This window comes from Phycodurus eques, chromosome 10 (assembly GCF_024500275.1).
Source record: "Phycodurus eques isolate BA_2022a chromosome 10, UOR_Pequ_1.1, whole genome shotgun sequence".
NCBI lineage: Eukaryota > Metazoa > Chordata > Actinopteri > Syngnathiformes > Syngnathidae > Phycodurus > Phycodurus eques.
The window spans coordinates 19,364,207-19,508,385 of record NC_084534.1 but is presented as its reverse complement, the minus strand read 5'-3'; the positions used below and the strand labels follow the sequence as shown (position 1 = coordinate 19,508,385).

General features: G+C 40.5%; 4 protein-coding genes across 11 annotated transcripts; 2 read left to right on the top strand and 2 right to left on the bottom strand.

Moving 5' to 3' along the window:
• The first annotated feature begins 25,376 nt into the window (after positions 1–25,376).
• hrh1 (histamine receptor H1) lies at positions 25,377–26,995 on the top strand. Its single transcript, XM_061688503.1, is given in 3 exon segments — positions 25,377–26,000; positions 26,002–26,211; positions 26,213–26,995. Coding segments are annotated over 3 exon segments (1,617 nt in total).
• A 2,808-nt stretch (positions 26,996–29,803) lies between these two features.
• atg7 (ATG7 autophagy related 7 homolog (S. cerevisiae)) lies at positions 29,804–84,348 on the top strand. 5 transcript variants are annotated; one of them, XM_061687302.1, is made up of 20 exons: positions 29,804–30,058; positions 30,173–30,269; positions 31,788–31,956; positions 32,489–32,543; positions 33,267–33,384; positions 33,469–33,546; positions 33,625–33,741; positions 34,454–34,600; positions 34,992–35,080; positions 36,185–36,306; positions 36,874–36,964; positions 37,708–37,852; positions 38,626–38,784; positions 41,682–41,876; positions 42,617–42,841; positions 44,550–44,665; positions 45,147–45,222; positions 50,054–50,134; positions 55,052–55,174; positions 83,979–84,348. In XM_061687302.1, the coding sequence occupies exons 3-20, from the start codon at positions 31,803–31,805 to the stop codon at positions 84,009–84,011; spliced, it is 2,124 nt and encodes a 707-aa protein (XP_061543286.1). In that variant the 5' UTR covers positions 29,804–30,058; positions 30,173–30,269; positions 31,788–31,802; the 3' UTR covers positions 84,012–84,348. The 5 variants fall into 5 exon arrangements, with proteins under 5 accessions (XP_061543286.1, XP_061543284.1, XP_061543285.1 ...); XM_061687300.1 differs by having other exon boundaries at positions 29,804–30,269; XM_061687301.1 differs by having other exon boundaries at positions 29,805–30,265.
• Positions 84,349–84,559: 211 nt separating this feature from the next.
• vgll4b (vestigial-like family member 4b) lies at positions 84,560–127,714 on the bottom strand. 3 transcript variants are annotated; one of them, XM_061687306.1, is made up of 6 exons: positions 127,510–127,714; positions 126,230–126,303; positions 101,086–101,302; positions 88,986–89,247; positions 88,773–88,890; positions 84,560–87,944 (listed from the first exon to the last, which is right to left on the bottom strand). In XM_061687306.1, the coding sequence occupies exons 2-6, from the start codon at positions 126,291–126,293 to the stop codon at positions 87,676–87,678; spliced, it is 930 nt and encodes a 309-aa protein (XP_061543290.1). In that variant the 5' UTR covers positions 126,294–126,303; positions 127,510–127,714; the 3' UTR covers positions 84,560–87,675. The 3 variants fall into 3 exon arrangements, with proteins under 3 accessions (XP_061543290.1, XP_061543291.1, XP_061543289.1); XM_061687307.1 differs by lacking the exon at positions 127,510–127,714 and adding an exon at positions 127,217–127,224; XM_061687305.1 differs by lacking the exons at positions 126,230–126,303; positions 127,510–127,714 and adding an exon at positions 110,608–111,017.
• Positions 127,715–129,043: 1,329 nt separating this feature from the next.
• tamm41 (TAM41 mitochondrial translocator assembly and maintenance homolog) lies at positions 129,044–137,604 on the bottom strand. 2 transcript variants are annotated; one of them, XM_061687660.1, is made up of 8 exons: positions 137,567–137,604; positions 136,158–136,340; positions 135,998–136,090; positions 134,781–134,931; positions 133,430–133,575; positions 130,925–131,090; positions 130,580–130,642; positions 129,044–130,463 (listed from the first exon to the last, which is right to left on the bottom strand). In XM_061687660.1, exons 1-8 carry the CDS (start codon positions 137,567–137,569, stop codon positions 130,372–130,374), a joined length of 897 nt encoding a protein of 298 aa, XP_061543644.1. In that variant the 5' UTR covers positions 137,570–137,604; the 3' UTR covers positions 129,044–130,371. The 2 variants fall into 2 exon arrangements, with proteins under 2 accessions (XP_061543644.1, XP_061543643.1); XM_061687659.1 differs by having other exon boundaries at positions 137,232–137,576.
• Positions 137,605–144,179: the final 6,575 nt, after the last annotated feature.

Here is a 144,179-nt window from a genome sequence, read left to right as displayed (position 1 = left end):
TCCTACTGTATGTCGCAGTAAGTTCCATTGCCTGTTATGTGGTTATCATCAATGCTGTCCTTCTGTGCTGGGATCACATCACATCACCCCAAAATTAAAAAATTAATAAAAGCAAAACTGACTTGCAGACTGAAGTCTTTAGTCTCTCAAGATCATGACAAGTTCAGGACATCACACATGATGGTTTGAATACCATGTTTTACTTGTCATGGCATCTGTAAAGATGATCATCATGAGTGAATAATCAAAAAATAGTTAGGGATTAGTGGGGGGAATTAAAAAAAATAAATAAATAAAAATAAAAATTAAAAGACATCAATAATGCTGTAGTGAGAGTTTTCCTGTAGTGGCATATATATATATACATATATATATATATATATATATATATATATATATATATATATATATATATATATATATATATATATATATATATATATATATAGTACAGACTTCCTCTATCCATCAATATTGCAGTGAATCCATATGGCAGCATGCCCATGAGCAATTTTAAGAGGCCTCAAGTCAAATATTGCGACATCAGCAATGTTTTATTGGTTTTTGACTGCCCCATATTGTGGGATGTTAATGTCGTTGCAGCAGAAGAAAATGGATTGGATGGATAGATGGATAATGCTAATGTGCACTGGATTTCAAGTGTTTGGCACCATACAGCACAACTGTGAGCGTGATGTCAAAGTTTGATGATCACTTGCAGCATTTGCCATGAAAAAGAGGGTCCAAGGTTCCGTTCATCGCTGCTTGAAGTTTTAATGATTTTATATTAGTCACGTGGAGTTAATTGACTTTAACGAGTACTTTAAGGCAGTTAATGTTGTCATATAACAGACAAGTGCAAATAAAAAGGCTTGAATATTGAGTTTGTTTGTCTATTAAAGATGAATATCAGTTTACAGGGGAGGGGGCTCAATGAAATGAAACGTGGGGTTCATTAATCTGCGGCGAGGCGCTTGCTTATTGAGAAGAGGGCTGCCCTGCTGTGAAGCGTTCGGTGGAGATAATGATTTCATGTTAGTTTTACATGAACTTCATCATTTTCAGTCCCTGAGGCACTACAAAACGCTCCGCTGTCGATTGATAGAGTGGAGGAAACATTTATTACACGTTTATTATTGATGTTTCAGTGATGTTGTTCTGCTCTGCATCATTTTGAGAGCTATTGAAACTATATACCTATACGCCCTTAGGAGGAGAGACACCTTTGTGTATTGTGGGTTGAAAAGAAACAAGCAATTAATCTGTCACTTTCACCAGCATCAAATAATAATAATAATAATTGCTTTGTGTAAACCATTGTATAAACCAGCACCCCTAAACACACAAATCACTGTACGAGCACAATGATGTTCCCTTTTGGAAGGCAACACATTTAGTGATGTGTGCTTTTTGAGGTTGGGGGGTTGGATCTCCCCTGGTGCCTCCACTCAGTGCTGCTCCTTGTGGATATCAGCAGGGCCCACCCGCCTCTCTCAGGCTCTATGATTAATGGCGGCCCACCATAAAAGTAGGTCACCAGTGGCGGTGTTATAGCGTTGTGTGAATAGACGGCCATTTGAGCGTGGTAAAATGGAACAAATTGATCACGACACTGTCATGTTGTCATGTTACATAAATAATGTTAAAACGGCACAATGATTTGTCTATTAGGCAGTTAACCCAAGCCCCTTTCTAAGTTAATGCACTACTGAAGTCCATATATAATACAGTCATATTCATCACTATCGTACATCTAAGGGAGAATATGCTTGGATACATTTTATCAAAAATAATTACAGCCTGAGCACCAAAACTCCCTCAGTACAATTCATTTATTCATTCATTCATCTACCGTTCCGCTTATCTTCACTAAGGTCGCGGGCGTGCTGGAGCCTATCCCAGCAATCTTCGGGCGAGAGGCGTTGTACACCCTAAACCGGTCGCCAGCCAATCGCAGGGCACATAGAAACAAATAACCACTCGCACCCACATTCACACCTACGGGGAATTTAGAATATTCAATTAACCTACCCTGCATGTCTTTGGGATGTGGAAGGAAACCGGAGTACCCGGAGAAACCACACAGGCGGAGCCGGGATTTGAACCGCGGTCCCCAGAACTGTGAGGCAGATGTGCTAATCAGTTTGTCCACCGTGCCGCCTCCCTCAGTAACACCCCATGGAAAATTATAAGGGGAAAAAAAAAGAAATCAGCCACTCGCACCAGTTTCACTGATGGACATGCAATTGGGTGTACATGTCTATCATAATAGGACGCACGAAAAATTCCAGGACTCAAACTTTGACGAACTCAATAGGTAAATTCACTCAAATCAGACCGAATCATAAGCAGGAATCCGAGACAGCTGGTTCAATGTCTAACATGACTAAAAAAGGGGGGGGGGGGAATCAGTCAGTCAGTCTCATTTTTCTGGTAATATAGTTCTAAATCGTATTTCATTTGTTAATGTTAAATTTGCATGTGTGGGAAAAATCAAACATCCCAAAACATTTTCCAGTTGTAAGCGCTTCCATACAAACAAACCAAATTCACATCCTCACATGGTCAAAAACACATTAGGATCACCTGGTCTCAATCCTCCTCCTCCTACTCATTGTTATAATTAAGAATCAAACTAAAACATGTGCTGAGCACTCGAGACTGAATTTCTACTATGACAGCGAAGCATTGTTGAGGTGGACTAAAATGCTTTTTTTTTCATAATGTGATGTGTGTTTGCTTGTTGTGTGTGTTTTTTTTTTTAATGATCAGTGCTCAACACCACAAAACGCTATAAATCATGCTGTCACGTTTGTAGAACAAATATGAATTTGGTGGCACAGAGTGTGTGTGTGTGTGTGTGTGTGTGTGTATGTAAGAGAGAGCAAGAGAGACAGAGAAATGAATGGTTATATGTGCATTTGTGTGGAAACAGATGAAGGTCATTTCACACTTCATTTTGGTTGGTAAATTTGTGTTTGTATGTATAAAGAGATTTATGCTAGAAAAGGTCCTCAAAATATTTCCATATGCATAGGGCTGGTATTCCGATGTGGACATATGATGCAACTTTGAAGCATGCTTGGACTATGAGAAAGGTTGTTATGATTTAAAAAAAAAAAAATAATAATAATAAGTAAATTTAACCTTTTTTTCTCAATAATTTCACTTTTTAGTTGTTTTTTTTGTAAAGTGTCCTTGTGTGTTTTGGAAAAAAATAAAAATAAAAATAAAACTTACACTCATTGGGTTATTCTGACTTAAAAAAAAAATTGGTCCTGACAGTGCATGGTATAATGTTGTTTTTGTTGTTGTTGCTGCTGATTATGATGTTGCACATAAATACCTGTTATGTGGTTACGTTCAAAGTTGTTAGTTTGTTTTTTTACAAAAAAACTTAATACATTCAAATTAAAAATATATATTATTTTGTCCCAACAATATTCCAGACAGTGCATGATATGAATTGTTTGACCCAACATGTATAATTTGCTGGAAACCGGCGGAAGTCTGACAAAAAAAAAAACAAATAAAAAAATAAAAAAGTTTAATTGGTCCAGACAAGAAATCAAAAAGATGCATAACAATATGGATATTTTGTTCCAGTCCTTGCCCAGGCAGGGTATCATATGGTGCTTGTCTGTGTAATACTCTGGAAAAAAAACTGTTGTTATTTTGACTTACTTACTTATTGTATATAGCTAGTTGAGACTCCATGATATGTTGGCTTTATTATATTTTTGACATTTTACTGAATTAAATTATTCATCTTTTTATCCATTTTTGACCACCTATCGCAGATGACTTCGGGGGAAAGACGGACAACACCTGCAGAAAAACCGTTGGTATTCTGACTTTTAAAAAAATAATAATAAATAAAATAAAATAAAATAAACATTAGTTCAGACTTGAAAATGACACATCACGACAATTTACATTTTATGAATAGATTTTGGAGACTTAGGAGAGGGAAGTCTGGGCGTCCCTGCTAAAGCTACTGCCCCCGCGACCCGACCTCGGATAAGCGGTAGAAAATGGATGGATAGATGGATGGATGGATGTTGACCCCACAAAAAAAAAATAATAATTCTGACAATTACTTCAGACTAGAAAAATTTTAACTATCAATATTTTGTTTCCTAGAAAACGATACATCACAATATGGATATTTTGTCTGACCACTAGTCCAGATTGTGTATAATATTCATTGATTTTGTTGATTTTGATTTGCAGGGGCAAAATATACAATTGGACAAAAGGTATTCTGACAAGAGAAGTCCTCAGATCAGAAAAACAATGCATCACAGGTTTTTACTATGTCGAACCCTAAGTACAGACCGTGCATGATATCCTGCTTTTTTGTGTAATACTTTCTGATACTGTACTGGAGACACCATAGACATTCCTTTTCCTATTCATTTCGACATATTCAAACCATACAGAATATGTCACCACGATATGTCCATGCGAGCCCGACCAACAGGATCTGTTCCCCTTTCCTCTTCCCAACGTGATTTCAACGACGAGTAAGGCGGTTGTGGAGTGAAGTCTTTTTTTTTTTATTATTATTATTTTTGTTTTCTTGTTTCCATTTGCGGCACGGTGTTTCTTCTGAGGCTTCAAAGCAGTAGAATGCATGGGGAGGAAGGGTTTTTTGGGGTATGGGACTGACTGAGGGGCTGGGGGCTGGGGGGTGGTGGACTTGGGGCAGGGTGGGGGGGGGGGGTGTAAGCTTCAAGCTGCACACAGAGATAAAGAGCAGACAGCGTGTGTGTGTGTGTGGGGGGGGGGGGGGATTAGGCTGACTGACTGGCTGTGCTCCATTGTGACAGCAGCTCCAAAGAAGCTGCACACTGCCACATGATGGACACGGCTTGGGATTGCACAGATAACACCCCCCAGCCCCAGCCCCCAACCCATCTCTCTCTCTCTCTCTCTCTCTCTCTCTCATAATGTCTCTTAGCCCCGGGATGCTCAATTTGTGTGACAGGAAAAACGTGCACTGAAGGTCATTGGTTCTTGAGACTATGCAATTATACACTTGGATGTTCAGAATCAGTGTATGTGTGTGTGTGTGTGTGTGTGTTTGTGAAATGTTTATGCGTGCCATGTGTCACAAAATGTCAGCAGCCATGTTACTGAAAGTGTTATTTTTTTGTTGTGCAATTGTTATTACCCCGCATATTTTCACTTGGCGTTTCACTAAATTCCTCTATTCGAGTTGTTTTTCTGTATATGCAATCCTCATGGAAAACTCAACGATTCACGTGTTTTGTGCTCTTTCTGTGATTGTCTAAGATGCCACAAGATGGCGCCAGAGCCATGGCTAATAGGAAAGTAGTAATTGGTGTCAAGGAAGCTAAGTTTAGCCTGGGCTGTTAGAAGAAACGGAAGTTACAAAGAGTCCTCGCTGCATGTGCATTTTTTTTTAAAATCACATCATCTGTAAGCCATTTATTTGTCCAGTTAATGTTGAGAGAATAGTTCGAAATTATATCAAACTGTTTTGGGAACATTGTTTGTGCTATAGGCAACCATTTTTTAAAAATCAATTACTCGTGGATTTTCACTATCCACGGTAGGACTTGGACCCTATCCCCTCGCGAATAGCGAGTGTTTCCTTTATTGCTTTAAATTACTGCTTTTATACAGTTTATCAGAGTACAAAATGAATGAAAAAATAATCAATTAATAGAACGTTAAAGATTCTTTTGATTGATTGGCCGTGTCATGAAGCAATTGAGGCAGTTGTACGAATTTTAAAAAGTGGAACGCGTGAAGTCGACTCCTGTCTTCGCCAAGCCTCCCTCTCTTCACCTCGTTAACAAATCATCAACAGGTGAGTAGTTTTACTTCATTTTAGTCAAATTGTACAGTGGTTAACTTTTCCACTTTTCCTCTCACTCCACTTTGTTTGACAGATCATCAAAAGGCGAATAGTTCTACTTAGTTTTAGTTTTGTTGTAAAGCAGTTACTCTCTTTTTTTTTTTTTTTGCACTTGTATGATACTTAAGAATGTTAAAAAGTGATTGGTGTGATTCTTAATCAAAATCGTTCGGATGGGGGAAAAAAAGCAGTATTCTGACAAAAAAAAATCTAGAAAACAATACATCGCAATATTGATATTTAACATTTCATCATCTTAAATAAATAGAATAATTCATTTTCGTATTTTGCACAGTTGCACTCGACATTAAGGTACATAGTGTCAACCGACATGCTTTCATTATAAGCTTGTTCCACCTGTCTAGGTTATTAACATTTAACATGAAACCATGTGCTAAATCCTGCCACTATTAGCCTCACCACTGCATCGCAATCTGAGCTGACATTGTCGTATTATATCATAGAAGCCCCACCTTGAAAAAAAAATGTAAATAATTTCCATTCAATACATTTCAAGGATTGATTTAATACTAATGTTACTTCAATGATTGGCAGCAACATTGATTTTCATCCATGGCCCTTGGATGTTTCCTCTAAAAAAAAAAAAATAGTGTATTAAAACCATACAGCAGTATTTATGAATTAACCACATATCTATTCTTTAAACAATTAATAAACTGATAATAAAACATAATGAAATATAAATACATATTTTTTAAATAAATGTTGCATAATTCGTGTACAGCATGTGGAAAACCACCTTACCATATTGACTTAATGAAAAATGTGCCCAATTTGAACAATATTGCTTCATATTACAACCCAGATAAGTGAATGTTTCATACAAAAGTCCAAAATTATAAAGATGAAACTGTTCAAAAGTCTATGTTTTTTTATGTGTTTAAAATTATAAGTAGGGGTCTAACATTTTCAAAACCTCAAGCAAATATATTGCACCACAAGGTGGCAATTCAAGGTCATAGAGTATTTGGAAAAAGGTGTCATGAGAGAGCCAGTCACAAGCGTCGGTTTTAAGAGGAAGTGATATGGGGGGAATCTGAGTTTTTGGGGCAATTTTTCAAATGTAACTATAATAGTAAACATGGAAATTTCCAAAAGCAACTGTAATTTAATTACACATTTTCTCCCAGTAATGTAATGGATTACAATTATATAATATTTGCAATTAAATTACATAATCTCGTTACATGTCATTATAGTTACTCCCCAACACTCGCCCCAATTTACAATAATTTCCAGAAAAGTATATTCAAGAGGGGTATTCAGTTGTTACCTATTAATATTCGGCCCTGAGATGAGTCAATGTTAAGCACCAACATTAATTTGATGATTTTATTTTTGCTTTCTTATTTTTGGAGGGGGGGACAGTGACAGACCACAGAAATATTTTATTTTGATCACACATTTATCTTAACATAAACCAATGCAATCCTATTGTTGTGATTTCTATTTGGACTACCATTTAAAAAATGTAAGCAAAATAAATTAAGGACAGTATGGTGAAGAAGGAGAAGTGGTTAGCATGTTTGCCAAAGAGTTCTGAGGTTCGAGGTTCAATTCTCGGCTTTGGCCTTTCTGTGTGGAATTTGCATGTTCGCCCTGTGCTTGCATGACTTTTTTCCAGGTACACACACATTCCAAATACATGCATGTTAGGTTCATTGACGTGAGTGTGAATGATTGTTTGTCTTCATGTGCCCAGCGATGGGCTGGCAACCAGTCTCGGGTGTACCCCTCACCTCTTTTGCAAAGTCAGGTGGGATTGTACAAGCCGTACAGCAAAAATGGATGTGTGTCATGTCCAACTTCATAAGGCAATAAATATTCTTGCGCTCTTATTTGCATGTGCAGCTTCCCTTTACAGCTCATCTATTCGCTATCATGTGACTGGGCCATGATGCCAGCACCTCATCATCGGCGAGGTTCGACACGCAAGAGTATTAGTCAGGCCCGTTGCTGCAAGCCTTGCACCTGAAAACTCATCTCATCTTCCAGGCAACTGTGTGACATTTGCCACGGCCGAATCGCACGTCTTCAAAAAAAAAAAATAGGCAAAATGAAGGAAAAGTAAACGTTTATCATTTAATGTGTGCCTCTCGTCTCATACTCACAGTGGAATCGTTTTTATTTCTCGCTTGTTCCACATTTTTGGATCAGCGAGGGTGTTGGTTTTGAGATGCTGCATCACCCGCGGTGCTGATAATTCCTGCACCGCACAAATGCAGGAATAAAAATGATGAAGTTAATCCAGCGTTGATGGAGCGAAGCTACGGCTAATGAGCTCCCGTTAATTCTTGATTTGTTTTTGTCTTTTTTATGCCTACAAAGACATCAAAATGGAAAACAATGAGGCTTTTTATTGTGTGTATGTGTGTGTGCATCAGTGAGCTATTAAACCTCCTAAAGTGTTCATGGATCCTGCAGGGTCCAGTTGTGTAGGCCGCCAACCCCATGTTGTACATGTATGCATGCATGGTTTTCTCATGATTGTGTTCGTGTGTGTGTGCACACACACACACACATAGAGAGAGAGAGAGAGAGAGAGAGAGAGAACAAGGCAGACAGTACATTCCTTGCTGCATTATATTACATGTATCGTGAATATTCGGATATGGTACAGTATTAGTGTATAACGCCATGACTTAATGATATGAAAGTGTAAATACAGTGAAACCTAAGTTTACAAACAACCCGGTTTACAAAGCGATTTTACAACCCCAATTCCAATGAAGTTGAGACGGTGTGTTAAACATAAATAAAAACAATACAATAATTTGCTAATCATGTTCGACTTATATTTAATTGAATACACTAAAAAGACAAGATATTCAATGTTCAAACTGATCAACTTTATTGTTTTTAGCAAATAATCATTAACTTGGAATTTTATGGCTGCAAAACATTCCAAAAAAGCTGGGACAGGGTCATGTTTACCACTGTGTTACATCACCATTTCTTTTAAAAACATTCAATAAAGGTTTGGGAACTGAGGACACTAATTGTTGAAGCTTTGTAGGTGGAATTCTTTCCTATTCTTGCTTGATGTCAGTCCGGGGTCTCTGTTGTCGTATTTCACGCTTCATAATACGCCACACATTTTCAATGGGAGACAGGTCTGGACTGCAGGCAGGCCAGTCTATTACCCGCATTCTTTTACTACAAAGCCACGCTGTTGTAACAGCGTGGCTTTGGATGCCCCATGGATGCCCCATCATGGATCTTTTTCATGGATGCCCCATCATGGATGGGGCATCCATGAAAAAGATGTTGCTTGGATGGCAGCATATGTTTCTCCAAAACCTGTATGTACCTTTCAGCATTACTGGTGCCTTCACAGATGTGTAAGTTACCCATGCATTTGGCATTAACACTGCCCCATACCATCACAGATGCTGGCTTTTGAACTTTGCGTCCATAACGGTCCGGATGGTTCTTTTTCTCTTTGCCCCATGGGACACGATGTCCACAATTTCCAAAAACAATTTTCCCCAAAAAATTTGAAATGTGGACTCGTCGGACCACAGAACACTTTTCCACTTTGCATCAGTCTATCTTAGATGAGATGTTTTTGGGTGTTGTTGATAAATGGGTTTTGCTTTGCATAGTTGCTTGCTTTGCTTCGCATAGTTGCACTTAGGGATGTAGCACCGAACTGTATTTACTGACATTGGTTTTCTGAAGTGTTCCTGAGCCCATGCGGTGATATCCTTTACACATTGATGTCGTTTTTTGATGCAGTGCCGCTTGAGGGATCAAAGGCCACAGGCATTCAATGTTGGTATTCGGCCTTGCCGCTTACATGCAGTGATTTCTCCAGATTCTCTGAACCTTTTAATGATATTATGGACCATAGATGATGAAATCCCTAAATTCCTTGCAATTGTACGTTGAGGAACATTGTCCTTAAACTGTTCGACTATTTTCTCACGCACTTGTTCACAAAGAGGTGAACCTCCCCCCATCTTTGTTTGTGAATGACTGAGCAATTCAGGGAAGCTCCTTTTATACCCAATCATGGCACCCACCTGTTCCTAATTAGCCTCTTCACCTGTGGGATGTTCCAAACAGGTGTTTGATGAGCATTCGTCAACTTTCTCAGTCTTTTTTGCCACCTGTACCAGCTTTTCTGGAACGTGTTGCAGCCATAAAATTCTAAGTTAATTATTATTTGCTAAAAACAATAAAGTTTATTAGTTTGAACATTAAATATCTTGTCTTTGAGGTGTATTCAATTAAATATAGGTTGAAAATGATTTGCAAATCATTGTATTCTGTTTTTATTTATGTTTAACACGACGTCCCAACTTAATTGGAAATGGGGTTGTACGTCAACGTGCCTTCAGCAAGCCTCCCTTTGTCCACTTCCCTGACAAAATAATCAAAGGGTGAGTAGTTTTACTTTTTTTTTTATTTTATTGTACATCTGAAAAAAAAGCTGCATTTCTAAACTGGCATGATGGTTAAGAATGTCAAAAACGTCTGTGCATGACATTGACTTGGGTTCCAAAGCGGCCACGCCAGTGCAAAGCCCGCAATCCACATGCTAGCTGTCACGTTGGACTTAAAAATAATAAATAATAAAAAATTACCACGCTCTTTCAACTTCTCTCCATGACATGCACACTCGCGGTCAACAACGAGGCACTCAAAAGCGGTCACGCCAACCCAAAGTTAAATACCCATCCCAATTGTGTCGGATTACCACTGATGCAGATGAAGGCGCTCAAGTTCTTATGGTTTGGGGGAGGGGCAATTCATGCCGAACCTTAAAGTGCGTCACGTGGCGGTGTTTTAGCCACGGCACACAAAAAATCGGGAAAGCTGTAAAACAGTTTAACGCTATCCAGTATCTTCACAAATGTATACAACATAGTCCTGAGACTTTGCACGTGTTTTCAGCAATTATCTTCATCAATGTATTATGTATTTAGAAAGATATCTCTGCATTTACTTTACAGAATCTTTAAAAAATGTCAAGGCACCAGTACATGACGTTGAATGACATTCAGCAAGCCTTTGTTTCTCCATTTTCTTAACAAATCATTAACGGCTGAGTAATTGTACTATTTTAGTTTTATCAAACATGAGTTAATCATTTTGTTTTGTTTTTTTGTTTTGTTTTTTACTTGTAAGACCATTACAAATGTTCACATTATGTAAAACCTTGCTGGTACACTCAATGTTTTATAATGGCAACAGTGAGATTATTTGTGTGTGAAAAACTGTGTTCGCTGGCTGGCCCTACAATTATTTTTGCACGATCATGTACGAGAGTGCATATGTGTAATTTGCATGTGAATTTTAATGTAAAGACATACAATTAACTGACACAAATTCACCCACGCGTGGAGTTTTGTGCGGCCCTTAATCCTCAGCGTGAAAAGTGGGAAATCGGACGTCGACTGTGGTGGCGGCCTGCCAGTTAATTGTCAAATTAACACCAGCGGAGAGACGAGAAAGAGGGCGACATGAAGAGACTGCAGAGCACATTACATAAGTCCTTCATTCACCTCACATGCCTGACTGTGTGACTGCAACACACGCCCGTGGAGGGGGGGTTGCTGCGAGGGGAGAGAAGCAGAGTAAATTGGAGAAAATTAAGTGGAAGAGGAATGAGAGGGGAGGAAGACTTAAGAAGAAGAAGATGAGGAAGAGGGGCTTTGCTCATGGAAAGGAAAGTGAAGATGATATAAAGGGCATACGAAGTGGGGCTTCATGTCGTTCCAATGAGGAAGGTTGTGATCTACGACCGGACTCACAAAAAAAAAAAAAAAAGCGCATCATATATTCGGAAAAATGCTGACAGAGAATGCGGGAATCAAGACAGCTTCACATTGATTACACTTTTCACAGAGCGGGTTACATAAGCCACCAATTTACTTACTCCTTTTGTAAAATGCTGCACATTTTTAATTACAAAATAAAAAACGATTATATAAAATCCCCCCCCCCCCCCAATTTGGGGGGGGGGGGGATTTTATTTTGTGCTTATGATGAGTGTGTCCTTAAAAAATGAAATGATGCTTGCTCTTTTTGTCAGAATTTGTTTTGTGTGTGTGTGTGTGTGTGTGTGTGTGTGTGTGTGTCCGTGATTCATGCTCTTACAAATCCTAATGAGAGGATCTGACAAGGATGAAGCATCTTGCTCAAGGACACGATAAAAATGGCACAGGATTCGTTTGAAGGGCCCAAACCACTGCTAACTACCGCCTTCTGTTGGATCAATCTGTAATAACATGAAGGTGAGAATAAATGAGGGGATGGGGGATGGCAAAAAAAAAACAAAAAAAACAATTGTACTGGCATGACCAGATACCTATTAACCCTTTATTGCTCAGTAACTGTTTTTTGTCAATGTCTTTATGTCTCAAAAGTGTTCTCTGTCAATTGACTGTCTGTTGTCGTACTAGATAGAGCAGCTCCAACTACCGGAGACAAATTTCTTGTGTGTTTTTGGGACATACTTGGCAAATAAAGATGATTCAGATTCTGATTCTGACTGTCGTCACTGGATGAAATGATTGACAGCCTGGAACGGCATTCAAGTACATGTTTAAAAACATTTTAATCGGTTCAAAGCCATAAATCGTACGTGATATTCAATTGCAAAAGTTGCAGGACAACCAAAGCAAACTTGAAGGTTCTTTTGGATTTACAGTAAAATGTCCACCACAATCTCAACAACCAGCAGAGGTCAGTGTTAACTTAAATTTGGTTCAGCGTTTCTATGGTGCCTATCATATACTTATAGCTCGAAAAATATTAAATGGTTAATTTAAAAAACATATTTACAAAATAATTACATGTAAATTTATTCATCATTTGAAATTGTTTTATTTGTGAAATAATTTACGTCACATAAAACAATTCAAAACAATTAAATAAAAATACATTAAATCTTGTAATACAATATATTGTCCATGAATTAATCCAAATATGGATTGTAGTCTGTAAATATGGTCAAAATTATATTTCAATCAAGTAAATAATTATATCTACGTACAGTATGTATCATTTTTGTTTTATTTGTTTGTTGTTATTTCATTACAGATACTGAGATAGCTATAAAGTAAAATACAGACTTGCTGGGAATTGGGACTGGTTGTTGGAGAACTGCCGTAAGGAGTTGTTTTTGTTTTTTTCAAGGGGCCTTGCCCCTAAACACACATAGCATACGCCCAAACGAATCCAGTATGTTTTACAATTATATATGAAATTTAATAAGGAACAACACTGTGGACTGGCTCAAACTTGACTGACACTGTCAGAGCTCAAAGTGAGACAGGAGATCAATATTTCAGATTTAATCATCTATCAAGGCATTCTGAAGAGAGAAATGTACTGGTTTTTTTTTGTTTTTGGGTGGGAGGGAGTGGGAACCACAAACAAAATAAAGCAATGTGTAATTTTTGTTGCTGTTGTTGTATTTTGATTAATTTGTTACTACATTTGTCTGATTAGAAATTATTTCAGTGACCAGTGTGGCCAATTCTGTCCACTTGTTTATCTATCCAACCTACGCCACACACAGAGGGTTGGCATTATTTTTTTAAGCTTTCAGTCTGTTGGATTTATCTTGCCCAACATTATAAAAAATAGACACAAAAGGAATGAAGACGCTGGTTTCTTTTTCTCATGAGGAGGGCGCATGGGAGATTGTTCAGATTACAGCCTCTCAACACGCTCTAAACAATCTCTCCCGTCGCTCCTGCATTTATTTGAAAATAGGGAGGTTTCTAAGTTTACAAGACATAACGTACTAAGCTACAAGACACAACACACTAAGGGTAGGGTTTCAAGGTGAAAACATGGGACCAACACCTGCCACGTCGCGGCCACGTCCTTCTCTCTGATGATTCCTGCTGAGTCATCTTCTTGAAGGCGAGACATCTTTCTTTCTAAGAAATTGTCCATAATACTAATGCAAGCTAAGCAAATAAATGATAACTTCTACAATATATCTAACATTTCCCTCCTGTTTATCATGTATTTGCACAAATTCTCATATCATTTTACAGTCACTTCATTTCGATGTTTTAACTGTAGAATAATTTTTATGAAAGAATACATTTACACTCAGAGTAAACTTGTCATACATGAATGTTATAGTTTAAACATCGTAATCATCTGGATCAGGAAACAAATCAGTTAAAGCAAAATCATCATCATCATCATTATCTTTATCATCAAACAGTAATGGATACATCAGCTCCATACGGTTCTCCATGGGGGTTATGGCTGTGGTGATTAATTTACTGATTAATGCCCGAATGCATGGGAGACAACAACATCCACAAAATGTCAGAATGGCTGCAAAAACAGCAATTGATATCAATATTGGTGAAATTAGGGTTTTATATTTACCAAAAACGTCCATCCAGCTTTCCCACAAAGAAGTGTTGATTGAGGGTCCGTAGACCATCGATGGCTCTGGTCAAGCTGCCATATGAAGCAGTATCGTTTGTTCTCCAAACATACAGCAAACACCTCCCTCTCTTGCGAGGAGCATGTCGACAGCTATGCGGTTTTGGAACGTCCTTGAGCTGCTCATGAACAGCTTCCAACCCACTCTGAGTCCAATTTCCTAATGTCTGTACATTGAAGTGGATATAGTTTATCCCATCAACATTTTTATTAATCGTACACCACCAGCATATGAAAGACTCAAATCCTCCTGCAACTTGGTCAGCTAATTTGTATTGATTAGGAACCCCACGAGGAACATCTATGGTGTTGATGTATGTTTTATGTTGGATAATTTTGCCTCTGCCAGGATAAATCTCTTTTTTGTCTATGTTCTAGATTGGACAAAAACATTGGTGCCCTTTCCATTAAATCTTGAACAGGCATAGGGTATACAGACACATGCAATATCAAAGTGATAATAGCGCACAATCCAGATTTATTTTTAGGTAATCTATCAAACAGTCTATCATCTCCGGACCACCACCAGGTGTCGCTCTGTGATACTGGCATAAACTTTGGTCCGACTTTTAAGGTTACTTTACACTGTGTGTCGTTCAGTGGTCCTAATTTTTTTTCCCTTTCCTAATCATGTTTATACAAGTGAAATTATTTGGTGCTACTAAAGTAGAAAACATTGGTTTGTGTTTATCTGCTTTCGTTACGGGATATATAGGATCCCACGATTTACACCTCTCAGTTGGTACAGTAGCGTTCAAGTTGAAGCACAATTGGGTTCTGCAGCAAGACAACAATCTAAAACACACTAGCAAGTCAACTTCTGAATAGCTTAGAAAGAAAAATGAAGATTTTGGAGTGGCCAAGTGCAGACTTGAATCTGATTGAAATCCATTTGGTAGGTTTACAGGGCCAATACATTTTCACACAGGGCCAGGTAACTTTGAATAGTTGTTTTTCCCTCCCTTAATAAATGAAATCACCATTTAAAAAAACTAAAAAAACATGTTACCTCTGTGTAAAAATAAATATCCACACAGCTAACATGGCTGCTTCTCCACCTGCCCATAATTTGTATATCAGGCTGTTAAAGTGGTATCGGTGTAGTAGAACTGGAGCTTCTTTTTATTTCTTGAGTCTTAGTTCGAGGACAGACATATAGTATCGGCACCGATACAAGTCTCATTATAATTGCACCCATCCATCCTTCTATCCATTTTCTACCGCTTATCCGGGTCGGGTCGCGGGGGCAGTAGCTTTAGCAGGGATGCCCGGACTTCCTTCTCCCCAGCCACTTCATCCAGCTCTTCCAGGGGGATCCCGAGGCGTTCCCAGGCCAGCCGAAGGACGTAGTCTCTCCAGCGTGTCCTGGGTCGTCCCCGGGGTCTCCTCCCGGTGGGACGTGCCCGGAAGACCTCACCAGTGAGGCGTCCGGGAGGCATCCGAATCAGATGCCCCAGCCACCTCATCTGGCTCCTCTCAATGCGGAGGAGCATCGGCTCTACTCTGAGATCCTCCCGGATGACCGAGCTTCTCACCCTATCTCTAAAGGAGAGCCCGGACACCCTGCGGAGGAAACTCATTTCGGCCGCTTGTATCCGGGATCTTGTGCTTTCGGTCACGACCCATAGCTCATGACCTTAGGTGAGGGTAGGAACGAAGATCGACCGGTAAATTGAGAGCTTCGCCTTTCGGTTTAGCTCCTTCTTTACCAGAACGGACCAATACAAAGTCCGCATCACTGCAGACGCTGCACCGATCCGCCTGTCGATCTCCCATTCCATTCATCCCTCACTCATGAACAAGACCCCAAGATACTTGAACTCCTCCACTTGGGGAAGGATCTCATCCCCGACCTGGAGAGGGCATGCCACCCTTTTCCGACTGAGGACCATGGTCTCAGATTTGGAGGTGCTGATTCTCATCCCAGCCGCTTCACACTCGGCTGCGAACTGCTCCAGTGAGAGTTGGAGGTCATGGCTTGATGAAGCCAACAGAACCACATCTGCAAAAAGCAGAGATGCAATACTAAGGCCACTAAACCGGACCCCCTCTACGCCTTGGCTGCACCTAGAAATTCTGTCCATAAAAGTTATGAACAGAATCGGAGACAAAGGGCAGCCTTGGCGGAGTCCAACCCTCACCGGGAACGAGTCCGACTTACTGCCGGATATGCGGACCAAAGTCTGACTCCGGTCGTACAGGGACCGAACAGCCTGTATTAGGGGGTTCAGTACCCCATACTCCCAAAGCACCCTCCACAGGACTCCCCGAGGGACACGGTCGAACGCCTTCTCCAAGACCACAAAACACATGTAGACTGGTTGGGCGAACTCCCATGCAACCTGGAGGACCCTGCCGAGGTTGTAGAGCTGGTCCACTGTTCCACGGCCAGGACGAAAACCACACTGCTCCTCCTGAATCTGAGATTCGACTTCCCGACGGACCCTCCTCTCCAGCACCCCTGAATAGACCTTACCAGGGATGCTGAGCAGTGTGATCCCCCTGTAGTTGGAACACACCCTCCGGTCCCCCTTCTTAATAAGGGGGACCACCACCCCAGTCTGCCAATTCAGAGGCACTGTCCCCGATGTCCACGCGATGTTGCAGAGGCGTGTCAACCAGGACAGCCCCACAACATCCAGGTCCATAGGCACAAACAACAGTCAGGACCCGTCCCCCCACCCGAAGGCGGAGGGAGGCTACCCTCTCGTCCACCGGGGTGAACCCCAACGTACAGGCGCCGAGCCGGGGGGCAATAAGTATACCCACACCTGCTCGGCGCCTCTCACCGTGGGCAACTCCAGAGTGGAAGAGAGTCCAACCCCTCTCGAGAGGACTGGTACCAGAGCCCAAGCTGTGTGTGGAGGCGAGTCCGACTATAAATAGTTGGAACTTCTCGACCTCACACATCAGCTCGGGCTCCTTCCCTGCCAGAGAGGTGACATTCCACGTCCCTAAAGCCAGCTTCTGTAGCCGGGGATTGGATCGCCAAGGTCCCCGCCTTCGGCCACCGCCCAGCTCACACTGCACCCGACCCCTATGGCCCCTCCCACAAGTGGTGAGCCCATGGGAAGGGAGACCCACGTTACCCTCTCGGGCTGTGCCCGGCCGGGCCCCATGGGTGCAGGCCCGGCCACCAGGCGCTCGCCTTTGAGCCCCACCACCAGGCCTGGCTCCAGTGGGGGGCCCCGGTGACCCGCGTCCGGGCAAGGGAAAACGAAGTCCATTGTTTGTCGTCATCATTAGGGGTCTTTGAGCCGTGCTTTGTCTGGTCCCTCACCTAGGACCTGTTTGTCATGGGAGACCCTGCCAGGGGCATAAAGCCCCAGACAACTTAGCTCCTAGGATCACTGGGACACACAAACCCCTCCACCACGACAAGGTGACGGCTCAAGGAGGGGATAATTGCACCCCTACAAAGAAATTACTTTGGGCCATATTGTCCTGCTGGTGCGTGAGTCTGTATTTTACACGCCTGGCTTGCGCGTATTCAAGATCCACCAGTTCTCCCATTAATGACTTCTGACACACCCACTGCACGTATCCGGCCAGTTTGCGCGGAAGGGCTTCAAAGGCGTGGCTCATTGTAGTCTGCAGGTGGGTAGAATTCCCGTAATGTGGAGTTTTCCTGAGACGTGAATCCATTTGAAATCCATTTGGGATGTCATATGTCACACTTTAATTATTAAATTAACCCCCTTCCAGATGTACAGATGTTGGCGTCAGTCCAGTGAGACGTGGACACCACTAGTCGAACAGGCTACTTTCAAGGAGCATGTGCTTTTGTATTCAACATTCGCTCTCTTAGGGCTGCACGATTATGGCCAAAATAAGTAAAAAGGAAAGGTTGAAGTCAAGGCAGCCGTTACAACGATTGTTAACGGTGTCTTACCGTGACACGCCGCCACCTCTCCATGAACGTGCTGAGAGGGCCAACTTCAAAATAAAAGCTTAAAATGGCATTGGTGTCAAATGTAGTAATAAGTTAATATGGTATACATACTTCTTTGTGACATTTTTGTTTGGTGGTGTGACGTAAGATTTTTCTCATGTAAAAGCTTAAAATGGCACTGATGTCCAATGTAGCAAGATGTTAAGCTTTTATTTTAAAGTTGGCCACGGCCGTTGGTGCCGGCCCTTAATGAAGCCTTAACCATACGTTCGCCCCCTGGTAGCTGGCTGACTAGGTCGAGAGCACTGCTACAAATGAAGCACTTTTCATATGCAGCATTGCCCGCATTTTAAGTGTCAAAAAATTACCAATGATCAGGCTCATTTAATCAAGGCAGCCAAAATCGTGATCACGATTCAAATTTGATGAATTGTGCATCCCTATTCTCTCTATCCCTACCCTATTAAATAAATACTGTACTATACTGTATATGTAATTTAATTTGCGTTTAGAAAGGTCATCAATAAACCGAGTGACCAGCTGTTGATCAGTGTTGCCCAGCAACCATATCGGCGCCACACACGCCGCTGTGTCACTTAAACGGATTTTTACGAACGACGATGATCTCAAATCTGAAGAAAATTATTCAAAATCTTAACAAACCATCGCGTCATTAAGATGATTGCAGTTGTATGACGCTTTCAGAAAACCTCCCAAGCTGCCATGCAGCATGTTTGAAACGAAAATTCCACTCACAGCTCATGTATGAAAATTACTTAATTAATCGATATGACAATCATTTAGACGAGCAGACATTTCAACAGCTTCTTCCCTCTTGCCATTAACTGCCTTTACAAGTTAACTTACAATTCCATTGTAATATGCTGCCAATTTTGTCTTGAGATTGTAGTCACATCTCTGTCGGGACAATTCTACATTATATGTGCACTCACTGTAGTAGTCTCGCCACTCTGCACTACTTGCATATCTGATTTTGAACAATACTAGCCACTGATGTGCTTGAGAAGTATCTGCACCATTTGCACAATTGACATTGTTCCAGATTATTGCTCAACTAGTCACTTTAAACTGCATAAATTTGCACAATGGTCACTGCACCAGACCATTGTTGTATTAGTGATTTCAAACTGCTCTAAATTGCTAGAGGACTTGGCACCATTTGCACGATTGTCAAAAAATAATAATAATAATAATCGGCATTACCACTTTACTGGTAACCTCTTATTGCTCAGTGACTGTGTCTCAAAAGTGTACTCTGTCAATTGACTGTCTGTTGTCGTACTAGACCGGCTCCGACTACCGGAGACAAATTCCTTGTGTGTTTTTGACATACTTGGCAAATAAAGATGATTCTGATGAGAGAACGTCCACATTTTAGGGTTACTCCAACCAAAGTGCGGACATGGCGCGCAAATGATAGACTGAAGTGGAGCAGAATGGGCGCGGACAGAAAAGCGCCGAGCTGCGCACCTTTTCTGACTTAAACCTACGGGAGAATCTAGCCCCTTGTATTAAATAAAATATTCATAGCCAAAATGTGCTGATGCGCTTTGGCAGCATTTACAGCCTCAAACCTTTTTCAACATGTTGCTTGCCACACTTATCCATGGGCAATTTTGCCCATTCCGTGCACTGCCGTTTTCAGATTTCTTCACAGATGTTGCTGCTTCACTCTGGCAATCGTATTCTTTCTTTGACTTTAAACGTAGAAGGCATAGAGAACAGGAAGAAAGCTGTGTAATCCTTTGATTAGATAGTAAGCATTGCCACTAATGAGCATGCGCTCCCCCTCCCGCATGCAAGTCTGGATTGGCTGAATCCCCTGATGAATGGAAGACACACGCTGTTATATCTGCCGACCTTCACCTGCTTTCATCTTCATTTGACTTCATCCTTCGTCACTTTAGCAGGAGAAGACTACATCTGTGAACGAGAGCGCGCGCGACTCCATCGGGTGTTGCGAGCGTGAGTGCGACAGGTAGGCGCATTTTTGGTCACGCGCGACTGGAATGCATTGTGGAATATTTACGCATCGTCTGGTAAGAGCCAAACCTTCTGTTTTGCCCCGCGTAGGCGCAGAAACACGCTACAACTCTTACTTAGCAGCTTCCACAACTATGCCTTGGTGACTTATTCGGATCCTAGTCGAGGTGATTGCGCGCGTGTTTTGCGTGCGTAAAAGTTCGAACGTACAACTAAACAAAACAAACGGTGGAAACCGTGAACTCAAATCCTTAATCATTTTCCATGAGGCTTCTTAAATGATGGCAAGTCTGCGAACAAGGGACACGAGATGTGCGCTCGTTAGAATGCTTCCGCTGATGGCTAACGACATCAGAGAGGCAACAACGGTCATTATGCACACTTCTATTGGGGGAGGGGGACAAATAGAGTGCATAGAGAACCTGCTGCTGCTGGTATTTGTGGGGGGGGGGGGGATATGTTTCTAAAATATGGCTAACTGCAGAATTGAGACCTATTGCATTCAACCCACTGTCTAACTTGTTGTATGTGAGACTAGTTCACATTTTGATGGGTTCAATGACGTAAATCATTCATTAAACAGCGTTTTATCGAGCAATAGATGACAATAGGACGAATAGCCTTGGAACGAATACATCATTTATTTATGACTGAGAGAATCAGCGGATGACTCATGTCTCTAAGTGCTATTGAATAACACTTTCCAAATGTTATTATTATTGTCCTCCCCCCAACAGTATCATCACCGCCAGTGACTAAACAGACAGAATGTTATACAGGGGTTGTTCTCTGCGTTCTGGTTTGCATATATATCCAACCGTAAAAACATGTATCCAGCCCCTCGTGACCACAAACATACAATGGTATACAGTTACTCTTAACAGGGTGTTCAAAAATAAACTTGGATACCGAGCCACGTGCTGCTTCACCAGGTCTTAAAACATTACTTCATCACATGTACAGTAGCAGCCTTCTCTGGTCCAGTGGGATCCAATACAAGAGCTGTATAAAAAAAATTAAAAAAAAATCCCTGAACTATACAGCTTACAATGAAAAAGGCTTAAATTGTAAAATGGAAATTTTCCAGGTGTGCGACAAAATATCGATGTACATTTAATTTTTTTTCAGCCAGGGGTTCCTCAGTTTACGATGGTACCAACATACAATTGTTTTGTGGTTACGAAAAGCACGCAATGAGCTAGTTTCCACTGTAGCGTAAGAGTGCATGGTCACACAACACATGAAGACACAATTATATTTATGGCCTATAAGTGCTTTTCATGCAAATACTTATTGTAATTATGACTTGCCTACGTCATTAGTGATAGCATACAACAGTGTGTCTTGACATACGTATATGTACACATTCAATTGTGTCGTAAACCGAGGACCCCTTGTATCGTTTATCAAAACAAAAGGATACAAATATTGAAATTCGTCGCTGACGATGTCCCAATTTTCATTTCAAAATTTCCCTTTGTCCTTTACATTCGTATACATACATACATACATATCGTGGTGTATTGTATATGGTTTATTGATTAATGCACATTCGCATTCATTTCTGGCATGTGCTTGAGCTACGATGGGGTGCAAAGCTTCTTGATTAATGTCATCTGCACATGGTCCCAACCATATAAACTTTTTTTTAAAAAGAAACCAAACAAAACAAGAAACTTCAAAACAGCCTGAGACAGTCACAATCTCTACCAAGTGTTGCATAGGCCAATTCTTGAATTACACCCAGCTGATGTAAACCGGGGTCTCGGGGTGTAAATAAATGGGGAGAAAGAGGAATGTACAGTAAAAGTAGCTTGATTAATGTGCGCATGCAATCATACTGAATGGGGTCTCATTTATATGTTGACGGATGGTGTCATTTGCTGCTATGGAAAGAAAACAGATGGCTCAGTCAGTGGTGATGCAGCAATAGGAACACGTCGAGGTGATAAACAGGCCCAGACCGGGGTGGTGGTCCCGCTTTTTAAGAAGGGGGACCAGAGGGTGTGTTCCAACTGTAGGAGGATCACACTCCTCAGCCTATTCAGGTGTGCTGGAGAGGAGGGTCCGTCGGGAAGTCAAATCAGAGATTCAGGAGGGGCAGCATGGTTTTCGTCCTTACCCCTCACCGATGGTCACGAGCTGTGGGTCGTGACCGAAAGAACAAGATCGCAGATACAAGCGGCCGAAATTAGTTTCCTTTGCAGGGTGCCCGGACTCTCCCTTAGAGATAGGGTGAGAAGTTCGGTCATTTGGGTGGGGCTCAGAGTCAAGTCACTGCTCCTCCACATTAAGAGGAGCCAGATGAGGTGGCTCGGGCATCTAATTAGGATGCTTCCCGGACACCTCCCCAGTGAGGTGTTTCGGGTATGTTCCATCGGGAGGAGACCCCAGGGAAAACCCAGGACACGCTGGAGAGACTACATTTCTCGCTTGGCCTGGGAATGCCTCGTGGTCCACCGGAAAGAGCTGGACGAAGTGGCTGGGGAGAAGGAATTCTGGGCTTCCCTGCTTAAGCTGCTGCCCCCGCGACCCAACCTCAGATAAGTGGAGGAAAATGGATGGATGGATAGTTATTGTAATTCACATCAAATAAAACTGGGGTTTAAAATATAATTGTTGACTGTTTTGGAGAAAGGCAGAGAAACGGAAGGAATCGAGATAAACTCTCCCCCTAGAAATACAAACATTAGAACATAAACTCAACATTGTTTAGTGATCCCATTGCAGTCTACTGGAACATTAATTGCTGTGAAATATATGGTGGCTATATATATATATATATATATATATATATATTATAACGCAATATCGTCTTTGACATTGCGAAGGGAATTCTCTAACATTTTCTTACATGCTTTGGTAGGTGTTGATGTTTTGGTTAGCAACAGAGTTCACATGGGCTGAACAGTTTGATGTATGCGTGTTAAGTTTGCAAAAGTTAGTGTGTTTGAACTGAGATAATTACAGTTAAAACCTTTGTTTTCCTGATGGGAAAATGGGAGGCGTCTGTTAGTGGGAGGCATTGAGTGGAACAGTCCACCCGGCGATTTATTGTCGTGGGCCTGAAAAGGCCAAATGACGCACTCCCGGGAGAGATGCCTATAAAACCAATGTACAGGATACACACATGACACACACAGACACACAAACGCGCGCACACACACATACACACACACAGCTGCCTCCATGGCAACGGGTATAAACCTACTTCAATCTTCTCCCTTAGAAATCAATACATCAGACAGTCAGGACAAAAGCATGTCCACTGAAATTTTTGACATAAAGGCATCTTGCTGTGCTATGCAAATTTACGCTAGCTGTGAACACATTCTGCTGTGGAATTCTACGAATGCAAATGGATTTAAGCAGACATAAACACGCCATTAGTGTCTCAGTTTCTCCGATCACAGTTTGTGTGCTGACTGCATTTGCCACCCTCTCCACGTGTGTGTGAGTGTTTGTGTGTGTGTGTGAGTGTTAAAGACAGCCAGCTGGACAGTGAAAAACAAACCACAAGGGCTTTAACTCCAACCTTCATTTAAATGTTACAGGAAGTGTCAAGTCACATTAAGATTTCTGAACAACAGACTCAAGTTACTGCATGTGTTTAAGCCCAATTGATTAGAAAGCAACTGGACATAGGTTCATTAGAAAGCAACTGGACATAGGTTCATAAATAAATAAAACAAATAAAAGCACTCATCATTGAGCATTACATGGCTTAAACGCCCCACAAACTTATTCGTGCCTATTCTTCCTGGTTAAAAAATGTTACATCTGTTTCAGAAGTTTGACACTACTCAATGTTTCACTTTGTAGAATTAAATATCATCGCATACTTTAATATAATTTAAGGATGCAGTTGAGATCGTGATACCTTTTCATCTCTCTTCAGCACTCAAATTGAAAGCTTCCAAATGATGGCATCTCCTCAACCCATTTCCATCAAGCGGCATAGTTCAGCTCCGTTCTCCATGATTTGGTGACTTTCACAACAGGTTGTGTTCGGCGGAATGCTGATAGCTGGGTCGGCAATGGAATTAGCGTGACATAATAGCAGTGCAACCACTCAATCGGGTTGTCACCAACAGTGAGAAACACTTAAGAGGCTAAACTTGTTGATATGGACATTCCCTTTCTTAAATGTGAATTTGGCATTTTATTTTCTGATGGGGTAAATTATGGGCTACCAAAATATGTATTACAATGCTGTCCGATATTAACGACCGTAAGGTATTTTACTCGAGATTCGTCATTTCTTCTCCATAGGTGTTTTCTATTGCTTCTGTTCTCTCAAGCGTCTTCAAGTAGAGTCGGTAAACATCATCGATGGCCTGCTGCTTAAAATATTGCTGCCGTAAAGGGTTATGGGTAACATCCTTTTGTAAAGGTTTCTCAGTTGCCTCTATGCAGAAGATGGGTTAAAGCTTGCATCGACGCACCTTTCCTAAGCTCTTTTAGAAATAGAACAACGTTTCCTCAAAGTATTTCAGTGTTATCTAGCTCAGGTACGAAAGGAAACTTCCAAAGCAAAAAAAGAGACTCCCAAGAGGCCCGAAGACTTTGAGGGATTTAGACAGAGTCAATACTGATTCATTCAGCGATGAGAACACCCAAAAGTAGTCTCCAAGACTAAGCTTATAAGTGGTACCTTTTGAAACCGGTGACAAATGACATGGAAGACATTTGTACTGTACTGAATGAACCAAACCATAATGCAATAAGGAAAAAAATCCAGTTATCTGCCTTTGGTAGTGTAGTGGATCACATCGCTCGTTTAGTATCAGTTCCAACTCAATGGGCTCATATGCTCTGGGTGTAGTGATCTTTCTGACAAAGTCAACTGGGATAGGATCTAATCACCTACTATTGCTTTAAATTGTCTAGAAAATGGATGGAAACCCATCCACATCTGAGGGCATAAAATCATTCCCAGCCTTCTTACATGTATTCTCGTTTTCTCTTTTTGTCTTCCAGATATAAACAAAACAATCAATGGACTATCGATTGAGACCACCATGATAATCGTCTTTCACAAGACATCACTGTTTTTGTTGTACCAATAGAACCTCTTTGTCCACACATTTTGGCCCGCTGCTGTGTTTACCACCATGGGACTGGATCGATAGGTGTCCATTTCTTAGGATGGAATCTGCGCTGTCGCTCTCCACTGTACATCTGCACCTGAACACAAACAGGTACGATGACAGCAGTGGTTGCAACAGCTGGGGCAGCCACCCGGATGATCCCAACGCCCCGCCAGTCAATCACACGTTCCCAGTTTATGGCCGACTGAACAGCGCCCTGCTGGGTGTATCGCTAGGCTTCCTCTCCCTCCTCACTATCATAATGAACATGCTTGTTCTTTACGCCGTGAAAAGAGAGAAGAGCTTGCACACAGTCGGTAATCTGTACGTCATAAGCCTCTCGGTGGCCGATCTCATCGTCGGCACCAGTGTGATGCCACTCAACCTGGTGTATCTGCTGGAGGACGAATGGAAGTTGGGCAGGGCTGTCTGTCAATTTTGGCTGATTATGGATTATGTGGCGAGTACAGCATCAATTTTTAGCTTGTTTATCCTCTGTTTGGATAGGTACCGCTCTGTCAGACACCCGCTGAAGTATCTGAAGTATCGAACGAGAGGGAAAGCAAGCATAATGATATCCGCAGCCTGGCTGCTGTCAATGTTGTGGATTTTCCCCATTTTAGGATGGAGGTCCTTCACCCATGTAGAACTTAAACCCGAAGAAGAGAAAAAGTGTGACACAGGATTTCCGCTTTGTCACATGGTTTAAAGTTATTACCGCTGTCTTCAATTTTTATGTACCCTCTGTTTTGATGCTATGGTTTTACACACACATCTACTTAGCAGTAAGGCAACATCTGCGAGACAGAGAGAGGATCATTCATCCAACAGATTCATTTGAGGAAAAGAACAATCAGGAAAATGATAGGTCATCAAATGACTCCAAATCTGCCTGAAAAGGAATGTGAGGTTCCAGTTAAACTTTTAAAAAGGCAGCTTGACCAGAAACTTCTAGAGCAGACTTATTCTCTTGAGGAATTTGATAAAACTAAAAGTTCTCTTTCTAGATCACACCGAAAAATTGGTGCACAGTGTCCGGAACAAGGTTTGCTTGACATGAAAACAAAGGAATACAGAGTGACTATAAAACCAGGAAGCAATTCCTTATCCCCTGAAGAGAAGAGCCCAGATACTGCAATTCCACTAAGTTCAGCTTCCTTTCAACCAGAAAATGTTGGTTCAGAAGGAAACCAACAATCATCTTTAAAAGAATGTCACATCACAGTGCCAAACACGGTAAGAGGTGCTTGCAATATCAGCCAGGTGGAGAGGTACACATCTGTGCTTTGCAACAACGACGACCCTAGCCGGTCTGTGCCCTGGTCCAAGGTGGCCGATGACGCCGAGCTGGACCCGGCGAACGAGGGGACTCTGAGGCAGACGTGGCAAAGGTTCATCGAACACTCCCGTGAGAGACTCCACAGCCTGAGGATTCACAAGGAGCACAAGGCGGCCAGGCAATTGGGCTTCATCATTGCAGCTTTCATGCTATGTTGGATACCGTACTTTATAGCCTTCATGGTCATGGCGTTCTGTAGAGATTGCGTGCACCATGACCTGCACATGTTCACCATATGGCTGGGTTACATCAACTCCACCCTCAACCCTTTTATATACCCGTTGTGCAATAGGAATTTTAAACGAGTCTTCAAAAATATTCTGCACATAAATTTGTGACAGTGGTGCAGTGATTCCAACACCAGGCCAATGATCATTAACGTGGATCCAGTCAAATATTTGTGCACCCTAAACCCCACTGTTTGATTTTGAAAGCATAAGTCTTAAATTGCAACTCACACTGTACGAGTTAATGATCTGGGACAGAAAGTCAAAGCTAATAACTTTACAGACCGGTAGCTCACATTGTATGTTTCGTTCATGTAGGTAGTATATATGTAGTAACTTGGGATTTTGGGGTGGCCACTTTCCCTGAATCCAACTACATCCGGCCCTGCTGAGGATAAGAAAAATGCAGACGGAGGTTGCCAAGGTTTAACGTCCGATCTCTATGTCTCTTTGTGGTTTCTCTGCCAGTCATAATTTTTTCAACTGAACTGAAAAGGGAAGCCAAAGCAACAACACTCCAGTTCCAGTTCCAGAACTTTATTTAGCTTTGTTGGATCCCTGCTGCTGCCCATTATGCGTCTGCCTGAATGCTTTCAGAGGCCAAATTGATGCTCTGCACATATCAAATGCAAGTCCATCATTCACTTGTGACCATGAGGTCTCAAGGTTTACAGTACATTATGTTTTACATGGGCCTCCTTGTCACGTTTGAGGCGATATGGTGTCATTTCAATGCAGGCCTGGATGTAAAGGAAATGTGCATTCAAATGCACATATTTTGTGTCATTTTTGCTATTGCTATTGTTATTTTGTTTCAGATTGAGACTCATTTCATGCTAATGCTAATACAGTGAGCAGAAACCTAACGTTTTGGGTGAAACAAAAAAACATTTAAAAATATTTTTGTTTTTTGAAAATAATTCTGTAGAATCTGCGAGTGTTTGAATTACATTACAAACAAATAAACACAATACAATCATGCATATGTGGCACATTACATTGCTTTATTTTATTCTCATTACTGTATTACTTCTGGGTCATTTAGAAACCTACAGTAAATTTGTGCAGATTCAATATTTGGATTGCAGGAGGCTCCATCAGGCTAAATTAGAGCACGTTATAATGTTTTGCATCAAAAAGGACTGTCTGATTTTGGTGGGAGTCAGTGGGGGTGGTGGAACTGAGCTAAAGGGGGTGCTATGGGAGATAATTTAAACAGGAGATACAGTACTACTAGTACAGTAGTATACTTTGCCGTAATTGCAGTTAGGTGGTAATGAGGTAAAAACGCTCTATTTAAAATTTCATTAGTCGTGAACTCCATAACTGGTTTAAGGTTTCACAACAGTAAATTTTATGACAAATCAGAATCATCTTTATTGGCCAAGAACTGTAAGTTGAAAAACTTTAAAACACACATGGAATATGTCTCTGGTAGTTGGAGCCACTCGCAAGCCACTATGACAAAATATACATTTAGAACATAAAAACACAAGTATAAAGAGTCATTGAGCAATGTAAGGGTACCACTAATGTAGTAATGCTAGAAGGAAAATTATGCAAATGATGCAGTCATCAGGTAATATAAAATGACCAGTAGTGCGATAATTCTGATACAACAATAATGGGGCAAATGGTGCAGAATCCTCAGCACAGTAAGTGGCCTGTAGTGATCAACAACAGTTATGCAAACATCTCAGAGTGAGTACGGGAATAATGTCACAACAGAGATGTTCAAAATACAAATAAAAAGTGTTCAAATGTGTGCATATAAATATGCAACTAATATAAATTAAAAAAATCATTAAGCAATTGGAAAAGAATAATATTTTCTGAGATTTGGGTGAACTATGGTGTCTATTACATTATTTTAAAGTTTAGTATTTAAATATTAAATTACAGTTTTAATTACAGGTATTAATAAATTGACCACCCCACAATAAATGGCCCATGAGAGCATTTGATCCAGCTTCTAACCAATATGGCTGTTTTCAGAATCTTACACTTTGTTGTGTGTCCTGTCATGGTAAACGTGACAACCAAATTTCACGCCCATCTGCGAAACAACTTTTATTCTTATTTTGAAGGGGTACTACAGTGTCAATTCTGGGGGGCCTAGACCAGGACCCCTTAAGTGCACACTCATAATCACGCATTTTGAGTGGTGGCGGAAGCTCCATTGTGTTTGAGTTTTTTTTTACCTTATCACTATAGCTACACCATTAACGATGACGTTGAGCAGCTGTCATCAATTTTTTTTTTTTTTTTTTTTTTTTTACAAATTTCTCAAAAGAGCATTTTTATGCATTATAAGACTAATTCACTGAATTTTGAGTCGAAAAACCCCAGTCAAATTTTTTTATATGATTAACCTGGTTTTTCAAATCCATATCCCAGATTTTATTAGATACTTTTCTATATGTCTGCCAAACTGCCCAAAAATGGTCAACACACTTTTTGGACGAACAGTTGGCCAGGTCGCCATGACGCATCACTTCCAACACTGATATCATGAATTTTATCAATATGTACTATGCACACACAAACAAAAATTTTTTTTTAGCTATTGTTCCACATAGTAATTGTAATTACTTAACTAATTAAAAATAATCAACATATTCATATGTTGTCTGTTTATGCGTTTAGCAAGATTTCCATTGATACCAGGCTTTTGAAAATCGGATAAAGATTTATACGTTGATCATAAATTGGTGCATTTTCACCGGTTTTAAAGAGTCATAATTTTCTGTCACAGGAAAGTGATACTTATATTACTGGAATCGTCTTCATAAAACACCTGTCCGATAATGCCGTGTAAATCAATTAAACTTTATATTTTTTAAATACACATACCTACTCTTTACGTTATATTTCAGACATGTACTTTTAGGAGAGTCCCTAAATCTTACCTCGTCCTGCGGTGATTTCCAAACTTCCTGGATTCTTTTCATTTAAAACCGTTCCTTCCGGAAATTTGGACACCAAAGCGTTTCTTCACGACGATGTTTCATTTAAAGTGTTAAAATGACGGTAGTATCAAACGCGATTATAGCATAACCTTTTACAGAGGCTAATTCTTCGACTTTATCTACAGTCAGTGAACGCGTGGGTACACTGTATAATGTGTCCAAATATCCCGTTCACAATGAAAAGGACAGGGACCTACAGCTTTTTGTCAGTATTCTCCTTCTTTGTCGTTTGTGCGTTTGTGTTTATGTTTTTGTTTTTTGTGTTTTACTCAATGATGTACGCACCATAAGTAAGCTAACCAAACTTGTTTTTTAAAAGTCGGTTGCTATCAAGAAATACCCATGGTGCACCGCTTTGTGACGCCTTGTGCAATCACATGACCAAGGGAACGCGGAAGTAAGGATCTCCCAAGTAGGTAAATTAAACCTGGGTACCAATTTTGACTGTTGTTTGGCTGCTTTTGACAGACGGACGTTTGACGAATGTAGGAACGTTTTATTTCCTTAACTGTGCTGCACCCGTAGACAATCGCTGCGCGACACATTTATTTAGGGGACGTTGGCTAAAATTAGATGGGGGGGGGGGAACCCTCCAAAATCGTTGATGGAGTTTGGCATCGCGCAGTAAAACCCCAACATCATTGATTTGATAAACAACAATTTTGCTAAGGGATAACACTAAATGCGCATTAACAATGTTTACTTTAATATTTGAATAAGTGAACCAAATACCCAATCTAATTATCTTTTTTTAGTACTTTAAATGGCCCCCCCCAAAAAATACTTTATCAGGTCAATCAATTTTGTAAGTTCTGTATTTAAAAGCCATGTTTCCTTTGTGTCTTATCATTAGTTCATGTACAGTATATGTCGATGTTGATTATACCTTACACCCAAGAAATCTTACTGTAAACCAATATTTTGTAAAGAAAGGTCTTGCATTAGGCATGGCGAAGTAGTGGTTAGCAGGTCTGGCTCACAGAAAGCATATGAATCTTGGTCCTCGTGTGTGGAGTTCGATGTTCTCCCTTTGCTTTCATGTGCAACCAAAAGGTTGTTTGGAGACTCTGAATTGTTAATGGGTGTGATTGTGAATGTGTATGGTTGTTGGTCTGCACTAGTGTATACTGTATGTGCCCTGTCATTGCCTGGTGATCAGTCAGGGTGTGGGCGGCCTCTTGCTCAAAGTCAGCTGAGATGGGTCTCCGGCTCACCCTCGAACATAATCAGGACAAGGACTATAGAAAGTGGGTGGATTGATGTCCTGCATATATTTTTGGACAACAAATCATACATTATTTTGTAGATACTGTCACCTTTGCCCCTGTATTTAAATTGGACTGTTAATATATGGGCGGGACGGTGTACGACTGGTTAGAGCGTCAGCCTCACAGTTCTGCGGTCCGGTGTTCAATCCCCGGCCCCGCCTGTCTGGAGTTTGCATGTTCTCCCTGTGCCTGCGTGGGTTTTCTCCGGGCACTCTGGTTTCCTCCCACATCCCAAAAACACTCTGGTTTCCTCCCACATCCCAAAAACATGCATGGTAGGTTAATTGACAACTCTAAATTGCCCGTAGGTGTGCATGTGAGTGCGAATGGTTGTTTGTTTATATGTGACCTGCGATTGGCTGGCAACCAGTTCAGGGTGTACCTCGCCTCCTGCCCGATGATAGCTGGGATAGGCTCCAGCACGCCCGTGACCCTAGTGAGGAGAAGTGGCTCAGAAAATGGATGGATGTATGTTACTATATTAATAAAATCATTGCTATTGTTATCCTAGTGATAGAACAATTAAAACAGTACTGTAAAGCGGAACTAAACTCAAGGAAATAAGACAACTTTCAATCAGTCAACCAATCATATTTTATTCCAGTATCAAGATATCTGTCCCTTTTTGAATATAGGAATATTAATGTGTCGACTCTTTTTCTGTAGCCATCTAGTGTCTTGATGGCGACGTCCACCTCTGCAGACCTCAAGCTGCAGTTTGCGCCATTCAGCAGTGCGCTGGAGGCGGGCTTCTGGCATCAACTTACGCAGAGGAAACTCAATGACTACAGGCTGGATGAGAGCCCCAAATGCATCAAAGGATACTACTACAATGGTGAGATGTAAAATATTGGAGTGTATTTTTCCTCTGTGTCATTCAAAATGTGCAATTAGCGGTGGACAATTTCATGAGCACCTCAGAGACAAAAAACAGCTCACCCTGTCACAAAGAGGCCACAGTGTTAGGCACAATTGGACAAGCTAGAGATTTCTAACTATCCATTTAACTCTACTCGAAGAGGTCCAATAATAAGTTATATGGCCAACTTTGTCATTGTGATAAACACAGTGCGTTAGTGATAAAAAAATGGCACGCTCCGACTTCCACAAGAATGCAACTCCGTCTTATGCAGAGGGGGAGGGGCAGTGGCTTCCATGAGTCATCATTTTCCCCTCAGAACAGGCTGAGTTCTGTTGGGCTGATAAAATAGGGTGAGAAGCGTGCTGTAATTCTTGATCATTGGTGTGATTTATTTATTTTTTTTGGACAACAGCATTTATTTAGAGACCTGAGAGCTTAATTAGATTGTGGAAGAACAAATGAATACTGTCTAAAAATAACCACTTGTCATTTATATTCCATATAGGTGATCCGTTTGGTTTGCCCACCCGTCTGACCTTGGAGTTCAGTGCATTTGATGTGTAAGTCGGAGGACTTGTCTTTCATGCCAAGAGAGCCAGATGGCAAGATTTGAACAGATCAAGAGGGGTCCAAATTGTAAATGAAAGGTGTCTTGACTGTGAGTGACAATCGAGTGGGTTTTACAGCAGATGGCAATGTCGTTACTGCTTTGACCAAAAGTGTCATGTGAATCCACTTCCTCATCGGGCTATTTCGAAACTTGCAGCCACACTAGGTATCACAATGAAATTCCTATCACAATAATTTACTTTAGGGGTGCCAAGCATGTCTGGCTCATAGTTTTCTATTTTTATATTTAGGGGTGCAACAATAAATATTTAAAAAAATTTGTTAAAAAAACACAAACTTTTGTTGAATATAACATTTCATTCAAATGTTGACTTTTTATACACGCAGTCAAATATTGTTCAAAACAGAACATTTTATTGAACATGGCAGAAACATAGATCAACATCTGCTGATGTCAAACTTTTGAGCTGCCACTTGTTATGAGACAGAATTCACAGGATCAATTAAATAATTAAAAAAATTGGTCAAGCCAGTTATTCCCACTTAGCTGATTGAATGACAAACCACCTGACCATCTAGCCTTTTAACAGGGAATTGCATCAAAACAGCACTGGAAGGTTTATGTGTACAACCAAATTTCACACTTAACCACAGCATATCAGTAAATTATAATGCAGAGTCACCAATGTTGTTTTTGTATTTTTTGACACCAGAGATGGGTCCGCCACGGCCCATTGCTGTGAGGCTGTTGGAAAACTATACAACACTAACACGCTGGATGCCTTTAAGAGCACGGACAAGAAGGCTCTGCTGGACAAAGAGTCCGAAGAGGTGAAATACTGTACATAAGATGTGCAGCAAGTACAGTAGCATGTAATTCCATTTTGGAAAACCTTGACGCTTGTTCTTTATTAGCTTTGGGATGCCATGCGGTCCGGAGATGCGCTCACAAACCCAAGCATCCTCTGTAGGTTTATTCTGCTGACCTTTGCGGTATGTGCCAGCAGCATTGTGTAACATTGCACATGAAAATTCAGGTTAATTGATAAATTTCTTCCCAACTTCCTCCAGGATTTGAAAAAGTACCATTTCTACTACTGGTTCTGCTTCCCTGCTCTCTGTTTCCCAGAAGGGATAAAGATCGTAAAGAAGCCTTCTGTCCTGGAGACGGTTTTCACAGCAAAACAGGTTGGTACTATTAAATTTGTATGTGTGTAACACATTAGCATACGATGGGTAATTTTTTGTTGTTGCATGATTATGTCGTGCTCAAATTCCATAAACTGCCAGAATATTATTTGCGCTGCAGTAAGTTTCTTTTCCTTTTCTGTGCTTAACATTAAACTGTTCATTTTTGCCATTGCTGGTACCCTTCTGTGGAGCCATCACACTAACAGAGCACGTAGCAAAACATGTTTGAGTTATCGACATTGTATAGCATCACTTGTATTATTATTATTTTGTAGTGAAATACTGGAGTAAGTCCTAACTTTTTGAGTTTTAACTATTTAAAGCCCAAGATTGGTTCATGAGAATCTTACAGATCAAGTATAATGTAACATCATCTAGTATTCTCCAAATTAAATTTTAATCGGTCCCTTCCAATGACCGATACAAATGGCACTGATACGTCTGGCATTACAGTACGACCTCATTGTTTTTAATAACTGAAAAATTAAAGAAATCAATAATGCTTCAGTGCCTCTCCTGGATGGACCAATACATCACATTTAATTATGCGTTGATAAAAGCTCGATATAAGAGGTATAATAAGTTATTCATGAATAACCTTTTCAGTCTGGATCGATATATAGCAGTAGGGGTGTTCATTAGCTCTCGCCACCATACGTCGAAACAATTTTTCTCATTTATTTATCGCCTGTAATTGTCTCTGCCTCAGATCGCAGCCTTGCAGGAGGCCTATGATGGCCTGTGTATCAAAGGCGGAACCACTTCAGTTCCCTATTTCCTCATGAAGTACACAGATGATGCCGTTCAGTTAGCCCCATTAGCAGAGTGGGCGACATTCTTTCCCGATGCACAAAAGGTTTGTGTAACATTTTTTTCTTTTGTTTCCATCAGCAATATGTAGTAATTCTGATTTGAAATAATTAAAATCCGATCTCACGTCAGCTGTTTACATGTGACGTGATCTATTCCGATCTGTTGTTTACATGTGCAACAACATTCGTTAAGTGACTGATGATGAACTTGTATGCAAAAGTGATTAGTTGTTTTAAAAAATCATTTGTCACACAGGTATAAAAAGAAGTTAAAAAATGACAAGAAAATACAGCAAATGATTTGACCCTAGGCAAAGCTTTCTAAAAGTATTGGGACAAGCTGGAGTCTGCTTACTTCATGTGACCTGTTGAGGCTGCTACTTCTCGGGAACAAGAGTGAGAACTATGCGTAATCTTAATAATGCTTTCATCTAGGTCGCCGTGGGTGTGTATGATCCGTGTACTCTGTCTCAACATCCAGGATGGCCTTTGAGAAATCTACTGGTCCTCTTAGCTAGCCAGCGGTAAACACTCAACTCTTTGTGTGTGTGTGTTTGTCTGTTTGAAACAATGAGTTAATTCCTTCCTAACTTAAGTAACATTTTAGCATTTTAACTGTCATAGATGTGTAAAGAGATGCTAATCACTGTGTAATCCAATTAAAATAAAATCCAGTAAAACAGCTTGGCCTTTTAAAATGCGATACTGTCAGTCAGTAGCGTTTTATAGGTATTGCTGGAATTAATACAGGCTCTGTAGTTTATAAGAAGTGTTTACGCTAGCATCTTCTTGGTTGAATTTATCTCTGCATATAATATTTAATCATTAATTGTATTGGTCATGTTGTACTGACCAGACCCTTCCCCATTTCTGGTTCTATGGTTATCGTAAGACTTTTTCTCGCCCCGTTTTGGGTAGCCTTAATGCATAGATCAGACTCCAGAGTTTTAGCTCCTTTTTTGACCTGACTTGCTATTGTGGGGGTGGTTTCCCAGGTGGGCCCAACATATTTTGTTGGGAACGACAAAACGTCTTGACCAACTATTTGGCCCTACGATGCAAAAAATGAAAGTCCAGCAAGTTAAATTTTTTAAAAATAGTTTTTATTTTTTTGGGATATCTTCCGTGCAGTAGGTTAATTGACAACTCTAAATTGCCCTTAGGTGTGAATGTGAGTGCGAATGGTTGTTTGTTTGTATGTGCCCTGCAATTGGCTGGCAACCAGTTCAGGGTGTACCCCGCCTCCTGCCCGATGATAGCTGGGAAAGGCTCCAGGACGCCCGTGACCCTAGTGAGGAGAAGCGGCTCAGAAAATGGATGGATGGATCTTCCGTGTAGTGTGACGTATGAACAACAACTCTCCTACATAGTGCCTTGACATCAACCAATAGGATTGCCTCCCTTGCTCGCAGTTGTCAGTTTATTCACGCAGTTGTCAGTTTATTTACTGAAGCTTTAGAGCATGAATTGACCGAATGCCAGTACCATATTAGGGAAAATGCGTTGCTATGTCAACTTGTTTGGATACTATCTCGGTGAGAGTTTGTGCATGTGTATGTGTGAGGAAAATGCCACACGTGTGTAATATATTGTATAGACATTGATTTTGCATTTATGTTGTGTGTTAGGGACGCAAAGGTGGACACTGTGGAGGTGCTGTGTTTCAGGGACCGAACCCTGCAGGGAAGCCGTTCCATTCAGCATAGCGTCGTTTTTCAGGTCAAACTACCTGAACTCCCATTTGACTCTGGTAATCTTTTTTGGGGGGTGGAAGAGAGGGGGAAGAGGGTGGTTGTCTCTTAACTGATATAACCTGTCCGTCCTGCTTGCCTTTTTTTGGGGACTGTTTATTAGAATTGGAATCGTTATGCATTTGTTTTTGTCTTTATGCATAGCTTAACAGATATGAACACTCCATCCTGCTTGAATAAATTTTTTCAGTTGACCTTTTATACATGTGTGGCTTCATGCATGTCTTAACTCATGAACCCTCTGTCCTGTTTGACGTTCCGCTTCTCTTCCTTCATGTCTGTTGAATAAGGGATGAACTGCTGATGAAATGATAATAGCACTAGGGGAATGATGGCACAATGTGATCTGTGAAGCTTTTTGATGTGTTTATTTGAGGCATTTTTATTTACCTCTTCTGCCTCTCTTTGCAAAAGCTTAATAATTGACTTGAATGCGCTGCCTTAACCATTGACAAAGCCGCCTAATGAAATGAAAGTCTCATTAGCATTTGCCATTTTATTTAGCTTTTGTTTGTCAGGTGTACAAGTAAAGCTTATTTGTTTCACCTTTTTTTTGTTGTCCACAGCATGTCCTAAGAGTGTTGGTTGGGAGAAGAATGCCAAGGGAGCGATGGGACCCCGAATGGTCAACCTCAGTGAATGCATGGACCCCAAAAGGTAGTGGAAAAAAACACTCCCTAGAATATAATACCGGTAGTAGAGAGCAGGACTCTGCCAAGGATAAATAGTTGTGATATGACCACCTTATCTGGTCACTGCACAATGTGGTCCCAATGCCAGTGGACTATGACAGCAAAAATGTAACTAAGGTTTTCATATATTGGGGGAGAGGCAACTCATGCTAGACACCAAAGTGAGTTGATACTAGGCGTCGTTTTAGCCATGCCCCGAAAAAATCAGGAAAACTGAAATGGTGCAAAACACACGATTGAGTACTACACACACACACTCTTTGCACATTTTCAGCAATTCTCTTCAAACATGTATAATGTATTGAGAAACAAATCTCTGAATTCACTTTACAGAGTCTTTAAAGAACAATGTTAACTAAAGTAAATCATACTGGTTTGTTAATGCTAATTTGTGGATACATTGTATCTCTATTTAGCTTTTGCCTTTGATATCGTAGTGGTTTTGTGTAGTGGGTTGACGCTTGTGAGAAAAGAAGCGGGCATGAATGGAAAAACTTAACTGTGACATCACAGAAGGGCCAAAATCTAAACTACTTGCTTAGAATCACATTTCCTGCCATAGGCAAATTACAAAAGACTTACTTGATTATGTAATGCGAGATGAATATGTGTCTAACACCAATTAAACAAATAATTTCCCATAATACTCAATGCCTTCTATTGGGATCTTTGCCAAGTTTACTAAGTTGTGTCAGCTGTCTCTTCCAGGCTTGCAGAGTCATCAGTTGATCTTAACCTGAAACTGATGCGATGGAGACTAGTCCCTTCGCTGGACCTGGACAAGGTGGTCAGCACCAAGTGTCTTCTGCTGGGAGCTGGGACCCTAGGCTGCAATGTGGCCAGAACTCTGATGGTGAGAAGGAAATAGACAGGAGGAGTTCTTTAAAAAAAGACCAAGGTGATTTCTCCTTTGTTGTGGGGCTGTCCTGGTTGACACGCCTCTGCAACATCGTGTGGACATCTGGGAGATCCTGCCCAGGTGGAGGAGTTCAAGTATCTTGGGGTCGTGTTTACGAGTGAGGGAAGAATGGAATGGGAGATCGACAGGCGGATCGGTGCAACGTCTGCAGTGATGCTGACTTTGTATCGGTCCGTTGTGGTGAAGAAGGAGCTAAGTAGAAAGGCAGAGTTCTTAATTTACCGTTCGAGCTACGTTCCTACCCTCACCTATGGTCACGGGCTGTGGGTTGTCATCGAAAAGAACAAGACCCCTGTATACAAGCGGCCGAAATGTGTTTCCTCTGCAGGGTGTTCGGGCTCTCCCTTAGAGAGAGGGTGAGAAGCTCGGTCATCTGGGAGGGGCTCAGAGTAGAGCCACCGTTCCTCCGCATTGAGAGAAGCCAGATGAGGTGGCTCGGACATCTGATTAGGATGCCTCCTGGACACCTCCCCTGTGAGGTGTACCTGGCACGTCCCACTGGGAAGAGACCCCGGGGACGACCCAGGACACGCTGGAGAGACTATGTCTCACTGCTGGCCTGGGAACGCCTCGGGATCCCCTGGACGAGCTGGATGAAGTGGCTGGGGAGAGGGAATTCTGGGTGTCCCTGCTAAAGCTACTGCACCGCGACCCGACCTCGGATAAGCGGCAGAAAATGGATGGATGATTTCTCCTTTTTTGTGTAGGGATGGGGAGTGAGACACATCACCTTTGTGGACAACGCAAAGATCTCCTACTCCAATCCGGTGCGGCAGCCTCTCTATGAGTTTGAAGACTGTCTCGGAGGAGGGAAGGCCAAAGCCATCGCCGCTGTTGACCGACTCACCAAAATCTTTCCTGGTGTGGTGAGTACAGTCAATATATCTATGATAAATGTATTGAAGTTATCAATAAATCTTTATTTACTACAACTAACTACGTGCAGTGGGTACGGAAAGTATTTTTCACTCTTTATTATATTGCAGCCATCTGCGAAAATAATTTATTTTGTTTTACAGAAATATTTATATATATTTACAGTATATATATTATATTATTATATATTATATTATACAATATTTACAGAAAAAAACTGAATTGTTGAAATTTTTGAAGATTTATTAAAAAAGAAAAACTGAAATATCACACAGCAGACCCTTTGCTGTGACACTCATATATTTAACTCGGGTGTCCAATTCTTCTGATCATCCTTGAGATGGTTCTACACCTTCATTGGAGTCCAGCTGTGTTTGATTATACTGATTGGACTTGATTAGGAAAGCCTGTGTAAGACCTTACAGCTTACAGTGCATGTCAGAGCAAATGAGAATCATGAGGTCAAAGGAACTGCCTGAAGAGCTCAGGGACAGAATTGTCACAAGGCACAGATCTGGCCAAGGTTACAAAAAAATGTCTGCTGCACTTACGTTTGATGATGTAACTCATGATGGTAGCAGCAGAAAAAAAATTCAAAAAAAAAATAATTCATCCAAACTAATCGGGAGAAGCTTCATCATGTAACAAGACAATGGCCCAAAACACACTGCCAACACAACAAAGGACTCCATCAAGGGGAAAAACTGGAAGGTCTTAGACTGGCCAAGTCAATCACCGGACCGTAACCCAATAGAGCATGCATTTTACCTCCTGAAGAGGAGACTGAAGGGAGAAAACCCCAGAAAGAAACAAGAAATGAAAGAGGCTGAAGTCAAGGACTTGAATATCATTTCAAATTAAGAATGCAGCAGTCTGGTAAAGTCAATGGATCCCAGGCTTGATGCAGCTATTGCAAGTAAGTGTTATGCCACCAAATATTAAATGTTATTCACTTTAAGTTCTAATAGTTTTGCTCACTTGAAAAGTGGGTGGCTTCAAACAAAAGGTGCTCTGTTCTGAGTTAACACATCTAGATGTAAATACCATGAAATAAAAGTTGGAATTCTGAACTTTTGTTTCGTGGTCATCTTTTGGTCTGAAACCCAAATGTATTCAGTTTACAACAAAAACAAAGGAATGGAGGAGGGGACTGTATATACTCCTTTTACAGTGTTCGCGCTGCACATTCGCCAACTCGCCAATGGCTTAATGAAACAGGATGTGGCAAAGCGAATATTGCCCACATTCGTCACGCTGGTAAATAAAAATTGCCCACTTCAAAAGCCCATCCTGATGAAAGTTAAGTTGAGCACTCTCATTCTGCTGTGTGTTAATGTTGTTAGTGGTTTAGTTTTTCCCCACTTCGTAACATGCTTCAATTTGCCACCGAGTGCGGTATCGGGAGAGCTGCCGTCCAGCCCCTGCTCACTAAGTAGAGAGGCTCACGGGGTTGCCCAGCTCCGGGTAGCGGCGCGTCAGAGAAGAGCCGACTCCGATCGGCGCCTAATTGAAGCATCTTACTGCAACGTACGTTTGAAATGTTGATGATCAATGTGTCCTGCAATTCACATTAGTTCTCACAGCTAGCTATCTGCTGCAATGTTTTAAGTAATATTAGTATGGTATTTATATAAAGAGAAGTTAGCCTCTGTATAAAACTGCTGAAAAGATTGTTAGTACCCCCCTACCCATCCTTGAGGACTTGCATGCTGCCAGAACAAAATCAAAAGCCATGCAAAATCCTCTTGGACCCTCCACATCCTGGTCACCACCTCTTCCAGCTCCTTCCCTCAGGTAGGCGCTCCCAAAGAACAATGCAAACTAAAACAAGTAGACATTCCAACAGATTCTTCCCTCTTGCCATTAACTTCTTAAGCAGTTAACTTGCAATTCCATGGCAACATGCTGCCAATTTTGTCTCAAGTTTGTTGTCATAGCTCTGTCGGGCCAATTATACATTACTCGTGCACTTACTATAGTAGTCTCGCCACGCTGCACGATTTGCATATCTGTTGTTGACCAATACTGGCAACTCATGTGCCTGAGTAGCATCTGCAATCTTTGCACAATCGACATTGTCCCAGATTACCGCACTACTAGTTACTTTAAACTGCATACATTTCCTGAAGTTTCTGCGCCCTTTTGCCCAATGGTCATTACACCGGACTATCGTTCTATTAGTTATTTCAAACTGCTCTGATTGCTAAAGGACTCTGCATCTTTTTGCACATTGTCAAAAAAAAAAAAAAAAGTTGTAACTGCATTAACAGATTACTGGGAACCTTTTATTGCTCAGCGACTGTTTTTTTATTTCTTTATGTCTCAAAAGTATTCTCCGTCAATTGACTGTCTATTGTCGTACTAGAGCGGCTCCAACTACCAGAGACAAATTCCTTGTGTGTTTTTGACATGGCAAATAAAGATTATTCTGATTCTGATAAAACGAGTACTGTAAATAAAACATGAATTAACTAACTACTCACCCTTTAAAGACGTCAAACAGACACACAATGGAGAGGCAACAGGAAGGTGTTTTCAAAGTGACACTATGACTTGGTGGCAACTTTTCGCCAAGGAAGGTCTGGAATTATTAAGATTTGTTAATTATTATGTATTGCTCGTTGCAGTATGTTCCATTTATAGTTCCGTTGTTATCACCATACCTTTGCTTTTTGCCATCACCGGTGCCACAAAAAAAACCACACAAAACCATGAGCGAGAGGGAGAAAGTATAATTTCTCTAAGTCCAAATCCACCTTTAACCATGTCATTATAATGGCTAAGCTATAAGATCCAATTAAAAATGTATGAAAATGAAATAAAAACAACTTGTTATGTGTCTGTTCACTCTGCCTCTTCCTTGCTCTTCCATTTTTCGTCCTGTCAGAATGCAGAGGGCTTGAACATGAGCATTCCCATGCCAGGCCACCCGGTGAATTTCTCCCAAGCCACTCTGGCCCAGGCCCAGAGAGACGTGGAGCAGCTGGAGAAGCTCATCTCGGTACACGATGTGGTCTTCTTACTAATGGACACAAGAGAGAGCCGCTGGCTGCCCACCGTGATTGCGGGTAGTAAGAGGAAGGTAAGGATGGAACATTGCGTTTAACGTCATGATAGACGTACTCCAGGTGGCTTGGTTCCATGTCCACATACTGCAGGCGAAAGCTCCTCCCCCTCATCTGATAAAACATTGAACAAGACCTTTTTTTCAACAAATTTCTCTATCAGAAACATTTTATTTTAGCCGTTGACCGCTTGTCAAGAACATCAATTTCAAAATGTTGGGCAATTGTCAACAGGTCCTTTGCGCATTGCGTTCTCCCCGTCAATCCACCGTGGGGGACAAAGCCTTCAGTCGCTCTGCTCTGCCCCCATCTTTGGATCGAAATACCACCTGACCTCTGAAACACAGACTCATTCACCCTCTTCAAATCCAAACTCAAGAAACACGTATTCCGGACCCCCTACTCACTTTAACATTTCCCATTTTACTTGATGTTTTATGTTGATCATCTCTCACTTCCTTCTCCTTGCTGGAATGCAATGAATGCTGTCAGACAAATCCTTTTTATGTTGGCTAAACTTCCAAATCCAAAATAAACTCAAACTTGTTCACCAAGTTCTTTTAAAGGTCAGTGAAGATGCACATTATAGAACCATTCAGGACTGGAAAAAGAGCAGTTCAAATAAATAAATGCCCCAAAAGCCCTTGATGAATGTATGCAAAAAAAGAAAAAAGGCCTTAATGAATGTATGAAAACCTCTGACCACAACTGTACATTCCAAGCGGTTTCACAACTTGTCATCTGTCCCTTTTGGTAGTTGGTGATCAACGCTGCTCTGGGCTTCGACACATTCGTGGTCATGCGCCACGGCCTGAAGAAAGCTCGACAAAATGCGTGCGGCGACGTGGATTCCCCCCCTTCCTGTTCATCCGCGTCCTCTTCGTCCTCCACGCCAGCCGGCTCAGCGTCCTCTCTGTTCTCAAACATTCCCGGACACAAGCTGGGTTGCTACTTCTGCAACGATGTTGTGGCGCCAGGAGATGTAAGAACTCTGCACATACTGTACATGCACTCATTTGACCCTTAAAATGTCTTTTAAAGGTCCCATGCCACCAGATTTTCTTAAATTATTTTTTATAATCTTTGATATCCTTTTATCTGGTTTGCAAGATAATTTGGGTTGAAAATGCTCAGAAAGTGCTGTTTCAAGCTATTCTAGTTGGTCTTAATGCCTGGCATCGTGCCACACTCCACAAAATGGGCCAGAACACAGCACAATTCTGGTTCCGAAATGCTTAGGAATTTAAATATACACAACAAATTGATGGAAAACTAGTTTTGAAATCAGAAGTCAAGGATAATTGTTTTTTCAACTGTTGTTCAGGTTACTGTAAAAAGGGGTTTGGCAACAAAAAAAAAATGCTTGCAGTATCGCAATTATATTATTTATTATGTATGATTATTTGAAATTTTGGTGCAGATTTTAGCAAGAATCATGGAAGTTGAGGCAAATGATTTGCTTTTGCGGGTCACATAAAATGATGTGGCGGGCTGGATCTGGACCCCTGGCCTTGAGCTTGACACCTGTGTGCTAAAGACCTAAAACGATAATAATAATAGTCAATCAAAGTTGTTGCCAATAATGAGACGAATCTTTTGCAAATCTCCTGTAGCTTTAAAGAGAAATTATTTTATTCTGCCAGTCCTCAAACACCGTGCTCATTGACCTATTTTAATCAAAACAGAAATGCATTGTTTTATTGTGAAATTTCCAGCCCACAGGTAGTGTGACATGTGGAGCAGCTCCAAAATATGTTTCACTGTGCAGGCTTATCATGAGGTTATAGCCTTTCAAAAAATAACACCCATTGTGAAGTTGAAATTACTTGAATTTTTTTCTGACAACAAACTGAGAGCTACAGTACTTCTTGGTAACTGATTAATGCGAAGGGCTACTAGTTTGATGTACATTTCTGAGGCTGCTTCAGGTCAAACTGACAATTTTTTTCCCCTTAAATTGATCATGATTCAGTTCCTGGTTTGGTCCGGAACATATCAAGAAATGAGCAAAAATGTTAATCATTGTTTTCCAAAGTAGAAGCAGATGTTTGCAAATGTCATTTTTTGATCAAACACAAAGATAATCAGTCTGCTTTCATGGAGGACTCCAGAAATCACAGAATATTTATTTTTGAGAGGCTGAACTCAGTCGATTTGGACAATTTTAAGTTAAACATTAGGTCTTTACCATTAATTAATTTAAATTATTGTCAATTAGTTGATAATTTAATTGTTGTTGATTAATTGATTAATTGTTGCAGTTCTATCGACGACAGTCTCAGAAAATCCCAATGTACAATCACTGGTGAGCTATTTATAGAGCAGGCAGCAGGCTACATCCTCGGTGCTATCTGCATTACAGTAATTGTATGACTTGTCTCTTTTGCGGGTGCACATGTGTCCATGTGTGAACAAGTGTGCCGTGTAATATTATTTTACTCTGTCAGTTATTTCTTATGCGCGGTGGCAGTTATCATAGCTTGCAAGGACAGTGTCACCTCAATATCAAACCACATAGTCTAGCCAAACATACTGGACTTTAGTTGCCAAGTGGGCTCAAGCACAAATTGATGGGCCAAGTCATTTGCAGTGAGGTAAAATAAAACAAGTTGAAAAAAATGTAAGAAACATTTGAATCTCATCGGTTAATCTTTCACTATTGTATTTTGTTTTTGTTTTTTTGTGAACAGTCAACCCGGGATCGGACTCTGGACCAACAGTGCACTGTAAGCCGACCAGGCCTGGCCATGATTGCTAGCGCCTTGGCTGTGGAGATGATGGTGTCTATTCTGCAGCACAGTGAAGGGTGAGCACTGTTACCACAGCAACGTTACCCTGACTGAGTTGAAAGTGATGGCGGCTGTGTATAAATCAAAGCTGTGTAGCTTGGGTGTAAATTCATAAATCTTTTGTGAAGTAGATACATGCAGGGTATGATAAGGCAACTATTTTCTGACGTGTAATAAGCAGCCACACATCCATTTGAAAGTCTTGTCTAAAAAGCTTTGAGTGCTAAACTTAGACTCCTTGGCTGTATTACCATGGGTTTTCTGCTTTATAGCCATGGTTACTCATGACAACTCAAAACTTTGTCAAATGTGTGGGTTTTACTTTTGAGAGACGTCATCGCTCTGCAAGGGGTCATGACCTTCTATTCGTTAGTGGGGGTTTTGTGCTGCATTTTTCTATCTAGGCTGTGTTTGATTTGATCCAGTTGCTCATTGTCTTCACATGAAGGATGTCACCTTGTGTGCCCCCTCCCCCCGCTTTTCCCCCACTCTTTGCAGAGGCTACGCGGTGGCAAGCAGCAGCGACGACCGAATGAATGAACCTCCCACTTCGCTTGGCCTTGTTCCACATCAGGTACCGCGGACTCACTGTCCCTCAGCTACACGCTGAATCAACGCAGCATGCATGCTGCTCTAATATATTGGAGCTACATACGCTCTTAAACCTTAACTATACAGTTGATGGGTTAAGTGTCAAACAAGTGTAAAGATAAGAGCAACGTCGAATAAAACTAAAGGAAAGTGGAACTAATGACAAAGTACTGTTAAAGATATAATATTTAGTTTATACTTGCCATTTTAAGCCCCCCTCAATTTGTGTGTCCGTAGAGGTTCTCAAAATGTTTACACCAGTTTTCATCAAAAACAAGGCAGGGGTTTTATTCCAAAAAGGTATATTTCATATTATTGTGAGCGACTGTAACATTATACACAGTTTGAATATTAACACTGTGCTTAAATATTGCAAATTAAATAACTGAACTTAAATGATTCAATTAAAAATGTATCCCACATTTTTTTTTTTTTTATTCCCTGAACTAACATTTTAAATGGCGGCATGGTGAAAACTGGTTAGAACATCTGCCTCGCAGTTCTGAGGACCAGTGTTCAAATCCGGCCTTGCCTGTGGGGAGTTTGCTTGTTCTCCCCGTCTGTGTGGATTTTCTCTGGGTACTCCGGTTTCCTCCCACATCCCAAAAACATGCATGGTCTCGGTTGATTGAAGACTAAATTGTCCGTAGGTTTGAATGTGAGTGCGAATGGTTGCTTGTTTATACAGCGGGGACGGAAAGTATTCAGAACCCCTTCATTTTTCACTCTTTGTTATATTGCAGCCATTTGCTAAAATCATTTAAATTATTTTTTTTTTGCTTATTAATATGCACACAGCACACCATATTGACAGTAAAAAAACAGAATTGTTATTTTTGCAGATTTATTAAAAAAGAAAAACTGAAATATCACACAGCCATAAGTATTCAGACCCTTTGCTCAGTATTTAGTAGAAGCACCCTTTTGAGCTAATACAGCCATGAGTCTTTTTGGGAATGATGCAACAAGTTTTTCACACCTGGATTTGGGGATCCTCTGCCATTTCTCCTTGCAGATCCTTTCCAGTTCTGTCAGGTTTGTGGGTGAACATTGGTGGGCAGCCATTTTCAGGTCTCTCCAGAAATGCTCAATTGAGTTTAAGTCAGGGTTCTGGCTGGGCCATTCAAAAACAGTCACGAAGTTGTTCTGAAGCCACTTCTGTAATTTAGCTGTGTGCTTAGGGTCATTGTCTTGTTGGAAGGTGAACCTTCGACCCAGTCTGAGGTCCTGAACACTCTGGAGAAGGTTTTCATCCAGGCTATCCCTGTACTTGTCCGCATTCATCTTTTCTTCGATTGCAACCAGTCTCCCTGTCCCTGCAGCTGAAAAACACCCCCACAGCATGATGGTGCCACCACCATGCTTCACTGTTGGGATTGTATTGGACAGGTGATGAGCAGTGCCTGGTTTTCTCCACACATGCCGCATAGAATTGAGGCCAAAAAGTTCCATCTTGGTCTCACCAAACCAGAGAATCTTATTTCTCACCATCTTGGAGTCCTTCAGGTGTTTTTTAGCAAACTCCGTGCGGGCTTTCATGTGTCTTGCACTGAGGAGAGGCTTCCGTCGGGCCACTCTGCCATAAAGCCCCGACTGGTGGAGGGTTGCAGTGAGCTTGACTTTCTAGAACTTTCTCCCATCTCCCGGCTGCATCTCTAGAGCTCAGCTACAGTGATCTTTGGGTTCTTCTTTACCTCTCTCACCAAGGCTCTTCTCCCCTTCATTGCTCAGTTTGGCCGGGCGGCCAGCTCTCGGAAGGGTTCTGGTTGTCCCAAACATCTTCAATTTAAGGATTATGGCGGCCACTGTGCTCTTAGGAACCTTAAGTGCAGCAGAATCTTTTGTAACCTTGGCCATATCTGTACCTTGCCACAATTCTGTCTCTGCGCTCTATAAAATTAATTTGTGTATGCAATTGACATTTAATCAAATATATCACTTGTTTTTTAGATAATTTCATGTGTCACAGTCAGTCCTATTTCATGTTATATGGCTATCATTTAACCTTTTGTCTGAACATTAATATCTTCATGAAGGCAATTTTCCCCATTAGATGAACATAATGTTGTGACTATTGTGTGCGCATGTTTGACAGACGTACATTTGTAGGTAATATTATTAACATGCTCTGATGGGGGTTGCCATAGAAATACTAACAGTTCCATCAGCGGAGTGCTGCATTCTACTGTTTGCACTGTTCGTGTGCATGTAGGCAAACCATAGATACTTGGGTCTGATGATGCATTGTATTATATGTCCTTTGGTTTTTATGGTGGATTTGAATGTGGACACCAACTTTGAATTGTTGAAATTAGGCTATATATATATATAAATTAGGTTTTCTTTTGGACCGATCAGTGAGTTTAAAAAACTGATAACCGATCTGATCACAAGATGGTGCAATGTGTCTATTTAAATGACTTGTTCATTTAGTGTATATACTTGTGTACCCTATACTCCTTCAAAAGTATTTTGTAGCATTTTAGACAAAAGGTAAAAAAAAACGATCATTGACCTCTAGGGGGTATTCCAGGATTGGCAACTGACATACACGTTTTCTCGTTCCCCCTCTCTTGACAGTGTTTGATTTGACAAGATAAAGCCCAGTGATCGTAAAAGACGGGATGCGGTGGTATTGGACTAAATATTGTGTCGTGCTGCGACTGTCTGACCGAGAGACGGGAAGATTTTATTGCAGTAGTCTGACAAAGTGCAATCGTGAAAGACCAAATTTCTCTTGTAGTCTGATCCACGCATTACGTGTTGTCTGTCTCAGACACAGCAAAAAAGTCCCACACAGTCTACATGTTATTTCACCGACAAGACTAAAAATAACTTTATTGGCCGTCAGATATTTACAGTACTACATCACAAGACACGTGACAAGGCTAAAAATAAACTAGCTTTTGGATTCAAACGTACACAACGGCGACGCGGAGTAAATGTCTTTTGCAGAGCCATTGATCGGATTGGCGAATTATGACCTTAAATCTGATCAGCATAAAATGCTAATTATTGTCCGATACCATTTAAGACGATCTGTTGGGTGTAAAGTCTAGTTGTAATACATTTAAGCGTGCCGAATAACTCGATAGATTTGACAAATATGCACAAACCCATCTCCCAAATGCATTGTTATTCATTTGCTTATATGTAGCTAGCCAAGCTGTGCCTCACTGTAATGACTCCAGGTTTTAACTCTCACATGACATTTGCATCAACATCTTTTATCACTTTGTATTCATCACATTGACAAATTCCGCCATTTGCGCGACACCTCGGCTGCTCATGATGTTTCAGCAATATGATGTTGAAGAAAACGGCATGAAAATGTGCTGCCATGTGTTTTTGGATAGATGATGATGAGGATGGCGAGGTGATATGGTGAATGTTTCCAGCTCTTTCTCCTCTATTGATAAAAGTTACACTATGCCAATGCAACGCTAAAAGTAGCATCAGTTGTGTAATGCTGCAGTGACCACTTGTGGCTTTGTGAAGAAAGTACATGCTTTTGTCAATTTGTGGAAGAAACTATTTCATAACAAACTCCGTTTCATCAAATTATTATTACATTATACATACATACATTATTATATTAAAAAGTTTCCATGTAAAATTATGAAAAACATTTATTTTGTGGTTACCACTTTCTTTTCATATTCATAGTAACAATATGGATATAAATATATTAAATTATAAAGTTATTCTCAGCACTACATATTAAATATATTTCAGAAAATATTTCTCAAATATGACAACTATTGTCAAATGACTACTTGTATTGTAAAATCACATCTTTATTTTAATATAATTTCTACTTGTAAAAGTTTTTTGTAAAATTATGACTGGGCAAATTATTACGGTGTTTAGAATTAATCCTCAAAAGCGTAGATTTTATTTTATTCTCGTAAGAGCAGTTTTTCCATTTGTTCAATAGACGACTATATATATTTTTTCGTATCCTTGTAATAGTTTAACTTTGTTCTCAGAAAATATATTTTTCCCTTCTTAAAACCCCCCGCGAAAGATGAAAAACCAAAGTACTGAAGCCGCAAAGTGGCGAGGGAACACTGTATATATTTTTATCTTTATATATAACTTTCAAATTCATTCTCATTTAAGCACATCTAATGTCATTCTCATAAAAGTACTCTTTCTCGTGAAGATTACAACTTTATTCCCCCAAAGTACTATGAAGCTCTTCAATGTTTTTACTTTATTTTACAAAAATGCAGTTCACATTATATTACATCTGTATTATCGGTTTTCTTGTAGAAATTAAATACTTTCTTCTTAACTTCCTATAAAAAAATAAAATTAGAATTTTTCTTAATTTTGTTTTCTCATAAATCGATTTTGATTCTTGTAAATAATTTTTTTTCTTGTCAAATGATGACTATTCTCCTAAAAGTAATTTGAAATTATTTTTGTGTTCCAAATTTATTCTCAGCAGGGTACATTTAAATTTTAATCTTGTAAACGACTATACTCTTTCTTGTAAAAATTTAAACTTTGTTCTCAAAAATTACTATTTATTACATTCTTGAAATATTCTGACTTTAATCCCAGAAAAAGGCATTTTTAAAGAAAACTAAATAAGATTCTTAATGCAAGGCTGTACAGTAAATGCTGTTCATTTCCCTACCACTGTAGGGCGCCCTGAGCATGTATTTGAAACTTCAGAGGCCTTCAATTTATGGCTTGGCTAAATATATCTGACATTTCAACAGGAGTTGTGTGCATATAAATGTAATCTGTGTTGATGTATTTACAACGTCAGCAAGTAATTACATTTTTGATGCCTCTCTCCACAGATCCGCGGCTTCCTCTCCAGATTCGACAACGTCTTGCCTGCCAGCCTGGCCTTCGACAAGTGTACTGCGTGCGCGCCCATTGTAAGTGGCACACATTTCTCCTCCTTCATCCACCTAAAACTGAAGGTTGAGAACTACAACAGTGTGGGGGGCTGTGTTGTTTTTAACTTGTCCCATCAGGATTAAAGATGGCGTGTGACCCAAAATGCAGAAATGAGGAGGGAGGTGGGTGGCGTTGTCTGTTTTGTGTGTGTGTGTGTGTGTGTGTGTGTGTGTGGAGAGGGGCCTGCAGGGGGCATTCCCATAATTCCTATTTTCTCGCTGCAAAGTCAGAAGAGCGTGTTTTGAAATGTTGCTCCTGGAGGAATATGGAATGCCAAGAAAAGATGGAAAATCAATCAGGGAGAAGTTGCTCACTGATGTCCGTGGTTGTCGTACACCCTTGTGCGCGTGTGTTTGTGTAATAGTCCTCTGGCATTTGGTCTCTCACAAAGAAGTATTGCGATACGTTGCATCATACACTGAAGATGATGTGCACGTGAAGGACCACGGGAGTAAGGGTTGATTGAATGCTTTATTTGAACAACCAGAATAAAACAAAAAGTATACAGTGATGTTTTGAGATACAAGTGACCCGATTCGAGGTTTTCGATATTATTCTGTAATCCTAATTTGAAACCCCTAATCTCAAATTTTAAACCTGTACCCTGCCTGAAACTCTTAATTTGAATCCCTTAAAGGGTGGCTTGAAAGACTAATTTGAAACCCTAACTGTTGTTTTGACACTCCAACCCTATTTTGACTCCTTATCATAACTTGAAACCCTAACATTTACTTGCATCCCTAATTTGAAACCCCAACCTTGTCTTGAAACATTTTATGATGATCGGCGTTGTCATAATTCAGCTTTGTCATGATTCGGCAACAAAACGTTATGTAGGCTAGCAAACTGGTGCTGGCACTAACGGTTGTACGTAAACATGCCAACGTTCTGTCGAATCATGTAAAGTTTTGGTGTGTGTAAAGTAATTTAATTACAATAAACTCATTTAATTACAGTAAGTTAGCACCCATTATTTCTCATGTTGTAATGTTGGTTTGACCTGACTGTTTAGAATACATGACCTGACGAGATATTTATGTAGATACTCCGTATACAGTACTCAAGTGTATATATACAGTAAATGAAGAAGTAATTTAAATAGACACATTACTCCATCTTGTGATCGGTTATCGTTTTTTTTTTTTTTTATAAACTCGCTGATCGGAGATCAGTGATCGGCCCCAAAAATCCTGATCGTGTAAAGCCCAATTTTAAACAATAAGATTTGCTCACAACCCTAACCTTAGTTTAAAACGCGTAACATATTCAACCTACCAGACCAGAAAATATGAGTTTTGTCTCTTAATACGCCAGAAACGCAGGACCAATCAGGTTGTGCCTTTTTTTTACTTTTGAATGGACCAAGGGCCAAACTACAAATGTGGGCAAGACACATCTTGGGGTAAAAACTCAAGGTGTTTACCGTTCTAAACCAAGTTGAACTGTACGACTTGGTGAAAACGTGGCTTGGGTGTTAAAAAAAGGGAGACAGTGGGAGGAAGTGAAGGGCTCGCCAAAGTCTCGCTTTTATCCACCGATCTCAATGCGGTCTTTGTGTCTATAAAAAGGTCATAAAGCTGCAGATCTATCACTTTCATGTGAAGACCAACCAACAAGGAGGAAGGAGCAATAAGGGAGATAAAAGTTTCTCCACCTTCATTACTGAGTGTCTCGTTTCTGTGACTGATGAGATTATTAGTGTAGTATAAGCCAGTGTAGTCAAGAACAATCAAGAACATGACAGAGAGAGTGAAAAGGTTTATTTTGATTCGCTTTAAATCCCACCCACACATTTTCCCCTCCATGCCTTGCCATTGAGTCCACTTTTTTTGTCTTCTATCCAGCCAATTTCACATCTCAATCAGCAGTTTCACATTTTTGGCTCTTTCCTGCTCTTTCTACAACCCAACCCCCACTTCCCCCCTCCATTTGTGTGTCCAATCAGCAGCCTGTTCACTCTAGTTTGTGTGTGTGTGTGTGTCTGCCTTTGTGTTCTGTCTGTGTGCGGCAGTCAGCTGTGTGCTGCCAGGTCACTATGGAAACAAAACAATTCAGCTCCTGTCTGGGCTGGAGCAGTTCCTGTAGAGTTGGGGCTTTTTCACTGTGTGTGTGTGTGTGTGTGTGTGTGTGTGTGTGTGTGTGTGTGTGTGTGTGTGTGTGTGTGTGTGTGCTTCCTTACTCTATCTGGGACCGCATGCCAATAAAACTACACGACGCAGGGTAAAACACCACTGAAGTGGATTTGTCTAAAATGGTGCCAGACGCCGCTACTTATGCTAACACCACCAAATTTGATACCCCTATTATTAGAATTTGTTGGGGTTTTCCACGGTTAAGTTCATATTTTGTCCCTTTTCCACTACACAACGTGGCTCTACTGAGTTTGTATCGGCTAAATCAAGCACTATTTCAAGTACAGACATTTCAAATATTTGGAGTCCATACCATATGTGTTTGACATGAATAAAGCACTACTGGTTGCTAATTTGTCGATCGAGTTCGAACATTTGTGGACATGGCTTGAAATGACAAGTATAAAACACGCATACAGCGGTGCCTTACGAGTGACCTTACAATGTTTTCGAGATGCATGCCGTTGTTCGGCCAATTTTTTTTGTTTATTTTTTCTTGACTAGCGAGCAAAAATTTGAGGTACAACCACTGTATGGTGGAAGTGAACTCAACTCACTTCATAACAAGCAGCAGATTGGCAGATACTGAAGAATTCTTTAAAAAAACAAAAAGAGACATGAAGCTTTTTATTGCCACTCTCAGTGGATTCAAGATAGACATGAAACAGGGAAATAAACAAAAAAACTTTTTGTATTTAAGACAACCACATAACTTTGCCTTTTGGTCAGATAGCTTAATGCTAACACGTGGTTAATGCAACAGACGGGCTAACAAACAGCATCAGTGTCTTTCTTTGGTGTTATAACCCTTGAAGCAGGGCATATTTGAACACAAATGATGGCAAAACACATGTAGACAAATAATATAATACAGGCATACATTATTTATCATCTACGAAGAACGAGTAATACTGTGGCTTACTGAGGATTTGATGTGTGTTTTACTGCCCCCAGGTGGCCAAGGCCCATATATCAGAATGAGGAGCACAATGTCCATTGAATTGAAACAGAAAATTTGGTAAAAACTGCTTCAATTCTTTAATTATATTATGGCTGTGCTGTATTATAAAGTACAATATTTTTTAAAGTACAATATTATGCAGTGCTATTGTCCATCCATCCATTCTCTGAACCGCTTACCAACACTAGATGACAAATTTCTTTTTTTTTTTTTTTTTTTTTTTTTTTTTTTTTTTTTTTTGGGTGCAGGCTAGAACAGATTGATGGCATTTCAATTCATTTCAATGGGGAAAGATGTCTTGTGCTAGGAGTGTTTTAAGTTACAAGTGTGGTTACGGAACAAATGGATGCTGCTCTGGAACAAATGGATGATGCTCTGGATGCTGCAGTGTTGTACAGCACAGTCTCCATTTTGCTGCGACAGTTCGTTTACTCACTGCCCTCAGTTTCCTCTTGATTAAAATGTCTCGTGGAACATGCAGTCTCCATTTTGTTATCGTTCCTTTTATTCTGTCGTAATGATAAATGGAGGACATCAAATTGTAGCACAAGCCCTACTATATTTCCAACAGATGACAAACATCAAAAGAGAGAGAGTGTCAAATTGCCTCGAAAATCCATTGAGTTCATTTTTGACTAATGAACTCATCGCCCTGTACTTACAGTGTCTCGCACCACTTTGTTTATGGCCTTTTACTTCCTGTGTTCTTCTGAAATTGGCTAAGGCCTTAGTGGTTACTTAATGAGTCAGTGCATGGTTTGTGTGTGTGTGTGTGTGTTTTGAAAGCAAGCGACAAACGTGCCATGGAGAGCATGATATACATTAACGCGGGCAGTCAAAGCCACTGAGTCACTGGGAGGTGTTTACTCGCCGTCTACAAAAAATGATCAGACCATGGCAGACCCGCCAATCATGGGCCGCCGAACAGAAAACGTGACAGTAAACTGAGAGGAGAAAATCTCCAATTTTTAGGGGCATTAGCCACTGTTATCATCTAATAGACATGGCAGCTAAGAAGGTGTCTGGTCAGCAGGAAAACTTCCCATTTTGTTAAGTTGATAACTGAAATAGCAATGCTGCAAAGTGCAGGTACCATTTAAAGGGACTGATCTATGATTAATCCTTATTTGACCCCCCGCCAACAAAAGCATCCACTTATAGTTTTCCATCACTAAAATAATGTATTCAGATAGTATTATGTGCAGTATTTTATGTTAAACTAAGTAAAATAAATTTCTGCATATATTAACAATCTGTAAATTGGACACAGCGTGATTAATTTAAGAAAATGCCACACCTCAAACTGGTACTGGGTGACAAAAAGCCTTTATTTTATTTGGATTCCTGACAAATTATTATTTTCACGTTTAGGTTTGTTTCCCCCCTATAATGGTATCTAGTAACCTACAGATACTAGACAAAATTTGAGATACAATATAGGAAAAGAGTAGATAATAATATATATATATATAATAATGTCACATGCCCACCATTGTTGTTGTCTTTGTGCTTGTCCCAACCTACAATAATTACACTTAAAAAAACAGTTAATTCCTTTACATCCTCTTTTTTTTTTTTTTTTAAACAATACAGTGTTATATATATATTTTGTAAATAAAAACCTAACAAAATTGCTTTTATATTTTGGGGGGGGGGGGGGCTGGAATGGATTAATTGCATTTCAATTCAATTTAATGGGAAAAATGTATTTGGTATACAGGTAAATTGAACAAATCTCGTAAGCCAAGGTACCACTGTATTTATATTAATATTTACATTGTGCCTGTGTCTGTTTTGTCTAGGTCCTTGACCATTATGAAAAGGAAGGCTTCCACTTCCTGTCGAAGGTGTTTAACTCTTCACACTCCTTCCTGGAGGACCTTACCGGATTGACATTGTTACATCAGGAAACCCAGGCAGCAGAGGTAAAACACTATGGCAGACTCTCACCACAAGTATTTTAAGTGGTCAATGCATCATTTTCATCCAATTTGCCATTTAGATCAATTATATTTGGACTAAACAGAGGGGAGCAGGATCACTGCTAAAAAAAGCAGTTGGAAGTAATTCAGGTCCAAGCACTCAATTGGACACTGCAAATATAAAAAGCCTTTATTTATAGGGCTCAAAACATTTAAAAAACACCAAAGCGTATCGACCCTCCGGGCTTTATCAGGGTGTTGGTCTTAAATGGTTTTTGCGACCTATGAATTTAGGCTTTTTAAACTTATAGTACCTGCGTGCGCAGACCTATATTTGGATTAATATTTTCCAGAGTTCAAACTGTTGCTATCCTAAGAAGTGGCGTCTTGAGATACAATTTTTCCGAGATATACGTTGTAATTTTTGTTTTCCTAAAATTGGTCAGTTAAAATGAATGTTGTTTTATTTATTGTGGACAATAAAATACAAATATTAGTAAAATGACATACATTTAACATTTTATTTATCTAATTAAATAGTTGTTAAACTAACTTAATGCTAAGTTAATAATAATCACTTAGCTAACTTAATTATAATTAAATAAGTTATACATAATTAAAAAAAGAGTGAAATAGTTTATTATAAAAACTATTTTGCATGCGCATTTTAATCTACAAATAACTTGCCTATCTGTCCATTTTAAAAATCCAATGTGGCACAAATGTTGGCCCAACCCTGGTATAGCGGTACCCTTTTTACACCCTCGGTGCGTGTTTCAGGGAAAACCTTTCAAATATGTGTGACACTCCCTACTCCTGGGACCTTGCGCAAGATAACTGCCATAAGATGACAGCCAGCTTCAAGGGCATATATAGCTGCATTGCCTCACTCTGTTGTCGTGGCAACAACAACACGGTATATAGACGACCGTGGAAATGAGCGGTGTAAAGTTCCGAGAAACATCCCTGAATGCTCAGCCGTGGAATATGAATGTTTTTCCTCAAGACTCCCCTTCTGACATGAGACGCAGGGGGAGACTGAAATAGGGGGCTAGGGGGTGGGTTGGGATCAGGTCCTGCCAAGCTGTGGGAAAATCCCACGTACTTCCTCCCGGAATCTACTCATAACACGGAGGAGTAGGAGGTCGAGTGAAAAGAGGAGGAAAAAGATAACACTAGATGAGAAAAAAAGAGGATGTTTTAAAGAACTTTTTTTCTCCTCCACCTTCTCTCCATCTGCTGCCATCTATCTCATGGCTGTTCTTATGAGAGAGTGCGTTGAAAGTCTCTGGCCTAATCTGGCTCTCTTCAATCAGAGTATGGAGCGATTGTTTTTCAGTGCTCAACCCACAAGCGCCGCAAGTCTTTCCGGTACACACACAGATTAGCCAAATTTGTGGAACTTGAGAACAAGTTTTGCTTATTTTGATGCATTCCACTCAGGGCCCCAAACCTTTGAACTTCCCCTGAAATGACAGCTTATCTCATGCAAGATACACATGCCACACATGCCTACTGGATGATTTTTATTTTCAAAAAAAAAAAAAAGTGGTCAAAATCCTGGTAAAAGCTTTTATTTCCATATACACAAATGTACTGGAAACACTGCACGTATGAGTCCGAATTATAACATGATGAAACGTATTAAATGTGTTATACTTTTACAAAAAGTAAAGAGAGGAGAATATAACATAACAGTCCCTGACGTAATGCCTTTAGATAAGATTGAGAGGATTTATGAGTTGGTCCAGATCCGAACCATCGTTTGGCCGATTCTTTTTGCTTTGATTTGGTGGGAAAATATTGAGATATGAGCTCTGTATGGTGGCAGTGAACTCAACTCCGTTCACAACAAGCAGCAGTTTGGCAGATAGTAAACTTTAAAAAAGAGGCTTCAAGCTATTGAATGCCACTCCGAGAGGAAGTTTACTGACAAACTAAACATTGAACAAAAACATTTACATGTGTATTTAAAACAACAACATAGCTTTGCCTTAGAAAAGCCCACTTCGCTTATTTCTAACACTGAATGCAAAACGCCTTAGGTGGTCAGCTAACGTTACCAAGCTGTGAACTGCCACTCCGGCCCAGGCCCATTGCACAATTCCTTCTCACAATGCTATGCAGTTGTGTAGCTGAAACAATCCCGGAGTACAGGGGGTTTGTTGGGTTTATCAGGGTCACGACATATGATATTTGGAGGTATGTGAACTGTGCGCAACAAACTACTTTGCTCATTTACCGCATTTACTTGCTGTTTTTAGATTAATGGCTGTGTTATTCATACCAATATTTACTGTATGACTTTACAACTGCAAATTGGGATTACGTCACCACCATCTGTTGTAAACTGGGGACTCCGGTATACTTGAAGCTCTAAAGCTGAACGACCCCAATGCTATATACTGTAGACTTTGAGAACAGTTTTAGGTGTGAAAAAAAATAACACTTCGAAAGTTGCAGAAGTGGCGGCACTGGTTAGAGCGTCCGCCTCACAGTTCTGAGGGTTCAATCCCCGGCCCCGCCTGTGTGGAGTTTGCATGTTCTCCCTGTGCCTGCGTGGGTTTTCTCCTGGCACTCCGGTTTCCTCCCACATCCCAAAAACATGCATGGTAGGTGAATTGACAAGTCTAAATTGCCCGTAGGTGTGACTGTGAGTGTGAATGGTTGTTTGTTTATATGTGCCCTGCGATTGGCTGGCAACCAGTTCAGGGTGTACCCCGCCTCCTGCCCGATGATAGCTGGGATAGGCTCCAGCACGCCCGTGACCCATGTGAGGAGAAGCGGCTCAGAAAATGGATGGATGGATGGAAGTTGCAGACGTTTGAACCAGTGCTCAGTTCAGCAAGCTTCAAAGGATTAACTCTTGAATGTTGTCTTACAAATATGCTACCCATCATCATCATCTCATTTACATAATTTACTCATATAAACACATATAAACAAACAACCATTCACACCCACATTCCTACCTACGGACAATTTAGAATCGTCAATTAACCTACCGTGCATGTTTTTGGGATGTGAGAAGAAACTGGAGTACCAGGAGAAAACTCGCACAGGCACGGGGGAGAACAGGCAACACAGGCGAGGCCGGATTTGAACACGGGTCCTCAGAGCTGTGAGGCAGATGTGCTAACCAGTCGTCCACCGTGCCGCATTACACCACTAAAGTAATCTAAATCAATGAAACTCTTACAATTGCCTAACTTTCTTTTTTACACTTGTATGAAAAGTATCAATGTTAAAAAATGAGGTGTGTGAGTAGCATCTGCAAGTTAAATCAGCCTAAAGAAGTCTTAGATTATATTTTTTACATTTGTATGAAAGGAGTGCTACAATATGGTTCATAAAATATTGCCTGTACAATTGGTAAAGGTTTTATAATGGCCAGAGTTTTAGACATTATGGCCAGAGTTTTAGACATTATTTCCTATGGGAATAAATTGTTTCGGAAACCAAATGAATTGAGTGGCATCCCTTCCATGGATCCTTTGTATCTTAAAATAATTCTTAGTATGTGCTCTTATTTTCCCTAAAGCTGGGTTGTGTGTGTGTGTGTGTGTGTGTGTGTGTGTGTGTGTGTGTGTGTGTGTGTGTGTGTGTGTGCGCGTGCGTGCGTGCGTGCGTGCGTGGAGCGTGTCTAAACTAATCCACGTCATCAGAGGGCTGTAATATGCACTTAGGACCTATTTCGGGCGAATCGTAACCTGAGAAGTACTTTTCATGCGGTCACGGCAGGGTTTTTGGGGGAGTTCAAGTTTGGTTAAAGTTTAGACTGAACGCTAGTTTGCGCGCGTGTGTGTGTGTCAGTGTGAGTGAATGGCTCCTTTGTGAGAGGAGCCCTGTTGAGATTAGGTTAGGAGCGTTCAGTAGGATGGAAAATGTGTGCTGTGAATCTGGCGTCTGGCCAGTTAGGTGCGTGTATTTTCAAAACTAAAAAAACTAAACTTGTTGCATCATTCAGGTTTTAAAAAAAGGCGTGCTGTCTAAATTGGATTTGGCCGTTGAGTTCATAGTTTGATTTATAGTCACAGCCCTGCTATTGTTGGACTGCAGTGTTCGGCTGTAGCTGCCTATTAAAGCCAGTACGCTGACTTTTATATCGTGCGCTATCCTCAATTTGCCCTCGCAACCTTGCTTTTCAAGCTTCTGTTGCCTTAGCTCAGCAGTAAATTACACACTGCTAAGAGTAATTCTAACATAATGCCACCTTACAGGCACATTCCATACCGGTACTGCAATTTATTATTGTGACTTGAGTCATACAACTGCACAGGTCCAGGATCCCATTTGGACCAGGATGCATGTTAATGTTGATGTTTTAAAGGTGTGTAATAACTTTCATCACAGGTTTAACTGATATCAAAGCTGTTTAAAACACACAGCAAAGACCCAAAATATTCATACCCTGGCCAAAATGATTAATGGGTATCCTTTAGCTGGAAATAACACAGTAAAGTGTCCAAAGAAGACTTATTCGTGACAAATATTTACTATTTTCCATTTTAATTTTTTTATTTGATGTATTTTTGCCCAATAAAGTTCAATGTCCCAAATGCTTCATACCCTATACCCCGAGAAAAAAACAAGTAGGCCGATACAAATGTTGTAACCGTGAGGACTTAGCTAGCCTTGTTAGCATATTGGGGTAATGTTAGCATTTCTGTTAACAAGCTAACAACATCATCGCATTTATTTTACAGATAATATACATATTGCTTACTTTCGAGCAGACAAAGTTGTGCTTGTTGATTTTTGACTGGTTCAACTAACTTTGCGGTTGACCACACTTCATCCGGATGAACTGGGTTTATTTTTGGGATTTGAAAATAGAACAAAACGGGTGAAAGAAACCATTTCCCTTCAACCTCTACAAGTGTCGGACCTCTGTTCTGTGCTGTGCTGTAATTGGCTAATCGGCATTTGCTTTTTTTTTTTTTTTGTCCGCAAGTAAGGTAGCCCTAAAGGTGGGGGAAAAAAGGCTAAATACTTCTCTACAAGGCCACATGTTTGAGGGCCCAAGTGCTTAAATTTAGCTGTGTTCCTAAATCCAGTGGTGGAATTACCGTAATTTCTAGTGTATAATGCACATTTCTCCCCCGCAAAAGAAATTGTCAAAAGTCAATAGTGCGTATTATACATAGGAATAGGGGAAAATTAAAAAGCTTTCACAGTTTATAAATGCATGCCGCCATCTAGAGGTTATGAAAAAGCTGTATGCTTTCGTTCCAATGTCACCGCCACCTAGAGGTTATGAGAAAGGTGTACACTTTCATTCTAATATGCCGCCACCTAGAAGTTACAAAAAAGGTGGAGCCTACACTTTCATTCCAATATGACAGGGGTACGTATGACTGCGTATACCTGTATGTACAGTTGTGCTCATAAGTTTACATACCCTGGCAGAATTTGTGACATATTGTTTTTTTTTTAAAATATGACTGAACAACAACCATAATTAATTTCTTTATGGTTATGTTTTGTTTTAAGATAATAATTTTCTGAAATGCTTGACAGTGTAATTTAAATTTTAATTAATTGACAGTGTAATTTTAATTCCATTAAAATAAATGTGTTTCGCCTAGCCCTTCATGTTTTCTTTAAATAATTGTACCCATCTTGCAAATTCTGCCCGGGTAATCAAACGTATGAGCACAACTGTGTGTTTTCTCATTTACTAAATAAAAGTAATGCTGTGAATTTAAAAATAAGAACAAGTAAATAATAAGTATTAATAATAAGTATTACATGTTCAAATAAAGTGCTTAACTTCAGAATAATTCTTTGAAAAAATACTTTGTTTTGATCATATGGGTTGAAGCAAAATCATGCATTGTAAAAATGCATTATACATAGGTAGAAGGGTTTTCCAGAATTTTTAGGTCAACTTTGGGAGTGCGCATTATACACGAGAAATTACGGTACATGTTATGCATACTGTATGTACTAGCCATTGATTTATGGATCATTTGGTATGAGTAACTTTGTCCTTCATCAGGAAGATGAGTCCTTCGCCTTGTTATATATTTCTTTGGGCATTTCGAGCGAGTTTTTTTTTTTTTTTTTTTTTTTGGGAATAACTCTCTGTCTGTTTATGTGCATGGCTTTCCCACACAAGAAGATGTGACCAACTGACCCTCACAATACAAAGAACCTTTTTCTGCACCCACCTACGGCAAGTGGCTCTGCCAGAAAGTCACAAGACAGAGTGGCCATGTTGACATCTGTGAAGACGGTCTCACTTGTCACTCTCAGTTTTGTCTGCTGATGTGAATTCACTCTAGCCCCCTTTTGAATACAGTCATCGTTTCTTCTTCAGATGAGGTGGTTACAGATCAGGACAATGATCACGTGACAGTTGGTCAGTAATTTAAATTGTAAACCTGCAGTACTCAAGCAAAATTTGACCAATCATGGTACCAATTTATTCGCTTTTCATTAGACTATTGTCTAATGTCACTCTTGATACATTATCAGTACAGCTGGATCATTTATGAATATTCACATCATGGAAATTTGTAATATATTGTCTCTATTTCCTCCGCTCCATTAAAAACATACAATAATGTATTTTGACATTGTGAAAGAGGTGTATTTTTAATTTAATTTAATTGGTTTTGTAAGTGAATGAGACAAACTAGCTTTGCTCGTACTTCAACGGTTGACAATTTATTAATTCTGGTGCCATGTTTTGCATTAAGGCTTGAAGTACTTTTACAACTTTCACACAACCATGCACTTGTCCAATCTTCCTTTGGGCAGGTTGCTAAAAATAAACTTGACGTCCCTCAATGCATGTCGTTATCGGTTTGCCAGCACTTACGACACTGAGAAAAGTTCTGTGTCACTGAAAGTGCTGAAATAAGAAAGTGTGATTTTTCTAACTAGTGTATTAATTTCCTCCAAAGTTCCCTTGTACAGTTGTATAACAACAATTCTTGGCTGTCATTTTGTTCTTTTCAATGAAAGTTGCATCACTTTCTGCGCCACAGTTTTTCATCATATCTAAGGTCATCTCCAGATGTGTTTGTGTGCGGTTGTTTGATAACAGTGTGCCACAAAATCATCAACTTGCGCCATTTGCTAATGTCCCCAAAGAGGAGGAGGCGTAGCAGCAACGCTCACACCAGTGTCAGCTCTGACGTAAAAACACGAGTTTTGTTGGCCTTCAGTGCTCTCAGGCCCTTCTCTTCCAGTCTCTCTCGTTGTCTCTCTCTAGCCCACATAAACACACCGACGCAAACACACACTCACACAGCGGCGTCAGACGGCCCCATGTATGTCAGAGCTTTATCCAAACACAGCTACGGTTGCTACATGCAGCAATTATTACCAGATGGACTCGAAGAAAACACATAAGGGCTGCCTTTTCATTAGAAGCCTTCACACGCACGCACACACACGCGCAAGTGCACACACTTAGTTCTTAGTTTTGAATTTCAAATTTTGTCCTCGGATGGTCCTGACTCTTGTGTAGCAACGTGATAACCACATATAAGAAGCAGCTCTCAGAATGATGCAGTGCAGTTTTTTTTTTTTTGCTACTGCAAACTACCTCTCTGACCGTGTCCATCAAAACCGAACATTACAGTAATCACCAGTGACTGAGCTTTGCCACACACACACAGAGAGAGAGAGAGAGAGAGAGAGTAATTGACATCCCCCGAAAACTGTTTATAATTGCCTGCATTAAGTTTACACTCTAGCTATACCACAAACTATGACCCCCAAAAGACTTTATCATTACAAACCTAATTTACATTATCCTTAAAATAAATGGCTTACAGATCATTTGATTTAGAAAAAAATACAAAATCTGTGAAGACCTTCCATAACTTCCACCAACAACCCAGGCTAAACTTAGCTCCTCCCCAACATACAAAGCTCATTTCAGGTGCGACGTATCGCTTTAATATACTTCCTTGTCACCAATTACCTCTCTTGGTATCTTAAGGATGTTTCAGAAAGAGCACAAAATTGTGAATAGCTGGGGATAGATTTCACTGAAGAAACCGCGAATCTGTGAATTTGTGAACTGCGAAAATGCGTTGGATTACTGTTTTACCTTTTGTCAAGGCAGATTTCTGGATTGTGTCATTAGTTTGTGCAGGGGTACGTCTTTTTGTGGCTGTGTCTTTGTCCAGTTGTAAATTCGACCCCTATCTACTCGCGCGGGAAGCTAATGTAGCATACTACAATAATTCATTTATATAGAGCTTTCACAACAGCCGCAACCGTGACAAAGCGCTGTACAGAAAACTTATGATGATGAGGATAATAATAATACAATCATAAATATCCAAACAAAATTGTCTTCCTCAATCGAAATACACCACAGCTTCCTTTACATTGACAATTCACATACAGAAGGTGCAGTGTTTTATTCCCTCTTGGTGCACATTGTTTGAAGCTGTTTTTATTTTATTTTCGTGTTTCATTTCAAACATTGTTGAATTTTTTTCCTGTTTACACAAAAAATGAGCACTCATGTTTTTTGCGTTTGGTTTCAATGTTAACCAAACAGTGAACTTAAAACCAAGGTACGTACTAAACCATGATTTTCGGCGTACTGTTACACACTATTTAATTGTTAATGATTTATTTGCAGCGACTTGGAAGTTTCTCTTTATACATGACCCACTTTTGTATTTCTGTATATTACCGACAAGCATAGCATGCATGCCATCGTCATCCGGTATCACCGCTTTTAAGCATGCATGTATTTCTGTGACATGCTCGTATGCAAACGATGCCGTGCCCGCCACGCTAATAATAAATGCTCGCAGGGAATGCTTGTCTGCTATGCGCAGACATATTTCACCTCCCATCCTTCCTTTCTTTTCATCGATTCTGCATTCAGTACTAAACATAGTGTGTCTAAAGCTCCTCCGTCATCCACACATTAAATTCAGCAAAGTTATGTCAGTCAGCGCTTGACTTATAACCTGCCTCCCTAACCTTTTCCAATCCCATCCTGCTCGAAGGTTACTGTCCTTCAGAGATTGTATTTTTATCTGCAGCTAGATTGCCCTTTGCTCGATCCTTCAACTCCTGGGCATTCACCGCATATAATGGAGGCCATTGTCGAGAGTGTAATTGTATTCCTTTTCTTCCTTGATAGCTGGTGTATTGAGTTCCAGCAAGCTTTTCAGTAACGCAACAATTTCCAAGATGATTCTATTCCAAGATGAGAAGAAAGTCCATTGCATCATTATCGACACCATAAAACATTTTAGAATGCGAGTCAGAATCTTGAGATTTTCAATGAAATTTCTTCGCTTTTTGGAAAAGACAAGTTATTCTAACAGCTTCACGATCACTTTGACAGTACACTGACCTTTGCTTTGCAGAATGACAGTTGCCATAGCAACCCGGGGACCCTGGTTTATTATTCATGTTGATGGACCATCCTAAATTCATCCTATAATGTGTTAGCGAGGGATGGACATTGGACTAAATTTCCTTGATCGTCTGTCTACATGGAAATTATTGCTAGATTAATAATTGTTTTTTTTTAAATACCGGTAGTTGTATATTACTTTTAGATGTCATATAATCCAATCAAATTAATAATTCCTTTCATCAACTCATAAATATATAATCTGTGTCAAGACTTTGGTAAACAACAATGTCATCATTCCCCAGAGTCCCTCCTTCCCCATTTAACAGTGCCTTTCGAGGTATGCGATGCTAAACATTTGGGCCTCACTGAGTTAGTTGCATTTGAAGGCTGCAAACATCCAGTGGTTATTATTATCACTGTCTAATAAAGTATGTATATCCCCTTGTAATTTTTCAAAAATTCATTTCCTGAAGCCAGTTTCAATTAGCAAGTCTGTCACAAGTAGAGTCTCAAAAACCCATGCAGGCAAATACACAGGACATCTGCCATTTTGATTTGAAGTGGTCATTTTGGGGTACCGGTAATTTTGGTCATTTGCAGGGGTCTTTCAAAGGCTAATTTGTCCTCCAGATTTTGTTACCTATTTCAAATAACATAAAAAAACAAAAAAAACACAAAAAACATACAAGAAAGAAAGATGATGATGAATTGCGAATTACTGCAGCGCAATATGTCCTGAAAGTAAACTCAACACAAAATCTGATTTTCATTGTTTTTAATAGATTTTGTCACCTTTCCTTATAGATAAAGCAAATGACAGTGATATTCGTTTTTTTTTCTGTTTAATTTCTCCAAAGAAGTTTTTAAAGAGTTTTTTCCAAAAAACAAATTTGAAGCCTTAACCTACATGGTAGACAGAATGTGAACAGAATGTGAAAATAAATGTTTCCTCTTGGAAATATGTCCCTTTTGTCAAAACATGATACTAAGTTCATTAAGATTTTAAATGTTCAACAATTTAATATCATAAAATGAGCTGTAAAATGTCGTGGTTCGGTTGATCAGTACAGTATGTCTATTGTCGAAGAGTAATGCCGCACCACCACAAGCTCTTTCAGGGCTTTTCTCAAGTACAGTTGTACAGGTGATGCAAGGTGACCGCGGTAAAAAATGTGCGGCTAGGAAGAGCATACCTCGGGTCAAATGTTTCGATAAATCAATGCTTTTGCGACGTAGAAATGGGCACCATGTCTTTGACAATGATCAGTGCAATTGACTCTGATTGCTTCTACTTGACACCTTTCGTTTTATATGGAAAACAATGGGAAAATGATTCTGCTCATGTTGTCTCTTCTTAGCAGGAATTTAACTCGCTAGTCGCATTCCTGAAAAAAAAAGATGATAAAATTGCTAAGTTGCAACACTGACTCCGCTCATGTTAACTTGTGCTTCTTTTCGTAGCCATGTTGTTAGTGTAAACGATGGCTGTCTCTATCAAATCTTTTCAGACTCGAATATCCTATAGATATTTCGTCGAGTAATCGATGTCCCCCCATTTTTTCTTTTTTAAAGTTTTTTACTACTAACATGCATTTTATTCTCATTTATGAGGGCTGTACTTCTGTCCTTAAACTGCATATGTTGGTACTGAGTGTATGGTATGAACTCTGTACAGAATTTGAGACTTTGCTAAACGGTTAGCATTCGCGATTAGTATTAGTGTGCTAGCGATGACCATTTTAGGTATTAAAAAAAAACAAAAAACATTCAGCCAACTCATACATTGCCCACTCAGAACATTGTCCCAGATGATCGCACTACTCGTCACTTTAAACCGCATCCACTCCTTGAAGTCTCAGCGCCCTTTGCACAATGGTCATTGCACCGGACTATTGCAATATTAGTCATTCGAACTGCTCTAAGTGCTAGAGGACTCTGCATCTTTTTGCACAATTGTTTTTTGTCAATGTCTTTATGTCTCCAAAGTGTTCTGTAAATTGACTGTCTGTTGTACTAGAGCGGCTCCAACTACCGGAGACAAATCCCGTGTGTGTTTTGGACATACTTGGCAAATAAAGATGATTCTGATTAAACATCTAATAGTGTCTTAAAAATCACTTACAGATGCTCCTTTGTCATTTTTGACAATGCTTTTCCACGGAACCAACAGTGTATCCATCTGCAAAGAATGTCCATACATATAAACAGACAGTGGCTAAATGGTTCCGGGCAGCGCTAATATGCTTTTATTCATTCTTTTTATTGCCTCAAGGCAGAAATTTTTGCGTTGACCAATTTTTGTGGTTGACAAAGCTGAGTTAGTTGATGTATTTTTTATTTATTTTTTCTCCCCCCTCTTTGCCCAACAGCCCTCGTGTAAACAGTGCATGTCAACAGGGACGCTTTTTTAAACTACAGCAGAAGATAAAACAACAGATTAAAAAAAAAATCATAACTAGTAGGCGTTAAGACAAAGATGTTTTCAGCCAACTTCATTGATGTTCTGTATATTATTAATAAAACCGCCCATAGGGCTGGTGTCATGAAGGAGTGCGGGTAGAGGGCAGAGGGGACGCACTGGCACCCACACCAGCTGTTCACTCGCCTAAATGGGCTCATACAGAATTACCAATCATCAATCATAGGGGGGTTATTTTCATAAACAGGACCCTTTAAGCCATCTTTCCCCCCCCCACACGTACAAGGAAAGTATGCATCCTATACACTGGTCCTGCTTCCCGGCGCCAGGAAGCCCAGTGAGATGTCGTCTTGTGGCCTGGCAGCTGGCTGAAGTCACGTACAGACAGTCAAACAGACACACAGATGGACGACTAGGCCCACTTTGCATCCCTGTTCAGCACCGACTCTTCCTTGTCTTTGCCGTCTTATCACCACTATTCCCATGATGCATTTTTAGAATGTGGTTTTACTTCTAAATGGCTGTACATCTTTCATGAAAGGCCTGTATTTTAATTACTTCAGCCAATGATGTTTTTAATCACAGTTTGTTTTTTAGCAAGTGTACGCTAACCTTTTTAATACCATAAAAGCCAGGAAATTTCTGCCCTATTCCTGGGTCACTGTTCTGTGAGAGCAACAACAGCACGGTATGGGGGGTTGAAGTCAACCAGCAAATTTACTAATGTTTGAGTTGGAGTTATAGGCATTTTTTTGCCATGCGTGGCAGAATGTCTTTGTACATAGTGTCAACATGTCCTTTCACATTGCCTGTAAAAGCCTCTTTTTTACTGGCATTTTACCCAGGTTGCTTTTGTGTGTAAACTGCAGAATTGCAAGTCAAAGTCGACCGATGTGTTATGTTAAAATACAGTTGATGATCGAGAAAGAAGAAGTCTGGAGTAGGCTTCAGTATAAGAACTGAGAAGTGATGGGAAAACATTGGTTGTGATGTGTAGTGTATGCCAGATTTTGTCTCTCAGGTAATCCGCTCTTGGTGATCTGATGCGCACACACGCACGCACACGCACACACACACACACACACACACACTGGCCACAATGCCGACTCTTAATCTCTTTCCTCGGGCACTGTTCTGTCCAGCACATGGAGGACAGCGATAGCATCGAGCCCTAGGAAAATGGCAATGAAGAACACACGCACACACATGCAGCATGTTTCACAGACCTAAACAGAGACAAAGGGATACACATCTTTGGCATAATTTCCTTGACCTAATTTGTCTCTGAAAAAAGACCTAGGACAATTATTTATTGTTTGAAATCAAAAGACCTTTTAACTCTTAATATGACTGTTCGAAAGTAAAAGTAAAAAGCAATATACGTGATTGTGATTCATTGAACTTAAAAATAAGAGGTACATTTCAAATGAGGAAATGGAAAAGAAAAGTTGTTTTTTGTTTTATATATATATATATATATATATATATATATATACACACACACACACACACACACACACACTAATACAGTGGTGCCTTCAGATAGGAGTGACCCGATTTATGAGTTCTTCAACATACAAGCCATTGTTCGGCCTTTTTTTTTTTTTTTTTGCTTTGACTTGCGAGCACAAATTTACGATATGAGGCGCTGTATGGTGGCAGTCAACTCAACTCACTTCACAAAAAGCAGCTGTTTGGCAGACAACAATTCGTCAAAAAATAAATAAATAAAGAGGCTTCAAGCTTTTTAATGCCACTCCCAGTTCGTTTACTGTCAAACTAAACATAAACAGAATTACACATTGTGTATTTAAAATGACTACTTAACTTTGCTTTAAAGTCTGCTAGTTTAATGCTACCACATAATGTAAAATGCAATCGAAGGGCTAAGGAGTAGTATCAATGTAGCGGTTTTATAATGATTTAACGAATATTTGAACACATAGAGACATACAACACAGCAATACTCACAGACATTCTTTGTCCTCTGCCAAAAACGACCAATATTACTGCAGATTACCAAGTCATTTAAAGTAGCTGAGGGAAACCTTTCTGCATGACTGAATTATACTGCTAAGTAGCACACACCTGAACGAGTCGCAATGAATTAATCATTATGCACAAACTGTTTGATTCTTTGTAATCCATTAATTTATGTTACTAATTGCTATATATTTATATGAAGTACAATGTGCAATTTTCTTCAAAAACACATTGCAAAAATGTTTTTTTGGAGGTGAGATTACAACAGATTAATGGTTTTTCATTAGGGAATGGTGATTTGAGATATGAGTGTTTTGAGTTGCGATCGTTTTCACAGAATGAATTAAACTTTCTTAGGGCACCACCCTATGAGCAAAAGGATAGAACTGGTGAGTGCATAATTTTCCATATAATACTTAAATGAATTTGAAAGCAAAATTTGCAGCAACATCTAACTGTTTCTGATGCAGTGCCGCCCCGTCTGCATAATACCGCAAGTGCAGTTAAAGAAGACCCCTAACTAGTCCAACACTGGTCAGATAATAACAGTTTCCATGATGCCAGGGGTTTTAGAGCCAGCGATTGCCCGGAATTAGATGGAGGTGGCTGCCTCCAAATTTCATACGCAGGAAAAAACATGCATATTTTTTGGTCTTCAAAATGGTGGTTGAACTCCAAATTGTATAAGCTTTTAGTGCATTTGATTGTTGCGTTTCCCACTGTAACTACTTTTAAAACAAACATGGTGTCTTCCCAGAAGTTTTTCAAAGGCACCTCACACTGTGACCATTTCGGTTTATGTCATCTTCAATTTCCATAATGTAGTTAATTTTCATGAAACCACTTTAGACATCATTAACTGTTGATTTACAATATCCACCTGTGTTGTATTGTTAGTAAACTTGTGCTTTCTTTTTATCTCTTTTAGCCCTGATTCAGAATAATCGGGTGGTGAGTGATCATTGAAGTCTCAATGGGTGATTAGCTGTGTGTGATTTCCCAAACAATCTCAAATTATGTTTGATCGGTCTTAAAATAGTGGCACAAAAGGTCTTTGTAGTGGAAGACTGACTGCTGGTTTGCTCTTCATCATCCGCGGTTTACCAGGAACCTTGGGACAGTGTGTAGCCTATGTGTGTCATGGCCTGTAAGCATCATTAAAGCTTTGGTTCTCTTGAAGGCCTCAAGTCTTTTACAACAACACGCTAATGCAAAAGCTCTCTGGATTTTATAATTATCAGTTTTGTCGTGCGTGTTTGTGTTTTTTGTGGGGGGTGCCCTTTCAGCCATTACTCATCTGACCACACATCATTTGGCTTTGAGTCATGTCTCTAATTAAACATAGGGCAGGTCTCAACTGGCAACACTTGCACACATGCCGTTTCTGAAGTTGTTATTGCCATTTGGTTCGCTGCACATATATTGTCCAACCACAGCACAGTAGAGATGGCTTTAACATAATAATTAAAAATGGCATTCAGTAGAGGACAGACCTTCACCAAGTTTAACAAGCAATACCGAATTGTGCACCTTCATATACTGTATTTACGTTTATAGTTCATAGTTGTTCGCACATTAATGACTTAACCAGTGAACCCATCTAAACTCTGTTCTTAACAAAAATAGCAGCATTATTGAATTAAAGTGCAAAGTCTGACTATCTTCCCTGCTCAGTATTGAAGATGATTTTGCGGTATGTGGAGACTGGCTTTATTGAGAATTAGCATTTCAGTAGAATGACGGTTGGTTGCTCAAAACTGTTGTGTGCGTCCATGTTTTTTATTAGTTCTGCCTAGTCTGTAGTTCCTTATCATTTGTTCCACTTCTATTTTAAACTTCAGACTTGTGAGTTTAATTTGTTCCGTGACCATGCTGCTAACTCAAATCACCCGTATCTCAAATCAACGTTCCCCTTTGAAATGGATAGAGAATGCCACTAATCCATTTAATCCCCCCCAAAAAATTTTTAACCTTTTTAATAAGAAAAATAGAACTCTACAGTGTTGTACTTAATAAAAATGTAATGACATAATTTAAGAGAAAGTAAATGTGAATTAAGAAAAGAAATCATGATTTCCTGCTTCTATTCAATGGACATTGTGCTGCTCCTTAACCCGTCAATGGCTTTTCCCATTATATGTCAGCATTAAGCTTACAGTGGCTTGACTAAAAGCTCACTTGTAGGCTATGTTAAATTTTTGATTGCAAGACAAAGCACAAAATTGGCCAAGCAACAGCTCATATTTTGAAAAATTTGGGGTACTCGTAAGTCAAGGTATCGCTGTAATACAAAAATCCTCATGGACGCCTCCCCTCAATCCGTAGTTAAGCAAGGGCTCTTTTAGCCACTCCGTGCACATATATGGTAAATTTTGTCATTGAGTTACGATGTTTAATAAATTAACCTCTTGAGGCCTAAGCTCTTATTTGGGATTCATACCTGAACAAAATATAGTTAAATAATAGCCCTTCGAATAAAATATATAAAAACAAAATCTTTATACTGCAGTTGATTTTTGTCATAGTTTGATTTGTTTAAAATGTTTACAGATGATTATGGATTGCATTTAAACTATGAATCAGGTCCTAAATATAATGTCCCTTCCAAAGAATCTGTGTGGTAAAATATGTTGTCCCAGAAGAAGCATTGGTAACCAAATTAACTTTCTCAAAGTCTGTAGTTAGTTTTTGTCATCCTGCTCGCTGATGAACAAAAAAAAAAAAAGTCTTAGGAGGTAAATATTTAGTTTGTAACTAGGGTGTGAAAATTGTGACATTTGTGAATGTGACTCAGAAAATGTGTTGATAACCTTCAAGCGTACAGGAAGTGTGTCAGAGAATTTACCGGAGGAGTGAGGGTTTGATAGACGGACAGGAAGAGGGAAATGGGAACAGGCAGATTACGAGGTCTGACAATAAAGAAACAAGATTGGTAGCCATACCCTCGATTCAATGCCAGTTGTGGCTGACACAATGTTGCACAACATCTCGCCTCTGTTCTGCTATATGATGTTGACCTTTCTTGATGTGTGCTTCTTTTTCGGGCTTGTGTGTAACACACGACTGTGACGCAACTGTTTGGTCCACAACTCTTGAAGCATTTGTGCCGTCGCATAGTCTCGCATAGAGGGTTGGCACACTGAGTGCCTGTGATTCCTTGCAGTGTTTAAAAAAAAAAATTCTGAAAAGGAGTAGCGTGAGAGCATGACAGCAGCGTGCTAGACAACAGCCTCGAAAAGAAGCACATAGTGGGAGTGTACTGAGCGTGTCAGCATTGTACTACACAAAAGCCTGAAAAAGAAGCACAGAGCGAAAGCATGACAATGAGTGACAGCATCGTTCTATACAAAAGCTTGAAAAAGAAGCACAAAGTGAGAACATCACGAAATGTGACAGAAGCATACTTACACAAAACCTTGAAAAAGAAGCACAGAGTTCAAGTGTGACACCCTGGAAACAAAGCACATACTGAGAGCGTGACAAAGTGTGAAAGTAATGTGCTACACAAAAGTAGAAGGGGCACAAATTGAGAGTGTACAAAGCAGGCCACTGCTAACCTTTTAAGTAAGGCCTGAAAAGGAGAGCGTGGCAAAATGTGACAACAGGGTGCTACATTAAAGGCTGGAAAAGAAGGACCGAGCGAAACAGTAGTGGGCTCACCCAAAAACTTGAAAAAGAAGCGCACTGTGAGAGCATGGCAAAATGTGCCAGCAGCCTGCTTCGCAACAGCCTGAAAAAGATCCAGAGTGAGAGTGTGACAAAACATGACGGGAGCATGGTATGCAAAAGCCCTGAGAAGAAGCACAGTGTAGAAGCATGACTGCATTGTGCTACGCAAAACCCTGAAAAATAAGCACAGAATCAAAAGTCAACAATATTATCGAAGAATAGTGGCAAGTGTTTCAAATCTGTGACATCAGCCATTAGCTGATGGTCATTGTGTCGCAGTAATGTTTCTTTGGCCCAGTACACACTTATGAGAATTGGGCTGTTTTTGTCCCGATGTTGCTTCTTCCTCGCCAAAGACGACAAACGCCAGGCTAGTTTTATGTTTTGTAAGATTATCCTGTGGTCTGAGGTGTGTTCACAGTGAATTTGTCCTGATAATAGCATGTGAAACGGGTCGGGCCGACATTCTTAAATATTAAACGTGTTCAATATTTGCAACCAAAAATCTGTGTGTGGGGAAAGTTGACTACTCCATGAATTAGGGCTGCACTTGTACGATATTGGGGGGAAATGACATCTAGATTTATTTAAATGTTTTTACCGGGCGATATATACATTGCGATACCAAGAAATACAGCAGGGAAACATAAAACAAGTACATGTTTGTTTTTCCCCTCGCTCATACATTTTTTTAACAGTTTATGACAGCTTCAGTGTAAAAGACACCATGTTCAGTTGAGCACAGAGATATACTGAGGTCTACCTGTATTTCATTTTACTGTAGCGAGCAGGTTGATAGTGCTGCATAGGCCGGCACGGTGGTCGACTGATTAGCACATCTGCCTCACAGTTCTGAGGACCGGGGTACAAATCCCGGCCCCGCCTGTGTGGAGTTTGCATGTTCTCCCCGTGCCTGGGTGGGTTTTCTCTGCGCACTCCGGTTTCCTCCCACATCCCAGAAACAGGCGTGGTAGATTGATTGAAGACTCTAAATTGGCCGTCGGTCTGAATGTGAGTGCGAATGGTTGTTTGTTTTTCTGTGCCCTGCGATTGGCTGGCGACCGGTTCAGGGTATAGCCCCACCTCCCGCCCGAAGATAGCTGGGATAGGCTCCAGCAGCCCGCGACCCGCGTGAGGATAAGCGGTAAAGAAGTTGGATGTAGTATGTACTCTATAGCCATTAGCACATTCCTAACTACTTATTCGTTTTCATCAATCTTTTTTCAATCACACGTGATCTCACAAAACCGAAGATCACTTCAACATACGCGCTGATGTTTCCCCGAGTGTTCCTGAACGTTGCCGCAGCCGGAGACTTGCAAAATGGTGATGTTTTCAAAAAACGACTTGCTTTGGAAAATACTTCTTGCCGTCTGAGGAACCCACTTTTCGACATAAAGTAACATCGGACAAGACATTTTTATTTTCATATACGGTTGCTTCCGTATTCGTCAGAAGGGGCAAAATCGGCACAAAAACTGCCCGATTGTCTGTGTGTACCTGGCCTTAGAGGACTAGTTTGTAGATTGGCAGCAAACAGAATCTTTGTGTGTGGTGTTCCGTGTTGAGATTATCAGAGCACACCACACACAGTACGACTAAAACTGTTAAAGGACATTTTCTTTTATCTTTATGTAGCGTTTGGAACATAAACAATTTGTAAAGATTTGAAAAATCCTTGTGTGTACCAGGCCTTACTGTCACCCTTGGTAGGGACAGGAAAAGGCGGAGAAAAATCTACATTTAGGAGTCAGGTTGTCTCAGAGCGAGGCCACCATTGACCCCAAGAGAGAGCAAAACATTTCAGGGAAAGTGCGGTGGAGGAAAAGAAATGTGGGTCTGGGGGGGAGTTGTCTGTCAGAGTCCCAGGAGAAACAACAGGACTCAGCTGTTGCTCCACAGGCCACCACACCCGGCTGAGAGCCACTCGGTTTGTTGTTGTAGCTGGCAGTTATAACTCTTGAGAGACCAGCCAAGGTGGGGAGTGGGGGAGGACTCAAGGTAGAAAATAGACAAGAAGAGCAAATGTGCGCAAATTAGACTAGCATTTTTTGTCTTTGCTCTGCGATGATGAGGTTCAGATCGGAGCTTTGGGCTGTGAGTGCAGGTGCTTTGTTGGATTAACCTGAGTTTATGAAAACACGGGCAGGGGAGAAAGGGAGGGAGGGAGAGAGGAAAAGAGGAAAAGGGGGGTTGATGATGGGGCTACGTGACTTTGCTGGGACTGGCTTATGAGCACTGTTCCCAGCAAAAATGTCCTCTAATACCTCACCACTTTCCCTCTTGTGTCACCATGGAGCACGCCAGCCACCCTTTCCCAATACCCCCTTAACATACCATAATATGTAAGCATATTAATCCCGAGCTAAAAGTAACTACATCCTCACAGACCAGCACCATAGCACAACTTCTCAGGTCATCATTGTTCTGCTCAATACAGTACTAGCATGGATACAGTTCAGAGTTCAGAGAGTGTTGTATATAAATTCTAATGAAAATTCCAGAGGATTTCTGGCAGCATACATTACGGTCATTTATTTGGACTGTAGTTAGTCAGAAACCGAAGTGTCTATTGTCGTGCTGACTACGTAATGGATCAGAAGTGCTAAGGTTTAACCCGGTGGTCATGATATTCTTTGGCCCTGCTTCCTCTCTCCACACCCATCTCCTCTTCCTGTCCCAGTGATGAGGTTGTGCACTCCCTTCAGTGTTTCCCCATGAGAGGTCTAATGAGGCCGGGAACAATGAAAACACCGCAGAGACCGCGGACACAATGGCGGAAATGGATGAGTGCTCCTGTCAGGGAGAGACTTTTGTGTGGTTCTCTGTGAGTCAGTCCGGACCAACGGAGCAAAAACTGTTCTTGCAAAAATCGCCATTAATCTGTTCCAGCCCCCCATAAAAAGCCATCAAAAGTATTTGTGACCTGTTTTTTTTTTTTTTTTTTTTAAATAAAAATAGCACTCTACATGATTGTACTTTATAAAAACATACAGTAATGCCACATAGTAATTAAATAGAATGTAAAAAATTTGAGTTTATTCATCATGATTCCATGCACTAATCCATTAAATGGGTCCTTCAGGTATGTGCGTCTTGGCCGCCAAGGGGCAGTATAATAAACACATATAAACAAAGAAGATTCATTTTTCGCAGAGGATAAAGAATATATTCCAATGAGTAATGTTATATTATCTATCTACATGTCTTGCTATCCCTGGTTTTTAACACCGCAACATCCATTATTAGGTTGTTAACCCATCTATGGCATTTTGCATTGGGTATTAGCATTACGCTAGTGGACCTTTGTGAGACAAATTTTAACAAACTGGCATTTAATTTGAAGTGTAAAACCATCCATCCATTTTCTCTCCTTGCTTGTCCTCTTTACGACTGCAGGTAGCTGGAGTTTATCCCAGCTGACTTTTGGCGTGAGAAGTGGGTTAAACCCTCGACTGGTCGGCAGTTATTAGCAGGTGACATGTAGACAATCTATGGACAATTTAGTCTTCAATTAACCTAACATGCATGTTTTTGGGATATGGGTGGAAGTGGTAAACTCCAAATCTTCTAATGGAAGTGGCAATTCTCTGCATTTCAACAGTCTGCAGTGTGTCTATCTTTATCCTGACACTGCATCTACATCTTTATGTGGTTACTTATTATTTATTATTCTGGAATACAAATACCAATGGAAGGGTACTTGATCGGGGGTTTTGTTACCCTTCTCAACTTTTGACGATGGAAACACCACAAAAATATGTATCATACCAAACACAACTATTGATTGTTGAAAAGAATGGGATAAGCTGTCTGAAACCTTTTTTGTTAAATGCTAGTTTAAATTTTTACCTTTCAGAATCCATTATTAGAATCCATTGTTTGATTCCCGTTTTTGTAGATTATAGTTGTGGTGGATGTTGGGTTTCTGGCCAGTTCTGTTACAAGGAGACCAACGCTAACATGAACCAATCACACATTGCTGCTTGAAACACCTGCAAAACAAGGCTACATTGTAGCGCACTGAAAGGCCTGAAATCTGCGGGTCATGCACATCAGAGGGCGACCCACCTTTGACCGTCTCACCCCGTTTTAAACCGTCTCGGACTGCGCTGCAGATTCCCATCATACTCCACAGGAATGTCTGAAGGGGGTCGAGGAAGTGGTCAGTATATCCCGTCAGGCCGCATGAGGTCATCATCATAGTGGTAGGGCATAGTGTCATGGCAAACTTAACTACCCCAAAAAAAATACAACCACTGTCACAAAAAAAAAAGATGGCCGTGAAAGAGACATCTGAAGATTGAGATTGAAAAGTACAAAAATACAATACAGCAGAACTTTGGTTTTCGTATGCTGTAATTTTCATGATTTATTTTCAATGACTTTTTTCATCAAAATATCACAGTTTTCATACAAAGAAACCCACATGACTCAGCCAGTCATTTCCCAGAATGCACCATGCCATGCGCTCGTGACTCAGTCTGCCTTTGTTTCTCATCATCATGAGCATCATCCGATGCATTCATCCAAAGCATTTCAGAAATTATATTTAAAGGGTTCAACTGACAGCAAGGCATATTCCACAATGCAAGCTTTTACACAGACAACATCGGCGTAACATATCGAAAAGTCAAAAGTCAGGGTTTAAAAATAAAAGGGCCATAGAAAGTTTGGCGAAACTGTGGTGTTAAATTAGTGTGCTTTTATTTTGAAGGCCTGACTTTTTACAGAATGTGTTGTTGCCCCAACTTGTGTTGCCGAGCAGACCGGGAGCGTTGTTGTTGCCTTGAGTTAATATTAAAAACATTGTGCAATTTACCTTGCTGTCTGTTGAACCACTTTTTACATAATGTGACAGAAAGTTCAAGTGCCAGTCATCTGAAAAGAAGGCGAGAAACACGATAGAATTCAAGAGAAAACTTGTAGCGAACTACGAAAATGGCTCCTCCATCTCCCATCCTCACAGTCTTCCATACGCCATCAAGAGTCTTGAATTAAGATAGAGGTGATGTTAAATTTTCATTTACTTTATTAGTCCTATTTATTTTACACTGCTTCCTATATGTAACACAATAGTTATTCTCTATGCCTGTGGATATTCTCATTCATCCAGGTCATTTCATTATCACGGCATTGAATCGATTGCAACAGGAGTGTTCTGTTTGTCTGTGAAATGCACTTTTTGTTCGTACTTTTTTTGAGTCTGGAACATTAATTGGATTTGAATTATTTGCTATGGGAAATCTTGATTTGGTTTTCGTATAGTTCGGTTTTCGTAAGACTATCGAACGGTTTAATCACAAAAACTGAGGTTCAATGCCTAATTCATTTATCACTGCAATCATTTTTAGTGTCAATGCTTGTTTCATTGTCAATAGATTTAGCAACACTAATTAACTTCATGCTAATTTCTTCTCTTCTACACGGCACTGTTTTGGCTCCATGAAGTCATTCCATAGAGAGAGTCATGAAAACACACAAACAGCATATCGAACCCTAAATATAGTCGTCCATTGTTGCTGTTTCCATATTTCCACACCCCTAATCAAAGCTTTGCCGTAGGCCGCACTGCCCGTTCCGCGTGGCCTGTTATTCTCTCTAAAACCGATACGCATTGTCGTCATTTTTTTCTCATCTGAAACATTTCCAACATGTCAATTAAACGGAAAGCTCTGCCCTGCCGTCTTCTCAGTTTCTTTTTCGTCACCAAAAAAAAAAAAAGAAAACCTCCTCCTTCCTTTCTTTCTTTCTTGGTAGGCAGCACAAACCACATCAGTGTGTGTGGCCTGCTAATTGCATATTACATGGAGCCAGTCTCCATGATGAAAGCTCCACTTTGTGCTTTGGTGTCACTTCTAATATGTAAAGCAGATGTGTGTTTAATGGCCGACCGAGCCCATCAGTGGTTGTGTAGGAGAGTCGCGGGCCCACCCGGATGTACACTAAGTCTACTTACTGTAAACCTCGTTGCTCGTTTTTGTTGTACTTAAGTAACATTTTTGCACTGGGAGTGTTGCGGTACGTGCTGCTGCATTTTGTGCAGGCAGCGCAGATTCGATACCCAGCCAGCGTCGCCTTTACTATTAAGTTTTTTTTTTTTCTGTAGTTCAATCTAAGTACAGTGTGTGAGTACTTTTGCCACCTGTGGGTTTTGCCGGGAGCTCTGTAAAACTGGCAAGAGTTCAAAGATTCAGCGATGCTTCTTTTCCAGACGTATTATTTGGCCACGAGAGGTCACGACCGCAGCTTCCAGCTAAATGCTCGTGCTTCCGATTCCATCTCAGGATTAAGAGTACCGGGATATCAGCAGCAGCGCAGCTGACGACAAACGCAAACACATTACATGCAGCTTTAGCAGAGAGGCGTCTTTAGCTCACGGCGGGGAGCAGCGATAAGGCCTATTCGTGTTTCAAGATGGCCGCTGGACGGCGGCAGGGCCAATCTCTTTGTAGTTGCTGCCACGGTGTGTGTGCAAGTATATTTGTGTGTGTGTTAGGGGGGGAGGGGGATATTTTTTTCCGCACATTGTTTTTAGGTCCAAAACTATGGAATTAGTGCCAATGTTCGAAGTATTGGCGGCACAGTGGAGGACGTGTTAGAGCGTCTGCCTCACAGTTCTGAGGACCTGGGTTCAATCCCCGGCCCCGCCTGTGTGGAGTTTGCACGTTCTCCCCGTGCCTGCGTGGGTTTTCTCCGGGCACTCCGGTTTCCTCCCAAATCCCAAAAACTTGCATGGTAGGTTAATTGAAGACTCTAAATTGCCCCTAGGTGTGAATGTGAGTGCGGATGGTTGTTTGTTTGTATGTGCCCTGCGATTGGCTGGCAACCAGTTCAGGGTGTACCCCGCCTCCTGCCCGATGATTGCTGGGATAGGCTCCAGCACGCCCGTGACCCTAGTGAGGATAGGCGGCTCAGAAAATGGATGGATGGATGGATGTTTGAAGTATTAAATAGCTCATTGACAGAAGTAAAACCGTTGCCCCACCAAGCAAGGCATTCATTGCTGTTAGTTAGTTTTCACTTTTGTATTTGTTGGTTCAGCGAGTTGGTTGTAAATTCCAACTGTAGGGAGGGGGGGAAAAGTATCAGATTTTTATTTAAATTATTTTTATTTTTTTACATTTGAATAGTTAGCATTGCTAGAATGTGATTGGACAGGAGGCTTAAACATCAATCCCACATGTAGCGGTATGACATGACTTATTGAAGCTCATTTATGTAGTTGTGTGTTCAGGAACAGTATATGTATGCATTTGATTGATTTAATTTGACGCTCTTATTTGTTAAACGTGGAGTATTCCCACTCAGACTTGCTGGCTTCACTTTACTGCGCCTATTCATGTTACGTAAGAAAGCCCCCCTTACCCCACTTCCCCTGTCCTTTATTTTGTTCAAATCACACACGAAGGCCGGGTGGCGTGCTGGCCGGCCAGCACTAATGTTGTCCTTTGATATGAATTTGTCCTCATTCTCCACACTGCGAGGAAACCTCAGCAGTGTGGAGCTAATCCCGCACGCCGAAAGCACGTCCAAATGATGCCCCGTGCCCGTGTGGCTCAGGCACGCTTCCTTAGATTCTCTGGCGTCGCAGTGTTATGTGCGTCCGTTTTCATGTGCGCTACTAGCCTAAATACTGTGGTGCCTTGAAATAGCAGTTGAATCCGTTCTGTGACCATGCTCGCGTCTCAAATCCTTTTCCTTTGAAATGAATGGAAATGCCGTTTATCTGTTCCAGCTTCCCACAAAAAACCCAACAAAAAACTTTGCACTCTATAATATTTTACTTTATAAAAACAGAAATAACATGATAAAACTGTAATATAAAGAATTAAACAGTTTGTGCATCGTTGCTGCTCCTTCTGGTATGCACAACTTGGCCACCAGTGGGGCAAGTTTAACACACAAACAAAGAAGAGTTTCACAACTACTGTAAGTGACTCAGTAAACTGCATTAATATTAGTCGTTTTAGTCGGGGATAAAGAATATTTGCCTGTGAGTATTGTTATATTGTCTCTCTACATCTGTTGCTGCATCATTTTGTTTAACTACCCGTTGTTTGAAGCATTGTAACACTGCTACATAGTTGCTACTATTGAGGCCATATATGGCGTTTCGTATCGTGTGGTAGCATTAAGCTAGCGGACTTAAAATTGGCCGACTGACGCCTCGCATCTCGAAAAACTCAGAAGTCGGTCGGGTCACTCGTATTGCAAGGCCGACCGCTGCAGCTATTAAGTAGTTAGCAGCTGACACTCGCACATAGACCCACTGACATCACACGTCACCCCACCAGTCCCTGCCTCGTATAAGTCCCTGCATGTACACAGACCCTAAAATACGTACAGTATGTCCTATACATTTTCTCGAAATTAGTTTTTTTTTGGCATGTTCAAATACAGTAATCCCTCCTTTACCGTGGGGGTTAGGTTCCGACCCATCCGAAGTAGTTACCACATTTTTTTTTGATTATTTATACACATTTTAAAGCTGCATGAATAAGACGCATGGATTGAGGCCGTCATGTGTGCAATAGTACTGAGTGAGTGTGTTGCATTTGCTAGTCCCCAATGAGCTCTGCACCGGAATCCGCGGCTCAGCGTGTGGAGGTTTGAAGCAGCGCTTTCCAAGGAATGCATCATGGATGTGTCAAGTGTGTGTGTCTGTGTGTGTGTGGAGCATTCCAGGCAGTGTTAGAGGTATGTGAATTACGTCTTACAGAGCGGGAATGTAAAGAATCCGCTGCCACGAGAAGACCACTTTTGTTTACTGACACAGTGCTGCCATGGAGGTTGAGCGTGTGTGTTTGTGTGCATCACATGCTCCTGCCACTTCCTGATAATAAAGCCTTCAGTCATGATTGCAAGTACAGTGGAACCCTTTGAAGTAGAACACAATCTGTTCCTCATTGTAAAAGGGATTTCATAATACATTTTTATTAGATTTCACGTGGGTGCTCCAGAAAACCAAAAACTCAGAAACCACATTTTCTTCACACTAGATCTCTGAGGTACAGTAGCTGAAGTTAGAGGTCAAATGGTAGCACGTTTCTTTTCGGCGCTAGAGCAGCCAAAGAATTTTCTTCACACTTAGGCTGACTGAGGATGAAACAAAACTGGACAAAGATAGCTGTGCCAAACTTGTAGCATCATATACAAAAAAAAAAAAGACGAAGCTATAATTGCTGCCAAAGGGGTATTAACAAAGTATTGAGCAAATGCTGTGAAAAATTTATTATCGTATTTTCACGACCATAAGGCGCACCGCATTAAAAGGAGCAGTCTCAGTTATGGGGTCTATTTCTGTATTTAACACATAGATAAGGCGCACCGTATTATTGGGCGCAGGCATGGTAAAACATATGCTATCTTAAAACATGCGCTAGCTTAAAACATACGGTAGCATGCATGCGCGCTAAAACGATTTTTTTTAAAGGCAGCGGGAGCAAAACTGAGTTCGGTTGGACTTTATTGAAGTACTTAACAATGTACTCACGTTATTTTTTGATCAATCCTCATCCACAAATCCATCAAAGGCCTCATGTTCTGTATCCGAAATGAACAGCTGGGCAAGTTCTCAATCAAACACGCCATGTTCGAGTCAGTCTCGTTGCCGTGCGAAAGCTCGAACAAGCGTCACAATCCATTCACAAATTGTGGCGTAACTCGCCCGGCGCTGCCTCCTAGTCTTAGTAAAGCTGTGTTCGCCATCTGTCATCCATCGCTCCCACGCCGCTCGCAACTTCACTTTTACACCGATGTCCAGCGGTTGGAGTTCATTAATCCATTGCTCGAGTTGGTCTTCCAACTCGGGCCACCTCGCCTTGTTTCCGTGGAAACTCAGCTTCGTCGTCTTGACTCGGCGAAGCTCGTTTTCCTGCTTCCTCCACTTGCGAACCATGGATTTGTTGACCTTGAATTGTCTCGCGGCTGCTCGATTCCCATGTTCCGCCGCGTAACTGATAGCTTGCCTTAACCAAAGAGCATTGACGTCCGTATTATTGGGAAGCTTTTATTTTGAAGGTGGCTTTCGGCGCGAGTTGGCGACTTATTACCGTAATGCCTAGTATGAACAAAATTAGGGGCGGCTGACCTTATTGCTACTTTACGAGTGGAGGCTGGCTTGACCGCAGTCATTTTCGGGGGTCCTTAGCCAAACCGATATTTTGCACAATGCACATACCGATGCTAGATACCTACTGGGGGCGTGCCTTTAGCGTCCTCCTTCACGCGCACCCTTCCCCCTTTACGTCCGCACGCTGTACTCAGTCACGTCCGCCTTTCTTCTATATAAGCAGCGTGTCGGCAGGAAATGCTCCCAGTCAGTCAAGCGGAGCCCTCATCACACAACAACATTTATAGATTTTGGAACTCGGTGCACACATAAGGCGCCCCGTCCATTTTGGAGAAAATGTAAGACTTTTAAGTGCGCCTTTTGGTATACAGTGATTTAATACAGGATTTTAAAATTGTCTTTTAATAAATTTGCAAAAATTTAAATCATATTGTCCTTGTAGAGTTTTTTTGTGTAAAATTTTGAATGGGGAAATTAACTTATTCCATTTTAGAATAAGACTGCAAGCCTGCAACATAGTAAAAGGTTGAAAAAGTCCAGCGCTGATGTGAATAGTTTTCAAATGCACTGTAAGTTGAAGTCAAACGCTTGCATGGTTCTCATTGGCGCTCTTGCTGGCCAAGAATTCAAATGAAGCTTCCTTCTTCATCTGACCTTTGATGGCTGAGCTAGCTGTCAAAGCCATTTCACTTCCGGGTTGTTGTCGGCTCTAGCAGCCAAAGAAGTCAATAAACTTTTCTTCACACTGGGTCGAACCCAAAATAGCTGAGGTAGCTGAAGTCAGATGGTTGTATGTTTCTAGTCAGCGCTCTAGCAGTGGAGCAACTCCATTTATTTATTCCATGACATTTTGAAAATTTGTTTTATCCATCCATCCATCCATTTTCTGAGCCGCTTCTCCTCACGAGGGTCGCGGGCGTGCTGGAGCCTATCCCAGCTGTCATCGGGCAGGAGGCGGGGTACACCCTGAACTGGTTGCCAGCCAATCGCAGGGCACATACATACAAACAAACAACCATTCGCACTCACAGTCACACCTACGGGCAATTTAGAGTCTCCAATTAATGCATGTTTTTGGGATGTGGGAGGAAACCGGAGTGCCCGGAGAAAACCCACGCAGGCACGGGGATAACATGCAAACTCCACACAGGCGGGGCCGGGGATTGAACCCGGGTCCTCAGAACTGAGGCTGACGCTCTAACCAGTCGTCCACTGTGCCGCCAAAATTAGTTTTAAATTCCTTTAAATTTTGCATCATTTTTACATTCCTAATACATGTTTTTTTTTTTTTTTTTTTTTTGTCCCCCCCCAACAGATTTGGGACATGAGTGACGATGAGAGCATCTGAGGAACCAAAAATCTTGAAAAGAGGTACGTCACAGCCATCACGAATCTGTGTTTCGACTCACTCGGGAAGCCTTTCGAGATGGAAAGACCAAAACACTCATCTTCTGACAAGTTTCCACCAACTCCACATCCAAACCAATAGTTTAACCTTGAATGTACCACTTCTAGTGTTTTGATTGTGAATCAGTAATATTTACACACTGAATACTCACTTTTTTTTCATTCTGTGGAAAACATGTCTAAGACAAATGGTGTCCGTTTGTAGTCATCAGCAACCAAATGGTGTGTGTTATTCTATCATGGATTTATTTTGTGTAATAAAACAAATATTATTGCTACTTCTGTACTCATCTAATATATTGTACACATCATGGATTTATTTCTCAAACCCTCTTGCATTGGATCTCATTTGATTGTGCTATTATTACAGTTGATCAGTGTGTAATTCATGTCACTAAATATTGGAGCAAAACTTGGTGTCTTTATATCTGTGTGTCTTTGTGCATGCTCATCCATTTTGAGAAAAGTAGCAAAGAGTCAGTCAGGCAGTGATGTAAAAGCACTTTATTGTTCATTGAGGCTACTTTACGTACAAAAAAGGTGGCCTGCCAAAACCTTTTCAGTAGGAGACACAGAGCCACAAATTGTGTGTATATATATGTATATATTTTTTTACATTTGCGAGAGTCATCCTAGCAGTAAACTACATGCCACTTGTATAAAAAAAAAAAAGGGGCCCCGGAACATGTGCTTGGTTGCCGCATCACCCATGTTGATTAAAGACGCAAGAGTGGACGACCAACAATGCTCATGCAGCACATGAAGAGCAAAACGTTGGATTCGGTTTCAAGATTGTTTGACAAATGGACATTTTTGGAAGATGTGGATGAAGCAGCCAGGAGGTGGTGCTGACCTAGACTTATTGGGGGTGAGTGATGTTTTTTTTAATTAAATAATTGCCGGAAGTAACAATTGTCACTGACAATGTCCAGTGGCTTTGTGTGTGTGTGTTCCTGCACCTTTTTCAAGACAAACAACAAAAAAGATCAACTTTTTCAACAAGGAAAAAAAAAAAGATTATAATCCGAGGACAGGAAGAAAAAACAATTAAATAGCTACATATCATTAACAAATTATTGTTCCTTGAAAAATACCTATGATTTGTTTTCTCTGTACATCCGTTACGCACAGCGTAATGATGGTCTTATAGTTACCTATTATCAAAAAAATAATAATTTTCCTACTGTGTGTTGTGTTGTAGACAGGCAGCCTTCAAACTACAGCATGGTAGTGAAATAAAAGTTTAGCAAGCGGTTGTCACGTTTTAGGGCGAACAGAAGCTCAGCTCCTGTGAACACCTCACCCTCAAGAAATGCCTCCTATCAGGCGGCCATTTTAGTTGTAGTCCTCTTGATGCGACCCCCGAAATCAGAATGGAATGTGTGGTGGCCGCTTCTCGGTGGGAGCGTTTCAACTAAGCGGTCCACTTCAGTCCGTTTTTTTTTGTTTTTGTTTGTTAAGGCGGTAGGGTATTTAAATTCAACAAAGAGGAACAACAGCTACAGAAGACTAGCAGCCACCATTTTGTGTTCTCAAGTCCATTACCCAGCATCACGATTCGCCATCAACCAATCAATGGACTGCAGCGTAACTCCGCCTCTTTATGGTACACCCTCAACATCAAGCGTGTATCTCGCAATTGCCGTGTTTGGATGAACATAAATACATAATGTGAAACCTCGCCCCTGGTTTGGAACCATTTCAAACCCTAACTGTTGCTTGAAAGTCACTATTGTTTGGAGCCTTAATTTGAAACCTTAACCCTGACTTGAAACCCTAATTTAAAATTTAACCATTGCTTAAAATGCTAATTTAAAAAAATCCTTACCCTGACATGAAACAACAACCTTTGCTTGGAACCCAAATTTAAAACCCTAACCCTGTCTTGAAACCTTAACTAAGACTTGAAACCCTAGAAGTTGCTTGAACTACGAACCTTGACATGAAACACTAACATAAAACCCAAATCTAAACTTGAAACTCTATCCCTGACCTGCAACCCTAACCTTTGCTTGAAACCCTATTTTAAAACTGCAGCCATGATTTTAAACCCTAAATCTAACTTGTAAAGCCTAATTTAAAACCCTATGTTCTAAGTCAGTTCAGGTCAAGCTCAAAGTCTTGACCTGAACTTGAAACTCTTAACCAAAGCTTTGAAACCCTCAAAATAAGAAGCCCCAAATTGGAGATACACACTTGTTTTTTTGGCACCCAAACAAAGAAAATTGGATCAAAAGTCAAGAGAGTAGTTTCTCATCCTCACTCAAATTTTTCAATGCTGTGCACCATACCGTACCGCTCTGTACTTGCTTGGCGTCAACTTTATAGAGATCCCACCGGGATGTCTGTGAACGACGACGCACGTGAGCGCACCACACGCGGCGCCACTGACGGATCAACATCAATGCTTGCTTTTAATTTTGAGTTTTGTTAGCAAAATATTTAGCAGAGCCTGTCCGCTAGCTCGAGATGTTTGCTAGCACACAGTACAAAAAAAAGCACACACACACGGCATGGTAACATCAACGATATAACATGGAGTACAACTGATCCAGCAGTGAGTGTATATTGTTGAACATGTGTTACGAGATAACGTCAAAAACAAATAAAAAGGCTAATTAGAAGTCTTTTAAATGCTTCCTAATAGATGCCAGCTATTCAAAATTAAAACAAAACGAAAATACACGCATGGCTAAAAAGCATTCATTAGCAAGTGAAGCGCAGCTGGGTTTTGAGGGGCCGGTTGTTGTTCTTTGCGATTAGCATTAGCACGCATCATCATCTGTCCGGCAGCCATTTTGATGGGCACGACCGGAGTGCTTTTGAGGGAAGCCGATGGTGGCGGGAGAAACATCGAACCCTTTCGCACTGCTTTGCACGCCAGCACCTGCAGTCAAACCCAATTTGGAACGCTACACCACGCTTGAAAACCCCATTTGAAACCCTAACCCTGACATGATACCCTAATTTGAAATCCTAAACCAGGCTTGAGAGCATAACTTTAAACTATAACCCGAATTAGAAACTCTAACATTGTCTTGACACTAAAACTAACCTGAAATTGAAACCTTAGCCCTGGCATGAAATCCTTACCACACAAATTTGAACCCGTAATATAAAAGCCTCACCTTTGCTTGAAGCCCTAACCAAGGCTTCAAACCATAACCTGAAACCTTACTTTAAACTAACTTTAAGCCCTAAACCAGGCTCTTGAAACCCCAATCCTGGCCTAAAACCTTATCCCCCACCCCACCCCATTCAATGCAGTTAGCGAGGCTTTGCTACGCAGTGTGAAAGGGGCTCGAGGTTTCTTTGGTTGCACAGTCAGGTGCTTTTTTCTCTCTCGCTTGTGTCTTTCAGATGCAGAATAGCCAAACTACAGTTCCACAAACAAAACAAAACAAAAATAAAAGATCTACAAGAAAAACTGCTTCTTTATGTACAAATAACTACAGAAGACTCGCGAGGACGCCGCGTTCAAGTTCCTCATCATTTCCTTATTGCTCCATTGGTGATTTGTGTTAAGCAGACCAGCAGACTGTGCACTCCCTCAAGGAGGCCTCAAGGTGTCGGGGACCCGTCCCCCGTTGAAAACTCCGTCCCCTTCAGGAGACCAGAGAAGGGGAGTGGTTGTGGTTGATCATGCGGCTGTCGGGCGACGAGTTGGGGCTGCTGGCCGACGACGACGGCGCGCTCTTGTTCTTGATCTGAAGCCAGGTCTCGCCCAGCGCCTTGGTGAAGTGGTCGTCCACCGAGCCCGTAATGGACACAGAGTTGGTGGCCGTCGGCGCCGCCGCCGGTTCGGGCTCCTTGTAGTTTTTGCCTAGGCTGCGGCGGAAGTGCTCCTCGATGACAGGGTCGCATGCCGTGTTGGCTGCGAGGAAAACGCACAGAAAAACAACACGGAAGCGTTTCAAACACCTTGTCCAAAGTCATTTCCACGCATTTCAACGGGACAAGCTGATTTGCGATACGAGTGATTTGAGTTCAGAGTGTGGTCACGGAACTCATTCAACTCATAAGTCACTTTACCACTAAAGTCATTCAGAATTTAACCTAATTTTGTTGGGAAAATGTATCTCAAAAGTTACACAAAACTGTTGTCGTTAGTGAGACTGCAGTTCAGCAAGCATCAGACAATAATTAAAGCCTTTCCTTGGTCATTTTTGCCACACTTATTCCAAAAACTGACTCAAGAAAATCTGGAATTTTCTAAAGCCGCACAAAACGTCAGACTGACCCAACGTCGTACATGACGTCAGCATTATTCACGAAAGCTCTGTTCAACCTCCATCAGAGATTAATCACAGTTTTTCTTTTTTGAGAGCTCGACAGCTATCGCGGATGGAGCTACGCAAAACATAGGCGTAGCTCAATTCAGTGAACATCAAAAGGATTAGCGGTACTTTGTCACTTTTTTTTTTTTTTTTTTAAATCTGAAGGGTCTGCGAGGGAAATCTCCTTCCTAATGCACTATGATTTATTTATTAATTATTTTTGGGAAATTCAATATTAACAGTGATTAACTATTTTACACTTGCATGACAGGAATGTTAAAATGTTACTAAAATAATTTCTTTTTACTGAAAGAATTCTTGTACAGTTAGTTTTATGATTGCCAAATTTTAATCCTGGAACACGCCATTTCTATTTGGTTGGGAACACTCCTGTATGGTTGGAGGCAGCGCGTGCGTGCACTCACTATGGGATCTCCTGTAGCTGTTAGTGTGGCTTGAGCAGCCATTGTGGGAGAGCGGGCAGTGTGACAGGTTGCAGTTGCGGTTGTTCGCAGGGGCACATGTTATGACCGAAGGACGATTCTGAAAAGAGAAGAGACATATTACGATTTTATTTTCCCCCAAAAAAGAGAAACAGAACAGATCCACTTCGACAAGCGCCCAGCATCGAGCATCACCTGCTGGCGTTCTGCGACGCCGACCGTGTGAGGCCCGGCGGCCAGAGCTGTCGCGCTGTGTCTCTCCGCCATGCCGCTAGTCTTTGTGAGCGCCAGCGGCTGGTCCATGGCGGCTAAACTGGCCAGGTGGTGATGGTGTTGGATGTGGGCGTGGCTGTACAGGTGGTTGGCGTGGACGCCCAGAGTGCTGGGCACCACCACACGTTCCATAGGACTCCGGGTTTGGTCCTTGGAGGAGTTGCGATAGTCTCCATGAGGTTTCCTGGATTTAAAAAAAAATATATATATATATGTTACTAGACAATTTTTTTTGCAGGGGTGTCAAACTCATTTTTGTCACGGGCCACATTGTACAGCAGTTATGATTTCCCTCAGTTACCTCATCATATTACATAATCACTGGCGTTGGGCTGAAACGTATGTCCAAATTTGGTCAATTTCATATTTTTTTCACAAATCGATACTAGTGGTCAAGCCACACAGGGATATGTTATTTTTACAAATGGTTGACCAATACAAAATGCTGAAAATTACTTGCCCTGTTTGACAATGCAATGTTAATGGGTCAACAGACATGGAATTTTTTTGGGGGGCGGTGTTTTTCGGGGTTACTGAAAAGTGATGGTTGTGGAGATCCACGGTTCCCACTCGACGCCAGTGATATACACAAATGCACCTGTATTTGATTATTACTGTATATACATTTTATTGTGTTATAGATTGTCTGCCAAAATGAAAAGAACTAACCCAATTAGCAAGAAAAATGAAGTAGACACTATTTGGTAAAGTGGGCCACCTAGAGTGAAGAATGGGACAGATCTTGTCCCCCGGGCCTTGAATTTGACATATAGTTTTAGAGTAATGCATATTCAAGATAGAATTTATCTGTCCCATCTTTTTTTGGAATGTGTTGCAGGCATCAAATTCAAAATGAGCCAATATTTGCCAAAAAAAACAAGTTAATCAGTTTGAACATTTGAACAAATATATTGTCTTGGTGGTGTATTCAATTGAATATAAGTTGAAAAGGATTTATAAATCATTATTTTCTGTTTTTAGTTATGTTTTACACAACATTCCAACTTCATTGGAATTGTGATTTCTAAAAGACGCTAGTGTTTTCTGTGGTTTAAGATGTTCCTCATGAACTGAGATTATTTTGACGTCGTCGTCTGTACATGACACTTTTCCAAAACGCAGAGGTCGTTGCAAATGTACGACGAGTTTGACTTGCACTGGAATGGTTATGCCTTACATTGCATGCGTTTGCCTCGCACTCAAACAGGTAGCAATTATGTTGTTGAGTGAGTCAAATGCAGTCTGCGTGTGTTCAGTTGTGTATAACACCCTTCCTCTAGCTCCACTTTCCTCCTCCAATTTGAGGCCCCGCGAAGGGATCGAGTCAGTGTAATCGCTTTTACCCATCTCTTTTACTCCCCCGCCACACTCACATGAATACAGCTGGGGAAAACTCATCAAAATGGAGCTCTATCCATCTAAACACATGTTGATAAACTAGAACAGAAAAAATGCCTCTTCATTCAGAAGTAGACACTGCGCCACTTCCACAGTTATTATGTCAACACTGAATGAGAGCACCGCCATTCAACCAGCACAATGGTGAAAATGCAAGACCCTTTTTAAAAAAATAAAAGTTAAAAATGCATGGATGCTAATGCTTGTAGGGGCATGTGACCAAGCAACCTGACGGCTGGCTCAAGCATTGAGAGTCCACAACAGCACCTAACCACAATAAATCCGCCCACACACACACACACACACACAAAACCGAGTGAGGACAGAGGAAGAGCTAAGGAGACATGGGGGCCTGGGGGGCTCTCTGTGTGAATGGTCCAGGCCTCTACTACAAGAAAGACTTGTTTCCTTTGTTTGTGCCCAAAGCTTACATGAGCAAAGGGGCTCAAACCCCCCAATCCCCCACCCCCTTTTTTTTTTGCTTTGTCTTCCTTGTTCTTTTACCGTCTGCTGCAAACATCCTGTGAGATTTGGCAGCGTTCCTTTAAACCGCCAACCCACACACACACAAAAGCAAAACATCGGGTTGCCATTTTCTTGCTCTGAAGTTCCATCACATAAAAACTGGATCAACATAATAACTAGAGAATGCAGTTCCCTCAGAAGTTGCATGTAAACGCTGTCATTCACCCTAAATGCCAAGTTAAAAATGTCACCGAACTAAAACAGTTAATAGGTTGATTCTAGAGCCCATGCATACAGTATGAGAGTGACTGACTGGACGTTCATGCTGCCTTTCCACTACAACTGCGAAAAACAAGACCTGTTAACCAAGTCCTACGATGGGGGGAAACGAGGGTCTCCTCTACTGACTTTGTCACAGCCAGGAGACTAATTTCAATTCAAAAGTAGACTGAGTGAAGCACTGCAACCAAATGGAGACTGTAGACTACAATATTCCTGCGTCCATAGCAACAGCGTAAGCTAACAGTGTGCATCCTAAAATGTTACAATAATAATTCTGCTCATTTGGTATGTTTTTGGAAAGCTTGGAAATCCTGACAGTACCTAGTTTTGCCAATGAAAAAGTGTTAAGAGACGACAGACATGTCGAGTCAGGTGGGTACCGTGCAGTGGAAAAGGGGCATTAAGTTGATACCATGGCGTTATTGCTTTGATGATGGTTCTACAAACAAGGCAACAGCAAGCCTGTGCTGAACGATTTTTTTGTGTTTTACGCTGGTGGTCAGTAAACCGAGGAGGCCACCCATCCCGCCGTCTACCACCTGAGTGTTTGGGTTCTTGCCAATTTCAATGACTGCCAAAACACAAGCATGGTCATACCACCAAACCAGAGCGGCCCGGTTGCAGTTGCCAGAGAACAGAACCAATCAACGGCGGAGCATTCAAATCCTCCACCAGCCCTGACACACACTGGACTTGATTCTGTGCCATCGGGCAACCAAAAAAACCACCTGCTTGTTACCCGTGGCAGCTGGTCGGACTACACAATTAAACTTGCTTGAAGAAGCCTTCTTTTGTTTATAAATTTTTATTTTGCATCTGTGATCTCACAGAATTTAGTTTGGGTTGACTTGTGAAAATGAGGACCATGTGACTGGCATCGGAGCACATCACATGACGAGCAGACGTCCATTTGAATCTATTTTACAAGGATATGGCTTATGTGTAGCCAGGCATTAGTGGTGGCGGCTGTGGCCTGCGCTCACAGGAGGATCCCTTCGTTCTAAATCCGGAGCCCAGCCCTCCACCTAAAACGCATGAACGATGCAGTTCCATATGACTCCTGTACTTTATTCCAGCCCTGAACTGTCTGTCATTAAGTGCTTCCTTTAAAGCGACGCCTGTCTTCACGTCAACCTCGGGGAGTGTGATCGTGGCTGTGAATGACTTGTGTTGTGAATTAAGCGAGTCCAAGACATACAAGATATTAAAGTTGAAAGTCTTTCATTTGCTTTTGTGTTGCTAGGTTTTCAAAATAGGGATGAGCAGCAGCTACTGTGGAGTTGGGATGAGACTACAAAAGACTATGAGCATTTGAGGATTTTTTTTTTTCCCATATTTATTAATTATTTACTGGGATGGAAGAATGAGTGCATGTTCTAAACTCCTGTTTCCTTGCCAGTGGTGTATTGAGCAGATTATTGCTGCCTGGTGTGTGTGGTGGTAGGCCAGCTTAGAACGCAAACTAGTTGAGTTGATTTCACAGCGCATCTGCTGGTTCCTGATTTGACTAAATTCTTAATGATCAATTACTTGATTATTATAAATATTACCATCCCTAATGTCAGTTGGTAGGTGGAGTCTGAGGACCAGGTATTATTTGCTGAGTATTGACTCACTTTATTATAAAAAAAAAAAAAAAAAAAAAAAAAAAACAGCACTGATTAGAGACTTGGGAAAGACTAATTAATACTGTACTAAAACTTGTTCAAATCGTATGCAGGGTTTTGTTCTCCCTGAATCTTAATCCTTCATTTTACCAAGACTTTTTGGACAATTCTATGCTTGGCTGGCCACAGAGCAAAATCCATAAAAGGAATGCTTGGATGAATTTGGTGTGGAAAAACTTGATTCCAACACCATCAAGCGCTGTTGGTACAATCAAGAACAGAGATTACAGGCGTGACCCTCTTGTCCAACACCAGGGCGAATCGGAAGAAACATTACGGCTCCTTAAGTGTCTCCCAATTTCAGTTCCAGCCATGTGTTACAATGCTTTAATATAATATAAAAACAATGTTTTCTCCTGTATTTTGGTTCACTTGTTTCAGTTTAAAGCTAAACGTGCAGGGGGGAGGGGGGGAAAAAAAACACTTCTCCAGGAAAACCCTCCCTATAAATCTTAAAACTGGGCAGATGTTGATATCCTCAGAGAGATCCATGGAGACGGGGAGAGAGGGAATGACACACACAGGAAACATCTGGGAAGAATCAGTGTGTAGAGAAAAGACAAAAAAAAAAGCTGAAAGAGGGGGCGGATGAAGGCGCAACCGCAGGTTACAACCAGGCCTGAGCTCCACGCGAAGCCACAAAATGGAAATATATAAATATATATAGAAAGTGTGGTACACTGCTGATCCAGAATATGCTTTTTACACCCAAATACAGTTTACTTTCCAGGCTTTAGGCAAATGTTAAAAATATTTGCATACTGAGAGAAAAATATGACAGACATTATTTTAATTTTCTTCCACTTACAAAAAAAATTTAACTGGATAATAAAAGTGTTAAGAAGAGAATGCTGAATTAATCCAGCCAGCCTTTAACACCATTCCTGACACAACTCGTGTTGCAGCTGTACAACTTCTCTGCACATTTTCACTCGGGCAGCAGAACCGATAGGGATCAAACGTGTTTGCCAGCTAAGTGAGTTGGAGGGGGGGGGGGGCGCAGAAAATACTTTGTTATCAAAGCTGGGACAAATCGGATACGCGAACCCCAACGAAGATGCAAAGAAAACGTGATTAAATGAACACAAAAAAAAAAAAGGAACCCACTTGCTTTTGACCAGCTTTGATCATACGTTCTCACACACACACTTGCTTACGCTCTCTTATTTTCATCTTCCTCCCATTTTGCCCTTGGAGAAACCTCTTGTGAGGACAAGTGAAGAGGTTCCAAGTGAACTAAACTACAAAGAAGCCAGATTTCAGGCCTGTGAAGCTGCAGTCAAAGCGTGACCAACAACAAGAAACTCTTGCTAGAACATACGGCAACCAGGTCACTTTTTTCAGGGTACTCCATTTGATTCCCCAATTCAAAACCCATTTGGGGGGGGCAAGAGGGGGAACAAGACAAGAAGCAGCAGCAATGGGGAGGGTTTACAACTACTGAGTGGCAGCCAGGAGGGCAGGCAGCAGCAAGCTTCCAGCCCGCAGGCTCCTGTGGACGGATAAGGCTTCTTTGTTCCAGACTCCGCCTACCTCCTACATGCCCAGCCACCACATACGGATGCTTAGAAATAAGTTAAAAGGGGGAAAAAAAGGCACAACATATCAAATATTTGCTTCAAATATGTCTGCCTGCTGCTCACTAGAGGGTGTCTCAAAGAATTGGCATGGTTAAAAAGTCAATGTAGACTTTCAGCTTTAATTTGTGAAATAATACATTTTTTAAAAAAGTAACGTGACAATTTTTTTTAAAAAATGAAACACAAACCAAGTTTTTATTGTTTAATGCAGTCTTTTGTGCTACATACAATGCTGCTCACTTCTGTATATACAAAACCGTTCTGAAGTTTGGGGTTACCCAGACAATTTCACATTTTCCATGAAATTACACACACAAGCACGCACACACACACAGCTGTTCAAAGGTTTGGGGGACACAAACAAAATGCAGTTATTACTACATTAAGATTATGTCTAGAGTATTTCTGATGTCATAATTTAACATCTTTGTATGCTTAAAGGCACTGTTTCAAAACTATTTGAGTCAAATCAAAACTGTACACGACACGACAATGCAGCCTTTATCTGTCTTATGAGTAGTGTGCACTGTATATGTACGTTTGTTCAGACACTTTTGCTTTGTTCTCTCACCAAAGTCTGACTCCCCCCTGACGCTGACGGGCTTGTTGAGATCCAAATGGCTTTGGTGTCATTATTTAAGAACAATGAAGATTAAAAAGTGCAAAAACAGTACATACATGGAAATACACTGTGTTTTTACAATACGCAATTACAACCCCAATTCCAATGAAGTTGGGACATTGTGTTAAACAAATAAAAACAGAATACAATGATTTGCAAATCATGTTCAACCGATATTAAATTTAATACACTACAAAGACAATATATTTAATGTTCAAACTGATAAACTTTATTGTTTTTAGCAAATAATCATTAACTTAGAATGTTATGGCTGCAACACGTTCCAAAAAAGCTGGGAGAGGGTCATGTTTACTACTGTGTTACATCACCTTTTCTTTTAACAACATTCAATAAACGTTTGAGAACTGAGGACACTAATTGTTGAAGCTTTCTAGGTGGAATTCTTTCCCATTCTTGCTTGATGTACAGCTTCAGCTGTTCGTCTCCGTTGTTGTATTTTACGCTTCGTAATGCGCCACACATTTTCAATGGGAGACAGGTCTGGACTGCAGGCAGGCCAGTATAGTACCCGCACTCTTTTACTACAAAGCCACGCTGTTGTAACACGTGCAGAATGTGGTTTGGCATTGTCTTGCTGAAATAAGCAGGGGCGTCCATGAAAAAGACGTTGCTTGGATGGCAGCATAGGTTTCTCCAAAACCTGTATGTACCTTTCACCATTAATGGTGCCTTCACAGATGTGTAAGTTATCCATGCCATTGGCACTAACACAGCCCCATGCCATCACAGATGCTAGCTTTTGAACTTTGCGTCCATAACAGTCTGGATGGTTCTTTTCCTCTTTGGCCCAGAGGACACGATGTCCACAATTTCCAAAAACAATTTGAAATGTGGACTCGTCGAACCACAGAACACTTTTCCACTTTGCATCAGTCCATCTTAGATGAGCTAGGGCCCAGAGAAGCTGGCGGCGTTTCTGGGCGTTGTTGATAAATGGCTTTTTCTTTGCATAGTAGAGTTTCAAGTTTCACTTACGGATGTAGCGCTGAACGGTATTTACTCACATTGGTTTTCTGAAGTGTTCCTGAGCCCATGCGGTGATATCCTGTACAGATTGTCGGTTTTTGATGCAGTGCCGCCTGAGGGATCGAAGGTCACGGGCATTCAATGTTGGTTTTTGGCCTCGCCGCTTACATGCAGTGATTTTTCCAAATTCTCTGAACCTTTTGATGATATTATGGACCGTAGATGATGAAGTCCCTAAATTCCTTGCAATTGTATGTTGAGGAACATTGTCCTTAAACTGTTGGACTATTTTCTCACGCACTTGTTCACAAAGAGGTGAACCTCACCCCATCTTTGCTTGTGAATGACTGAGCAATTAAGGGAAGCTCCTTTTATACCCAATCATGGCACCCACCTGTTCCAAATTAGCCTGTTCACCTGTGGGATGTTCCAAACAGGTGTTTGATGAGCATTCCTCAACTTTCTCAGTCTTTTTTGCCACCTGTCCCAGCTTTTTTGGAACATGTTGCAACCATAAAATTCTAAGTTAATAATTAGTTGCTAAAAACATTAAAGTTTATCAGTTTGAACATTAAATATATTGTCTACGTAGTGTATTCAATTAAATATAGGTCAAACATGATTTGCAAAATCATTGTATTCTTTTTTTATTTATCTTCAACACAACGTCCCAATTTCATTGGAATTGGGGTTGTATATTTATGATTTCAGATGTACCAGTGACTAGCAAGCAAAGCATCAGAGAGTCTCTGTCGCCGAGATGCACGAGTGAAGTCAATGAACTGGGCAATTGATCTTTTCCAACAGCCTCTCAAAATATCTACTCCTTATGCTTGCCCCTTTCCTCCTCTTTGTGTCCTTTCAATCACCTTGTGACCTTGACAATCACGCCATGTTTTTGTGGTTCAAGAAAAATAAATAAAATAAAAATGAAAAAAATACTGTACAGTATGTCGCATCTGAACCGGAGCCTCAAAACCCAATAGAGGGTCACAGTCTTTCGTCAGCAGCGCGTTGATAGATTTGCGGTGCTCAATTGCTCGGTGTGTGGTGAAGAGTCACCAACTGGAATTCTTTGTTGCGATGGTCCTTCAGTCACATCGCTCGGTGTGCGGCGGGCCTTAAAAACTATTTGTGACAGACTTGAAAGCTGATAAGACAAAAGGCCTTGTTGTATTTGTTCAGTTTACCGTATGCTGCCTACAGTAATGAAAAAACATGGTGCGAAGTAGACTTGACTGCCTAGTTATGTCTGTGAAAAGTAGAATGTGAATTCCCGTCACATCTATGAGCGGGAAAACACGATGACTGTGCACAAATGTCAAGCTGCACAAGCTAATCCTTTGTTATGTGAGCGCAGTCACAAGACCAGGGAAGAAAAGACCTTTTTCCCAAGCCCCCCTTTGAGCAGCACAGTGGCTCAACCTGATGTACGACACGATCTGCACGCAATTATTTCCTGTATGTCTTGTGTGAAAGAAATCTCTGAACAGTAACATGCAGGATCATAAACAGCTTTCTGCATTTTAACATTCAAAGGGTTTTCCTTGCATTAGTGGACTGCCATCATCTATCAAGGATGGCCATTAACAGTGACATGCAATTCCCTCCACAAGATTTGTTTACTAAGAAGCAGCAAGCGTGAAACGTGGCACAGCTCGAGCCATCAGCTCCCTGACATCGCCGCAATAAATAACGATGGCTGTGGTCCCATGACTGACTACAGGGGCCGGGTCTGCTGCACCCTCGCCTCCACAATCTCTGGAATCTCCACAAGAGGGAATGTGGGGAAAGTGGGCCTTGTTATGTGGTAATGAGTTTCTAGGATTTAATAGTTATTAGCAAAACCAAGTTCACAATGCACAGCACTCCTCAGGGTGAAAGGATACAATGTTTGACGAGCAAGGGGGAGAAATAATCGATTACAATCTAATTTCTGTGAAAACAAATGTTTTGATTTCTTTTACCGATCCAGCCTTACAAAATACACGTGCAGTTTATTTGTCAGATGCTTGGATGCTAGGTTCCATTGCACTTGTTTCTTTTTTTGATTAAAGAAAAACCAAACGACTATGACAGGCAAACAAATTCAGCTTTTTTGCCCCCACTTCTGGGATTTAAAAACAAACAAGCTTTCAAACGTTTCTTTACACCAAGTTTTTACCAGACAACGTGAAAATAATTGCTTCCTCTCAGGAAAAAAATTGCCCTTTTTGAACATGATCCTAAACAAATTAACATTTAAAACAGGGACGGGCAACTGGCATCCCCCGGCTGCATTCGGGACGTTCCCACACTCAGAGCGGCCCTCGATTCATTTTTGAACATCATAAAAATCTTTCCTGTACCGTAAATTGTGTCTTTCAGGTAAAATAGGAAGCATATTATATGTTCACCAAATTTAAAGGCAAACGTATGTATCTAGTTTGCTTAGAGACGCTGGCAGCCATGAAAGATTTCAACCTAAATCGCCACTACAACGCTAATCTCAAAAGTACGCTAACATCAGTGATTTTTTTAATTTTTTTCCCACAAGACCATTGCCAGTTCGTTTGAAGTGCATGAGGAGTTGCTGAAATGTGTGTCCTCCAAAAATATGGACATATTCATCGCTGATAATGGTGTTGCAAACGCGTATGGTGGACAAGCAACAGTTGTGACGGATGAGTGACTCGACCGGCATTTCCAGGGCTTCTTCAACAAAGCAGAGTGAATTATTGCACTGTATCATCTATACAGTGCAAAAGTGTCGAATAGGGGAAAAAGGCGGCGGTATTGCTGTTATTTTTAAGTCATTATTTCAGTGTAAAGAAATTATACTGGGGGATTTTAGCTCTTTTGAATATCTCTGTTTTTAAGTTAAAGGTGACCCAAAGGTTATTGTTTTAATAATTTATAGTCCTCCAAGATACAATAGAAAATATATGGAGGACTTTTCAGTACTAATGTCAGTTATTTGTACTGACTACAACTATTTTGTCATAACGGCAGACTTTAACATTCATGTTGACAATATCATGGAAAAAAATCGAACTCTCTGCTATACTAGACACATTTGACCTCTCTCAACATATTAAGTGTCCAACCCACACTCAAAATCACATCTTAGACCTGGTCATCTCCAAGGATGTTGAAGTTCTATCAATTGACATTAAGGATATGGCTATTTCTGAACCATTTCTGTGTATTCTTTGATTCTTTGTGTGGCTTTTGATACGGTAGATCATAATATACTGCTGAACAGGTTGGAAACGTGGGTAGGACTAAATGGAACAGTCCTTAAATGGTTCAGGTCCTACTTGGAGGAAAGGAGTTATTTTGTAACCATTGGAAGTGTTCAATCTCATCAAATGGCAATGACCTATGGGGTCCCTCAACGGTCAGTTCTTGGACCCCTCCTGTTCAGCCTGTATATGCTACCCTTGGGTCAAATTTTTCAGAACTTTTTTTTGACTATCCGAGCTATGCAGATGACACACAGTTATACCTAGCAGAGTCTCCGTATGACTACAGTTTAATTGAGGTGGTGTGTCACTGTCTAAAAACGATAACTGGATTTGCCCAAAAATTCTTCAATTAAAACACAACAAAACTGAGATAATTTATTTTCGCAATAAAGAAAAGAGGATTGCTGTTAGTAAATACCTGGAGTCACTCACTTTAAAAAATAAAGACCAAGTCCGAAACCTTGGTCTTCTGATAGATTCCGACCTGACTTTCAACAGTCATATCACATCAACTACTAAAACTGCCTTCTACCATCTCAAGAAGGCTTGCAGGACAAGGAGAAGCTCATCCATGCTCTTATCTCAAGTAGACTTGACTATTGCAATGGTCTTCTGACTGGACTCCCCAAAAAGAGCATTAAACAGCTGCAGCTCATTCAGAATGCTGCAGCTGACCAGAACAAAGAGGGCAGAGCATATTACTCCAATTTTAAAATCTTTATACTGGCTTCCAGTCATCTTTAGAATAGATTTTAAAGTTCTGCTACTGGTCTATAAATCACTAAATGGTTTAGGTCCTGAATACATGAATGAAATGCTAATGGTATATAAACCCAGTAGGGCTCTGAGATCAACACACTCAGGTCAAATAGTGGAGCACAGAGTCCAAAGCAAACATGGTGAAGCAGCATTTAGCTATTATGCTGCACACAAATGGAATAAGTTGCCACCAGATGTGACATCAGCGCCAAGTGTGCATGTTTTTAAGGCCAGGTTAAAAACTCTTCTTTTTTCCCATGCTTTTTAGAGCATTTCCACTTTTAAATGATATTCTTGCACTGTACACTGTTTTAATTGTATTTGTATTTTTTTCCTCTTTGTTTTAAATGTTTATAAGCAGTTTTTAATTCTTGGTTTTGTAATGCTTTTAATCATGTAAAGCACAATGAGTTACCTTGTGTATGAAATGCGCTATATAAATAGATTTGCTTTGCTTATACGGATGAGTGAGTCCGCCAATTTATTTGGTGATTTTGAATGACATGCAGGACAAACATAAGACAATATTAGAGTTGATTTTTGTGGGGGAAGAAATGTACAAAATTAGTTCTTGCACTTAATGTTGGTTTGCTGTTCAGCAGTTTTGTAAGAGAGCCCATTTGCACTGGGAGAAGAAGGGGAAGAAAAAAAAACCTCACAGTATATGGTTATTTTTGGTTTGCTTCAAACCCTTTGTTGTTGAAGAATGGATATTTTATACATGCGTTTGAGCATTGAAATATATTAAAATACTGTGATTTACATTTGTTCAATAAAAAAGCAAACATATGCACATATTTTGTCCTTATTTAACAATGTCATTTTTGTCATACCTGGTTAGGAAATGTGCGGTCTTATGTGGCCCCCATGTAGTGCTGATGAAAAATGGTGGCCACCTCAATCATTTACATTACCCATCCCTAAGTTTAAAATATTTAACAGGTTAATAATAAATTGAGCCAGCAAACTGCATGGCTTGGCTAGTGTGATAGAGGGAAGCGATACACGTATGGTATCTTCGCGTCATGTACTCACAACTGTGCTACGAACAGTCGGCTCATCTTGGCCACGTGCTCGTTGTCGTCCATGTCACTGTCCCCCTGCTCCCCGCTCAGTTTTCTCTTGGTGGGGCTGATGGGTGGCGGGCCTGTTCTGTGGCTGGAGATGGACGATGAAGAGGAGGATGAGGAGGAGGAAGACGAGGACAAGGACAGGGATTGCAGTCGGGGGTCTCCTCGCAAGCCTGCTTCTCCTAAGAAAAGGAGGACACCGAACCATACGTTTTAAGGAAAGTTTATAGTCTCAAACAACTTTGTGCCATTTACAGTGAGCGTTTAGGCAACAGTTGTGTTTAGTTGGTTTACTCCTCCTGAATTAGCAGAGGACTATCAGTTTTGGAAACCTGTGGACGGGTTCTGCGTGTGACTGTTTGTGTGCATTTCTCTGACTGAGTGACTGAGTCCACCCTCCCAGTCCAGAAAGCCTACAGAGTAGCTGATGAGTGGGAGCAAAGAAAGAGGAGAATGAGGGAAAAGTACCACTGGCTCCATCTCAGCTCTGGGACTTTCCACTGCTTTGGATTCATGCATCTGCCTGAATTTTCCCAAACATAAAATACAAGCCGAAGCTCAAAACTCTCCATAACTACTCCCAAAACGGAGACAAACAAACGCCACACTCCCGACGCGTTACAATATCAAACTGCAGGCTCTTTCACGCGGACAGCCTGCAGAATTGCTGAGTGCTGCAACCGTTACAAAGCTTTCACACAACATCCTGCAATCAGACAATTAGAAAGGTGACATCATCAGCATTGAAGTTGGGCAACAGCTAGGTTGACTTTGTACACCCCTTCTATATAAGTGCAAGAACGGTGAAACAAAAAATGAAAATGTCTGCTTTTTAGTCTTCTGTCAGAAATGCATCAAAACTCCAGTGACATGTAGTGTTTTGTGGTAAATACTGTTTTTTATGATGACATGAATGCAGTGCAAAATCACTTGAAAAGAAATGTTCATGTCTTTGGACCAGTGAACAGAACCTCCAAAATATCAACTTGAATCATTTGAAAAATGCTACATATGTTTTAATGGCAACAGTTTACAAGTCATACATCGTTTGCCTAATAGCATAATTGCTGAAGTAATTTTTAATTTACTGTCACAATAGTGAAAAATTCACTATTCACCCACTAAAATTCACCCCCCCCCCCCCCATGGCATGTTCCTGCTCGCCCCACTGTGCACCATGGAAACAGGGATAACATCATTATTTTGGGCCAGGCAGATAGATGGCAATAAAAAAGAGAGGAGGCTTGTGACACCACACCGTCCATTAAGAATGCAGGTAAAGGGAGGGCGGGGGGGGCGGCGGCACTTATCATAAATTCAGGAGGGACACAATGTTTGGATAGGCAAGTGTTTACAACCAAAATTAATTAAATACAATATATAGTAGAACCTCAAATGTGGAACACAATCGGTTCAGTGATGTTGGTTTATTCCCATACTAGGAAAAAAAATATTAATGCATTAGCCATTGTCGTTTCAGCTCCATGCGATTAACATTAGCATCTGCTTGGAAAAGCTTTGGCATTTCTGGATTCAACCGATCCTCAATGTTGTGAACCACACACTTTCCTATGTTGCAGTAAGGTCAATTTCAGGTTCTTTGCTTATTAGGGCTGCAGGTATTGCATATTTCTAGAATTTGATGATTCTACCAACGATCCCATCGATTAATTGGGTACATTGAAAAAAAATGTAAATCAACAAAATGTGCATGTGAGGTCCAGGTTATTGCCCAGTTGGGGGTCACCATCCTCAAGGTACACACTGTATTATTTGTGACTTTGAGTGCGTGTGCTTTTAAAAGGTGGGGCCTGTACCAGTAGCTAGTCTGCATGTTGACTGTTGAGTGCCTGGGCGTCAGTTGCCAGCCGAGCCAGTCAGGCGTAGCAGCTCATGTATGAATGTGCTTATTTCACCTTTATTTTGTTACAGTTTGTTCAATAAAGGTATTGAAAATGTACTGGCAGCTATCTTTGACCACTTGTGGGGATTGCAGTACAATATGTTCTAACTAACTAATAGGCTATATTAAATTAGCTGACATCAATACCTTGTGTTGGGGATCGTAGACGACGTACTGTTGCGGTACGTTAGTTCTGCTTTGCAGTCGAAACATGAAATGATCCCAAACTGTGGACATTCTCTGACACACACTTTCCCGCTGGCTCGCCGCCATCGTGTCAACTTATTTCTCCACGGAATGGCGCATGAGTCTGCAGTAATATTAGTCGGTGTGGAAAACCGATCACTGTGAAGATTCAACACAGAGATTTTGCTTTTTTGGGTAACTGAATTATTCAACTTATTCAATTTATCGTTTCAGCCCTAATGATGATCATCACACTTTATATGATGATATAGTTTGAATGCCAAGTTTTGCTTAACTTCTCGGGCATATTTTTTCCAGAAACTTTTAGTTGAAATCCAAATTATGCCACTTTTTGGCCGTTCGACTTGTACATTCAAACTTGCTTTTTCATCCCTTTTAATAGGAGTAACAATTAAACATATTTATAGTTGTCAGACATGCGCACAGATGACACAAATTTGTAAATGTGACCATCCATCCATCCATTTTCTGAGCCGCTTCTCCTCACTAGGGTCACGGGCGTGCTGGAGCCTATCCCAGCTATCATTGGGCAGGAGGCGGGGTACACACTGAACTGGTTGCCAGCCAATCACAGGGCACATACAAACAAACAACCATTCGCACTAACATTCACACCTACGGGCAATTTAGAGTCTCCAATTCATGCATGTTTTTGGGATGTGGGAGGAAACCGGAGTGCCCGGAGAAAACCCACGCAGGCACGGGGAGAACATGCAAACTCCACACAGGCGGGGCCAGGGATTGAACCCGGGTCCTCAGAACTGTGAGGCTGACGCTCTAACCAGTCGTCCACCGTGCCGCCTAAATGTGACCATATGTGCGAAAATTTACTCGTGGTCACATCTATTCTTCATACAGTACTTCTAATTAGGAACATCAAAAAGATGGTGACATGGTGAGAAATGCTCTTGAGTGGAAGTCAAACTCCTCTCCTCTCTCATTCGATTGGGCCTCCATGATCAAAGTCTATTTTTCTTGACAGAACTTCAAACAGCTTGAAATCTGGATGAGATTAGATTACAAACAGAGGTGAACTCGCTCTCTCCTTCTCTCTTTTTTTCCTGCCTCAAGACACTCTAAGATGAGTCCAAGCTTGCCCTGTTATCTCTGTGCTTGTGAGCTTAGTCCTAGGGTGATGCTTTTATCTCACTTATCACTCCAAAGGAAATCTAACACAAATCAAAAATAAAGACTTCCATAAAAGTTCTTTGGAAAGTTGAACAGTGGTTGGATCCCAGGAAAGGAGGGATAGCGACAAGAAGCCATTCGCGAGGAGAATCGACTTGGTGTTACAAAAGCAAGGGATGCCTGTGCTTTGCTCATAAAAAGGGATGCCTGTGCTTTGCTTATTGTTTTAGATGGGGGATATACCAGTGTACATAATAGCGCTAGGGATGCACACATACAAGACGGTGTCAGTTGATGATTGCCAGGTCAGCATTGTAAATGAGAATCTGTTATCGATAGCCCTACTGGATGAATACTGATAGCCCTAAGTGGATGAAAAAAGGGAGGGAGGCGGGGATGGATGGATAGATGGATAGACAGATAGATCGATAAAATTTTCAGTCGACCTGACCGCAATGAAGAAATGCTGGGACTATATAGAGAGGAAAAATGACAACTGTCGAGTTCTTTACAGTTTGTGACCGTGCACGGCTGACTAATGGTCAGGCAGAATAAGGAAGACGTACTGTCCTTGACAATTCCCGATATTGACGACGGGAAATTTAAAATGAAAAGTCTGTGTTTGCAACATAATGTTATTGCCTTCTATGCATTAACTGTCCGGGGGTCCGTTGTATTAGTGCTTTGATTGCTACGCCACTTCACGTATCTTTTGATGTATATTCTTCTTGATGTGATGTTCTGAGCTGGTTCTTCTTTTGAGTAGGTGTCTAAAAAGTTACTTAATTCTTTAGAGCTGGCTGAACCGAGGGCAAATGAAGTACATGCCGTAGGGCTGGGCGATTAATCAAAATTTAATTGTGATTTAGATTTTGGCTTCTAACGATCAAGAACGATTGTGCAGCGGCGCAGGTTGTGTTGTAAGTTCCTACGTTGTAAACGCACCCTGAACACACTCAGTGTTGCTTGTAGCAAGCTGTGCCGCATGTTCTGCCTTCCCTGAGTGTGTTTTAAGCTGTTGATTGACACCCCAGCTGGAGTTTACTGTAAAACTAAATAAAAAGAATTACTCACAACGAATATTTAAATACAAGACACACATCGTTTTAGAAATTGCTAGCTTATGTTATTAGTCAATGCAAAACCCTATTAACGTGATACCTAATATTAGCATTAGATCATGGGAGGGATTTATCTTCAAATAACGCATAATTAAACAAACTCCGTAGTTACACATACAGACAGACAATATAACAATACTAACGGCATACATTCTTCCTAATCTGAAAAACGAGTTAAAGTTTTAGTTTTGACTTTCTTCTTCTACTCTTTTTTTAGCTTACTGTAATAGGCAGCTCCATGCATGGATCATGCCAGACTGCCCCCAAGAGGCCAAGGCGTATACAGCAGATAAAGTCATGGCTTTGTATAAAAAGACACAAATGCTTTTTCCCCCCTGACTGTCTGACATTAAATCTAAAAATCTAATCTAAAATGTTCCTGTTTTAGATCATTTAGGATTACCAACATTTCTATTTGTTAAGTGCCTGAGTATTGAGAGAAGGTTTTTTTAAACAAATATATATCATAGACTGTAGACACAGCGATGGCTGTGTTTATTTATTTATTTTAATTTCCATTTTTTAATATATTATTATTTTACCTGTTACTACGGTAATTTATTTTCTGGTTGTTCTATTAAGTCATATTTAAAGTTGAATTTTTGTAGTTAAATATATACTATGATTTGAAATCAATAAATAATCATGTTTATTAACTGTGATTTTAATATCAATCAAAATAATCATGATCATTACTTTTCCCATAATTGCCCGGTCCTAACATGCCGGTCTCGCGTGATCTGACAAAGTCTCACATGAGTTTGTCAAACCAAAACTTGCGAGGCATATCTTTCAGTCAATTTCTAACATGTTCAAATCTTTGTGACATTAAAATGTTGCTGTTCCACTGTTTATTTTCCAAATATACATCCAAAAGATTCTAAACAATCTTCTTGTGCACAACATATTAAAGTGTGTACGCTCAAGGGAAACATGTCAGCACAAGGACAGCATCTAACACCACTCCACCTTATTGTAAGCGTGTTTTAACACGCATAGCTCTTCTTTAACTCCAACTATGCCTTTTTTTGCATCTTTTTGTGTCTTATCACGAGGCTTATGTTCTGCTTAACTCAGCTAGAAGCAACCAAAACAAATAGAATCAACTAATACGGCTGCCGGCAATATACTAATGATTTGTGTGTGAATTATCATATGAGAGACACCCAGAGGAGAGGCAGAAACAAAAAAACAACTACACTAAAGTCTCCTCCTGTCTCTTCAAGTTGTGTAATTGGATAGAGGGGGTGAAACATGAGAGGGGAGAGAACACAGCGAAACCTTGTGTTTGGATTCATCCTGGCACAGTGGCACTTTTATCCTTTTCACTCGTCGCAGGGCAGAAGAAGAAGCCATACAAGACTGAAAGCTATTGCTATTTCATAGGACAGCGGGACCGTTCCGCAATGCTGGTTGACTTCCAAGTTGTTCTCATTTCTTAACGGCCTTGCAAGTGTAAAGAGAAGTTAACCACTGTCTAATAAAGCTCAATTTAAAACTCCTCACTACTTGACAAATGAGAGACAAAAAAAAAGTTTGTAGGTTATATTTTTGATTATTTCCATGATAGTCATTATGCTAGTTAAACAGAATAATCTTTATTTTGCCAAGTATGTCCAAAAAACACACAAGGTAGTTGGAGCCACTCTAGTATGACAACAGACAGTCAATTGACAGAGAATACTTTTGAGACATAAAGACATTGAGAAAAACAGTCACTGAGCAATAAAAGGTTGCTAGTAATCCGGTAATGCAGGTACAATTATTTATTTATTTTTAAATTTTGACAATTGTGCAAAAAGATGCAGAGTCCTCTAGCAATTAGAGCAGTTTGAATGACTAATACAGCGATAGTCCGGTGCAATGACCATTGTGCAAAGGGCGCCAAGACTTCAAGTTAGCATGTGCTTGGTTAAATGATAATTGCTACTTCATGAATCAATCATATTGCGCATTTAGTACTGAGAATCCAAACATTTTCTCAAGTCGCAGTGACTCCCATTTCCTGTTCTATGGAAATGTTTCAAAACTCAACCTGAAAGGCTGCCTAACATCTGAATAGGTAGACTGCCACCAGTAGGCCTGTCACGATAATTATTATATCAACTTATCGTTCAATAAATAAAATAGACACAATAGTTTTTCCGGACTCGATAAATTGTCATTGTGCTTGGTTAAATGATAATATTTACTTCCTGAATCAATCATATTGCGCATTTAGTACTGAGAATCCAAACATTTTCTCATGTCGCAGTGACCCCCATTTCCTGTTCTATGGAAATGCGCCAAAACACAACCTGAAAGGCTGCCTAACATCTGAATAGGTAGACTGCCACCAGTAGGCCTGTCACGATAATTACTATATCGACTTATCGTTCAATAAATAATAGACAGTGTGCATTAGTCCCCAATTAACAGAAACACCAGAACATTAATGGTTTATTAAGCATAAGCTCAGTGGCACACATTATTCAGCCGGTAGTTGATGACAGGGAAGGTATATATGACTAGCAGGTGAAGGGCTCGTTTTCAGTGGACCAACCACACAGTAGCCACGATTACATGGGAGAGTTTTTTTGTCATTCCGACTGAAATCATTTTTGATTGAAGATCTCTGGTCAACTTTTTACACGTGAAATGATATATTCCCATCAGGTGTATCAATGATGTGCACTACATTTAATCAACGTGACGTGCGCACTTCGTCGCGAACGTCACGTCATTTAGCAAGATGGAAGTCCATCATGGCGGCACGGTGGACGACTGGTTAGAGCGTCTGCCTCACAGTTCTGAGGTTAGAGCGTCTGCCTCACAGTTCTGAGGTGCGGGGTTCAATCCCCGCCTGTGTGGAGTTTGCATGTTCTCCCCGTGCCTGGGTGGGTTTTCTCCTGGCACTCCGGTTTCCTCCCACATCCCAAAAACACGCATGGTAGGTTAATTGACAACTCTGAATTGCCCGTAGGTGTGAATGTGAGTGCGAATGGTTGTTTGTTTGTATGTGCCCTGCGATTGGCTGGCAACCAGTTCAGGGTGTACCCCGCCTCCTGCCCGATGATAGCTGGGATAGGCTCAAGCACCCCCGTGACCCTAGTGAGGAGAAGCGACGCAGAAAATGGATGGAAGTCCATCATCTATTCAGCACTTCAGTTGGGATTGTTTTTATATGTGTATTTTTAAAAAACTCAATTAAAAACAACGTATAAGTAGTAAAAAAACAAGATTTCAGTTGCATACGCGAGCTCCCTTCGGGAGCAGCCATATTTACACCGTGCATAAAAGATGACGTCACTGCACATTTCGTCGAAATGAAGCATGCGCAGAGAGAACTTCACCCAGCTCCGAATGGCGAAAATTTGCTTCTGAACAGTTTGGCAAAAGAAATATTTCACCCCTGTAAAACCGAATGAAATTCCATTCGGATTCGGCCTGTTTATTCCGATAGAGGTTTTTATATGGAGCATTTTCATTCGGTTTGGGCTTCTAAACCGATTATAATCTGAATAGAAGGCTCTAAGTAAACCACGCTAGTCTTGCAGATCTTAATTATTTATTTCATACCCAGGAGGATCCATATCACAAAGTAAAAAAAAAACAATTTAATAGAGAAATAAGAAAGAATAACAACAATAATAACAACAATACTCATTTAAAAGCAATAAAATAAATAACGACGGGCCTTATTTTTCATGATTCTAGAGGCATTAAAAAAAACATTATGATTTATTGTGATAGTTTTGGGGAAAATATATAGTCTTAACATTTTTTTTTTATTGTGACAGGCCTAGCCCCCAGCCAAGTGATGTCATCGATAAAGTCATCGATAAAGGTTTAAAAGAGCCAAAAGACACCTCTTACTTCACAGCCTCATGTGAAAAGAGACGAGTGACCACAACAAATCCTGGTAAAGTAGTAACAACCATGTTTTGCCAAATTAGCTTCTGTGATAATCTGCAAAATGTTTTTCAGGCATATAGTTTCAATAGCAAAGGTCCTACTTCTACTTAATTGTATGACGTCACATACAGAACCGAGCTGTATGATTTTAGTACAGCATCAGTAGAAGAGAGAAAAAACAAATATTAGTGGATTCCATTTTGGATCTGCTCCCAGGCAGGCTACTTCCATTTGCAAAGCTTCAATACACTTCAACTCTTTGTGTAATAATGCCCACATTCTTTAACAGGTTAAATACACGAAGCCAAACAGCTTCTCAAAGCTACTTTTTATGCACATAATGATTAGTGTTATACAACTGTTGTTAAACACACAGTGACATACAGCACCCCCACATTTTTTTCTACAATATATTTTGTGACTATACTCGTTGTCAATCGAATATCAAGCTAATTTCACTTAATTCGTCTGAAAATTATTTATTGACTACTAATATAGCATCTTTGTTTATCGATCGATGCCAGCGACTTATTGTGACAAGCACCAGTCAACTGTTTTGCAGATGATATATAATTAACCTGTGTATCCACTTTTTGTGTCATGAGATTTTGTTTCCTCTAATGTAATAATGCCTTGGCTTAATAAACGTTGGGAAACACTGAGGAAAAGGACGAATAAATTAATCAAACATTATTACTACAATGCTATTCTAATGTTTAATTGCAACGATAAAACGGGGGGGGGGGGGTACTCCTGCAGTTGAAGCCGAGGCTAAGCCTTTTTGCAACTGTATTCAAATTAGCGGTTTGACATGACATAGTGGAATAATGTGTGCGAATAATGAAGACAAATGACACCGGTGAACAAAGTTAAACGCAGTATCAGACGCAGAACGTGACAAAAAAAAAGACGTGCGAACAGTTTTTCTTAATTAGTCAAAATGACACGAGAAGCTAACGCTAGCTGGGGAGCCGGCGGCGGTGGAGGGCACTATGCTGGATTAGATCTACGCTTATTTCACAACGTAAGGATAACTCGATGGGAACTCCAAAACAAAAATAATGTAAAAAAATATGCGATGCCGTCGACTACAGCGAACTATTGTAATTGTGAAAACGTCGATAAAAGAACAGTAAAGACCACTTGAAAGTTGTAAAAACAAGCAGAAAAACATCGACAAAATCCCACGGCCTCCCCCCTTAAAAAAAAAATTAATAAAGCTTTCCAAGTTTACCTTCGTAGCAGAGTATGCCAATGTTGTTGTTCATCTTGTCCAGGTACTGGAAGTTCAACAGATCCATTTTCGTCAGGAGCATTTATCGCGGTTTTTTTTCTTCTCCCCTTAACCGACAACAACAAAAATAAGTCAAGTTGCTGGTTCTTCTCTTTTTTTTCAGGCGACAGACAGCTAAGTTAAAAGGCCCAGCCTCTCAACTTTACTCTCCGTAGAAAACAAAACCAAAAGAAGAGAGCGAGGAAAAAACCGAAAAATCACCGTGGTAGAAGAAACAGTGCTTAACAATTGCGTTTGGATGAAGACTTATCAAACGTGTGCATGAATAACAGTTAAGTAGCGCCAGTTCTGCTCACAGCCAGCTGTAAGTAGACTGCACTGACACGCAGGCTATGTCGAGTTTGACTCCAATGTGGCCAGCGGCAGCTCCCGCACACACAAGTGGATGGAGCCTCCGTTTGTGACGTCACGCCCAATGCGGAAGTGCCCGAGAAGGCTGCGTTCTCTGAGTGGACAACAGGTGGCGACAACGCTGGATGCTAAAACAACGTGTTGAGGTACAGTATAGGTAGATTAAAAAAAATATGCTTGTACTTGTTGGTGAGGAGAACATGCAAACTCCACATACGAAGGCGAGAGATGAGTTTAGAACCCCGAACCTCAGCATTGTGAAGTAGACATGCTAACCACTAACCACTTCCAGGGCATTATCATTTGTGCTGCCCTATATTTTGAATAACAATCCATCCATTTTTAATACAGCTTATCCTCAGGGCTGTGGGTGAGTTAGAGTCGATCCCAGCTGACCTTGGGCAAGAAGTGGGGTACACCTTGGACTGATCGCCAGTCAATCATATAGATACAGACAAAAATAAATAAATAAATAAACACATTCACACCTATGGACACATTTCCCTTAGAAGGCCGTTAGAACAGTGAAACCATATAAATGTTTAATCATCACCAAAACATATTATTACCATTACACAACAAATTGAGGGATACCTCGTTTTGATATCAGAAGACAAGGATAATAGTTTGTTCAAGTATTGTTTAAGTTACTGTAGAAGAAGGGTTTGGTAACAGAAAAATGCAATATCTCAACATTATGGTTTATTATTATGACAATTTGGAATTTGGGTACAGATTTGAGCAAAAATCACAGAAGTTGAGCATGATTTGCTTTCGCGGGCCACATAAAATGATACGGCGGGCCGCATCTGGCCCCCGGGCCTTGAGTTTGACACGTATGCATTAGAGTCTTCAATGACCACAAGCACGAGAACATGCAAACTCCACACAAGAAGACCGGAGTCAAGATTCGAACCATCAGAACTGTGAGGCAGACATGCTAACCACTAGTCCACTTGAGTGGAAATTCAATTGAATTTGCTTGGAATCTTAACGTTTTAACCAAGATAATGCTTGTCTTCAAAAACACTTTTTGACTGTTATAGACTCACTTGCAATGTTTGTAAATGCATAGTTTATTAGTTCCTTTAAACTATTGTTGTTTCCTATGGACATTTTTAAAAGTTCCGGCATCATCTAACCCTCATTTTTCAAGTTTGTTACTTTTAAATTTTAGTCCACTGTATACATTCTTGTCTATGGACAATCAATAATCTTCAGCGAGGTTCATTGAAGATTCTTGACTGAATGAATGCTTTTGGGATTTGGGAGAAAGCCATGCAAGCATTGGGAGAAAATGCAAATTCCACACAGGAAGTCCAGAGTTGAGATTCAAACCCTGAAACTCAGAAGTTACTGTAAGGCTGACGTGCTAACCTCTAGACCACCGTTCTGCCCTGTATTTAAAAAAATAATGCTAACCGTCCTGCCCTGTATTTAAAAACATATTGCTAACAGTGGATATATTCCAAAGTTTTTCCTTATAAATAAGAGGAAAAACCTTATGTCATTATAAAAAAAAAAGAATAATAATAAAAAAAGTTAATTCAGCCTAGTTTGCGTTCTCAAGAAGAAAATGGCAATCTATGTGAAGCAGTGCTAGAAACTACTGCACAACTCCTACATACTGCGTTGTTCTTCTGGCATGGACACTGGCATTGAAACGGGATTTCAAAACATTCAGATAGTCTCCCATTACATTAAAAATAAGTATTTTTAATAATAATTAATTGATTAATTGATTGATCATAGTCAATCATGTAAACTTTGTCAAATACCCAACCGTAGCAGCGGTAAATACATTTTAGCATATTTAATTTTGAAGTTATACAGTACAGCAAATGAAATTATGCAGCATCTACTATTAAATGTGCCACGAAACTACAAAACATTTTTTTTTAAATATATATATTTTAAAAAAGGGTAATTCTACATCTAGACAATGGTTATGTGATAGTGCAGGGTCTATGGGTTTCCTGTGTCGCCATTCAGACACACTGGACATGCTTGCTAAATCCCCGGAGGGCCTCAAATCTCAGAGATGTTTTATGCACCAGATCAGCCTCTCCAAACATATCGAGAGAGATACGGGAGGGAGGAAGTGGGCTCTGCGGGGGTTCTCAAACCACAGAAGTCCAGTTGTAAATTTAGGAAGAGAAGTGAAAAACGTACAGCTACAAAGGACATAAATCATCTCTAACAATAATGAAGTGCGGGGAAGGCATATGACGAATAAAACAATGAAAAGTCTGTGCTTATGGTCCCCACTGGAATGGAAAGAGGGTTTGTATTGATTCAGAAGTGATAAGAGTTTGATCAGAAAACTCAGGACTTATAAAAGAGCGTTGATATACCATAACATTCTTCTTATTATTATAAACCTTAAAGAAGTTATGAACATAAAATAGTGACGATTAGATGTTAAACAATATGGAAATGTCTTGTTGGAAACTGAATGGATGTCAGCAAAGGAAAACACAGCCGAAGTTTAAAAGTGTATGTCTGCTGCCCTCTAGTGTCCATAATAAAACATGCTCGGAATAAAGGGAATGGAAGTAATTAATGAATGATTTCAAATAAATAATAATTAGGAATTAGTTTAAAAGTGAGAAAGTTTATCTAAAATTCCAGACATACATAAATGGAATTTTGGGGGAGATTTTGTATTTAAATACAGACCAGGAGGTGCCTTGAAACCTTCAAGGATATTTTACAAAACACATGCAAACGGTAGAAGACAGGACTAGGTGATTAATTCATATTATCAATTTATTTAACTTTACTTATTTTGCTTTTTTTGGGGGGGAATAACATACACACAACAGCATGGCTGTGGACAGAGAGAAGCTAGTTTACAAAAGCAGAGTTAATGTTAATAATTTAGTGACGCAGAAGCTATATTTAGGGACTTTCCTGACCGCTTTAGCAACAATTTTGCAAAATTGAGTAACCTGTTAAAATAAGATAAGATGCAGACAACGTGCGGAATCCTTCACATTGATTTTCCCTATGACAATCACTAAATCGTGCTAAACATTGCCAAAGACATTGCGCCCATATTGCAAAAGCAGAGATTTATCAACATGTTGGAAACCTTTGACCCGAGGGATGTGCTTTCAAGCTGCAAATTCTGCAGAGGTCGCCTGCCTAAGCTGTACAACTCTACATTAGAAAAGATTGTGAGAAAGCTGGAGAGGGGAAGTGTTCCTCTTTAACAAAAGACATATGGACCAGCTGAGCCATGCAGTTTGACAGTGTTAATTTATTAAGAATCATGTTCTCACACATGCTGACCAAATGTTTATTTTCCAAGAGGAGACACTTATTTTTACATTATATGTAGAGGGGGGGGGGGAAATGTATGTCTACTATTTGTGTGGAAACTGGTGCAAGTTAAGGCTGTGAAAAGGTTTCAAAGCTTGTTAGCGATCAGGAGAAATACAAAAAATCCCAGAAGGTAAAATTTAAAAACAAAAAAAACAAACCAAGCAAAAAAGCTAAACTTTTGGTTGTCAAATTGATTAATATCAGAAATTAGATTTTTGTGATTTTTTTTTTTTGTATTTATTTTTTTTAGATTTTATTTTAATGAAGGCCATTAGCGCCCAACCCGAGTAGAAAGCCTTCTACCAACTGGGTCAATCGTCATCATTCCATGGCAACTTTTATCTCCTGCTCCCCTCTGTACTGCAAACTGACACCAAACACAAACTACACCTATAACTTATCCCATAAACACTGCATTAAACACCTCCTCTTTGTTCTTGTACACACACACAAACATGCAACAAGCCTCTCGCTGCTCCCCCTGCCGTTGCCTTTCCAAGAGAGTTCAACATTATCTTTAGCTTCTTGGAGCCCCTTTATTGTGTGCACTTTCACACACACAGGGCCCCAATTTGAACAGAGGGCTTCTTTCAGTGCCTTACAAAACTATTCAGGCAATGGTTCAAACTTTAAAAAATTCTTAATTGTCATACAAGAGAAGTTAACCACTGTGTTAAAAAAAAAAAACAAAAAAAAACGTAAAACTATTCACTTTGAAAAGCCTAACAGACACTTAATGGTAAGGGAAAACAGGAACAGTGCGAATCTGTAACCTAGAGGCTTTTTATAGGTATGGAATTAAGACGTTGGGGTAGTGTATAATACAGCGAACCCCACTAATAGGGAGCGAGCCTTGCTACAAATAGCGAAAATCTGTTAGTAATTGACCCCCCCCCCCCAAAAAAAAGGTTTATATGTGCCTATAGAAGTCACAAGAAGGTGAGAAAGGACCAGTGTCTAACAGAAGCTCCTCAACTCACTTTAAGTTACTTGGAATATACTTTGCTTTGTTGCTTTGGCCTGAGCACGAAAAATGTGAATAACGGAGGATAGGTTCCCCCCAAAAAAATCCATGCCGAACTAGGAATATGTGGGGGTTCCACATAACCGTATTTACGTTAGCATCTGCTTGTTATGGTATTTAATGATGAGTATAATTCAGACACTTTCCTACAATGCAGTAAATTCAATTTCTAGTTCCGTGGTTATCATCACACGTTTTTACTTGACCATCGCTGGTACCCTAATGTGTGGTGACATTGCAAAAAACACAAAAAGCCAAAGAAAAAGCAAAATATATACTTATGGAGTTAATGTTTGAGTGATTTCCAAAAGACGCGTGTGATGATTTTTCAGGGATAATTATCCAAATTGCACCACTTTAGGAGTAGGTGTGCACTCTCATCATGCCATTAGCCCATTTTACTTTTTGCCTCATTCTCTCTCAGGAAAAAGCAGTGATGGGCTGACATGTTGTGACTCAGGTCCAGGCCTTTCCCCCTCCCCAAGGAATGGGTGTGCCTGGATGTCAGCCCAGCAAAGACTCACCGGTGAGTCTTCCTCATCCTTTATTAACGTGCTGCAGCAGGTTGAATCAAACACTAACAGTACAGCTTCACTATTTTTATGTTTTTTATTATTTAAGACATTTTGGGAAATGGCACTGTGGCAACACAATGGTTAGCACATCTGAGGACAGGTTAAATTTTACAAGATTAAAGTTGAATTATTATGAGTATAGACATATAGACCAAGTATTCCAGTTTTGTGGAGGTCAAGTGTTATGTGAATGTCTTTTATAGTGATGTCTGCAGAGACACCCTTTGTTTACATGGTGACATCATGACTCAAACATGCATGCTGTGCATGTTGTGCAGTCAGTGTCAGCATTTGCTATGAAGGTGATGGCTTTGAAGGAACCTAGAGGCTGTAAAAGGTTCCATTACACAAATGGTGTAATTATATGAAGAGTTGAATGCACAATTTAAAATTTGCCTTTGATTCTTCAAAATAAACTAAGAAGAAAGGTTGGTTACCGAGGCAAGGATACACGGCTGCAACGGGACACCAACAACACACCGTTGACAGGATCCATAAAGGTTAGCGGAGAGGAAATATCAGGTTGCTAAACCAAAACAATGACAACAGACGGACGCTATGCTGTAATTTCCCACCTTTGCATCTGACAGTGCTCAATGGTGAAACCCTACCCTAAGAAGTCCAGAAAAACAAAAAGAAAAATCAACAAACGGCAACAATCATCTCTCGTTGAGATGTCACTTTCTGCACAACATTAAGACTACGCTGAGGTGTATTTTGTTTGTCCGACCTCTTATGAATTCAGTGATTTATAATGGGTTTTGTTTGAATTACTAGTCGTGTAGCTCATATAAATACGGAATGCACACTTCAACATTGTGGAGCGATCGCCTGTCAAAAGTTGACTGGAATGCTAATCAATGTTAAAGACCAATTTTCCACGTAACCAAGATCATCTTCAGAAAATTAAGGTTATAGTAAACCCCTGCTATTCAGGTGTATAGGGATCGAGCCCAGCCACAGTTAACAAAAAGCCGTGAATAATTGACAACTTAAAACGGAGATCATAAAGCATCAATGACATGCTTCTAGTTTATACACAATCTTGAACCCATGTTACCGAAACAACTGTATTAAGTAGTTGAAATTTTCAACACAAACCAACCAACTCCACATGAGGCTTATCAAAAGTATTAGCTAGCATACTAGCCTGAATAGCCCGCTAGCACAAACTGACAAGACATCACACAAAGTCTCCAAGCATTTTACAAAAATGCCATTAAGGCATTAAACTCACCTTTTGAAGAAATATATGCAAAGTATGATGGCAAAGTAGACTACATGGGCTATAAGGCGGCTGTGGCTCAGTAGGTAGAGCGGGTTGTCCAGTGACCGAAGGGTCACTGGTTCAAATACCAGCTACGACTGTCCGCATGTCGAAGTGTCCTTGGGCAAGACACTGAACCCTAATTTGCTCCCAGTGGGCCTGGCATGGCAGCAGTCGCCCATTGGTGTGTGTGTGTGTGAGTGGGTGAATGTGAGGCTTTGGGCACTGTGATGGTGTCGATAAAGCGCTATACAAGTGCAGTCCATTTACCATAAGTAGCTGCATCAGGGAATAAGCAGAAACATACTTACAGTTTTACTTTTGACTGTGCATGAGGTGCCAATAAAACAGGACATCTCAAACACAGATGAGAAAACCCGATAAACTTGAATTGCTTTAGCCTATGAACACAAAAGAAAGCAAACAACTGGGATTTTCTGTGAACAACAGAGGACAGGTAGGTTCTAAATAAAACAATAAAAAAAGAGAATCAGCAAATTTACATTACATTTATTTGCGTGGTTCACTGTGATTACGTTTTTCCACTGGGAAGAGCCAGTCATTTATTTGAGGGGAGGTGTTAATTTGTTTAAGTGGATGACACACCTGGTGTTTGACACAAATTCAAAACAACAAAACAAAAAAAATAGTCTAATTTTACACCTGGCTTTTTGTTATATACAAAATACAAATGTTTCAAGTTTTGCTCTGTGAGAAAAAAGGCAGTGCTGTTTCATTTCATTCTGAGTGACTATGGAGAGGGCAATCAAAAAGATAGGAATGTCAAGTATGTGTGGTCAGTAGTCCTGAGAGAAAATTCTGAGACTTCCGAGTTGGGATGAGACGGCCCGGCTTGGCATTTACACAGAAGGAATGAAAGCCTTGTCAGGACGCTGCCAAAATTCTCTCTATATCCACAACCACCAAAATTGTAAATTAAATAATGTTCTAGCTAATACATAGGGCAAAATGTGAGAGACCGGAGCACTGTTTTGGAATTCAAAAATAGATCATATAATGCATAAATGAACGAGAGCAGACAAAACACACGGTCAATTGTATTTAACCTCGTGACAATGACCCTCTGACACTCCACCTTTGTGGCTCCTCAGCCGCCCACTCAACCATGAAAGAGCAACAACGGCACAAGGAAAGGGGTCTGTGAGTAGGGGAGTGAATATAAGACAATAAGGGACTAAATGTGAGTGACACAGTTCTAACTCTCGGTGCCCTCTGACCTGTGAAGACGACCCATCTGACTAAGAAGCCAACAGCGAATTTTTTTTTTCCCCTGCTAATTTATATTACTGCACACTACAGGCTATCATTTTTCGGGATTCGCACCGGGTCCGGTGCGAGATTCCCGCAGGATGGGAGTGAATTTCACCATCAATCATGGGATTGGGCAGGAGCGGGAGCGAAGGTTATCAAGAGCTGACCTCTGCTTATTACAGTTGTAGGTGTCACTGTTGCCGCTTCTTTTCTTCCCATTCATCCACTCTTAAACCATGTACTATCCGGCAGCTTTCCAAATGAATTGCCTGATAAAAGAAAATTAGGGACACGACAACTCATGACTATGCTGCTGAATAGAACAAAAGAAGAAAAAGGTTAAAGATGTGATGCAAAGTTAATGTTTAAGTGCAATGACTGATTTTGTAAAAGGCCACTGAGCTAGTTATCAATGAATAACACTTTATTGCCCTGATAAAAGCAGTGTTAACTTGATTGTAGGACGATTTATCTACGACAGACACCATGACACCAGAGGAGGTGAAAATATCCCCTAAAATATCCTTCACCTTTAGGCTGGTCGATTTGTCACAAGCTGCCTTAAATCAAGCACTAGTTAAGAAAAAAGCCTGATGTCAAAAATCACTTCATCTTCCATATAGTCCCGCTATTGTCCGCCTGTTTAGAACCTGACTGCGTCATGTTACGCAGGTTGAATCAACACGCCGCAGGGCGGCAAGAAGCATCAAAACACACCCAGCCCAACCCAAATTTACACACACGCACACACATACACTCAGTCAAATCACCTCCCACCTTGTTGGCCGCTGGTGAAGTTTAGACAAAGTGCCATCGTGCTGCGTCTCGAATTTCACTTGCCATGGCCCTCTGGCAAGCTCAGACTAGTTTCGACTGATAGACTAAAAGCCTTGTAAAATGTTTAAAATGTTACTGCATACTCGGACAAAGATGGCTGCCAGTCATTGTCTTAGTTACTGCATGACTAACTAAGACAGGTAAAGCTAACAGACTGTTTCCAGCAAATCTACCACCCCACAAGCAAGACCTCGCCAAATCTGCTAATGTTTGAACAACCCATGTAAATAAAGGAGGGAATGAGACACTGTGTGCTTAATTTCTCTCTCTCTCAATAAACAGACAGGACTGGAGTGAATTGTGTGCATGTCAAGAAATCTGAAAGGGTAACTTTTTTTTAACCTTATCTTTTGTTATAGTTCTTGTTATGAAGAAAGAGAAGAAAATAATACAGCATAATATGCTAAATCAAAGGTTATACAGACTCTGCGTTCAATCAGACTATTTAAGATTAATTTTGTATGTCTTTTTCACACTTCCAACTCATATGCACTACCGGTCCAAAATTTCAAAAATTTAGTTCTTTTGGAATTGTGAACTGCATGAATTTCAATTTTAAAAAATTTAGGTGTTCAAAAACCTTTGACTGGTAGTGTACTGTATGTGTGAACATGCCTAAACTAATCTGGAACTACAATGGAACCTCTAAAACTTAAAATGTCCTTAAAGGTGGACATTTAACCAAAAGTCACTACAAAGTAAACTGCTGCCATCACATGAGACTTAAACTAAGCAAGCATCTAAAAAGATACTCCACAAGTGCGTTTTTCCTTTTCTTTGGCTTTTTTGTGACCACAGAAGGGTAGAAATTGAAAAAAGTACAAAGAGGAAAAGTGTGATGATGATGATGACCACAGAACCAGAAATGGTGGTGCAAATCTATATGTCCTGGCTACATAGTATAATATGGCTCAAGGGACAATAAGTCAATATTCATTAAAAAAAAAATAAAAAAAAATAAATTAAAAAACTGAAATTTAGCTGTGCTTACTCTTTATGTGAAGAGAATGACAGTGGGACCAAGTTGTCCCGCCGGTTTTCTGCCTTCAGAGGTAATAGCCGAGCCTTAACGGTAGCCTGTGTGTATGTGTGAAGTTTAACACCTGACAATCATCTCCTGTCTGACAGCAATTTTATAATTATATTATATTGCAATTCCAGTACAGTGTAAACCTTTTGGGGAGTGCGTCAATCACTCATGGATTTTTGCTGTTTGTGGCTGAGCTCGGTCCCTATCCCCACGAATAGTAGGGATTGCCTGTACGCCAATTCACCGAAACACACTCACTGTAAATTTAAACTACAGGGAAAACGACAGTGAAAGGAGTCACTATTAAATATGATGTAAATATGATACATTAGAAGTGTGTCCATCATTAAATAAGCAAAATAATTGTAGATGGCGACTTGTGGAGTAATGCCATGGTTAAGTTAATTTAAATCCATTTGGGGGAGGACTCAGCCCAAGCCACCTTGACACCATGTAACATTTAATGTTTGCGTCATTCATGTATTAGTGTTTACTTTTGTGTTGTCACTGCATGGTGTTGACACTCGTGAAGTAATTTAAGCGTAATTTGGCTTTCTGTTCATGTGGATTGTTTCATGTGTTCCGTCTGATTTAGGCATTAAATCAGAATTGGGAACCTTGGACGTACAGTGTATATCCAGCCTGAAGCAACATTTTAGACGTCAACTTGTTGTATAACACAGTAGCTGCACGGGCGTGGTAATAAAAATAGTGGCAATGCTCCTGATTGCAAGATGTAAAATTTGTAACGTGCAGCACCGGCCTCGACAGGTTTGGGCCTCTCCCTACGGCACACACCCAAAGCACAGTTACTAATGCTTGTCACAGGTGAGAGCAAATAGGTCGATGCCTGTCGGTGTGGTTGGCGCTCTAAACTGGCCGGCCGCTAGGCTGGGTCACCGAGCTGGCTGGTTGACTCACTAGCCTATTTCCTCCTGCACTATTGTGCGCGCATTGTCATGAGACAAAAGGGGCCGCACAACTAAACATGACAAAACAATAACACAGCGGGGAGGTGTGGGCCAGGGGGGAGGAGCAAGGAGCTGGTTTTCAGTTGATGCGGGACAATGCATGATGGGATACCAGCTGCTGACACGCGAGACAAGCTGCGCCTAAACATTCCCAGGCTGCCAATACACAAGTGAGCATTTTTGTTAGAGACATTCCAAGTTGCTGGGACACAAGGCCCAAATTGTTCCTATACATGCTTGAAATCTTATCATCAGGAATCATGGATTATTCACAGAAAATTTCACATGCAAAAAAAGCTTTCTAATTCACTTTTTTTCTTTAAAAAAAAAAAAGGAAAAATACAGTGGTGCCTTGCGATATGAATTTAATTGATGTGACCACGCTTGTAACTCAAAACGCTCGTATTTCAAATCATCTTTCGCCATATAAATTAATGGAAATGCCATTAATCCGTTCCAGCCTCCCCGCCAAAAAACATTTACATTTTTTACATTTTTTTTTTTTTTTTTTTACATTTACATACATTTACAAAACATTTACAATGTTTTTAGTAAGAAAAATAGCATACTATAATATTGTACTTTATAAAAACATACAATTATGCCATGATCAAAAAGAAGGTAAAGAAATTGCCACATTTTTTGCTTTAATTCAGTGGGCTTTGTGCTGCTCCTTCTGGTGTGCGCGCCTTGGCTACCTGGGGGCAGTATAATAGAGACATACGGATATACATGAAGACAGTCATTGCTTCTCAATTAGCCGCAGCAATATTAATTATTAGTCGTTCTTCAGAGAGGATAAAGAATGCAGTGGAATCTCAATTTAACGGATCCGGAAATAGGGGACTTTGGATTTAACTGACGTAAAATAGTGTCCGGTTGGAACGCAAAACGTCCCTTTGTAACGGACAAAGTCCGTTAGTTCCAGAATTGGCTGCTGCTGTTTACTGGTGCAATCACCAGACAGCGACTGGTATCCGTATTTCCGGGATGTGCCGCTGTTCTCACAGATAAGGAAACTAGATCCGGCGAGCAGACGTGCCTACGTGCTGGCCATGTTGGCAGGGGCGACGTTCCTATCAAAGGCAATGGATAGACATTCGCTTAGAGTCATTGTAGGCACGCAGCTCAAAAGGGCTCTCTCGTATCTACGTATTCATATCTATGGCTGTTTACTCATGTTTACTCGTCGTGTCTTGTCTCTCGAACATTCTATACTGATTTTGGTACAGTATACCTTTGTTCTTTTGTCAAGCCCTTCTCTATGGCAACCAATCATAACGGAGGTGGGAAAAGGAAGCGCGCTAACCTCACAGCTCATATCATAGAAAGCGACGCCAATTCGCCACCGTGGCACAACAACTTTCTTCCACCAGCACACCACTATCAACCCTCCCAAGCACCAGCGATCATGGCACTTTCATGGCACTTTAATGGCAGTACTACACCATCACAGCAATCTGTAATGATAAGTTTAGGTCAACTTTTAAAACATTTTCAGGCTTTTTTTTTTTTGCATTTACATAAATTTGTACTGTACTGAATGTTTTTAGGCCATGAAAAAAGTGCATCAAATTAATGGACAAACGACTTTAACGCCAACCCCTAACCTCTATTAGTCCGTTAAATTGAGGTTACACTGTGAGTATTGTTATATTATCTGTTTTGTGTTCCTCCACCGTTTGTGTTCAACTCTCCTATTCAATGCCGTTTTGCACTTTGTTTGCATTAAGCTAAACGGACTTGTGGTTATTTAAAATACACCTGTAAGTAAAGCCATCTGGGAGTGGCAATAAGCAGGGTGAAACATTGTTCATTATATCTTCCAAACTGCTGCTTGTTGTGAGGTGAGTTGAGTTCACTCACTGCCAAGATAAAGCCCTTGCATGACAAATTTCTGCTCACAAGTCAAAGCACAAAATCAGCTGAACGATGGCTCGTATCATGAAAAACCCGTTAGTTGGGTGACTTATATCTCAAGGCCACACTGTATTCTAAAATGTAGTCAAGAAATTATAATGTACAAATGTTTAGCATGCATTATAATTCATTCCACCATTAAATACCATTAAAAAAATATTTAAAACAATATTTTCTACATACTTGTAATTATACTGTTTTTAGACATTGTCAATGTTTTGTACCTTAATACTTCTTTGTTACTTTCTTTGTTTTAACCCGAGTAATTGTTTTCAATCAGTATGTGATTTTACTGTCTGTATATGTGAGTTATTGGAAGGTTGATGGAATGTCCATCGATCTTTTGTCTCTATATATTTACTGTTGATTTTCACACTAAACGAAGTAGTAACTTTTTGTCCTTTTTACATTTAAAAATAAATGCTTAAAATGAGTAATAGAATAAACATTTAGTTGCTGCATTGATTAATTAATTTTTTATTTCCAGATCTAAAAATCTGAACGAATATTAAAACCTTTAACTGCTTTTTTCTTCAGTTTTTTTTTTTTGGTCTTGTTTTCTAGCATAACATTCTGTGTTTACGCTCAGCTTTCTTCATCTCACCGCTTGTCTGTCTCGTACGCACCCGCTCGCCCTAGTCACAAGGCTGCTCTGCATTTAACTGGCCGAGTTTTGTCAGGTGGGAGGAGTTACAGCTCAAACGATTAGGCTGTTTTTACGAGAGGAATCACATGATAGTAGTCGTCAATCTGCTGCTGATATTTAGCATTGCTGGTGCTTATTTCATTATGACTACTTGTATGATGTATATTTACAGTTAATTTTCTACATACAGCGCAAAGCTGCTGACTATTCTTGCTACTTAACTCAACAGTCACTTGTTTATATAGTATCTGTTTATTTATAAACTACTGTCCACGTTGCTGCTGTAAAACAGTAATTTCCTCACGGCAGGGCTAATAATGGCTGATTCAGTTCTAAAAGAGCAGTACCGGTATTCTCTGAATTCTGATTTATGTCAGCACAGGTCCAGCCAGCAGCAGAGAGGGCTGCTGAGAAGGATTTTGGCCATTTCTTCCTAATCTCAGAAGGAATTTTACATTGAGCAACACCAAAAACCTCCCATGAATGGCGAGGAAAAGAGATATGGGAAAGACGGACGCTGGACGTAACCCGACTCTACAAGTGTAGGCAGGCAACTGGTTGAACGGCAGCACTGGTGGCAGTTGAGTTCGGTTGTCGGTCAATTTCCTGCCATGTACAAATGCACAAAGACAACTATTGTTACGTCACAAAGCAGCGTGGAGGCTTATAGCTGAGCAGAACATTGCACCTTGGTTGATACACAACACAACCCTAATCGCATAAAGCAGTGTTTCCCAAAATGTGGGTACAATGTACATTTTTGTTGAAAGTAAAATGATATAATAGATAGTAAAGATAAGATGATATTCATCATCAAGCAAGCAGGCACACCATTTTTTGGCAAAGTGCTTTCTGTTGTTTGTCGTATTCATTATCATTAGTTTATGTAATGGCGGCACGGTGGACGACTGGTTAAGAGCGTCTGCCTCACAGTTCTGAGGACCGGGGTTCAATCCCCGGCCCCGCCAGTGTGGAGTTTGCATGTTCTCCCCGTGCCTGCGTGGGTTTTCTCTGGGCACTCTGGTTTATTCCCACATCCCCAAAACATGCATGCTAGGTTGATTGAAGACTCTAAAATGCCCGTAGGTGTGAATGTGAGCGCGAATGGTTGTTTGTTTATGTGTGCCCTGCGATTGGCTGGCAACTAGTTCAGGGTGTAGCCCGCCTCCTGCCCGAAGATAGCTGGGATAGGTTCCAGCACGCCCGCTCCTTGTGAGGAGAAGCGGCTCAGAAAATGGATGGATAGTTTATGTAATAGAGCAACTATTCCCAACCAGTGTGCCAAGGGACAAGAGTGTCAAGAGAGGCGTGCCGTGGAAAATCATCCAATTTTACTTGGCTTGGCTTAAACTCCGTCTGTGGCCATTTATTAAAGTGATGTATGGGGGCCCAGAATCTGGTGTTACACCCCTGTGTATCGACACTGTCGCTGTCAGACACAGTTCAGAAAACGGTGTGGCCCGACATTTGGAAATGTCAAACCTGTTCAATATTCATTCATTCTCAATACCGCTCATCCTGTTCAGGGTTGCGCGACGCTGGAGCCGATTCCAGCTGGCTCCGGGCGAAAGGCTGACTACACCCTGAACTGGTCGCCAATCAGTCGCAGGGCACATACAGTGCGGACAACCATTCGCAATCACATTCACACCATCACTGAGTGGGAACTGAACCCACGCTGCCTGCACCAAAGTGAGGCGAATGTACCACTAGACCATTAGTGATTCCCTGTTCAATATTTACGATGGCAAATCCTCATGTGTAGTCGATACTGAGTTGCACAGAGCGAAGGATTTTGTGATTGTGACGTGAAACAGAATGATAGCCAATGAGGAGGCCACCTGAAGCTCGTGCTGTTGCAGGAGACAGGAGTTACTGGTGTATTGAGTTTCTATAATGTGTCTTACAAGTCATTCCCTACAGTGTAAATGACATTTAACAGTTAGCCTAGCTTCTATTTCTTCTTCTATTACGACTCCTTGTTCTTCGTTGTATTTTCTACCCGGTGGCACCATACTGCTTTTTACAGGTAAGTCTTGTTACTACAACAGACATCTGTTTTGGGAGAGAAAACTCATGATTGTCAGTGGAGATATGGTTATGAGTGCGGAGTGCGGTGTGCTGTGTTGGTCATCTTGAGTACTCTTTAACAGCAGTAAAAACACATACAATGTTTTTCCTTGTCATCTGTGAGGTCTCTCACATTTTAAAAATCAGTTCCAGTTACAAATTGGTATGCGTGTACCCCGCTTCAAGGCGCTGGCATATACACAATCATTCATACATACTCAATGTGCCTTTTCAGCGCACTTTTAGGAAGTCAAGAAGAAAAATAAACTTACGCTCTTCTTCGTTTGCATGAACAAATGACGCTGCTCTTGACAGAACATCCAGTGGCGTCTCCATGGTGGAATGCCTGCGGGACAGTGCATTGCGTTTAAGTACGCAAACACACAAAACATTCAAGTGTGTGATTCAGAGTCCTTCCAGGCCACAGCTACACACAATTCCATTTAATTTGAGTGGTGTGTGTGTGCTACAATATTGGTATTAGTTTTTGGGGTGGGAAACCTGCACGTTAGGTTCACTCAAGGCTCATAGGTGTGAATGTAAGTGTAAATGCTTGTTTGTCTATACGTGCCCTGTGATTAGATGGCGACCAGTCCATGGTGTACCCAACTTCTTGCCCAAAATCAGCTGGCACATGCTTCAACTGACACATGACCCTAATGAGACTAAGCGGTATAGAAAATTGATTACATTTATGGATGAATAGTTTGCACTGCATCATCATCCTGAGAGCTGTTTCTCATACTTTGGCTCTCTTGTAGCCAGACAAGGTCACCAAACTATTAGGAACACCTCTGAGTATTATAAACTACAGCCACAACAATAAACAAATTGTTAAATGTATACTACTCAGACTGTATCAGTCCAAATTCAACATTATCTTTGTAATAATACCACTCTTGTATTGGATTTCAGTGCCCCAAATGTTTATTGAAATGCATGAGGAATTGAATAGGTTTCAACCTGTTTTTATTTAACATTTTTTTATTTTTATTTTATTTTTTAGTTCTAATAGAACCTTTTCGAGCATTCTGTCCTCCAATATGGAGCTGTGTGCCCCTGCAAAGTTATGCAACATATTTGTGGATAAAAACAGACCATTCTGACTGCATTCTTCAAATGCCTTCCTTCTTATTATTTCTCACAAGGAGAAAAAAAAACTACAAGAACGAGTTTAATACTAACTTTTGTTACGCGAGTAAGCTAAAAATGAAAGCGACAATACAAGTTGCGTACGCATTTCTACGCAACCCACTTACCCAAAAGAAACCGGCTTTAAATGATTCTCGTTGAACAAAACAAAAACAACAACAACAAACACGTCTGCGTCACACACAAATTTTAAAAACAGACGTTTTACGTTTTTGGGCCACTACCATATAGCTTATATTTAAATTTCACTCCCACGATGTTGTCGGTTAATTATCCACCGTATCGTCCATTATTGTTATCCCCGTCTCAAAATGTGATTCAGTGTGTCCAACACGTTAAAACGTTTTAATCTCAAATCTGCAAGGCACAATATGACAAATTTACGCTCAGAAGCACATACCTCCTTTAAGCGCCACTTTGGTATCTTCCAGTAGTATAGCGTCCACACACTGGGAAACAAATAGTAAGGGGAGGAAAAGTGTATATTCCAGAGAGATACGAAGCTTAATCCGCGGCTAAACGGCTCCGTGGGAGGGAGGACAATAGTAGTAGCTTGAGCTGTCGGTTACCAACTTGGTTGTAAACGAGGAAAAGGAGGAGCAGGAGGAGGAAGGAGAAGGCAGGAATGCCTGGAATGATGGAATTCAGTTGCTAGCAGGTGGCGAAAGTGACGCACGCTGATTGGTGGAGCCGCGAGACCATGATATCATCATAAATTATGCTAAGGATCTTACGTCACGTCCTCTGAGGCGTCACCGCTGCTACTGTACATTTTCGGGCGCGTTCCCCACAGTTGGAAAGTAGGATTTTATTTTATTTTATTTTTTTAAACGAGATTATCAATCACGATTTGAATTGTGTGTCAATATTGACCTGATTGTGCCGTTAACGTTCAACCATACGGCTGGTTGAGGTTGTCAGCCACATTTCTCATTTTTTTTTTGAAATAAAGTTGGACATTTCCGACTTCTGAACAGTTTGCAATGCAGCATTTCATGTGAAGCCTTTTACCCAAAAAATTACAGTCGTACTCCAACGTGTTTGCTAAATTGTGGCATGTCATAATAAATATTGACATTTGTAACCAATAACAACAGCTTTTGTTCGCAAGTTTGACAGTAAAGTGCAGTATTTTGGGGGGAGAGGTGACTACAAACATTTTAATGGCTGCAAACGAACAGATGTAGCAATTTTATTTATGGAATTAACAATCCATACATTTTCTCTACCATTTATCCTTATTAGGGTCGCAGGTGAGCAGAAGCCCAGCCAATCACATGGTAAATATAGACAAACAACCATTCACACTCACATTGACTGCTAAGAATAATTTCTTAGGGAGTCTTCAATTAATCTAAAATGGATGTTTTTTTAAATGTGGGAGGAAGCCGGAGTACCCGGAGAAAACCCACACAGGCGCAGGGAGAACGTGCCAACTCCACACAGGAAACTTGGCGAAAATTAAACAGGATAGATTGCTTGCAGAATTCCAAGGCAGAAATGATATTTAATGTAAATGGTCCTCGGAGGGGCGGCACGGTGGTCTCCGTAGCGCGTCTGCCTCACAGTTCTGAGGTCAGGGGTTCGATCCCCGGCCCCGCATGTGTGGAGTTTGCATGTTCTCCCCGTGCCTGCGTGGGTTTTCTCCGGGCACTCCGGTTTCCTCCCACATCCCAAAAACATCCATGGGATTGACGACTCTAAATTGCCCGTAGGTGTGAATGTGAGTGCGAGTGGTTGTTTGTTTATATGTGCCCTGCGATTGGCTGGCAACCAGTTCAGGCTGTACCCCGCCTCCTGCCCGATGACAGATGGGATAGGAACAAGCACGCCTGCGACCCTAGTGAGGAGAAGCGGCTCAGAAAATGGATGGATGGATGGATGGATGGTCCTCGGAGGGCCGTACTAAACTGATGAGAAAGTAAGATGCGACAATCAAACAAATGTTTATTATTAAATATTGTGTACATTTGTGGGATTTTGAGGTTTTTAAGAATAAAAAAAGATCAGATTGAGGGCAAGTTTATTTCCTTGTTTATCACCTTAGAGTGGTAACAAGTTTCCCCTTTGTAGAGTTTATGGGCCTCATTTACCAACTGTGCATACAGACAAATTTGTGCTTAAAACGTGTACGCACATTTGACGCACAAACCTGTGATTTATCAATATGTTCGTACTTATTTTTGATCGTACTCCGCGAACAAATTTAGAACATCCTCAGACCATACATACTCAAAAATACTACAGGATCAGCCATCGTAAATACGTCAAACATTTTTTTACCCAAAATACGCAAAGTATGAGAACAGTCATTCATAAAAACAGTTTGCAGATAATAACTCAAACCAGGAATCTGGTAATGTTTACTGTCCTAAATAACAATGAAAAGGGCACTTCTCATCACTTTAACCCTCGTCCCATTGAAGCGCTTGTACAGTATGACATGCATTTGTGTCCGTCGCCCGACATTACAGCCAACGAGGAAGTACAATCAGACCACTTGCATTTCTGAGTTTTTTCATGGCTTCAGTATTCTGTCTAATCTCAACGACAATTTGATTTATATTTTCTGTGATTCTGCATGTGCAAATGTGAATATATTCATCAATCCACAGTACACGCCGCCGCTGGCATGGTTGAATTGTGGCGTACTCTGGTCCGCATATGGCGTGTATATTTTCTTTCACTTCCAACACTAACTTTATTAATTCTATCAACTACAATGCCTCTTTGTGGTGCTATATCTATTCCTTGCTATGTATACAAACAATGTATGCAGTGTTTGCTCATTCTCGGTTGTTCAGTGTCTTTTTGTATGTTTTGATTAACATTACTGTCATATGTTGTCGGTTGGTGTTTAGCAAGCTTTCTGATGAGACCAACTTTTTGAAAATAGGAAAAATATTTAGAAAGTTATCAAACGTTTGGATCAGCCATGTTGTGACTTCAAGCTCCACACATTGGCTGAGATGGGAAATAGGTTTACGCAGACTGGATGTCACGGGCATGAGCAAGCAATATAATATGAATTCTCATTCATTAACATGCACACAATGGTGTGAAGAAAATTGGCTGGTACGCACGTCATGAGTCTGACAGTGATTTTGTGTATACGCTCAACTTGTGCGCAGAGTGAGAACATTTCTACACATTTATTAGTGAATGAGGCCCAATGTGAGGAGAGTGTGTGTGAATGTTCAAGTCCAGTTCATCATGATTTAAGACAAAAGGATGATTGACAGATTCCAGGGACAAATGTGGATCAGGAGGTCTGGGAAACAGACTTTTTCCTCCTCCAGCCCTTCCACATCTTTAGTAGTTTCTTAGAGCTATACGACACAGTCTTCCACATTCCTGTGAGGAAGAAACAGACCAAACCGAAGTGTATTCAACATTAAGTATGATTATAAACAACAACAACAAAACTAAAATCGCCTATGTTTAACAAAACACAAGAAAGAGATGCTTACCGGCAGTCGCGATGCCTTTGATACTCTGTGTTATACTGGATGATTTCACAATAGAGGAGATACCTGAAGAACATATATAACAAACAGTATATGGTTAGTTAAATTAGCCGGTGGTGCCTTCGCGCAAGCGCCATTCATTTGCAGTCTGGACGAGAAGGGGTGAACATTTCCTGCTCTGGAGGGAGTCGCAGATTCTCCCCCCAAAATTTTTTTTTATTTACAATTTTTTAAAAAGGCCAGATTTGTTGCCAATTTTTTTTTTTTTTTTTTTTTCACTACAACTCAAAGCCCTTAATCCAGCCCGGTTCAAACAGAAACCCTACTCTGTGTAGTCCCGTTCATCACCTTGCTGCACAATTGCTCCACAGTCAGGGTCCTGAGCCATCTGCAGCAGGATCTCCTCCACGTCCCTGTTTTTCCCCGGGGGGTCCACCACCTTGGTGATCCTCTGCTGCAGAGTGCGAGGCAGCGCCATGAGCTGGACGAATTGACCCTCTGGGCTTTTGTCGATCTGTACGAAATTCAATGACTTTACATGAACCACAACTTAGTTTGATACTGAAAATGTTGTCTTTTTAGTAAGAGAAAATAATTTGTACTGAGGTGACACTTTCTTTGTACTGAGCTGACACAGTTTTTTTTGCTTTTTTGCTGTTGTTGATGGATAATGTGTGATAATAACCATAAAACAAGAAATTACACTTACTTCAACACAGGAAAGTGTTGGCTCAGTAAAATATTACCCATACAATCAAATTAAGTAATAATAAATAAATATTAACTTGACAAGATCCTTGACAGTCCTCATTTTAATGAGCTATACATCTATTCTCAATAGTTAAATTTTAATCTTGTAAAATTGCATAAAAAAAATATTGTAGTACACCTTTGTGTTTACTTTGCGCATAATTAATGGTTTCTTCTTGTAATAGTCCATCCATCCATTTTCTACCGCTTATCCGAGGTCGGGTCACGGGGTCAGTAGCTTGAGCAGGGACGCCAAGACTTCCCTCTCCCTAGCCACTTCCTCCAGCTCTTCGGAGGGGATCCCGAGGCGTTCCCAGGCCAGCCGAGAGACATCGTCTCTCCAGCGTGTCCTGGGTCGTCCACGGGGTCTCCTCCCGTGGGACGTGCCCGGAACACCTCACTAGGCAGGCGTCCAGGAGGCATCCAAATCAGATGCCCCAGCCACCTCATCTGGCTCCTCTCGATGTGGAGGAGCAGTGACTCTACTCTGAGATCCTCCCGGATGACCGAGCTTCTCACCCTATCTCTAAGGGAGAGCCCGGACAACCTGCGGAGGAAACTCATTTCGGCCGCTTGTATCCGGGATCTTGTTCTTTTGGTCACAACCCACAGCTCGTGACCATAGGTGAGGGCAGGAACGTAGATCGACCGGTAAATCGAGAGCTTCGCCTTTTGGCTTAACTCCTTCTTTACCACAATGGACCGGTACAAAGTCCGCATCACTGCAGACTCTGCACCGATCCGCCTGTCGATCTCCCGTTCCATTCTTCCCTCACTCGTGAACAATACCCCAAGATACTTGAACTCCTCCACTTGGGGCAGGATCTCCTCCACACACAGCCCAAGCTGTGTGTGGAGGCGAGCCCGACTATATCTAGTCGGAACTTCTTGACCTCACACACCAGCTCGGGCTCCTTCCCTACCGGAGAGGTGACATTCCACATCCCTAGAGCCAGCTTCTGTAGCCGGGGATCGGATCGCCAAGGTCCCTGTGTTTGGCCTTCGTTACCCTTTCGGGCTGTGCCCGGCCGGGCCCCATGGGTCCAGGCCCGGCCACCAGGCGCTCGACTTTGAGCCCCACCTCCAGGCCTGGCCCCAGAGGCGGCCCCGGTGATTCACGTCCGGGCAAGGGAATACGTCTTCCTGAATTGTTTGTCATCATAGGGGTATTTGGAGCTGTGCTTTGTCTGGTCCCTCACCTAGGACCTGTTTGCCATGGGTGACCCTGCCATGGGCATAAAGCCCCAGACAACTTAGCTCCTAGGATCATTGGGACACACTAACCCCTCCACCACGATAAGGTGACAGCTCAAGGAGGGGCTTGTAGTAGTACCTCATACAATTCTGACTATATTTGCATAAAATTAATCACGCATCTAAAACATTAGTCTCAAGTCTTTTTCCATGACAGATCTTTGTTATTACAAATTGATATATGTAAAAAATATTCTTGTAATATTCACTTTATTTACATAAAATAACAAGATTATTCTATTAGTTATTACTGTACTACTACTACTATTCTCGTAGTAGTACAACTTTTTCTCATATCATTACAACTTTATTCATGATAAAATATGTATTATTTCTTGAAATATTATGATTTTAGGCTTGTAACTGTACAACTTGAGCCTCATGAAACAGCTTTTGTTGTAATATTATGACTTGCCTCATGCAACAAAACGTGTTTTAAAATCTGTGTAATATTCATATTTTATTTACATAAAATTACACATTTCTTCTTTTAGTATTAGGAATTTATTCTCGTAATGGTACGCTAAAATTATCATAGCATTATGACTTATTCAGAAAAAGTAACTGTTTCTCTTTATATAATGGCTTCCGCTTAGTAATAATGACTTGATTCTCCGAAAATGAGAGCTTTTGTCGTAAAATTACAATGTAATTCATGTATGATTCTTGTAATATTCATTTTGGCCAGAGGTGAAGTTTAATGATAGCCTCAGAACAGGAAGTGGAATTTACTACCACACAAGAAGGTGTCAGCTCAGTACAAAATGTGTCACACTAGTAATTAATGGACACATACGCCTTTAGCAAACAGATGCTAATTTACAGTAAATATTATGTATCTGAGTGTACCTCCAATTTTCCTTGTTGGGGCTTGTAAACTACTTGTGGGCAGTCCCGTAAGATGTTGCTGTAGAGAATCCGGAAGTGCTCCATGTTGTCGTTGACGATATTGGCCACCTTGGCTTTATCTTCTCCAATCACCATCCTGAAATCACCTTGAGGGGACCACAACACAATGTTTTCCTTGATGGATCACAACTCTGAGGAGTCGAGCAGCTTCAGACAAAGGCGACCGCAGTGGATGTTTTGTCTATTTTGTGAACATGCATTAGGCCCGCCGCACACCGAACGAGGCGACCCAACTGTTCTGCAACTAGATTTCATGAGAGGCTGACAGCTGGCCACTAGTATTGCTACTATTTTAAATTTGAATCGCAAGTGAATGGTGTTGCAACTCTGCAGATGTAACGGTCAATCAAAAATGCCATGTTTTATCACATGAGCTTTCACAACAAAAATTACATTTCCAGGTATGAAGCGAGATTCAGCTGGCTGCTGCCAAGCTGTACCAATACAGTATACAGTACATACTGTATATGTGTTTTACAATAATAACAACTCTCTATAATTTCATATGTACCTGTGGCTATAACTCTCTATAATTTCATATGTATCTGTGGCTAAAAAGCGAAGCGTGGAGAGCTTCTTTCGCCGAAATGCATGTGAACTTTCACAACAAAAAAATTGCATTTCCTGGCATATGCAGTTTCAAAATAATACTTGACATAATTTATAATTCCACATGTACATGTGGCTAAAAAGTGAAACCTGGAGACTCTCTGTCGCCGAAATGCACGAGCGCAGTCAATAAATGAATGAATCTCACCCGTTTCCTCAGACATGGCACGCCGCTTCTTCCTTGATAATCGTGTCATGTTGTTTGTGGTTCAATAAAAAAGTAAAGTACAGAATATGTGGTGCCTCAAAACGTTATTTCCTGATAAGAACACCAGAAGTCACAGTTTTTCCATTGCATCAAGTTGGGAAATGTGTGAGATATGACTGAAACTAACGATTATTTTATTAATGGGAGCAGTCTCTGAGTGTGACGCACCAACGGAGTGGGTGACTGACGTAACAACCACGCAACGCAGCGGGTGACTGACGTAATAATCACGCAACACAACAAACAGATAATGAAATTCCTTCCTAACATGTTGAATAATTGATTTTTATCGATTTTATCGAGTCGTCGTTGCAGGGTCAGTCGCCAGGCGGGCAGGTGTAAACCACCGACTTTTCACGTTGGTTGTTTGCGATTGTCCGGATAAGTCGCGTTTGGCCGCCTCGCGTAGCATGCGGTGGGCCTTACTCTTTAAAAAAGTCCAACTCTATACAGAGAATTATTGGAAACATGTACCGGCATAAGAAAGACCAGCTATCTGCAGGAAAAGCTCTTCCTCACTGAAACTTTCAGGCAGCATAAGGAATGAGGCCGTTACAGCGCTCTTGAGGTTTCCCACTAGAGCGGCACGTAGCTTCCCATTGTCGCCCTGCACCAGCAATTTCACCTACAGAGGAGCGCATACGCATGCATGCACACATGACAGCAGTCCATTTATTCGAGGGAAAATGAGAGTATTACGACGACACTGAAAATAAAATAAAAAGTTAAATGGTGATGAAAAATTTAATTACGAGACTAAATATGTTTCTTCTGAGAAAAGTCATAACATTCCAAAAACATTTCTATCTTACAAGAAAAAAAAGGGACTCTAGGGGAAAAAAAAATAATATTAAAAGCCACAATGTTATCATGTAACAAGAATACGGTTATAATATTCTGAGTTGAAAAAAAAAGTACTATGTACATTATATAGATTCATTAAACACTTTGGAAAATGCTTTTCACAGGGAAAATTTGTGCCTGATTTGTTCAACAAAAATAATTGTCATTGTTTGTTACGGAATATTTTAGTTTCTAGAGATGGTAAATTAGGGTTTTCGTTTGCTGAAAACTGTAACCATCAAATTTATACATATATATATATATTTTTTAAATCATAAGATATTTCACTCTGAGTGTGTGTAGTGCATCTCTACATAACACTTCTCTAAATTCACTTTTTCAATTGAACTACCTAATTAAATTAAGCTTTTGACAATATTGTAATTTACTAAGATGTACCTGTATATGAGCTAATAAAACGACTTTTCCACATATTATAATGAGGCTTGCACAGTATGACTATTTGTGTATATTTAATGTTTTCATATTAAAACTTCATACTTCATGACAGAAACGTATTAGCAAGACAAGTCTTTTAAAATAAGTAATTTTTGTCATAATATTATGTCTTATGTAAAAGGTATTAATATGTTTTATCTTGAAACATTTAAACTTTAGGCTTATAATAGGATGATGACTAAGGATTAATTTTGGAAAACAAAAAATAATAGGTGCTTTTGCACAAATTTTACACAAACTTATTTGTGTAAAATTTCTAACTACATTCTCTTCTGGACTGTATTTTTTGCCCTGTTCATTGAGGCCCTAATACTACTTGCATATATCATATTGTATCCATGTACAGTACATAAAGATTGAGTGAGACTAGTGGAAATGAAGATACTGACCGGTTTGTGAAGCCGTCCTGCAGCATACATGGTTTTCCAGTGCATGAGGTCATCAATTATACACTCTGTACTAATTACGCCATATTTGATGATCTAGGAGGAAGAAATGCATGGATTTTTTTGTTGTTGATTCTTAATTTCTGAAAATGAGTTATCTTACCCGCCCGTCCACCGGCACCAGCGTGTTGTAGTACATAGCAGCCCCGTGGTCACTCTGTATGGAGCTGATCATGGCGGGCCCCAGTAGTTTAAGGATGGAGTAGTGTTTACGGTTCTGCAGCAAATTCATGGTGTGCCAAGTGACTGGATCATCCACCGCAAACACTAAGTCCAGCATATTTTTCTGAATGCAAAAACAGAAAGAGAGAATATCACATTGGTATTGAAGCAAAGGGAACAAGCATTCGCTTTAGTATATAGACTGTTTTACTGGCTATGGAGGTATAATGTTGCTTTATCTTTTACTAAATACACTGGCATGTCTCCTGCAACAGTAATCAGATTTCTTTTTATGTAAAAAGAGGGCCAAAAGTAGGTATACACTTGGAAAAAGGTGTCATTTTTTTATTACATTAAATTTTTTTTCCTGGCATCTTTTACTTCTTGGCTTCCTAAATTGCTTTAGCGTTGCTTTTTAATTTTGCATCTTTACTTAACTAATTATTTTCAAGAAAGCGACTTTTCTTCCTTACTTCCTTTGTTCCTACTTCCCCCCTTCCTTCCTATCCGACATCTTTCCCCTCAGACTTTTTTCCTGGTATCCTTTCCTTCCTTCCTTCCCTCCCTCAGACCGTCTTTCTATTCATTCATCCTTACATCCTTCCTTTGCTTAAACATTCTTTTCTGCCTTTCTTTATTCATTCACTACTTCCATCCATGAAACCTGTTTTTATTCATGCCTTCATTCTTCCGTTGCTTAAAACCTGCTTTTATGTCTTCCTTCCGGAGCTGCTTTCTTTCTTTCTTTCTTCATTTTCTTCCCACAGACCTTGTTTTGCATCCTTTCGTCCTTTGCTGAAAATTACTTTTCTGCCTTCCTTCCTTCAGCACCTGCCCAATACAGCTTTATAATCCATGTTCTTATATTATTTGGTAAATTATAGGTAAACAAGTCAATTTAAAAAGTGCACACCTACTTGGTCTATTATGACTTGTGTAAAAGGTATTAAAGGTAGTATATATTGGTATATTAGTGCCTTGTTTACAAACTGTGTGTACAGTTGTTTCTTGTTACCTCCATTTGACCTTGGCTGGTTCCTTGCTGTTTGAAAACGCCTGATCCATAGGCAAAGGCTAAACTGATATCTTGGGGGAATTGTGATAAAATCCTTCTGTAAAGCACGCCGGTGTTGTGCAAAGCCGGTAGAGTCATGTTGTCAATACTTCGATTTGGCTCACCATCGACAACATACGATTGTTATGGACAAGAGAGTTGTCGGCATTAAATTCACAAAGTCACTTACAAAACGGATTAAACAGCATTTAGAACCGATTGGTAACACAACCAGACAACGCGCTGGCGTACATAATTGAATTTCTTTTTAACGTTTAACTACGTCCATTAGTTACCATTCGCTGTCAGCGTCGCGTATGGTGTACGTCATCACAGTTGCGCAGTGGGCGGAGAGGCTCATGGGATATGAAGTTCGAGCGCACGAAACAGGTCTGGAATGGGAAAACCGCGGATATTATGGCTGTCGTGGTAACGAATAGCTTCACGTCGAACGTATTATAATAAGAGATGGCGTGATATGCACACCGTACAGTTAAAGCTGTGTTTTACTACCCGAAGACGAAACCCGGGTAAGTTCATTGTTCGGCCGGCAGATGGCGGCTTTGAAGTGTAAATCTGGTTGTATTTGTTGCGATGGTGCTTGCTTGTTTGCCCATGCATGCGTGCTCTTCTATGCTAACAGTTAAGCATACGATTCTTTGTCAGGTTCACCCATAAACACCTGTTGTCTCTTAAGTGGTGACCGCTACCACATTAACTACGACCAGAAGAGAAAATTAGTTACTTTAACGAGTTACACAATGAAACCCTGAAAAATAAGTTAAACAAACGCCTTGGTTTAGCAGAATGTCGCTGTCTAGCGTTGACCATGTTAACCGTTTACAATGTTTTTTTCCAAGTGAGGTTTGCTCTTTTGAACCTTTGTAGCCATTGTGAAAAACTGTATACTGTAGTCTCTAAAATTGTGACCAGTAATGAACAGATGTTAAAGCTGGTAATGTAAAAGCAGTTATTACATGTTACATTTATTATACCAATGAAAAAGAAGAGCCAGCTCAGTAGTGAGCAAGTGGTTAGCACATCTGCCTCACAGTTTCTGAGGTTGAGGGCATGAATCCAGGTACCAGCCTTCTTATGTGACATTTGCATGTTCTCCCTGTGCTTAGTTGGAGGGGGGGTCTCCAGGTATACTCCGACTTCCTCACACATTACAAGAAAGAAAAAAAAAACCTGCAGGCTAGGTTCATTCATCTAAGTAGCAATGTGTCAAGAGTTCCCAAGAATGACAGTGTGTCAAAATGTTAAGTCTGGTTGAAATTGCCACTTCAACCTAAGTAGATTGTGCGAATTTTGAAAATTGGAGAATGGATTCTGGAGAAATTGAGCTTTATATGTCAGAGAAAAAAACCCATTTGGGGACTGGCCATGTGTTTTGTCTTCTTTAGAAAATCTGCTAAAAAAATAAAAAAGGCCACCGAGTAAGAGTAAATCAGCATGACTCGATTATTTCACAACATAGATCCTGAACCCTTTTGGGATATGATTTCCTAGGAATGTTGTCATGATAGAATTATATATTATTTGCAGTACTTTGCTGCCTACAAGTCCTCTAAAGCTAAACCATGCGTCTAATCCTGTCGCATATCTGTTTATAACACGTAATGGATATGTGTTTAAGATATGGAGAGAAAGAAATGCTTTCTCCCTCTCTGACAGCACCTATGAGCACACTGTGCAATGTGTATGTGAAAAACGGGAATTTTGCATGTTTTTGTACAACGGATTAGTGAAGTAGTTGTTGTTCGAAAACTAATATTATCAAACAGTACATGTACCCACTGCGCTGATGCCATCTCTGAAGCTGGGCCAGGATGGGCTCTGCCGAGGCCACAAACAAACAAAGCTGCCCACCTTCCACGCTTGTCCCAATTTTTTTCATTTGAGAGTAAAAGTAATTGTATCAGTTGAACTGAGCAGTGTAAATCCAGGCTTATATGAAAGCATTGCAGATAAAAATAACAATGCATTTATAAATAGACCATATTAACTGGTTTAAAACATCCTACTAAGTTGTCAAATCTGTGAAGTACTCATTAGTGTTCCATTGAATGTTCATATCAAATTAATGATTATTCAATGCTAACAATCATGACAGTTCGGGATGTGTCTGTTGTCCACCGTTACAACAGCCAAGGATGAGACCATGGAATCTCCCAAAAGGCCAATCTTCACCGGCGAATAAATATTGATAAGGTCACTGAGCACTAATGACTAATGAGCTCCCTCACTGTGGACACGTGCTTTGGTAATCAGTGATGTACCAGTGCTGCAACAAAACGCATTTCCACCCGGCATGGTGTCACAGAAGTGTCCAATTAGGGCTGCTTAAACTTGAGTGTTTATTTTTTTGGGGTGGTTTTCCTCACTGTATATAGAGGGAGTGTGGGAGTGTGGATTTCACTGTATATAGAGGGAGTTTGGGAGTGTGGATTTCATCACAGTGACATTTCACTGATCGACTTTGTGGAAAATTTACAATTAATTAGTTAATTGTCAACCAGTTCAGGGTGTACCCCGCCTCCTGCCCGATGATAGCTGGGATAGGCTCCAGCACGCCCGCGACCCTAGTGAGGAGAAGCGGCTCATAAAATGGATGGATGGATAGTTGTTTTTTACCTCAGCATCCACTTAAGGAAAAAAAAGTCTCCCTTAACTAGACGGCTCCCCTTTCCCATCAGGAAAAACTGTAAATACCGCAGGTAGTAGAAGCTGTTGTTCATGCACAGACATTTAAAAGGCTAACTACGGAGCCCATTTGACCTCTGTTGCTAACCTCCCTCTTGGCCAAAGGTAGCTGGGATAGGCTCCCGCTCCTATATGACTCTAATGAGGACAAGCACTTTGGAAAATGGATTCAGCGTCGGTGCCATGTACACAGAATTTGTAGTGTGTACTCTTTCTAAAATTAGTTTTACTCTCTTACTGTCTTCACTAACCAGCAGTTGTGTGGAGAGTTTCTCTCTGATTGTTCTGAACTCCCTTTTTCCGTTCCATTGTTGCATGAAGCAGAAAAATGCTGCCTGGATGAGTCAACCCATAGCAATGATCTGCATGGACATAGCCCTGAGCTGAGGTCATGCTTGAGCTTCTTTAGACAGCAAAATAGTTGACAGTGAATCATCAGCGCCTCTGCTGGTGGCCGGCTAGATCCCCATATTTTGCATCAATTGCTTCAAGACGCGTTGAACCAACAATCAATTAATTGACTAATCAGTTATTATACCCATCCCAAAAGGAGCAATTATTATGAAACATTCTGTGAAGCAATTTTCCTGATATTAGACACCCGCCTACACGCTCATCGAATGGAATCATGCACACAATGACTACAAGAATCCTTCCAGCTATTGTGCACCCGTTGCCATGGAGATTACCATTGCTGACTGTGCCATCATGATGGAACATCAAAAGCACTGCCATCATTAACCACACACGTAGAGAAACACACACACATACACAGACTTGTGTGGATGCACAGATGCTGTGCAACCCTTTGGGAAGATGGAAACTTCCAATTTAATCTTCACATCTAACTACTGAAGGGTTTTTGATCTCCCATATGTCTGACGGTACATTTCCAGGTCACCCTCATGTCCATGTATTTCTATGTATACAAACATTACAGCAACATTAGCGTAATTCTAAAAAAACATAAAACCTCAGAACTGGTAAAAATGCTCCATATATATATTCACATTACATAAATGTGATATTACAGATGACATGAATTTAGTATGGTTCTATAACGACTTTATACAAACTAAATGGCCCCCACTCCTCAAAGAGGCAAGAATTGAGCAATGTTTTAATTATTGAAGTGTTTTGTCCCTCAAGTCAAGATAAATTATTCCCCAATCATTTTAATCTATACACCCACTTCAACATCACTGACTACAACATCATGTTTAATCATACAAACATGATCAAGAAGAGTTCAAAATAATGTTTTTGTAGTGGAACTTTTTCTATTTAATTCAACCTTTCGATGTAGTGAAAAAAAATGCATACCCCAGTTTGGGTAATAAGGTCAGCAAAATATCAAAACTGAGCATTAATGTCTTTGTAGTCCACTAGTCTTTTTTTGTTTGTTTGTTTGTTGTTGTTTCTGTACAAATTCCAGTTGTGATGGAAATTGAGCAGAAAAGCGTGTAATCTGTAATCAGATGTTTTATTTTAATTTTATTTAACCTTTATTTATTCAGGTAAGGCATACACTATGTTGCCAAAAGTAATCGCTCACCTGCCTTGACTCATATATGATCTGAAGTGACATCCCTTTCTTAATCAGTAGGGTTTAATATGACATTGGTCAACCTTTTACAACTATAACAGCGTTAACTCTTCTGAAAAGGCTTTCTACAAGGTTCAGGAGTGTGTGCAGGAAATTTTTGACCATTCTTCCAGAAGTGCATTTGTGAGGTCACGTGTTGGACGAGAAGGCCTGCTCTGCACTCTAATTCATCCCAATGGTGTTCTATCAGGTTGCTGTCAGGACTCTGTGCAGGCCAGTCAAGTTCATCCACACCAAACTCTCTCGTCCATGTCTTTGTGGACCTTGCTTTGTGCATTAGTGCACAGTCATAAAAGGCTCTTAACAGGCTAAACACAGATGCAGCAATCATGTACATTATCCATCACTAACTTTTTAAAGGTCCTGTAATTTGGCTGTTTTGACCTCCATAGAGTGACTCTGTAAAATGGGCTTAGTAGAAAATTGTCAATTTCATTTAAAAAAAAAAAAGAACACCTTGGTTTTGTCAATATGTGTCTAGAAAAGGCACCTCTGACAGCTACTCCTGTTTGACACAGTTTTGTATTCGCTTTGTCCATATTTGGCCCCCATTCCTCTGATTGGTTGCCTCCATGTAGAAGACCCACTCTGGCTCAGCAACAGACAGGAAGGCGGAGATCTTTGCTGGTGATGTACATAAGCTCTAAAAATTCAAATGACCTGATTTCAGGCCTCTTGGCAGAAAAAAGTCTGCGACTCAGGAATGCGTGGATGATTTTAATTCATATTTCACATCTTTACTGAGGCACCATGGAGACAATATTATATCCCAAATACTAGAAAAAGTTGGTTTGACAAAATATGTCCCCTTTAAATGATGATCTTGGGATGCATAGGGTGAATTTTATTATTTGTTGCAGAGTGTTCCCGTCGTTTTGGGCAAAAAATTGTAAAGATTGACCAAAAGAAGTGCAGACTTTTGGAACAAAGATGTTAGTAAAACTTTTGTAATGGAGAGTGCGGGTGGTGGTATGCATGGTGAGCAGGGAGTGTCGGTAGGGTGGGGTTTTGACAATGAGTGTTTTTAAAAATAATAACACAGTTGTCTTTAGACTTGATGAAGCAGCATGTGGCTTATTATCCAAGGTTATTTCTCTTGTTCCAAATAACTGTAAATAATTGTATGTTTGTGGTCAGGAGGCGGCTCAATAGTTTGTGTAAGTGGGACAGTGTTAGTCAGAAAACCTTGTACACCACATTCAATAAGACAATTCTTGGTGTTTCCCATTGTATTTTACAGCAGCACAGAAAATATTCATCACAACAACTAAGCAATAGCTCCAGCTTTTAGTCCCCACAGTCTGAATATAGGGCACGTTTGGCTTTGGCGGCCAACTGTCTTCTTGTTTACATTATTATATAACCCTTGTGTGGAAATGTGCTGTGTGTGCCATGAAACATGTAGGCCAGGAGGAGCTTATAAAATGTCGTTTCAGTTCACACGGCAAGCTCAGTGACTCACCGCAGCTCCCTCAAGCGTCACCAAACAGCAACAGGGGGAGCGCTCTCCCAGGCTCGGCTTGAATGTGCAAACCTGTGCATGCGTGTTTTACTGAGGAGTGCATTTGAAATTCAACTGTAAGAATAACAATTCTGTCATGCATCTTGTAGATTTGTTTACGATTCTCCCCATTTTGTCAGCTGACACTTTCTCTATCCATGGTGATTTACTATTGTAAAAGCTGTCAACCCAAGTGAACTAACTGGGGCACCAGACATCATTAGCAAGGCCTGTCAAAAGCCTTGAGAAGCTGTTGTTGGTCTTCTTCGGGGTGGAAGTTAAGTTTAAAAAAAAAAAATCCCTGGTGTTGTCAAAAAGGTTGTGTTCTATTTGTCTTGAATTTTAAATGGGGTGATCTGTCTCTACTGACAGATTAGGTAAGGCTCGAAATAAAAGAAATTCTTTGAGGATCAGTTTTACTAATAATTTCTTAATTTGAGGGACAACTTTCTAATTTTGAGGAGCAAGTATTTGCATGTTACTGGTAATCGAATAGGGACCCGCAGCAAGGGTTTTATTCAAGAATAAAAATATGACAATATAACAGTGGAGTTGAATGTAGGGCTACAGCTATCGAATATGTCAGTACTCAAGTATCTTACTGAAAAGTCTATCGAACAATGGCGTATTTGGGTAAAATATTGGCTCGGTTTAAGACAAAAGAGAAAACAAGACCTTTCGCTTAATAACTTACGACGAATTGGTTTGCTTTTTTATATATATAATCAATAATTTTTATTTCTTCAATTCACATTGTGCATAAAGGGCATTACCGGTAATTACAAAAAAAAAAAAAAAAAAGTATTAACGTGAAGTAAAAAGTATTATATTACACGTGATAGCAATGTGTTGCTATCACGTGTTTTGTTCGCATATGTGTGAACACAAACAAAAGCTTGGGAGTCACTGACAATTTTTTCCAAACCCATCAACGGATTCAGATGACTGAAAAGGGAACTGCGGATGTAAACGCACCCTTGATTAATTGACCAAGAGAGGTGAACTCCATGAAAAGCTGCATGACAATGGCCGACAGATGGGATAACATTCATAGTGCTTTGTACAGATCATCTGAAAGGTTCTTCCTTTGAAATCT

What these genes read in the sequence shown, in the direction of transcription:
- atg7 (XM_061687302.1), top strand. Translation starts at nt 31,803, where the DNA reads ATGGCGACGTCCACCTCTGCAGACCTCAAGCTGCAGTTTGCGCCATTC. An exon ending in TGGACAAAGAGTCCGAAGAG is followed by an intron (nt 33,385 to 33,468) that starts GTGAAATACTGT and finishes GTTCTTTATTAG; the next exon opens with CTTTGGGATGCCATGCGGTC. An exon ending in GTACTGCGTGCGCGCCCATT is followed by an intron (nt 50,135 to 55,051) that starts GTAAGTGGCACA and finishes TGTTTTGTCTAG; the next exon opens with GTCCTTGACCATTATGAAAA.
- vgll4b (XM_061687305.1), bottom strand. Translation starts at nt 110,689, where the DNA reads ATGCTCCTGACGAAAATGGATCTGTTGAACTTCCAGTACCTGGACAAG. An exon ending in TGGCATACTCTGCTACGAAG is followed by an intron (nt 101,303 to 110,607) that starts GTAAACTTGGAA and finishes TCCTTTTCTTAG; the next exon opens with GAGAAGCAGGCTTGCGAGGA. An exon ending in CAGCTACAGGAGATCCCATA is followed by an intron (nt 87,945 to 88,772) that starts GTGAGTGCACGC and finishes TTTTCCTCGCAG; the next exon opens with CCAACACGGCATGCGACCCT.
- tamm41 (XM_061687659.1), bottom strand. Translation starts at nt 137,369, where the DNA reads ATGACTCTACCGGCTTTGCACAACACCGGCGTGCTTTACAGAAGGATT. An exon ending in TGGTGCCGGTGGACGGGCGG is followed by an intron (nt 136,091 to 136,157) that starts GTAAGATAACTC and finishes TCTTCCTCCTAG; the next exon opens with ATCATCAAATATGGCGTAAT. An exon ending in CCCAACAAGGAAAATTGGAG is followed by an intron (nt 131,091 to 133,429) that starts GTACACTCAGAT and finishes AATTTCGTACAG; the next exon opens with ATCGACAAAAGCCCAGAGGG.